The sequence below is a fragment of the Gambusia affinis genome, linkage group LG22 (assembly GCF_019740435.1).
Source record: "Gambusia affinis linkage group LG22, SWU_Gaff_1.0, whole genome shotgun sequence".
Lineage (NCBI taxonomy): Eukaryota > Metazoa > Chordata > Actinopteri > Cyprinodontiformes > Poeciliidae > Gambusia > Gambusia affinis.
The window spans coordinates 12,812,501-12,929,721 of record NC_057889.1 but is presented as its reverse complement, the minus strand read 5'-3'; the positions used below and the strand labels follow the sequence as shown (position 1 = coordinate 12,929,721).

The 117,221-nt window shown below is 37.8% G+C and overlaps 5 protein-coding genes and 1 long non-coding RNA gene across 7 annotated transcripts; 1 reads left to right on the top strand and 5 right to left on the bottom strand.

Annotated features, from left to right (window-relative positions):
• Window positions 1-37,945: 37,945 nt before the first annotated feature.
• LOC122825057 lies at window positions 37,946-40,086 on the bottom strand. Of its 2 annotated transcripts, none has more exons than XR_006369575.1 (7): window positions 39,583-40,086; window positions 39,224-39,358; window positions 39,005-39,142; window positions 38,751-38,887; window positions 38,576-38,669; window positions 38,131-38,470; window positions 37,946-38,046 (listed from the first exon to the last, which is right to left on the bottom strand). It is a non-coding gene; the product is annotated as an uncharacterized LOC122825057 (long non-coding RNA). The 2 variants fall into 2 exon arrangements; XR_006369576.1 differs by having other exon boundaries at window positions 38,576-38,652.
• An 18,394-nt stretch (window positions 40,087-58,480) lies between these two features.
• Window positions 58,481-59,105, bottom strand: LOC122825512 (mitoregulin-like). Its single transcript, XM_044106947.1, has 2 exons — window positions 58,823-59,105; window positions 58,481-58,707 (listed from the first exon to the last, which is right to left on the bottom strand). The coding sequence occupies exon 1, from the start codon at window positions 58,994-58,996 to the stop codon at window positions 58,826-58,828; it is 171 nt and encodes a 56-aa protein (XP_043962882.1). The 5' UTR covers window positions 58,997-59,105; the 3' UTR covers window positions 58,481-58,707; window positions 58,823-58,825.
• Window positions 59,106-59,805: 700 nt separating this feature from the next.
• scml4 (Scm polycomb group protein like 4) lies at window positions 59,806-67,956 on the bottom strand. The gene is made up of 6 exons (XM_044106946.1): window positions 67,799-67,956; window positions 66,821-67,023; window positions 64,928-65,057; window positions 62,721-62,930; window positions 61,842-61,987; window positions 59,806-60,909 (listed from the first exon to the last, which is right to left on the bottom strand). The coding sequence occupies exons 2-6, from the start codon at window positions 67,016-67,018 to the stop codon at window positions 60,784-60,786; spliced, it is 810 nt and encodes a 269-aa protein (XP_043962881.1). The 5' UTR covers window positions 67,019-67,023; window positions 67,799-67,956; the 3' UTR covers window positions 59,806-60,783.
• Window positions 67,957-75,549: 7,593 nt separating this feature from the next.
• Window positions 75,550-88,959, bottom strand: sec63 (SEC63 homolog, protein translocation regulator). Its single transcript, XM_044106844.1, has 20 exons — window positions 88,605-88,959; window positions 87,891-87,990; window positions 85,362-85,476; window positions 85,097-85,209; window positions 84,924-84,985; window positions 84,158-84,216; window positions 84,011-84,061; window positions 83,806-83,914; window positions 83,525-83,619; window positions 82,610-82,742; window positions 82,139-82,231; window positions 81,903-82,048; window positions 81,464-81,611; window positions 81,243-81,325; window positions 81,018-81,092; window positions 80,761-80,919; window positions 80,487-80,669; window positions 80,204-80,404; window positions 77,605-77,709; window positions 75,550-76,630 (listed from the first exon to the last, which is right to left on the bottom strand). The coding sequence occupies exons 1-20, from the start codon at window positions 88,726-88,728 to the stop codon at window positions 76,493-76,495; spliced, it is 2,292 nt and encodes a 763-aa protein (XP_043962779.1). The 5' UTR covers window positions 88,729-88,959; the 3' UTR covers window positions 75,550-76,492.
• A 116-nt stretch (window positions 88,960-89,075) lies between these two features.
• iyd (iodotyrosine deiodinase) lies at window positions 89,076-91,646 on the bottom strand. Its single transcript, XM_044107484.1, has 5 exons — window positions 91,291-91,646; window positions 90,539-90,736; window positions 90,264-90,423; window positions 90,011-90,167; window positions 89,076-89,854 (listed from the first exon to the last, which is right to left on the bottom strand). The coding sequence occupies exons 1-5, from the start codon at window positions 91,481-91,483 to the stop codon at window positions 89,672-89,674; spliced, it is 891 nt and encodes a 296-aa protein (XP_043963419.1). The 5' UTR covers window positions 91,484-91,646; the 3' UTR covers window positions 89,076-89,671.
• Window positions 91,647-93,210: 1,564 nt separating this feature from the next.
• On the top strand, window positions 93,211-108,726 carry ppp1r14c (protein phosphatase 1, regulatory (inhibitor) subunit 14C). The gene is made up of 4 exons (XM_044107482.1): window positions 93,211-93,558; window positions 105,877-105,960; window positions 107,111-107,143; window positions 108,396-108,726. Exons 1-4 carry the CDS (start codon window positions 93,325-93,327, stop codon window positions 108,468-108,470), a joined length of 426 nt encoding a protein of 141 aa, XP_043963417.1. The 5' UTR covers window positions 93,211-93,324; the 3' UTR covers window positions 108,471-108,726.
• The last annotated feature ends 8,495 nt before the right edge of the window (window positions 108,727-117,221 follow it).

Here is a 117,221-nt window from a genome sequence, read left to right as displayed (position 1 = left end):
GAGCCATTATGTTTTTTTTGTCTGATTCTGTTTGGGTGATTATTTCTTTGTATTGCCAAGAAACAGATCTTCTTAGCAATAAAGGTTACATCTGTGGAAATCCTGTCAATGTCTGCATTGACAGTGCCACATGTCAAAGGAAAGTGCATTTTTAGGATGAGCATCAGAACTAAATATATGCCTAAAATCCTTTAGTGAATGTAAGAGTCAACGGTGTTCATTCTCAGAAGGAGGAGGCTTGTCATCCTTGGTGGGAGGCTCAATGCAGAGTCAAACAGTATCAATCCCACCTCTCCTCTCTTAGGGGTGGAACTGCACCACCCCAGGATGTCAAAGCTCTGCACTTAACATTTGTGGGAGTTGCCTGAGTGATCACGTTCTGCAGCCACTGCTGGTTAAGTAATGGGATGTCATCCCAAAGTACTGCATATGGAAAAAGTCTGAGGTTTGTGTGGTCGTGTGTGTGTGTGTCTACCAAGCACTTCTGAGGACTATTTGTTAAATGAATAAACGGCTATTGTGCCAACACATTGCATGTGCTTACAATGTGTAAAGTTTGCGGTGGCAAATCTTGCCATGGGGTGGATCTGTTTCATCTTCTATTTGCTTTAGTATTTTTTGTTCTGGTACAACTTATTTTTTCCTTGTTGTAGATAGAAAATAGAGTCCATCACTTTTGTAAAGACATTTATGAATGTATTATTCAGAGGAGGTCTAGTGGTTGTCTGCTGAGGAGGAAATTAAAACTTTACATTATGGATTTAGGAGATCAATCTGTATGTAAGTTTATGTGATCAGGTTTTCCCCCCATTCCACTGTAGTGCCATGTGCGTAAGTATCTTTTACTTTTTGTACATTTGCATTATGTCTTCCAGTGTTTTTTTGTTTGTTTTTGTTTGTTTTATTTTTTATTTTTTCAATTAACTACTGCCTGGCTTAACTCTATAGTTTGTCTGAATGCCTTAGTAAATTAAATTTGTATTCTTTGCTTTTACTTTGGAGTTCAGCTTTGAACACAAGCCGAGTTGGACATTGAAAGCTGTTTGAATATTGCAACATCTCATTAAGCTTTCAATAAGTCTGGATTGTTAAAATTATTTTATGTAGCTTTGATCCAGAAACTACTGACTGCTTTCACTTCCTTATCTTCTGCATGTGTTTGCAGCCTCGTTACATCTTCTATCTACAATTCCGTGCTTTGCGGTTGCACGTTTCGTTTTTCTTTTTGAAGTTTGGAAACATCTTTGAATTTCTCTGCATGAACACTCGTGTTTTTCAGGGAATTTCAAATGTTTTATGTCCCTCCACATGTGCTGTCCCTCTGAGCCTCAGCTTTCATTCTTACTGTGATTTTTCTTTGGCGTGTGGCGCCTGTCTTGTCTTGTACTGTTTTGCTGTCGGTTCACACAGCCTGTGGCCTGTGCTACTGTATGCATATGCAATTTCATTACTGATGCCTCTAGCTGACAACAATTTCAGCCGTGTAGGATCATCTGCTCCTCTCTAATATCCCAGGAGATATTGTCTTTTGTGGTGTTTGTGGTGGGGAATGCATGAATATATGTGCGCTTATGCCTTGTTGTGTATGTGACAAAAGCCAGTGGAATAAAAGTTGTGCTTGTACCTTCTGTAATGAAACACATACAGCTTTTTTTTTTCATGGCTGTGTTTATGGATTTCTATGATTACGTGTCAGAAGAACTTATAAAATTTTTAGATGTGAGTTTCTTAGTCTTATTCAGATTTCTACTGCAATGTCAGAAAAATGAGTCCTGCACAGAATAGAAAGTTGTATTAATAAAAAAAAAGGGTTTTTTTTGTAAATTAAAACACTCTCATGTGAAATGGAGGGCATGGATATAAAACAAGTGTGGGTGAAAAAAATAACACATGTAAGCCCTTAATTGTAACGTGTAGTTGAGATATATAGGAGCTTTCTGTTGCATCTCAAATTGCGAATTCACCCCTACAGGTAAAAATGGCTGTGGTCATAACAGTGGTGAAGATGGTCAAATCAGCGGAGCACACTTGAAAACAACATCAGAACTTGCAGGAATGTTTAAGGGACAACAGAGTAAACTACAATGAAATGAAAGAGAGCATATGGAAATCTCCAAAAAGCAAAACAACTCAGAAAATATGGTCATCAGTTTGAAACCATGTCCAGTATAAACACACACATGTAAGCAAGGCATGCAAATAAAAAAAACAGCAACCATGCTATAAATAATTGTGTTAGTTCTAATAGACAGAGAGACAGATGGAGGCTGTAGTTACATCCTTGGGTTGATGGTTGGTCTATTACTTCCAGCATTTTCCAACTGCAGCAAATATCACCACAGCTCCTACTACTCCCTAGGTAAAGATAGGCTACTCGACACTGCTGCTATTTTACCATAAATTAGAGATGATTTTTTTTTTTTTAACAGTGTAGCAATCAACAGACAAAACCTTGCATGAAAGCTCCTTATGTAAGTGTGAATTGTGGTAGTGCTACAAGCAACAAGTAGGAAAACAAGATAAACAGCCTTTATAATTATATATCCTATTAATGAAACAAACAAACAAACAAAACAGAACAGAACAGGACAACCGGATGTATAGTCTGTATGTTCAGATTGTTTTACTTTGAACACAAACTTCCCTTCCATGGGTGATTGGCCTCAAATAAGGAAAAGTGTGCAAAAATGAAATTTGTGGGCAAGGTTTGACAGTGAGACACTGAATTAACGTCATTAATTGAGGGACGTCCTAATCTCCTTGGGCAGGTCTTTACTCGTCAGGCAATATAAAGTCCAGACAGAGAGCAAAATTAGACTCAAAAATTATACTTGTTGGCAGCAGCGTACATTTGCATTTAAATATGTTTGACCTCCCTAGCAGCAAAGGTTCTGCTTCGTCAGAAGAGTTGGCAGTAATTACGCCCAATTACATGAATCTTTTTCCCTTTACTTTTAATTTCTGGGTTGCTCATGCGTGATGAAGAGGACTTGTCACTTAACAGCAGCAAATTATAGAGTATCCTGGTGAACAGAACATCTTTCTTCAATTTTCACATCAGGTATGGTAGCATACTCAACGGAAACTTCGGTTTAGGCTGATGAATCACAAGAAAATGGGTTGGCGTGTGTGTTTCCTGCAAAGGAGTTTTAGAGAATCTACTTTTATTATAATTAAATAAAACCCTATTATTGTTCATTTGGTTTGTATGTTTGTGTCTTCTTTTAACTTTTGTTAAAATAATGTCAAGTTATTGTTGAATTACTCATATGAATTGTAAGGTTTTCTAATGTACCTAATATTTGAACATTTCAAGCTATTGTTGAGAAATGAAATAAAATAATTTCTCTTAAAATCGCAAGTGCAGATTTCCAAAAAAAAGAATGACATTTTGTGCCTAACATTTTAATGCTTGTTTTCTCCCATGCCTTGACTCACAAATCCCAAGTTTTTTTGTTGTTGTTGTTTGTTTTGTTTTGGTTTGTCTCTGTTCAGTGATCCACACTGTTTTGGTTCAAATGGTTTAATTAAAACACTGCATTTGTTACATTTTGAGTCAAATACCTGAATCAAAATTAAATTGTTTGATATTTTAAAAATAATAGACTAGAACCTGTTCCAACATACTGCCTGCATATTGCCTTTTGTGTGTGATTACAGCTTTGGTTGGTGCCTTTTTTGTGTTTATATGTAATTGTGTTTGAGAATGTTGGAGCCACACACAGTAAAGCAGGAGAGATAGCAGATCTTCCCATTTCCTCATGTAAACAGAATCTGGGTCGGATTTATGACGGCTTTCCGGAAACTTTGGCATCGAAAGCTGATATCACAAATAATCTCTCTACTTCACACACATAGAAGAAGATTTACACAGACACACACTTGTAATCAGCGAATTAGCTTTTGTATTTTTTATGTGCATCTGGCAGATAGTCAGAAGTAGCACTTTTGTTTTACTTGCAGGCATTTGTGCACATGTAAGTCACGTGTGCATTTTTTTTAATAGGCCACTAGCTCTTGCAGCGATTGGCAGTAATTATGAGTTTATTATTTACACATGAATGAGCAAAAACAGCTGAGCACAGAGGAAAGAAGATTCTAATGGGAGAGAAGAAGCTCAGATTGTTTACATTTGACAGAAGCTTTGTTATTTAAAAATGATCTTTATGTAGTCACAGGAGGAGGGAGTGCAAATAAAAAAAGAACAGACCAGCAAAAGGTTCAGAAAATGTCTTTGCTTAAAAGTACAAATGTCCTGATCATGATTAATGTTCCAGATGTGGAATACCGTCCAGTCTCAGTCTGGTGCTACAATACTGCAGATTGAGGAAAAAAGAAAAAAGAAACAATACCATTTATATGTTTTTAAACTTGTTGGCTGTATCATAATGCATTTCTTCAGTTTTTCAACTTGCATACCAATTATGATCCACATTCTTCAGTCTCTGCTTCCTCAAAGAAATAGATGTTTTGACAGACATACAGAGATGTAAAAAGATCCAAAGAGTTGCATCAACAATCACCTTTATAACACAAGCATAATAAATACAAAAAGATTTAAAATATTTCCTGTCCATCGTTGAATTTCTCAACCAGTGAGAATTGCTTCATATTAGAAAACTGGAAGAAAAAGAACCTGGACAAAACATTTCCTAGAAACATTATGATTAAGTAAGAAGACATGGTAAAAAAGTGTTCCTGAAATAATATTTATGCAATTCCAGTGTTGCTTTTAGTATTAAGTTGGATGTTTGTATTTTTTTAATTCACAGGTGATTAAGATAACGTGATTTGTCACTAAAAAGTAAAATAACTGCTAAGTTCAAACAGGGGAGACATGATGCATTTGTTGGTAGGTAGCCTGTCTAATACAGATTTTTATTTATTTATTTATTTATTTGTTTGTTTCTTTCTTTTATTATTTTTCCTTACTTTCCTTCTGCCTGTCTTTCTTTCTTTCTTTCTTTCTTTCTTTCTTTCTTTCTTTCTTTCTTTCTTTCTTTCTTTCTTTCTTTCTTTCTTTCTTTCTTTCTTTCTTTCTTTCTTTCTTTCTTTCTTTCTTTCTTTCTTTCTTTCTTTCTTTCTTTCCTTCTTTTGTTCAAATAACCACAGATTTGTTACAAAATTGTTTACTGAAAGCACTGCTGTGAATTTATTTTTTGGAAAAATAAATAAAAATAAAACCAGTGGGAATAACAGTTGCTTTTTTGGGGACATAGGTTGTACAAATTGTCTCCAGCAGCTCTGTATCTTGTAGGTCACGAAGGGCTCTTGTTTTGTTATGCAGGGTTGTTTTGTTGCTTTGTATGTCGAACGTTGCACTCAAAGATATCTTTGCATATAACACCACAGTCTGTACAGAGGCACAATAAAGTTAAACTCTTTTCTGATTCTTCAAATTATTAATGTGAAGCAGAGGTGAAAGTTTGTTTTGCAAGAGCAGTAACTTCCAAACTTGCCTTTCACGCTGTTGGTCACTGAACTTTTCTCTTACTTGGCCTCATTAAACCTCTGCTTCTCAGGACAGTCTGGTTATAGGCACACCACGTTTGACTGACAGCCCCCTTTTCCCCTTTTTGACACATTTGGTGGGGTGGAACAAATTAGATGCTTATCATTTCATTGGTACATGCTGCATGGATAATTCCCAGCGTAGCCCCATCTGGTTGGCCTGAGCAGAAGTGTAATCAGCCAGAGTCCTGGTTGGTTTTAAATTCAACCTTCCAAACTCTGGATGATTATTAGATTTCTGAATTTTTTTCAAGTCATTATCCTATTGAACAAATTGTTTGGTTTGGTACTGAACTACAGTGCAGAAGCTGCTTTTAAAGTCATGGCCGTCAGTCTTTCTCATGCAAATGTGGTGTTATTTAAATGGTGTGTTATACATATTCAGTAAATTTGAATAATATTAAAAAAATAAGAAATGATGCCATGGAAGATGTCAGTCAGACATCGAGTATTTATTCTTCTCAAGTCGGCATGTACTGAGAAGGGACAACAGCAACACGTCTCGTTAAAAAAGAACAAAGTATCAAAAATAATAAAAATCAATGGAGCACACTTGAAAAATAAATGACACATCTCACTGCTGTTTCAGGGCCAGACTACCACAAATCAACAGTGCTCCGCGCATCGAAACAAAAGAAAGCATATGGAAATCTGCAAACTGCAAAATAACTAACAAAAACACGACCATCCGTTTGAAACCATATCCAATGAAAACACACATGCAAACACGACATACAAACATTTTCTAACTACTGCAACCATCATTACAGTCCCTACCACCACTGCCAAATGTAATAGCCTGCTATTGCAATTAGTTGGTCAGATTTTGATATAAAATCTCCTTCTAAAAGTGCAAATTGTGATAAGGAGAAGTACAAGTAAGAGGAGTAATCTTGTAATCTTGGAAACAAGAAATAATAATAATAATTAAACAGAAAAATGTGTTATCAAAAAATGGGAATCAATTATATTTCCCTAAAAAAAACTTGGAGGATAGAAGAAAACAGGTTGACTGATGTTTTATCTTCTATCTTATGTTTAAGAACACTTTTTACAAATAGAGGTATCAGCTTTGATGCAGCCACCCTCTATTGATGTTTCACTACATCTGAAAAGAACAACTAATACCTATTCTATATTTCGTTTTATGTGGTGGCCACATACACTTCAAATATTCCTGTTTGTTTTTACTTCTATTAGAAGAACTAAAGTTTTCATGCTGTCTGGTTTACTGGACTTTAATTAAATTATTTACAAACAAATATAACAAAACAATTTCATTCAAAAAAAAAAAAGAAAAGAAAAATATGTGCATAAAACTGCTTCTACTTTCTGTATAACTGGGTGATCGACACTCTTTATAATAACTTCATCCATTTAATCATACAGTTTTGCTCCACAGGAGACACCAAAAGAGTTCTGACTTAAATGTAAAACTTTGCTCTGAATCCCTATAATCTTTTGTATTGAATATAAACTGTCTTCTGACCTTTTACTCTTTCCATATTTTGCTTGAGATGGTGGTCTCCTGTAAAATAATATTACAAGTGTCCCTGAACCTCTTCTTAACTTTAATTTAGATCAGATTTTCAGGTAGCTACAATATTTCCTCTTTCTGATAATGTTATGATGGGTTTTGGTCGTGTTACCTCTTCATCTACTACAGGGTATGTTATGTTCGCCTTGCATTAATTTGGTCAGCAATTCATTTCTTCTTTTAGCATTAAAAGTCATTTAAAAAGTAAAAGTAGATTGTCAGCTTGTGTACAGATACTGTAAGGGAATGATTAAAATAAAGCAAAATAAATGAAAAAAATGAACTATTAATTTTTCTTTACTTAACATACAACTGGATTAAATCATATGTGATAGTTGACATGGTTAAGTTAATTTCACTGTAATTCACATGGGCTCACTTTGATTAACAGTAAGCCCAACTGCTAATCCAACAAACTTCATTGGATAGACACCAAATGTCTAAAGACGACTGTCATGCTGCTTCAGCTCATTCAAAATGCAGGATATTGTTTCATCGTTTGGGATAAGGAAAGGAAGAACAAAATGTGATGCAGTCACTCTCCTCACTCTAAAAGTCCTTCAGAGAGCTCTCATGCAGGTAAGATGCTGACTGCTGATAACTTCTTGTCAGAACCCTGTAACAAAGAAAAGTAAATGATAAAGCAAACTGTGAAAGGCGATGATGAGCAAGTCCTAAAGTTATATAGCATCCATAGGTAGACATACCACAAACAAGTTTCTCTCCAAGATAAGTGCCACTCTGATTTCTTGGAAAGATGAAAATCTTCAGTGTTGTGTTGCACACAAACACCACCATCCATATTTTGTATGGCGGACTACGCGGAGGGGGGAAATATCTCTTTTTATGAATTGTTCCTACTCCCTTTGTATTTGATTTACACTCTCCTGAGAGGCCATCATACAGAACAAAGCACTGAGCTGTACACTATGTATACTATTAATAAATGGAGAGTCAGTGGGAAAAAGCCCGCCTGACGCTGCGTGCAATGTGTTGCAGATATCGATAAACTGAAGGCTGAGGTTGGAGGAAAAATAACTCTTGCCTGGAGAGATACAGTAGTGTGTTTATGTGCAGTAAATATTTTTATACTGAGTACATATACATCATAATCCTATCTGAAAACCCAGTCTTTCCCAGTTTGCTTCCAATGCAGGATTTCATGCTTTTATAAATGATACTTGAAACCAAGACACATGTGAAATGGTTGTTTGAAGATTCCTACAAAAGCCCACTCCTCCCCCCCCCCAGAAAACTGAAAAGCTTCACCTACTCACCCCAAATCGCACAGGCTCCATGAGAGAAATACAACAGCAAGTTGCTCATGAGGAGATAAAGGGATGCACGGAGGATGGCATGATGAAGATAATACAGATATGTTCGCTGAGATTGAAAAAGAAGAGCGGAGAAATAGTCAGATGTGGGAAAAAGGTTACAGAGGTGGCAGCTACATCCAGGGGGATGAAAATTAAAATGAGGATTAGAAAGGCAGGAAGGGCAAAAAGACCGACTGAGAGGAGGATTGGTGTCACCACAGTGCCCTCACCTTCATTCTTTCTGTGTCAAGTAATATTTCTTTCTTCCCCTTTCCCTTCTTCCTTTGCAGCAGAAAAAACCCGCAGCCTGTTTGTCGGTTGTGCCCTGAGCTCCTGATGCTCATCCTACTGAAGCGTTACATTAACAGAGGACTCTTCTCTGTGTTTGCCTGCGTGTGCGAGGGCATGTGTGTGTGTGCATGTGTATGCTCCAGAGTTTGATGGGATTTTAGTCGGAAGGGAGATTTTTCCCTCATGGACACAAATCTGGGAACTGCTTTCAGTTAAACCAAAGCCTTATTTTAACCATCCAAGTGGAAACAGAACCCCTGACTTATAGCCAGCAGTCTGTGGGAAGCAGGTGACACATTGTTCAACTTTCTTTTTCACTGGGCCCCATTTTAATGTTATGTTCCTTGTGGTCGGTCACTCTGACTGCTTCCCATGCATGAAAAGTTTTTCCTGCTTTACTGGTTTGTGTATAACTCTTTATTACCCACATTTGTCTCTGGAACATTTTTGTATTGATGTTTTTCTTTGCTTGGATAAGCAGTAATCCTCAAGACAAACCAAAGCCTAATCCTTACAAGGTAGGAATCCAGGCTTGTCAAAGAAACAAGATGTGAATTGAGGATTTTTGTAAGGCGGAGACAGGCATGAAATAGCGATGGTTATAAAAGAGCATCCCAAAAATACTTAGGAAGTGAAGTTTTGTGTTGTGCCCAAAATCTTGCAAAATAGGCCAACTCAAAACTCATGAATTTCACAATGAGTTAGAATAAAAAACACAAAACTAAAATCAGCAACAAGTGAGAGAAGAGGCACCATTTTTTAAAGGCAACACTAGTAACTGCAGTACAGTGGATTCCTGTCTATTCACAGTATATGTGGATTTGTTTTCTGTAGAGCATATCTAAAATACTCAAAAGCAAACACGTCTTGTGAAGCTTAAATACATATAGGTCCAATGATAATTTACATGCTATTGGATGGCATTTTCAATGCTGCCAATCGAGGAGCGTCATTAATTTTCCTTGGAACTGATTGGCTGTAGATGCTAGATTCTGTGATGGTCCTAAAACAGTTTTTACTGTGTTCATTAATTCATATCAAAGTATATTTTGTTTTTGAGCTATTGAGATATAGAGTTATATGTTTTTAGAAGTGGGCCCAACTTGGCGTGAATATCAGCAATTTCCAGGCTTTGAAATTCCACCCTTCTAAAGTTTCTCCCTTGGATTATTTTTTTGAAAATAATCCAAGAGAAATTTTATTTTCAAAAAAAAATTTCAAAAAGTGTTGAAATAAAAAAATTTTCACTCACATTTGTTTATATGTATTTTTAGGACCTTACCAACATGTGCATGCTTCAGGAGGCAATGAATATTTGTTTGCTGCATTATGTGTTTTTGAGTGGGAAAGAGGGGCTGCTCATGCCACCCCCCTCCGGGGTGCCACAGTGGGCGGTTGCCTACGTCTCCCATATCAGAAACTGACACTAGATGTCTTGAATTCATTTAAGCAGAATGGTGTTAGCATCTAGGTCACAAAAGTCTAAATCATATTTGAACATCAAGGACAGATGAAATCAATCCACAGGAAAGGCAATTAAATTATATTAACCTCCAAATTTTGCATCAAAGCAGGCCTTTGCAATCGCATTCTCACATAAATTGATATTGAAATTGCTATTGGACATATTATGCAGCGATAAGCACAACATTTATACTAACAACAATGCGGTGAACTGCTGCATGATCAAAGGCAGGGTTGTTCATCTCTTTCTGTTAGTGTTGTTATGTTCCAATGATTGGGGGAGTGCGGGGACAACAGCAATAAGAGAATGAATGAGAACTAGAGATACTGTATCATCGCCCTCTTGGTGGTTTTCCCAGCAGAGGATTATACAGTATAACTGTATTTTTTCCCAGGTACTAAAGATTAGCTGGTGTTTTGGTTTATTCCAGGATAAAAACAATATTCTTGTGAGTTCTTTATCAACAGTTCAGGATCACTGTTGAAAAACCCATATGCACCATCCTGCCACCGAGCCTTTCAGATCTGGTAGAATATGTGCTGAGTCTCATAAATCCCATAAGAATGATAGAAGCTGCCCCGATCCACTCCTTCACCACAGCATCTTAAAATATATGGGGGGTTTTTGTGATGTATTATAGAACAAAGCGATTTTGTGAGTTAAAGTTTCAGAGCATTTTTTAATATCTGTAATGTCGGTCAATATACATTCAACATGACATTATCATATACCAGTTTTCAGGGTAGATTATCATCTACCCTGTTCTAAAGCCTTTACATTAGGCTGTCAGTTTTAAATGATACCATATGTGTGTTTCATGTGTCCAGAGAGACGAAGGACAGATGATTGATAAATACATCCTGGGTTGCAGGAATATTTCTTGTTGCAATTAGAAAAATAAAACAGAGCAGCAGCGATTAAAATGACATAACAATGATGCAATGTTCAAAAAGTAATTGCTTGTAGTTTTGTGCTAATGAGTATCAGTATTAGTTTGTCTTACAACAGAATTTTAAACTCGGGAATTGGATGTTTTTCCTTAAAGTGATCCTTGGAATCCTGCAATGACAGTGGGGAGTAAAAAGTTTTAGATTGCCCATTGATTTTGTAAGTTTGATGATTTCAGTGTTCTTAACCAGTAATTACTATATCAAGATCAAATCTGCATGCCCTTCCCTCTCCAAACAACAGAACCACACATGAACAGAAGTTCTGCTGTGGTTCACAAAATGTCAGCAGGTCCTACAACATGAAAATGAGTCACTTGGTCAGAATGGACACTTACTGACTTTCTAACGGTCAGATGCAGATATTTTTTCATTTCAATTGTTGATTCTTGCTTTTGTTCTCCTTTTCTGCATATTTTTTATCTGATTTTATTCTGGAAAAATTTTTTATATTTTTGCTGCCTTAGTTTTCGCAATTTTGCCCTAATTGCTTGCCTGATTTTTGTCAACAGTAATATTAATTTTGAGGAATACATTTCAGTAACATTTGAAGAGGTAAAAGGGAAATAAAATTAGGTTGTTACACATTTCAGTAGTGCTTACCAGGTCGTTGTCGCATGGAGGGGTGGATTTCTGTGGGTGAACGGGCAAAGGTGTAGTGGGAGGTTTGTAGTAATTGACAAATAACTAATGAGTGGTACATGACTGTTGATTAATATCTTGAGTACTTGTCCATCCCTGAAATAAAAACTGCCTCTTGCATTGACATCTCTGGCTCCATCACTCTGATCATTGTGTTTTCTTAAAGTTGTATACTTGTTCCTTGCTAATCATGATGTAAAAACACAACTGTGAGTTTGCGCTTCAGGGGGGACCTGAAAACCCAGTAACACTGTTCATAATACCACAGTAAACAATATTAATAACATAAATTATGAATCAATGTGTAGGGTCAAAGTTACAAAACTTGAAGGCTGGTGCAGAGAGAACAACATAGACTTCCAAAGGTCACAATCCTTTAAAAAATTCTCACATCTTTGTCAGCAGTTTTTAACTCAACAAAATAAATTGAAGGCTCATGCTCAGACATCAGTACTGATAGATATGAGTGTCTGCTCCCAGGTTTACTCTGTTACCTCTCACATTTCTTGACTAACAGCTCAGATGTTCTCTTTACTTTTCAAGATAAATGATTTTGTGTCGGCTAATGTGCTCAAGAAGAGTGAAGGTTTTGCGGTGCTTTAAAACTGGAGGCAGTTACAAAGATAGTCAGTCAAACTTTAATTTATTGGTCTCAAGTTTAGAGGAGAAAGAAAAGTGTGACTGAGAGCTGCTTTATTGAGAATTTGTCCAAATTAAAATACTGATCTGTGATCAAAAGGAACAGGAGAATCAAGATTTATGTCTATTTTTTTTTTTTTTTGCTTTATTTAAGACGAAATGAACAAAATTGACAACTTGATAAATGAATAAGACATAATTCATGCTTAAATCTATCTTAATCACTGTTACTCAAACAGGTAAATGGTTTTTTCATGGTTTATGAATAAAGTATTTTCTTTTATTATCTTGAGAACCAGACAGTAAGGCAGGATTTCCTAACAAACAACATTTTAATGTCGCTGAAGCATGTCTCCGAGTAACAGATAGTTCAATAAGTGTAGAGGTGGCGAGAAATAGGTAAAAGCATAAAGAAAAGCTTTGTGTGAATGTATTCAATTAAAAAAGCAGAAAATGGGAGATTCTATTACAGATGCAAGAGCTTTTCCCATTTTCGTATCGTTGGGAATCACACCCTGAGGTGTACTGGGAGTGAATCATCAGCAAGTGATCAGTGTGTATGATGTGGTGTGCAGGTTTCCCAATCGAGGATGGTGTGGTTTTTGAAAAGTGTTAGATCCTTCTTTATTGGCTGCTCACCAACACAGGCTCTCCCTGTATCCCTGCGTTCCTCCTCCCTCAAATGGCGACAGATCCGAGCGGCACGGCTAATCCCGGCATACTTGTGCAGCTTGTTGGATCATGACTCTCTGTGGCACTAAGACCCTGAGATGAGAAAATGAGTGGAAAAGACCCCCTCCTCCCCACACACACACACACACACACTCTTACTCTTACCCTTCAGATGCAACAGAGAGCTAATATTGCTTCCTGGGCTTTGTTCTTTTGTGTCTGAATGAGAGCATTCATGGAATCTGTGGGAGCTCCTTTGATTCTGAGAAGCAGTTTATTGACTCTTATTCTCTCAAAGGTCTTTGTTTTTATGCTTTAAATGAGAAGAAGGAAAAGTCCAGTGTAAATGATTTCTACTCTTAATGTTTCAGCAACAAAAACAACCTTTAGTCTTACAGTTTATGTTTGAAGGTTTTGCCTTTTTTAAAATTCAGACAGGTCACACACAATTTTTTTTTTCTTTAGATTTACTCCATGACAATCTCTCTATTTGTCATGTGGGTCACCTGCAGGTTTCGTTTTTTCAAATGGGCAGAGAATAAAAGAAAGGAAGAGAGAGAGAGTGAGAGAGAGAGAGAGAGAGAGACCCCTCCTACGGTGCAATCCTAATTAATTTTTCATATTAGTTACTTTTTAAATATAACTCTCGCCAATAGGCCCTAGGCTGTCCTTTGAATGCGTGCATTAATGCTTCTCTTTTTTTTCTTTTTTTTTGGTCTACCTCACCACTGGCTACGATTTAATGGCATCTTCCTCTGCACATTGTCCAGAGTTTGTCTTTTTTGCCTTCTTCCCTTTCTTTTATTAGCAAGCCTTAATTAGCCGCATTATTGAGCCCCCGTCTCTCTATTCCTCCACGTCTGCTCACCCTTCCCGTCTCAGTTATTTTACACCCTAAAGACAGTGTCTGTTGCTCTTTTCCATTTCTGTTCCCTTCACAACTTATTTTTTTGTTCTCTCAGCCTCTAGTCACTCATAAGAAATGACACGTCCTCGCCCTGGGCCATTAGAGTTGGACAAGTGTGTCTTTGTGCGTGTTTATCCATGCCTATGGGCTAGGCTGGGTGTGTGTGCATGTTGTTTCACATTCACGTGTCCTGTCTTCTCTTTATAGCATACTGGATTGGGAAGCTAGAGAAATGAATAAAAAATAAAGGTTCATCTCAGCACACACGTGCAGACAAAAAACAACAAGTTGAGCAGATGCACTGGGAGATATTGACATCTGGCTCTTGTTCTCATTGTGCAGGTTTTCCTGAGACTGCACCTTTTTGCTCACCTCTAATTTAGACAAGGAAGGGTGTGGAGTGTGAGACGGCGTGTGGGCGTGGGTTTGTGTGTGTGTCTTTGGTTAAGCAGCTGGAGATTAGTGGAGGTAATGGCACCATATTGTGGTTGGAGAGAAAATAAAGCTATAAAGCATATGTAATATCTGCCTTGGAATGGAGCAATGGCGAAATGTGGATGTGAATGCGCGTGGGAGAAATGTGCTTTAGTGTGTGTTCCTGCCGTCCGTCTATACATATGAGTCAGTCATCACCTGCTAAGCAACCCTTTATCATCCCCTTCACAGTAATCACGGTGAGAATGGGAACAAACAGGGTCCCAGGTCACTCTGCTCTGACTTGATTAGGATCATTTTGGATGATAAACCAACCATACACACACAGATGTAGCCACATGCATGCAAGCTGATTGCATCTTCTGAAAAAAAAACAATCACACTCCACAGCTGAGTCGCTCTCTGCCCATGGTAGAATAGCAGGAAAATTACAACAGGCCAGTCTGTAATCTCATGCTTCACAAAAGGCTTTGGGTCTAATTTGAAATAATTCAAATTTAGAGTGAGCGTTGTGGACAGCGTGTATTTTCTAACCAAGCTATTGTGCCTGGAGAACACTCCAATCATCAAGATTTGAGTGAAGTGTGTTTGTCCCCGCGCAGAACTTTAGAGACAAGGCTCTTGCAGCCCACACAAATGGGCCCCTCGGCTAAGATGGCGGCTCCTTGAGGCAGTCTGAATTTCAGGAGAGGAGAGCATTTTATTACCTTTGGAGTTCACATGAGCAGGACAGGAATGTCTGAGGCCAAACGTCACAGTTACCTGAAATACTGTGGTCCTTTTGAAGGTGAGTTGAAAACAGGTGTTATAGGTTAGTACTATATATGTGATCTACCTTTTTATTTTATCATCAAAATATGTTGTTTTTATGTCTGATTCAGTCTGAGACAGTCTATTGCACATTTAATTCTACCATAAATTAATGGGTGCCTTTGAACAGAAGCATATTGTACTTTTTGCCTTTTAATTGTAGCATGGGAACTTTTTCCTTAAAGATTCACATGCAGCTGTTTAAGACAGCTGCACTGAACAATGTACAAATAAAAAAATATGTATAAGGCTAAACTGATACTAAGAGCATTTTTGTAAAGAATCCAAATTTATTAAGTGTCTTAGGTATTTTTAGGTATTTGTGTTAGAAGAGTTATGAGAATAAATATTTCACAAGGATGATTTCTGGACTTCTGAACACTTATCTGAAATTATTTTGATGCTATGAGTGGGTTTCATTTCCCATAATTATTGTGAGTAGTGGGTATCATTTAGTTGTCTTTTCTTATTAGCACTGCATTACAAAAGACTAAAATCATCTAGATTTGCAAACTTCCAAGAGCTTCTGTCTTAAAAGAGGTTCTTACACTTGCTGTTTAATTAAATTAATATGATACACACAGCACTTAGAGGGCAGTTATTTTTTCTTTGTGGAAATTACAATAAAAGACTATTTTGGTCTCAGCTAGATATTGAGATGAGTGGAACAAAAACCCTCACACTGGACTTTATCAGTGCAATATTTGTAATAATTTAATCTCTGGTTACTGTACACAGACACACATGCATGCTGTGAAAACTTCAGTGCAATAGATAGACATGCAAAGACAGAGAGTATGGCAGTATTATTATTCAAAGTGGTTTCTCTTGGCCCTTATCTTAAATAAACAGCCATGGGATAGTTTCAGAAGAGGTTTTGTGTGGATTTACTTTGAGGGTCCTCTTTCAGCATCATTATTTTCTCCAATGGGACAGAAAGCCCAGAATTGAATAAAAAAAGGCTTATATCAGCTTAAAACTTCAGTAGATTGAAAACCAAAAGGCTGAAAAAGTATTGGAAACACCCAGTGAGACCCTTGGTTAATGTTCTTTCCCCTCTATTGAAACAGTTGAGCTTTCTGACTCACTTTATTCCTTCTCTTGTTTATTACGTTCTCGCTGAGCACAAACATACTTGAAATTTAAACATGTTTTTTCATCCTTTTTTTCTCTCTTCCCTTTTCACACTCTCCTCCAAATTTAAAATCTGAAATTCAACACATCCCTTGATTCCCCTTTCCAACACAAGCATGCATTGACTCACACACTCATCCCTGGCCAAAAATGTTGGCCATTTTGACCCACTTCCATACAATACCCACCACAACTCGGGTTTTGCTCTTTCTCTCACACAGAACTGAGGCTGTCTATGCAGATAGAGTTCAGTTGTGAGAAGAAAACACTCTTGGGGTGAATCAGTGCTCCCTTAAGTGAGAATGTTTGAGAGTTAACCTACTTAGTGAGCACAGTGAAAAGAAAAAAAATGAAATATTAAGTCACTTCTAGGGATTATTGCTTTTACAGGGAAGGTATCACTTCATTTAAATTTGCTTGGGGGGTTGGGGGGGGTCACAGTTATATGAGGAAACATAAAGATCACTTTGCTTCTTTTGCCAAATATCAGGCTACATGGAAACTCCAGGTTTCTATGCAGAAGCAATCCAGGGCTGAATTCAAAACAGAAAAAGTTTTTTTTTTTTTCTCATGCAAATTAAAGCACAATAATAGGCAGGCCGACACATCAGCAGGTTTGAAATGTCCTATTTAAGACACGGCTTTATGTAGGTCCCAAGAAGGCAGAGAATCACCTTGGAATTACAGTAGTATGCATAATTTAAACCTGAATTGGATAATTCAATACTGAATGCAGATAATTTAACAAGTAAATTTTGGATTCTTAGTGTTCCCAAAAATATATATATGTATGTTTATTGTACACATCACCACATCTCTGTGTGGTTGGTCTAATGGTTACAAAGTATTTCCCAGGTTTGGCTTCATTATTTTAATAGAAAGATTTATCTTGCGATTAGCTAGCAGGAGTTTGATTAGATTATTAAGTCTTTGCACCGATAAACAGTATGTTGGATGATCCCATTTATTTGCTGCCCCATAGCTGAATATGTTAAATTATTCATAGTTTTGCATGGCTCAAACAAAAAAGCACAGTTAGTCATCCAATCTAACAAACATTTTCCGCCTGTGTTGAAGCAAATTGTGACCCTCAAACACTGAAAACTCAAAGCGCGTGCAGCTCAGCTTTTGGCAGGTTACTCTTTTAGTCTAAAGGTGTCTTTAAAATGTAAATGCTTGTTTGTACAGAGACCCACTTAAGTGGCTCATCGCACAGAGTAAAAATGGGCCCACTTCCCCCACCTTGCACTCTGTCAATGTACCTGGCAACATACCCGCTAGTGTAATTTACATTTCAAAGTAAGACACGTTTGCACAAACAGATATCACCACACAAATTTGCCATCTGGTTTTTCTGGTTTCTCCCACACCCACGCTTTGGTTTCCACTTTAGAGTAGGATAAGGCTATTCAAAAGCTTTAGCTAATGCATGTTGAAACACAGCAGTAGGAGTGAATTTTTCTAAATGTGTTACTTTAAATGTGTGAGTCACAACCCGTAGCTACATTTACGCACTTGTTAGAGCATCTGTGTAGACCGGCAGCCCCATAAACATCCAGCAGTATGTTGCAAGTTTTTTTTTTCAGTGTGTTCTGAATATGCATGTGGGTGTTGCTTAGGCCGCTGCGCGTGTGCTGGCTTCTGGTAGAGGCTGAAGCATTGAGCAGGCCTTATCTGTGGTGTTCAGAGAGGTACTGGAGCCCTGGCAGGAGATAGAGCTCCCCTCCAGAAGCATGGATGCCGTTAAATAGACTTCCGACACACACAACTGCAGCTCTGGCTCCGAATGCATCGTAATATACTGAGAGACATGGTATAAATATCAAGAAACAAATGTCAGTGTATCAGAGGGGGAGCAAATTAGTTTGTTCTTGCAACATGTCTTGTGAGATATATATTGCTCTTTCATTATAAGCATGAATGTCAAGACGTGTGTTATTCTGTCACTTCTTTTTATTTTTATTTTTTGTAAAAAATGGCAGCTTATCCAATGCCATAAAAACCAAAGAATGTTTGGCTGATATTGGCTAAAGTATTTTTGACAAAAAAATATAATAATAATTATTATTTAATTATTGAATATAGTTTTTACTTCATATTTCAATATAGATTTTATATAGTTTATATATATATATATATATATATATATATATATATATATATATATATATATATATATATATATAACTTCAGTTATGAAATCTAAAATCTGTTGAAATATAAAATAAAAACTATTTTACATTAGCCACTAGGTAATGTAACCTAATGGCTATATAAGTTTTCTGCTGGCATCCTTTGGCTATCAAGAGACATAGGTCATAGGTTAATATGATGAAGTGTAGCTTTCACTCGATTAAAATGTTGGAGCAGATGAGCCATGGTTTATAAAAGTTTTGGCTAATGACTACTAACCTCATCCATCAAAGGAGAAAGTGTGAGTTGAAGAGAGAAAGTTGAGTTTACTTAACATTGCTTTGGAAATTTGAGAAAGAGAGATTAAAAGTTGAAAAAAAGAGACACGTGGATGACGGTGGTGTTTAGTTGCTAATGGCTGACTCTCACTGACCTCTCACTCTGTTTGCACTCCATCTCCTTTTTGTTTTCATGTGCAGCCTCACACAATACACACAGTTCACATCGTGGCTACTTTTCTTCCATTTCTTCATGGGGAGATTAGAGTGAGGGAAACGAGCTGTGAATGCATTAGTGTCATCATCATCATCAGGGGACATGGGAATTCATTTGTCATCATTCTGCGACAGCTAGACCAATTCAGCACAGGCAAAGCTATTACTCTTTATTATACAGCGCACACACATGCACACGCACCCAGTGGGATGGGTAATGATGAGGTGCGTCAATGACCACACTCTAAAATTATAGATATTGTTTTTTTTTCATCCCTGTCTGGTAGTCGATTTCCCTCCCAAAATTCAAGTTGATTACCCAGAAGCCCTAAAATCTCTATTTTCTTCAAGGAATGAAATTATCTTCTCCTCACAATATCAAGTCTACACAGTTACTGTTATAAGGTGGATGTTGGAAAATCTACACACACCCATGAACACCCAAGGATGACGACAAGGGTGAAATAAGATAGAAAAGCAATGAGGAGAAGATGAGAGTGTGAGGATGGCAGAGTAAGAAGAGATATTTCAGCAACCATTGGGATCAATATTTCTCCATTCTTGGTTCTATTGGAGCAGCTCAGAAACAATCTTCTGTTAGGCCTCACTTAGGCTGAAAAAGAAATCATTTTACTCACACTTCATTTTCACTCTCACACAAAGGTCATGACTGATTAAATTGTTGCCACTGGTTAAAGTGATTGCTACAAATATCTGTAGGGAACGATATTTTCTCATGGAATGAGTGTTTATGTGTCTATATATACATCTATTATATTTGCAGTAGACACCAGGCGTGTGACATCACCACAGATACCTTTACACCTTTATTGCACCCACTAAGTGTGAAAACACACCAGCATTCACAGGTGAACTGACACGTCACTTTAAACTTTATGACAGACAATTTATGCTTAGGTGTTTCTACTTCAAGCAGTGACTGCAGAATGATTCAACTATTTTCTTCAAGGAATTGCCATTCCTTGAAGAAAAGGAATATGGAAGAAACGGGTGTAATTGAGTGATAACCCCTCATCACTCAATTATTCATGTAAAGACCGATAAATGTGTATGCCCTCTTAAACTGTAGATGGTCCAGCTGAGTCGTTGAAATGTCTTTAGGAGGAATTTTGTGTAAAGGCCAGCCTAAACAATAAAAGATCTGATTTCCTACAAACTCGGAGCTTTGCCTACCTCAGCATAGGAACAAAAGAACCCAAACTGTTTCACATTGAAAGTATTTACTGTGATGGTGCTGATCCAGAATTACTTTCACTGCTGTTACATTTAACCTACGTCTATATATGACATTACTCTGAAGGATTGTTAATCTTTTGTTTTGAAGTTGTCTCCTTTTTACTTTCAAAATAAAGTTTTATAACAAAAATCACACACAAAAAAAACTTCTAAAAATGTTTATTTTTTTGCTGCAAAATATTCAACATTAAATCACTGACAGTATAATCCTCTTTTTGGCACAGGTCTTATGGCATCCAAGCTTTGTGTGAGTTTGAGAATATGAGCACAAAGCAGCAGGTGATATCCAACACCTGGCATCTGCTGAAATCAGAGGGCAACCGCCCTGCTGGCTCGAGCTGTACACAGGCATCCAATGGACTCTTCAACCAATACACACAAACACACACCCACACACACACACATGCCTTATTCCAGCTGGGCAGGGCTGCTTGTATATGAACAATTACTGAAGCTGGCAGATGGAGTGAGGCAAGATTAGATCTGTACCAGCTGTCAGACTGACAGCTACCCCCAACAGAGTCCGAACCAACGCCTTGAACTGTTGCTTGAGCAGGTGATGGTGCATATGAATCCTTAAGCTTTATCAGACACACAACCACGTCTAACTTTTTAACTTTGCTGGCATTGTTTTCTTATTCCTCTGTGGACACCAACAAAGTGCTGATTTCAAATAACAGGATCAAATATATGTTGCTTACTACTGCACTTTTCTGTGGCTAACAGTTGCAGTTGAGCATACGTTGCATTTTAGTCAATAGAGGGGTGACCATTGTGCACGACCAGTGTTCTGTGGTTACACCGTGAAAGGAAATGCTTTGGGGGAATTAAATCAGGTCAGTATAACTCAGTGTTGTCTTGACATATGGAGAATAACTGCTGATAAGAATCACTGGTTTTGGTCAAGGGGCAAAGAAATGACACGTGGCAAAAAATGTTGTTCACATTTACAAACTCCTTTCATATTGTGTTCATATTTATGGATTATCATTTTGTTTAATAATCATTTTGCATAAAACTACAACTCAGCAGAGACAAACCACACCTTGTGGACCAAGGAACCCTACCTGTCTTGTAACTTTATTACTCTTCAACAAAACGTCCAGTGCAGTATAGAACACACATATATCGTCAATACTCAGATTAACATAGATGGAGCTGGAACAATATAAAGCACAACTGGAGCAGATTGGATATTAGGCTGAAGTCTGAGATAAATGCGGTAGCAATGTTGGTAAAACAGAAGAAAAAACAAAAAACATGTCGCTTATTTCAGAGTATGAAGTATCCAATAAAGAAGTTTGGGCAAATGGGTTCCAAAACAATGAAGAAGATTGGATTGCACTGCTTTGTGAATTTACCCTTCAGCTGTTCTCTGCTTGGTGAAACAGCACATCTGCTGTACTGAATTAGAGAGGGAAATTCTGACAACAGAATTTTAATTAACAAATGGGGACAAATTGTTATCGATACGGGTACAAAATGAGCCTTATTAAGAAGATAGTGGGGGGCTGTAAATTTTTATACATTTCCATATTTAAAGATGCCATCGGTTCACTGGTAGCTATTAAACACTGAGACATCCTTTACTCTCAAAACTGTGGGAGCCTTTAGACCAATAATACAGGGATTTATTTCATTTGTCAATTAACCAACTCCTAGCTGAATGGTGTAGAGTTGGTTTGGAGAACTCTACAAAAAGTACGAGAATCTCTGATGACTTGTGTGATTTTTGTTACTCCCAGAGTATCTTGTGCATATCAGGTCTAAAGTAATGAAATGTCAGGATGGAAACTTTTGTCTGCTTGCTGGCTGCACCTTATCTTGCTAATTGGGAATTGAATTTGAATATGACAAGATATCAGTTGAGACAATTAAGCTTACACCATCTTTAAGATGGGCATTTATATCATACATGTCTCAGTCAAGTTGGGTTTTTTTGTTTTGTTTGTTTTTTTGCCAATAATGGTTATTCTTCTGCATGGGTAATATGGCTCACCACCCAGGGTGCCATGGACTGGAGAATCCCAAAAGAAAACTGTTGAGGGAAAGGAATTAACTAAGAGCAATGAGCAGGGAATGTGCAACCCTGTGTTGTTGTAAGAAAATATGTTTGTACAGAATTTGATTTTGATTCTATTTAAATTTTATTTTATGATGCTATATGACATTTCTAAACAGAATCTAAGTTATTTAGCAGGTAAAAGGTACTGATTATGCTGAACACTACTGATACAAGAAAACCACTACTCAGACCCCTTGTAGTTTTTCACATTTCGTCATGTTGGGGCTTGTAACGTTAATGTATTTTATTTGGATGTGATTTTATTTAAACACAAAGTAATGCATAACTGTGAAGTGTTATTAAGATCTCATTGTTTTCTGTGCACCAGTGTGCAATTCAATTCATTCAAAGAAGCTCTACTTCAACCATTCAGAAGCTGGATTTCATGACTTGACTGACGAAGTCTTAAAAAGCTTTTATTTGACCTTTATTATCAAGAAAAATGAGCAGAGGCCTTGGAAAGGCAGAGGCTGTGTGAGGATTTGGATCTTTTGTGTGTTTATTTAGGTTTCTGTGTTCAGTTGAGTCTCCGTGTTGTCCCGTCTACCCCTTGATTGATCCCAGCTGTGTCCTGTTTCCTTCATTGTGTATTTAGTCCCACCGGTGTCTGTGTTTCCTCGTCGGGTCCTTGTCTATTCTGTTAGTAGTTGTGTCGTATGTCGTGTTGTACTTCCACTGTCTCTGTTCTCGCTCCCTAGTTCATTTCCAGTTGCTACCAGTGTTGGAGTTCCTTGCCTGAATGCTCACCTGCACTACCTGGATTTCTCTGTGCTCTTTGTTGCTCATCATTAAACTTCATTATTCACTCAACAACCTGGGTCCACCTCCTCTACCTCACCACCTACAACCGCATAGTATGACAGGCTGCGCATACTGTGTCATGATAACATTAACATTACAGTATACAGGAGAAATCTCACATTTACTGGGAAAGGTTTTCCAAATTAGTCAGAGAAGAGCTAAGAGCATGTTAAAATAACAGGAAGATGTGGATGTCAGTGTGCGTTTTTCTGCCTTAAGCCCTACGGCCAGCATGCTAATCCAACCAATGCTTCCCTCAGCTTTTCCCATGGTCTGCAGACAGAACAGGAATGGGTGATGAGCTCACAATGCTTCCTCTACTGATTGATAAAATTACACCTGAAAGTTATTCTGATCTGCACTTCTAAGATCTTACCATTTGTCTCACTCAATCACAGAACAGATGTGAATAAAATTGAATTTGAATTGAAGTTGGGGGTTTTTTCTGCGCCAATACATCTATTTGAAATATGTATATATATGTGTGTGTGTGTGTGTGTGTGTGTGTGTGTGTGTGTGTGTGCGTGTGTGTGCGTGAGTAAAAGAGGAGAAGCGACTGATGGTGAATGACAAAGGGTGGGGGGCTGATGGAGCTAGAGAGTGGCTGCACTGGTGCGTAGCAGGAGGGTTATTTCAATAATGAGGATAGATGTGTTTATCATGAGTTGTGTACCCCCCTCCCTTCGTCTTTTCCTCCTCCCTCCATTATGTTCTCCTCCTCTGCATCAGTTGAGCAGCTACGTCTGCATCCCGCAGCCAGCGGACCAGGACCTCATCCGAACCCTCCTGCCTCTCCATTACAGCTCGCCTCAAGACAGCGTGTATTTGGGTGCGCCTTGCATGTATCATCGTCTTTTGCCCGCCCCCGCCCACCTCACCACCCGAAGCCCACCATCTAACTCTGTGGCCATGGCCGGGGGTAATGGGGTGTGGAGTTTTTGCAGGGGGGCAACAGAACAACTCCACAATTCAATGCTTTCTGAGACAGATCTCCCAGGGATAACCTTCATCTCCTCCTCCTCTCTTACCCAGACTCACTCTCAGTTGTTTTTTTTTAATCTATTTTTACTCTTCTCTGATTTGTGTTTGCCTCTTTTGTCTAATAAGTAGATGCAAGAAAAAAAAATCAATTTTCAGGACACTTTCTTTCATGCATCCTTGTGCACATCCATCTGCCCATCCACTTCTCAGTCCCAGACTGCTCTATTAGCTCCACAGGTCATTGCACATGAAGGAGATTAGGACATGTGAATGACAATAAGAGACCCAGAAATGGCCTTGGTAAATGATGAGTGTTGCTATAGGCAGCCACATTCTCATTCAGAGCACTTTAAAAACATTCCCTTATGGGGATATATTAAGAAAGTGTGTGACATGACATGTAAAATCAGTAATATATGCTCATCTCTTGAAATACTGTGCTTGGAAAAAAATAATAATATCGAACTCTAAGATTTGCTTTCATTTTCAAGATCAAAAGAGTCAATCCACTAAGCATCTGACTCAGAAATGCTCCACTAACTTTGCCCTCAATGTGCCTCACAGAGTTAATGATGGCTTGGTTGTTGTGTTTTTTTAAGCGCTGTTGAACTAATGCTTATTGAGCATGGCAGGGTTGGCTGACATGCAGTGCAAAAGAAGCAGGGGAGTTTGAAAAGAAGAGAAACACTCTGAGCTACAAGATGAACTATCTCTTCAATGCTCCTAATTAAATAATGGACTGGCTAAATGAAGAGGCATAAAATCAAAGTGATCAAAGGCTCGACAGACCAGTTCAGTGCAAATCCTCCTTGAAAACAGCCCATCATTTACTCTGGCTTTCTTTCTCCACTTTTATTCCCATTTCTTTTCTCTTATTATTACTAATAAAGTTATATTTCAAAATGTACACCTCAATAGGCCTTTTCTTAGTTGAGCTTCAATAGTTAGTACATAAAACAGGTACATAATACTCCCATTAATGATAGAAGGCTTTTAAAGTTCAATGATAGCAACTGATTTTTATACATAATGTTTTGCTTTATTATAATACTAACATATAGTGCCTCGAACAGATATGTAGAGCCTTAGAGAGAAATCCTCTCCTCAGCATAATGCTCCCACCACCATCTTTCATTGAGGGGAAAATCTTATGTGTTCATTTTTGCCTGTTTGGCCAAAAAGTCAAATTTTGAACTCATCTAATCGGAGCCATATGAGAACATTTGCTAGTTTTCTTTGAAAGACACAGTGAAAAGTTGTGCATTCACCCACATGAGCTGTGAATGTCTGCAGCTGCTCCATAGTCGGGCCTCTTGACTGCTTTTCTGAATATCTCATTCCGTTTTCCACGATGGAGTGTTAAGGGATTAACTGTTTACAAATTATTTCACCTGAGGATCTGAGGAGGGGAAAGAAAGAAATGCTGACTCATTGCACTTTTGTTTTTATGATTCCATGAAATCAAAACAAATCTAGATGGCCTGTATGTTGAAATAATATATATTTAATATGTTTCTTCAACTCCATCACTGACTTTATTTGCTCTTCAAGATTCTGCTTGTTCACTAATTTTCTCTCAACAAACCTCTCTGGCCTTCACGTAACAGCCAGATTTTTACTGTGATGGGAAATTGACTCTATTCACCAATAGATAACTTCAAAGACAATTAGTGGCATCAGATTTAAATTAGGGCGCTAATTGCGGGAATGACTGCACAATGATGCATCTTTACATTTTTAAGTGTAAAAATGGTTGAGAACCAATTATTCTTTTTCTTCCACTCCACAGTTCTGTGCTACTTTAGGTTGGTCTGTCAATAGTTTTGCAAGGGCTCTTATCGATAAGACTAACTGCTGTAATTATTTGTATTGCTCATCTGTCTTTAAAAACTCCAGGTGAGTGTTTTGCAGAAGTCGCAAAAATGTTGTATTCAACCTGTTTTGGATAATTTGATAGATTTTCTGTAATTTGATCAATTCAAATTGTCTGAGTAGATTGCCTGAGTAGAATACTCTGCTTTCTGTGGCGTCCATTTATTTTTAAGGAATTTTTTTTCTCAAATACAGTCAGCTTACCTCATGTAATGAGTGTGAACCACCCAAAAAAAGACACGGCAGGGCTAATCAGCCTCTGCATGGTAGACTTTGAGTGATCGTTAAGGAAAATTGCTGAGCTATTTAGACATGTCAAGAGCCAAAATACCCTACAATGAGTTACGTGAGCAATTAGTGTGTGGGTGTGAGGGGGAGTAGGCGTGTGTGTGTGTGTGTGTGTGTATGCAGTTCCTGTGCCGTGTTTTAACAGAGGGTTTCGAAGCAGCTGTGCTTGAAACAAGTGGATAATCTCCCAGTGAAATGAACTGTTTTATTTCTGACTTAAATTTGATGATGCTTTGCAGTGAAGCTCTGTTTCAAGTTGGTACTACTTAAAAATCGTTGAAGAACGTATAAGGACCAATTAAAAGCATCAAAAAATATGCATACATATCAGCTCCGCATGAAAGTTCTTTCAACTGCTCAAAAGTGAGCAAACATATTTAAAATTGTATGCAAATGTAAAAGTTGAAACTCTTAAAACCCCTAAGACTTTTTAATACCCTTAATACTTAGCCTATAATATTTTTCAAAAGTCCAAAAAGGAGATAAAGGGAATCTGCTCTTTTTTTCATGAGGATTTATTCAATATTGAATGCTGTGAGCCTCGAAAGTATACAAACATCTAAGATTAGCTGTCAGCTTGTTGGTAGAATCATTTTTAATCAGTACCATGACAATCAGTTGAGAATCCTTTATAAACACTCTTTAAAGATTAAATCCTTATATTCACCAAACATAATAAAATAATACCAGTAGATATGAGTATATATTTTGAATTTAACTCATTCATAAAACATGTGAATAATGTGGTTTGCTCAGTTTTTATCCCCTGGAAAGGACGCCAATTTATTCATATTTTTATTCAAAACTCTTAATACATTGATGGTGTAATTCACACTTTTACTTTTTATTCCCTGTGATATAATAACGTGTGTTTTCCTCTGATGTTACGTCCTCAAATCCAAACGCAAAATGGACTGATGTCTTTGAGGCAACAATGGATGAAAGCTAACACTCTTATACCTGCTGATGATACTTATAGTATCTTACAAAAGCATTCAGATGAGATTACAGGTTCCAAGCAAGTACCTTAATGTGTTTGGTGGAACATGAATAGACCTAAATTGGTTTCCAGGTTTGAAGTTGAAAGGCTATATTCCCTGTTCCAGCTGAGAAAAAGCTATTCCACAGCATGATATTGCCACTATCATGTTTCATCGTAGGAACGGTGTTCCCAGGGTGATATCTGGTTTCCGTTACACATTCGTCTGCAGGCCAAGACGTTGTAACAAATTCTGAGAAACTTTTACCAAAAGATTAATTTTGTGCAGCTTCATTCCAGAACATAGACATTTTCAATGTTGTAGAAATTGTTGCAGTTAATCAAATTCACTTTAACAGACGGTAGGTATGAACTAAATCTGACTTTCTCATGAAGCTGTATCAAAAGAAGTTTCAACATATTATTCTAAAGATGTGCGTACTTACAAAATCAAGTTGCTACTTTTTTTTTATTTTCACATTTGCTTCATCTAATAAATGTGCTATTTTATAATCATCTTGTGTTTAATGAGCTGATAAGGTTTCAACATTTTTAAGTTTTATGTTGAGTCTTTATTCTTTAAACTGATCAGCTTGTGTCTGCGTAGACTCTACACTCTCTCTAAGAAGTTAAATGAGGACAATTTGGCACTTTATTTGTTTCCTTTCACTCAGTCAAGCTGAGACAGTGCTGGGAATTCAAACCCATCAACTACACAAGACCGTGACAACAACACCTCGGCCCTGAAGTGAGAACAGCAGCAACACAAGAAATAATTAGACTGCAGACCAAAACTACAAAAAACAAAACGCAACTAACCAGTTATTTTAACGACGACTGGTGAGGCAACACTTTCAATAGGTGCTTCCAAAGTAGCATTAATGAAGAGCCTGACACAGGCTAACAGGCTCCAACTCAATTACAGAAAAAATAAACAGTCATATAGTTAGAAAAATTTACAGATTCTTTGAAAAAAAACAAAAGAATCTACAAAAACGTTCATGAGGTTTATGAAGTTGTAATTATTGTCATTATCTAACTTTTTAATTGTATAGCTACATCTATGTGCCAGAGAAAAACAATCACAAAATGACACTTGCAAGAAAACAGGACGAGTGACAAAAATGTCCTGCTTTAATTCTTGTCTCTTGTATAACAAGGAAAGTTTCTTCACTCAAAACTGTAATTGACCAAAAGGATTTTAGGCCTCTTCTGTTATGGCCAAAAAAAGACTTCATTAGAGGAAGTTAAAAGCAGAACGATGTACTGCCATAAACTCCATACACACTTCTACCAATCAGTTTTGTCCAACAGAACAAAGTTAAAGTCCAATCCCTGTTTTTGAAGGATATGGTCAACCGTAATAAAAAATTCAGGACACTCCACTGTGTTTCTGTAACATATTTAGGTATGATATTTAGCAGACTTTAACCACACAAAAAATACAAGTTATTTAAGTAAACAAGAAGCTCAAGCAATGACCTTTACATGAGTTATGTAAAACCTAAAACAAAATATCTTATTTCTGCTAAGGAATAAATAAGAACATCCCTAACATTTATCCCCACTTATAGAGGGAAACATACTTTGAATATCTACCTTTTAAATTATTTGCCCTGTTTAAACATTTAGTCTGTTGTGCTCCTCACTGTTGGACACAGTGGTTAGATCTGCCTGAGGTCTTCTGAAAGAACAATGAGTCTGGTAACAGCTTTAAAGAGTTGGTGCCTTTTAAGGTGTAACAGGGCTTAGCCCTTTGCTGTCTTCACATCCGTCACTGTGCAAACTTTAAAAATAGATTTTAGGTTGGGAAAAGAGGTACTGTAAGTGAAATGTGCATCAAATAGTTACCATTTGACATTAAAGCATCATTTAAAAGTGAAATGGAAATACTCATAACACCATATGCTGAGGTCCCTCCCCTTGAACCAAATCTGGGTCAAGGATGGAGGGGATTTTAGGACTGTGGTGTGAGGATTAGAGAAACACACACTTTACACACTTTACACACACACTTTATTTTTTAAATAACCTGAGACATAGTTCACCCTCAAAAAAGGAACGGTCTGAAATGAGTGGGGATAAATGTTAAGGATGTGCATTTTATATATATATATATATATATATATATATATATATATATATATATACATACTTACCATTTTGCTTTTATTTTGAAAGGATAAAATCACATGAAGCACACTTAATATTTGCCATGTCTTTCATGTTTTTGTACCTAACAGATTATTATGTAAACTGAGAAGTAAAGTCAGACTCGATTGGGAAAAAGAACAAATAAATGAAAGAGGTTTTAGCCTGGAAACACAGCAAGAGTGGGCAGATGGCTGACAAACTCAGGCGTAAGCAAAGACAACTCTCCCAAAGGGGTTCAGCAGAAAACCGTTCCTTTACATAACACAGCCACAGAATTACATTTGTTTTGCTTTACACAACATCACACATATATGGCAGAATTCATTTGTTTATTATAAGAACTTTGATTTTGGAAATTAATAATCATAAAGGAACATAAAGCTACTAAACACATTACGTTTCCAAGCTATTTCGAAGGTTTGACAGTGAACCAAGGTCAGAGTGATTACCAACAAATGGGGAAAACAGGATTGCTGTTTTTTATTCAACAATACAAAATAATAGAAAACATTTCAATTCATTGGTGAGTTTCAAAGTGAAAGCCATTACTGATCAAAAATTTCACTGGGGTCCAGTTCAGATCTGACAAAATTTTGCTGAATTAAAATAATTCTTCAAAACAGAGTGAACAAAACAAAGCAGTGAAAAAGTCTCATATCCAGTTAACCAAAACACTTGATGACACTGGTACACAGTTTTTTTATAATAAAGGAGCAGTTTCTTTGCCGTGTAGGGGGAGTTTGGTTTTGATTACTATCATTACATCATATGAAAATTGCATTTTGTATTTACTCAAGTTATCATATGTTAAATATTGTTTAATGACCTGAAACATGTAGAAAATTGTGACTTTAAAGCAAAAATAGAAAAAAAGTCTGTAAGGAGTCAAAGGCTTTCTTTTCAGCATTGTAGCTCCACTGCAACACACTTTTCATGTTAATGAATAAAATGTGGATTTACAATAGTGCTAAAAAGTACATGGATGCCATAATTTGTTGATAGGCTCATTTGTTTATATATTGAGAAGCTTCACATGCTCATTCATAACCCCTACTGCCACATTAGTTTCATTTAAAGAGCAAAGTCTTCAATAGGTATTGATTTTGTTTTGTTTATTTTAGCAAATGACTGTTTCAGTGTGTGCTTTAAAGTTTTATAGTTGGTGAAGTTAGACTAATTGAACTGTTTTCGCTCCATCGCTGGTGCCGATTATTTGCTAATCTGTGCCAAGAAGCTCTGGATCTTGTTTTCCTTTTGTTACGAATGTCACCCGTCTGTAAATCACTGACAAATGACAGCTCTTAGTTAAGCTTTATACTCGCTGATAGAATTTGCTTTTCAAACTGCTGAGTGGGCTGTTTCAATCAGGAGGGTCAGCCATCCAATTAGCCTGTTGTCGAAACCAATAGGGGCTTCAGAAATGATTGAGTTTTGTGTGATCGGGCGGTAAGTCAAAGTGGACGGCTTCGTGTGTGAATACTGAATGGGGTTCTGTTTCTGAAGCACAGCAGCGTATAAACTGAGCTTGTTATTGGCACACTTGGGTTTATCTTAATGAAATATTGTGGAAGAAATGGCCTGACATGGCAAAGGAAAATTAATGAAAGCTCTCTTTTCGTCAGCGTTTTTAGATTAACTGGTGAGTGAAAAACAGGGTTTCCCATATAGTCTTGCTGATACGTACCAAAAAGGCTGGACATTTTATGAAAGAGATTGATAAAGTGAAACTCTATATAATTGTGAATGAGCTCTACTTAAGCATGTATTCTAGAATGCATCAAGTCTTCAAAAGAATTAGAAATATTCTGAAGAAATAGCTAAATATGTTTTTATCCCATTTTTGGAAGACAATTTAGATCTCTACTTTTAAACCCTTTTTATTTTTAATTAATTTCAAATCATTTCCTTGATAACTTCACAATTTCTATTAAAAAAAGGAATTATTTAACACAAACCACTAGTGAATCAAGAATTCATAAGACTTCGAGTAACACACAAATAAGGCATTGAAGTCTCTTATTGGTGATCAATTCCCAGAGGGACAAATGAGTTTCAGTGCTCAGTCTGCTGCTCAGAGAGCATGGGGCTTAATATATTCAAAAAATGATTTCACTGGATGTCAGTACACATGTGGCCTTCTATTGGTAGGACATTTAATTTGAGGCCACACATTATTCACCTACAGAGGATAACTGGATTTTGAAAATTGGATTTGTGTGAAATGGAACATATGAAAGAGGAACAGCAAAGAAATGCTGTAAGTCCAGACACTGATCTGACTTTCAGTAAGAGTAACACCTCTTAAACATTTTCACATTCGCTACATTATGACCACAAATTCCAATGTTTTTTGTTGCACATTAGTTTGATCTGGAAAAGTATGGAGGACTGACCCTGCCAAAATTGGCAATAACTATAGAAATAAATTAATCATTTGATTAAGTAAATGATATGACAAATATGGTGAACATCTGACCCAAGTTCAAGTCTTTTGCCTGCGCTAACAGCTTTTCTTTTACAATTTCCCTGTATTTAGCTACATCTCTCCTCCGTTTCAATACTGACTAGTTTCCATTTTCTGTCATCACAATGTTTTACCATAAAAATGTGTTGATTTAACTAGATAAATGCCAAGAAAGTCCCAGTATTTTGAAAATCATTTATTCATTTTGGCATTCTATGTTGTATTTTACAAGAGAAGATGCAGCTTTACTGAGCTAAACAGAAAGATTTTCACATCTCTAATAATTTCTGTCTACAGATAGCTTGAGTTTCCATCATAAAAAGCAAAACAGGTTGTAAAAAAATGTGATGCAAAAGTCTACCTGAGGCACTGAGTAAATGTGAATCAGTCACAGTTGATGCATTTTGCCTTAAAAACACAACAGAATCCATGAAAGGAATATTTATTAGTTAAAAAAAAGACAGGTATTTTTTGTATGATAGATTTTAAGCTCAAGTTTTAATGGTATGTGCCTAAGACTGAAGTGTCAAAAAGATTTTCTTCTTATTCATCTGCTTGAGTGGATAAATTGCTTTCTATATTATGAAATGAGATAGATGGCCGATTGTATTCCACCTCACTCTATAATGTTAATCATTTCAAAACAGCCACAATGCATTATGCTTCAATGATGAGTACCTCACATTTCTCTCAGCTGCATTGTTAAACTCAGTATTTCCGTCTACATTAACAACAAACAAAATGGAGTTAAAAGTTTTGCCTACGCTGGAGGTGGTGTCAAAGTGTTCCTGAGCTCATTGTTATGGCTTCAGTACCTGCAGGGTTTTGATTAAGTGCGACTACTTTTATTAGTGTTGGTTTCAGCAAAAGGTCAAGTGAAATTACATTGTCTGCCCACACACACACACACACACACACAAAAAAAAAAAAAAAAATATATATATATATATATATATATATATATGATGGAAAATTTAACTGCAGAGGAGCTGAATAAAAACTTGATTGAAACCATTTTCAAGCTAAAACAAATTGCATATTGAACTTGGAAATAAATTACATCTTCCATCCTTTGCCTGAACACAGTAAGCCCTTGTCTGAGCAGTCTCATAGTTGAACACCGTGTTGAGCTTCTCCAATAACAGAGCAGCTAACTGTTAAACACACAGTCAGGAAATAAGAAATGATTAAATAAGTACTTCTAAGGGTTTGTAATGAGTGTGATGGCTCAGTAGGTATCAGTAAAACACGAGTACTGTTCGACCCTTGCGAACTTTCCTCCTGAGCGTAGCCTCTGTGTGGTCTGCTGTTCTTTAAATGGGATTCACCGGCTCACGTTTGGATAACATGGGAAGCTGAGAGCAGTGGAACTGATTACATTTCAAGTACTGACCCTGAGTCACTTCTCAACTAGATGAGGAGAGAAGAACTGTGAGGTTGATGAGTCTGTTTTGACCCGACTTTGTTAAAACTATGGCTAACTGCTGTTATGTAGGGAGAAAAAAGGGAGCAGAAAAAAAAGAAAAGAAAAAAAAAATTATATATATATATATATATGAACAAATGTTTGATTTCACTTTGTCTTTAAACTATGCTTGCCCAATTAAAGATTTTTCTTATTAACTTTTTTTTTCATCATGATCATGAATGTTTCAGGTAATTGAAAAAGTATATACATATTAAAGCTAGCCTGAAAGAATACATAAAACAGTTTTCAAATTAATATATGCAGATCAGATGAAAAAACTGCCCAAAATTAATGAGTTAGAAAAAATCCTGAAGAGTGGGCCAAATTTCTTCCTACTTCCACATTAATGTTAAAAATATTGTTGCCCATTATTAAATGTCTATAGGCTGTTATTACCACCAAGCATTAGACTATTGCTAGGATTAGATGTTGATTCATTTTGCAAGTGGACCAGGTTGGTTCAGATATTTATTCCCCTTAATAAATGAAATCATTATTTAAAAAGAGTTTGTTTGTTTTTTTAGCATTTTTTTTTAGCTTATCTTTACGTCTGCTTGATGAACTGAAAAATAGTGTGACAAAAAAAAAAAAAAAAAAAAGCAGGAAGCAAAAACAGACCAAATCTGCAAGTGGGGCAGATACTTTTCATTTTGAGGTATAAATATACAGCTATGGTCATAACCATCTGGATCTCATCAGCTTCACTATGCGCGACAAAACAATTTCAGTGGTTGCAGTCACTTAAATTGGTTGAGACAGACACGGCCAACACGCGTCAAAATATCGAATCACAGCATCACTGTCCTCTCTCTTCGTTGCTCCTTTCCTCTATTCACCCAATCCAATGTTCTGCCGGTACACAAGCACAAACTCAATCAGCTACTAATGATTGCTTTATTGACGAGGCGGGGAGCTATTCACTGACGCAAGCCTGCAACAACCACAGTCCAAACGAGCTGAAAAAAAGCAAGGAGAAACATGGAACTAGCCAGAGATTGGGAGCTGCTGCAGATGACGGCAATTACATTTACTCTCCACTAATAAGGCTGCAGACTAAAATACCATCATAAATTTTAGACAATTAAAGCCCAGGTTCTTCTCATTTATTTAAAATTTTGGCCAAACTTTTGTCATATTAACTTGAACATTAAGCAAGAATGTTGGATGTAGGGTTTAGTTTAAATTTGATCATTGTGATTATGGTTATGATTCAGGGTTCTTGAAAGTCTGCTCAAACATAACGCCTTTCTGGTGTTCATTTTATCATCTTTATGTGTCCACAAGAATCTGCGTCGCCCCTTTGCCAATGCTCGTTTACATTGAGAAGTCAATGTAAACGAGCAGTATTAAACCCCAAATGATTTTTTCTTTTTTCAAGAAAGATTTTTGAGCATCCGTCATCATATTTAGCTTCTCTGTGGAGGAGGAAACAGCGTTAGATTTTACATATTACCATGCAGGGAGTAGCATAAGGGAAAAGTTTCATCTGTTGAGGTAGATGTAATGTGCTCAACATGCTATTCTTTCACAATATTTTAAATAATCCTCTGGCAGACATCAGGTATCACGTACACAAAGATTGATTTCCTCCTGTTGTTTTCTGATCACTGTGAGCTAATCGCCATTGGACTTCAATTCGTCTTCAGGTTGCAGAGCAAACCGTAAAACACAAGAAGGGTTGTAAATTTGAAGGTGCTCGCCCTTCTTTCTAGGAATCACATGCTAATTATAGTCTCCTGCCAGGACTCTGAGCAATACACTATAATTATCTCCATGGAGAGCATGAATTGTTCATTCCAGCTACTTGGTGAGGTTCTTCAGGATGAAACCAGAGTAGCAACAGGATCCAGGAAGCTTGTGATTAAGTTGTAGCCTTAGCATGAAATCTTTATGACCACTCGTGCTTTAAATTCTCTAATAACCAGGCCACACATGTTAACACTTTAAACCTCCACTTTATGGACATGTTGCCATGATAGCTAAGAAACTGTCAACGCCAGAAGACTTTACCTCCAAATCCTCATTAATTTTGTGGCGTGGTTCTGATTTGTGGGAATGGATCCTTATTCTGACAACTAGAAAGCATGTTCATAGATTTCTTGAAACTCAGGTGTCGTTAAGGTGTCAACAAAGAATTTATCACCTCAGTGTTGAGATCTTTTTTTGTTTTGTTTTCAATCTTTTCTTTGTTTTCTTAATCGGGTTCCATTTTTATGTTCTTGTTCTTGTTTTGCATTTCTTGAGCAATTAGGTCCCATACTCGTCGAAAAATACAGAATTAAATATTTGCTCAGAAAACTTTTGCTTTGACATCAGCGGTCTGATACATAAATATTACATACATCCGTGCTGCTTCAAATATTTATTATTTATTCATGCATGTCTCCAGGAACATATCTTTGACCCTTGAGTAGGGTGCTTTGTAAATCTACTTCACAGAAAGTGATCCAGCCATTCATTTCTAATGGGACTTGTAATCCTTTGTCAGAAAACTAAAGTGAAAAACTCACAAACAAACTCAAAGCTACGAAAGTACTACATAATCTAGGACACTTGGTCTGAGACATGAAGGATGAGAAACAAATTGCATTTTTGTTTTATCTCTGAATCTGGAAGATAAATGGGTACCCTCTGGCTGTCTTTAAAGAGTTACATTGAAAAATAACTTTGCTCATATGATTGTGCTACAGCTGGGTAATAATCAGTGAGGTGAATTAAAATTCCATTTTGCTGTCCTGCATGCTGAGTAAAGCAGTAAAGGTCAACATGCAAAATCATCAAAGTAGCTCAGCATGAAACGACTTGTAGGATTGTTGCAGAAGATGCTCCTAAATTGTGCCCACATTGTGCTTTCAAGCTCCATAAGCACATTTGAATAATGGCCAAGCATAAAAAAATAAATAAATAAATTAAAAATCAATTCCTTGCAGCTTTTTCCTGCGGAAACATTTAAACTGTCCTTGTCGTCTGATACATTTGAGGTAGGGAGAACTCTTCTGCAACAGACCCATGTGCATTGTGTCCTTGCATCTGAAGGAAATCCATCAAAACGCTTGCGTGTTTGCTGCACAAAAATAATATTCACGTGTGCGCGGGCATGTATGCATCACTGCTACAGCTACTGGAAAGAATGAAGCTGCTGACGGGTGCAGGAGCAGGCCTTGTAAATCTGCTTTCATGCCATCTTCCACCTCTTTTTACTCTTTGTCTCGTTTACACACGTAAGCCGCTCCACGAGAGGATCCCTGATTAGGGATGTGTCTATCAGTACTTCCCCATGTATGCGTTAATGTTTGCAAGAGACAACAGTCTGAGAGTCATTTCAGCTTTGGGTGCTTGTGTGGCATTCAGCGTGTGCAAATAAAACTCTTGTGTACACAGCAAAAAGTCCAGTGTTAATTTAACTCCCACAGATTTGATTTTAACACTTTTTCAGTGTTTATATAGTCCACTCTCTTTCTGAGTTAAATTAACACTTTCAAAATAGTTAAAATTTTAACACTTTATCAGAGTTACTTATTTAACTCACAAAACAGGGTTCATTTAACACTGTGGGATATAATGGATAACACTGATCCAAGAACAAAAATGTACCACTTTGTTAGTGTTGATTTAACACTTTCAAGTGTTATTATTCCAAAAAAAGTTACTTTATGATTAATTATAATAATTATTAAGAAAAAAAAATTGACACAAGTAAATCAATTTTGAACACTTTATTTTTGCAGCTGTGTTTCCAACATTTTAAATTGTGGTACAATGAACAAACATTCATTAGAAACGCCATAAGAGTTTTGAATATCAAAAGTCTTATGAAATTTAAGTTCAGGGATTTTTACTAAATGCCTTTCTTCACTTTGAACAATCCTGAAAGCATGATGATGATCATCAAATGTTTCTGTGAATAGCGGTTTAGATAACAAAGGAAAGGTATTGTCAACTAAAAGTACATCACTTATCTGACAAAATACTGGCATCTCATCTTGAATTGTGCTGCAAACAGCAAGTCCTTATCTGCATTCAGCATCCTCAACTCTAACCCAGTTGGTTGAAAAAACATCTCCTGATGAAATCATTTGAAGCATTTCTTTGTTGACCACATCTTCATCTTTAAGTGAAATGTTCTGATGCCCAACATCAAGGAGGAATGGCTGCAGACCCCGTTGACCCTGGAGATGCTCCTCTAAACTGCAGCATGACTAAAATTAAAAGATATACACCAAACATAAGAAACAAAACATACAGCTTTATAATACATGTTACATAAAAAAACAATTTAAGTATGCCCAGACATCTTCAAAGCTATCATTCAAACATCTGTATTTATGCATGTCTATAAAAGGAAATAGACAAATAATTTTGCATATTTTAAATTTCAATTACCTTATGAAAGACAACAAGTCTCTCAACTGCATCACTTGCACTGATTTTTGGAGACTTCTGTCCTCCTGGTTCGTTGAAGGAGATGTAAGAGAAGTAACAGCCGCCATTTCTTGGTCATAGCCTGAAGACAAATTTATAAATGTTTTCAGATATGATATCAGAACTTTATGAGTACTCTGAACAGTCAACTATTTTCAGATATATCTAGGTACTTACTAGATGTGTTAGAGAGGTCATCGCTTTGAAGACTTTCCACTGACTGCACCAAACTTCTCAACTCAGGTGTAGAAGTTAACGCGCTTAGCCTCCTTGATGACATTTGGTTTGAAGATCACATCCCACTTCTGCAGCAGTCTGGATGAGGTTTCTTCACTGAACAGAAGACTGAAGTCTTGATCAATCTTTAATAACATGTAGAAATCAAACCATTATAACAAGGTAAAAATCCACATTTAAAGACTTTAACAACTCACTTGAACACTTACCAATCCTTTTGTGTCCAGGAACCTCTGGAACGTTGTCAGAATATCATTTTTTTCCACTGGGTTCTTTAATAAGCTTGTGATGGTGCTCAAAAGTCTCTCTCATCTTCTAAAAGATCACAGACCTGTCTTTGGTGTGGTTAAGCAGAGATATGGCCTCCTGACAGGCATTCCCATCAAGTTGTTTTTCAGCAATCACAGTTCTCTGTATATTTGGGGCTCCAGATGAAGTGTAATTGGTGCTACTTAGTGGCACAAGAGATCCTCTTTGAATCTTCCTTAGGACCGTTTTAAGACGCCATGAAATGTATCCAGTGCTGCTTGCTGCATCATAAAAGTGCTCCTAAAAAAACAAAAGAACAAAAATTAACTGCAAAATCACAGTTTGGAGTCACAAAATAAAGAGCATGTTTGATTGTAGAAAAAAACAACAACAAAAAAACATTACATAGCCTTTTTTGGTGTATGGATCCTTGAGGGATGGGAAGAGCGTCACTATTCCAAAGGCATACTTCTCTCTGATTGCTTTAGTGGGGAGGTGCCTAACAGCAGATTTTAAATTGGTGATTAAACATTTTTTTCAATTATTATACATAAATTAAACATTGTAAAAACAAACATACCCATGTTTATCAATCATGTCAGCCACCAGTATGTTCACCATTTGTCTTCTTGTGGCATCAGTTAAGGTTTCTGTAGTTTCATACTCCTGCAGAATTTCTTCACCACCAGACTTGCTTTGTAGGACACCTTCAGCCAGCTATAAGATGAAGAAAAAAAACAACAGGAAATATGCAATATGCAGATTACCAAAATATGACAAAACATGTCTGGGCATACAAAACAGAATTTAGAGACAGTCAAAAAATATTGTTACATTCTTAGCAGACTGAGTTATTAGCATTCTCAGTTTTTTGCTTCTTGCGTGGTATCTCATCCATTAGTATTGTTGATGTTGATGCATTTGAGTTGAAGCTCGAGTCAGAGTCAGAAGCAGATGACCATTCTGAGTACTCTGAAGAGAGACAATAGACATCAGTGACATTCTTTGGTAAAATCTGTATAACAGTTGACTTAATTTGCTTTGATATCTCACCATCAGAGCAGAAAACTGTCAGTACCACATTGCCTTGTCTAAGGAGGTCACTGAATATTTCTTCGTCAACTTCAGTATCTGTTGCATCTTTGTATGTCACTTTGCCATCAGGTGGCAGGCAAAATCGTTCAATGACTGAAAAAACAAGGCAAGATTTAGAGCCTAATTCTGTAATTAGATGGATTTTTTAAACTAACAGTTACTTGATACTGATCATGTGATTAGTATGAAACATATTAATGAAAATACAATGGATTACTCTTTTTACTTACCACAAATGTGTACAATATGTGTTAAATAGACATATATTGAAAAGAATAATGCCCATGCCACACAGAGATGTTTAATAAATAACAAACCTTTCTCATGAAACTGATTAGAGTCAAACAGCCCTTCGACCTCCTCCAACTTCACGTACTTTTGCAAGTCACCATACTTTACATGGATCAGCATTTTATTTAAGCATGGGATAAACCTAGACAAAGCAAAATAAAGTATAGGTCAAACGTTCACCTCGCTGTAAAGTTCCTGGCTATTTGTGGCGCGTGACTTCGGCTCGTTGATGTTCCACGGAAGCTAATAGTCGTTACCTCTTACATTCACAAGGTCAAAATTATCATTTTAAACGGCAAAACAAAATAGAAGTATATTTTTCGCGAGCATATGGTCGGACAAAATATGTTTTGTAAGAATTACCATGATAATAATATCAGGTGTAAGTGCTACTAGCTACCAGGTGGGCTACTAGCTAACACGTTGTGTAAAATTGTTGCAAAATGGACATATTCAGCTGCCTTTCAATTATGTTGTAATTAGTTGAAAAAGTCAAATCACTCACTCTGTCAATGTAATAGTGCTGGACAAAAGATTTAGTCAGCTACTGGAAAGAATGAAGCTGCTGACGGGTGCAGGAGCAGGCCTTGTAAATCTGCTTTCATGCCATCTTCCACCTCTTTTTACTCTTTGTCTCGTTTACACACGTAAGCCGCTCCACGAGAGGATCCCTGATTAGGGATGTGTCTATCAGTACTTCCCCATGTATGCGTTAATGTTTGCAAGAGACAACAGTCTGAGAGTCATTTCAGCTTTGGGTGCTTGTGTGGCATTCAGCGTGTGCAAATAAAACTCTTGTGTATCCAGCAGTCTGTGCATGTTTGTGTGGGAATTTGTGGTGGTTCGTGAAAAGAAAAAAAGGATAAGAAATTCCTTTCAAAAGCTTCCCCCGTCTCTTCTGTTGCAATTCTGAGTGACAAAGCCGCCAACGTGCCTGTTCTATTGTGTGTGGCATTCTGCAGAGATCCACACATTGCATTTGACCATTATGCTTGAATTACCTTGTAGTCTTTGTATTTTTGCATTGGGTATTTAGATGAAATATGTGGCAATATAAAGTTTGCTGCGCTTTGTTTGCAACTGGCTGGATTTAGCTTAATGTGTATTCTTGAACGAGTGTTATGGCCTGTATCACAGCCTATACAGCACAGATGCACCACAAACAACTGCACTCTCTCGTATTTTCTGGATGTAGGTTATTGAATTGCCGTTACTGCGGCAGTGCTGAGAGCCTGACTTAGTTCAAGGGGACTGACAGCATGCATTTATCACAAGACTCTCCAAATTAGCATGCTAGCCTGTGCCCAGAAGCTAGCACTTGCTCCTGGGGGCACCTGAGTTGTTGTTGTGCATTGAGTGAAGGCATTATCACTGCCCTGACTTGGCGCTCTGACACAGGTTAGGGCTAATAATCCCCTGCGGGAGAATCAATAGCCGGTGCAATTCAGTTGGAAAGAGCAAGAGGGAAAGGAGAAGGCAAAGAGAGGAGAGGAGAGGTGGATAAACAAGGACTTAACACAAGGTGGAGTTTTTGGATACTGGCACATGTGCAAGCATAAGAGTTTCCACGTTTATCAAAAGCCCAGCTAGCAATTTTGCCATTACAACTTTCAATATTAACTTGTGAACTCTGAGCTATTTTTATTTTTTCCAAAATGTGTTTAAGTGTGTTTTACATGGATGCAGTTGCAAATAAAAAGAAATCCATTGACCTGTTTTAACAAGTTAAGATATGCTTGGCAGATTTCCACAAAAGAGAAGAACCGGCTACATTATGAGTCTCACCATTATTTGCAATGAAGTGATGGTAGAATTTTAGCTGTGTACTTTAGAAGGTGATAAAATGCATTGAGTTCTGCAGGAAGGAGCTCTATCAGGATTTAAGTTGATCAAACAGTTGGAGAAATAAATGCAGAAATCAGCAGGATATTTCACAATAATTTAAACTCATCATTTATATCTTTGTTGTTTGGCAATATGGATGCAATAATATATCATGCTGTTTAAACCAGAAGTTTCGATATGCTGAATAAAAGACACATGCACTTTTTTTCACCTTTTTTGTCTTAAGTTTAAAAGGCTGTATTATGTATTTTTCAAGGACTGTGTGACCTTTTAGCGCACAAAATTGTTCATATTTGCATTTCAAATTAATTTTGTTTAATTAAGAAATTAATTTTTGATTGGAAATGACACAGGCATGTGCTAAGATTTATGTGAGTTCTGCATTGGTATGTTTGAATATTGCCCTCCCCCCCTCTCCTAAGTCTTTGAAGCCGGTGGACTTAATTTCCCCTCATTCAACCTTATTGTTAGCTCCCACAGATATATTTTCAATTTGAAGAACTCTGGTTGGTCCACTTATATGCCTTAATTTTACTTCCAATCAGAAGAAATATGTCATTAAAAGTAGGAAAAGATCAAATTCACAATGGTTGAATTTAATTTGACAGTCTCCATTTTCGGGCTTGTGATTCAGATTCCCCGCTGCATTGTAAATGCTTTCTAGGACATTTGATGAGAATCAATTGCAAATGTTACACCTGTGCTACTCTTAATACATGCTGAGCAAAGATCTGCGAAAAAATTCCTCATATAAGACTGCTTCCTCACCTCCTGTCTTGCTGTTAAAAATGTGAACTTATCAAATTAAATGGAACAGCTTCGGATTATTAAATTGTGGAAGTAAAGTTAATCTATAATCAAAGAGCTACACTTTTTTCCCCCACTGGCACCTGATAAAACCATGTCAAGAGGCTTGAAAATCCCACAATCTTCTTCTAATGTAGACATTTGGAAAGTAATACTGTATGCGCAAAATGTTAGAACAAAGAAAGGAATATGTTTTAATATTATAATAATAAGCCTGGTGTATAGCAACATTTTCTAAAGTGCTACATTACTTCATGTGGTTCTTTTAGCAACCATTTAACAAAGGCAGCTTGCAGCTTCCTGCACAGATGTGCATAGCACCACTAGCTAATTAACAATCAGATTTCTCCCTGTGTGATGTCAGCTTTTACACAACCCCCCTGCAACTGCATACATCCTGTTCTGCGCTGGAACTTTATCTTGTTACTGAGTAATAGACATCTGCTAAAGAGTACAGAGGATGCAACTCTAATTGTAAGACTGTTAATTAATTGGATTTTGTCTCTTAGAAACATATATTTTTTCACTTGATTATTTCATGCTCATTTCAATGGATGTAGAATTTTTATTTTGGTGATTGATATTGATGTTACTGTTAGAGAATTTTCGGAATTATCATTTTGTTATTACTTTAGTTGAAATTCAGTCTAATTAAAGTGTTCTCTTTCTTATGTGTGTATTTTCTGACGTGGAGGTCAGGATGTCTGTTTATCTTCATGTGAGCAGTTGAGTAGTTTTCTAGTTGATTAGGTTACATGTTGATTAGGCTACACGCTTACACCCTTCTTGTACCTCTGTTCGACCTCTCTTTGACTGTTTTGACTGTTTTTCTTTGACAATAAAACAGGAGCTCGCGTAAAAGGAAATCAGAACTCTCTGAAAAACAGCTTGGAGAAGCTGCTTCGGAGACTTCTCCTTTTGCAAAAGCTTTGTCATAAAATTCATATACGTTGTCTGTGATTCTTTATTTAGGTATATAGGAAAAGTACCCATCAGTTACGTCTCTCGCTATGTTGCTCCTTGAGCAAAGCTTAGAAATCTCTCTCACTCCTGGTTGTATACAGAAAAAGTCTACACTTATACAACCAGGTTGTTGCATTTTCTTTATGATAATGTTTTATCCTTGTTACAAATGTGTGGTTTTTTTTTTTTACTCTACTGCTTGAGTTCTGAAAAATGCTACAATACCACCAGCTCAGAAATTTGATCGAATTTGATCTTTTAAAACTCGTGTAATTTCAAACGTTTTCAACACCATTTTTGTGCAGTGTTACATCACTTAAGAAAAAGATGAAAACTCAAATATTGAGTTTTAGGCCGTCAATAATGGAGGGGGGGAAATCTTTACATGGATTGGGCATTTTTAGTTTCTGAAAACCTGTTACAAGCTGAAAAGACCACTTGAAACACTGAATCAGTTAAATGGCTGTATATTATTTATGACCCTTTTAATATAAAGTTTAGTGAACCATTGACCCATACCTTCTCCTTCCAGACATGTTTGCTGCTTTAATCGAATCAGTAGCTTTGCATGTGACTCATATGGACTTTCTACTGAACACTTAACTACGCTTAGCTCAAGAAAATATCTCAAGAGGTTATTGAAAGACCCAAACAGGGTTGCCCTTGGAAACTTAAAATGGTTTATAAGCCAGTTATCATCTTAAAACAGATCATTCAGTGCCAAATGAAAAATCCTCTAGGCTAAATCCCTTTTTGCTAAAGAACACTTTGAGGATGTTTTAATATGAACTTATGTTATCATAGGTGTATGCATTAACAGTTAGTTTACATTTATCTAAGTGGTTACCTACAGGCCTGTAAATATAGAAAGCTTGAGAAATGGATTATCATAGTCTGCTACACAAAATTGTCCTCAGTTTTAAAAATACAGAAAGTCCAAAACACTGAAACCTGCTCATCATTATCCCTCTCCCACTTATTTCCTGTCTGCCAACCATCTAACTTAATTTGATCAGACTGCCCGAACCTAAGCAACTTAATTAAGCAAAGCAAAGTGCATGCTGGAAGAAAAAAATTCAATCTCAATTTGTGGATGACATTCATCATATTTGTTTCAGTCTGTCTCATTTGGGTGCCTCTCAGGTGCTTGATTTCACGAGCAACGGTGTTCAAACTTAAAGTAGAAAAAAAAGTGTTTGGTGTGCGAATACATTTATTTTTGTTCTGTTTCATTAAAGCAGTGCTTCTCAATTCCAATCCTCAGGCCCCCCTGCTCTGCATGTTTTAGATCAGGGGTGTCAAACTCCAGTCCTCAAGGGCCGGTGTCCTCCAACTTTTAGATGTGCCTCTGCTGCACCACACCTGAATAGAATAATTAGGTCATTTAAAATACACTGGAGAACTGATCTACACAAGGAGGAGGTGATTAAGCCATTTCATTCCAGTGTTTTGTACCTGTGGCACATCTAAAAACTGCAGGACAGCGGCCCTTGAGGACTGGAGTTTGACACCTGTGTTTTAGATGTACCCCTACTCCAGAGCAGCTGATTCAAATGATTGCATGACCATCAAGTGCTGCAGAAGCCTGTTAATCACCCACATATTCAATCCAGGTGTGTGGCAGAAGGGAAACACCTAAAACATGCAGGGCAGGGGGACGTGAGGACCAGAATTGAGAAACACTGCATTCTAAAGGTTCAGTGGACAAAAATGGAAACTTCTTTTTCTTTTTCTTTTATGATTTAAAAGAAAAACAAAGGTTATGGTACATTTAAAGTCCTGTGAAAAGTATTTGCACAGTCTTCAACTTCCAGAAGGACAATGCACTTAGGTTATCTCAAACTGATTTCTTGATGATGACGATGAGTGAAAACAGTTTCAATCCAGTAAAGCGTTGTGACTTCGAGGACATCTTGTTCAATCTTTGCCACAAATGACAGCCCGTTGGCATGCTAACAGAAAAGGAAAGAGAGGCAGTATTTCAAAGATTTTGGGTTTGGTCTTTGCTGGACCTTCTTAGAACATGACTTTCATGAGATGTTTATCTGATACAGAAAGTTATTAAGCTTTGCTATTTTTTTTTGTTTGTTCCCAATTTATCCAACCTCTATCGTTTATATGAATTGGAGCTAGCATTAGAAACTATTTTTTTCATTCAATTTAGTCAATAATTTTAGACTTTCACTAGATTTCAACCTTCAAGGTCTTTGAGCATATTTGAAGAAACAGTTTCCTTCTTGGATACAATAATTTGTCTTAATAGTCTGATGTGACAGTTGTCTTTCAGTAAAACTGAACAAAGACTCGAAAAAGATGACGATATGTTCCAAAATATCTTGTATATATAATCCCATCTTCATGTTGTTTATGAAAGACCAACAAAAATTTGCCTTTCAAAATAATGACAGAGACATAAGTCACCAATTTTGCCTAGAATTCATAAAACCAAATTACTCTGATAACTGTGACCAGGGAAGAACAGCAACTGACGCATTTAACATTCCCTAGAGAAAACAAAAATCCTGCTCAGCTTATCTCACACCGACACCTTCAAACTACTTAAGAGGCATAAACAAAATGTCTGTCGCTCGAGTGAGAGTATTGATAAGCCTGCATGAGCTCACCTTCTCCCTTACAAAAATCAAGAGAAGCCGTAATAGCTTGCCCTATTAGACATGGTGATACAGCCTAAACACTTCAGGGGATCTATTTGAGAGACAATCTTTGCAGGGGGTTCTTGTAAATTATCTGTCTTCATTTGATTATTCAGACAGCCAGAAAAAGAGTTGCTTTGTTCTGAGGCTGAGGACAGTCAGTGCGCCGTAGCGGTAGCACGTCTTGTTTGCTGAAGTGATTCTGGGCCGTATCAAAGCCAAAACATCACGAAGCTAATGCAATCCAAGTAACAAGCAGCCTTTGATGCCTCGTTTGATGGCGAGCAGATGTTCCACAGATGATAGCGCTCCTCTCAGCGTGCGTAGTGTTTTTCTGGATGCGCCGCGTACATGCGTATACAGTTTTTCACTAAAAGCCTAACACTTCCTGTCTCCTTTCTTTGTGTACAAGTGTAAGTGCCATAGCAGGACACAATTGTAGAGTCAGAAATGTAAGATCAAAGGTAAGGAAAGATGAAAGAGGACAATCAGGCTGAAATGAAGGGGTTTCAGCCTTGCCTTCTGCTACTGCGTGGAAAAGGAAATGTTGTCAATTTTTTTTTCTTGATGGTCCCCCTATCCAGACAAAAAGCGCTGCAATCATCCATTTACACAGTTGTGGTGGATGTAGTATTGGGCACTGTGAAAGCCTAATTGGACTTCTGATTGAACTGCAGCTCCGACACATTTGAGGATAAATGTGTAACTTTGATTATGGGCAACCTTTTATCACTTTATGCCCAGGATATAGGTAAGAAGACATTGGCTTTCCAAATGGCCATGATGAAAAAAGACTTTCTTGTTTGCTATTTCTTACAAGAGCTTGAATGTCGCAGCAGGTGACTAAGCAAGTTAGAAAAACAGATGATCCAAAATGGTCCAGTAGGCACTTTATTTGGCCTTTTTGATTATTTTTTTCTCAAAGAGAACCTAGAGAGTTGCTTAAGCAAAGCAGAGAGGTTTTTTTATTCATTACAAACTGAAGGTTCACTGAGAAAAATGTGAGCAAAAATAGGTTTTAAAAGACCAATTAAAAATTTAGAAGAAAAACCAATTAAACTACAAAAACTGCTGTGAAAAGAAAGCCAGAAAATATATTTATTTACCAAATGATTCCTTAATACTATGTTCCCTTTATTCATGCATGACTGACCTAAGTAAACAAAAGTGCAAAGACAAAGCAAGGTGGTTGCATTTGGAGAGTATGTATAAGCTGATGCTGAATGAGATGCGAGCAAATTTGAAGAAAAAATTTAAAGGGGTAATATACACTTTTCAGCCCATTTTATAGTACAGTCTGTTTCTTTCATATATGGTTCATATTATTTTTTTATTTGCTTAATTGGACTTTGATTGCGTTACATGAGTATGCTTTATTTAACAGCGCTTAATTTCCCTTTGGGATCAATAAAGTATTTTTGAATTTGAATTTAAATTAATACACTGCAGCTCTGGCCATATTTTCAGGGCTCACTGACCTGCTGAAAGGCCTTTCGGTTTAGGTGTAGATGTCAGTTGCACAATTTTGATTTTCAGATAATCACTGAACAGCGCAAGACTCAGATTTTTTTAGGTAGACCAAATAAAATTCCATGTACTGCAGAGGCCTAACTCTTTAGTTCATCTCTGTGCCACAGAACACAAAGATACAAAGCTTCCTATTATAAAAGAGACAAGCTGCTTATAATAACTTTATAGATTCATCATATAAATTTCTCTTCCAAGGAACCTATCACAGCAGGTAGTACTGCATTCTCAAGAGAAAGAAGTCCCCATAGAAACGAAAATAAATATTTTTTCAAAACATAGGTTATTCTTTATACGTTTAAAATTTGTCCTTGCGTAGCTGCCCCTGTTGCCCTTTGGTAGATCAAGCAGACTTCAAAATTCTGTTCTTATACCCAGAAGGAGCAGGTATCACTCCCTGAGCTGCTGAAACTATCATCTTTGAGCTTCATGCACCATCTCCCACTGCACACATGCACAGCAGTTTAGCTGTTTGACTACATTCATTATTTGCCTGGAGGCACATCAGTGATGGATCAGCGTTGTGCACGAGCGCTTTCAAAAGAGCACATTCATGATATGCATTAATATTTCCTGAAAACTTTAAATTTATGGTTTTTATTTTTTTTACCCAACGAACTTGAAACGAGTGTGGCTCGATGTAGCTCCTATAAACTGAAGGACAAACCTTTGTTGCTTTATGCTCAAAAGTGTCTCTCTGGGATTAAACTATCTAGGCCATGAAACCATCCTGACAATAAAGGACAGCTGTATTTATATTGAGTAACTAGCTTGTTTTTCTATGGTATGTATGGATGTAGAGCTGTAAGTAAATAGTTCTACAGCATCGCCTTTTACTTTAGTAAATATAGTTTGATCTTCATCTAAATCATGCTGCCAAGTTCACATAATCATGACAAAAAAATTCCATGATAATAATGTGACAACACTACTTTAGCAGTATTGATGTAAATGCAATACAAATTTTGCAGCTATGAAATGACGACAACATCCCAAGCAGAGTGTTAATAAAAGTTAACTCACCTCCATTTATTAGATCCTCAGACAAGCTGATTTACCTCCAACTGAAAATCCATCATCCTCACATAAAATATAGTTTTCCCTCTATAAAACTAATTATTAGTTTTTGTCATTTGTTTTGCTATTCTGGTGTATATTGTTATTTAACAGGAAGCATTTTGTGCACATAACTCAAAGAAGTCAAAGTAAGCTGAGTCATGCTTATGTGTTCAAGTAGGGTTAGTCTTCATGAATGTTTTAATACACATATGTTTTCAAAAGGGCTTGCTCATATTCTCCACAGCTGAAAAAACCCTGGGTTTTCTGAGCTATTCAGAAACAAACAACTCAAAAAACACAATCATGAAGAAATCCAGGCTAGACTGGAATAGATGGATTAAAATTTTCATGAATTATGTCTGACCGGAACCCGCAAATATCTACTGAACCTGGAGGTATCCGCCATTAGCTACAACTTAGGGGGTTAAGTTGTCAATATACTTAAAATGAAAAGATATTGATGAAATGATTTCATGTTTTAAATAAATAAAACAGAAAAATGAAGTGGCCCTCATTAAATACTTTAGACCAGGGGTCTCAAACTCCAGGCCTCGAGGGCCGCAGTCCTGCAACTTTTAGATGTGCCTCTGCTGCAGCACACCTGAATAGAATAATTAAGGCTCTATAGAACTGGTCTACACAAGGTGGAGGTAATTAAGCCATTTCATTCCAGTGTTTTGTACCTGTGGCACATCTAAAAATGGCAGGACTGCGGCCCTCGAGGACTGGAGTTTGAGACCCCTGCTTTAGACCGTTAAGTTGGAAGAGTGAACGAAGAGCAATGGTCAACATTCATTTTGAACCGTTGCCAGTAATTATCAATTCAATTCATGTCTAGGCTTTGACCGCATTACTCTCAGACATAAAGATGCTTGGATCTGAAGCTTCCTAATGTCACTTTGACTCTTCACTGTCGGTGGCCTGCTGGAACGTTCCATTCACTTTCAACTCTGACCAGCTGAAGGGACAGGGATTGTGTGTAAAAGAACAAAATACTGACTTTGCTGTGAGATTTCCATGTCTAACTATTATGTAAAGTAATAAGTGTTCTGTTATTTCTGTTGCACATAATAAGAGTAGATCTAATAACCTTTTTTTCAGTTTTACAGGCTATATTTCTAAGCACATGCATGAAAGTGTGCATGTTGTTACTGAAAACACAGTGCAATTGAACTTAAAATTTAGTTTAAACAAACAGAATTACTAGAAATTGAGACTTCTGGGTAACTTCAGCAGGTTAGTCATATAAACCATTTTATCTCTTAATTCATTTCACTTTCATGAAGAACTCAATATTGACAATATGCAAAACCCCCCAGAATCTAATTTCTCCTCTATCCGTCTGAATTACAATGCTGTCATTATTATTCCAATGCTGGATAATACACTCCGTCAGCTGGAATAAGCAGTTTCCACAGATGAGCTAACTTTGTGTATGTGTACGCATCCTATCCTAGCTTGAACTGTAGGTGCGTGTGCGTGTGTGCGTTTGCATTGTGATTGTGAAGCGTTTCCATCATAAAAAGCACAAACACAAGCTGTCACACTTGGAATCTTGCTTTCCCACATTAAAAGGTTAATTTTATGGCCCAGGGGAATTACAGCAAAGTCACAGTCTGTGTCAGAATTGAACTTTTTAATATAAGAGTAACAAATGTGCAATGTACCACACTGCAATGCAACACACTATTAAAATTTAAAACAGCATATGGGATTGATTCTCCGTTGGGAAATGTCAGGGCTTTGGGTTTTGCTACGTTCTTTGGAAAAAAACTATAGTTGGACAATATGCTTTTTTTTCTGTTTCCGTCCAGCTGTGCTTACATAAGGACACTGTCTGCTGCTGTCAACCTGTCCTTGCATCAGATCTGCATGTACAGTCACAAATAGGCCTGTGTCATTTAACTCTAAAATAATGAAACACGAGGTGAACTGAGGATACTTACACTGCGAGCAGCTCTGCAGAAACATTCACACATATAGCAAGGTACATACTGCTCCCTTCTGCTTATCTTCCCTTAGTTTGTTTTTTAAACTTTGCTTTGCTTTCTTTGGCCTCTGTCAAATCATTTTTGGAGCAATGTAGAAAGGAATCTCAGATATTTTCAACTGGGTCTTCAAAGTGGTTTGTGCATAATTACCTCATTCAGTTCAGCGCTACACATCCGCAGCCCAAGGTGTATCTGCCTGTCTGATTCTGGGCCTCAGACACTTTTCCATTATTAAACTGGTTTGGCTTTTGCTATGCTCACAGGAATATTCTAACACTGTCTTTATAGAGTGAGCTTTGCAGAGTGTGTCCTGAATTTCCAGGTCTGCTTTGCAGAACATATGATTTAGTGGTATTTGCATCTATAGTAAAATGGTTTCAGGCTATAATGTCCATGGTCAGCTTTCATGCTTTCATCTTGATTGTCTTATTAAAGTTGGCATTAAATACACATTTTATCTGTTTATTGTATAAAATAATTATACAATAAACAACAGAAAATCCAAATTTTACATAGTGTTTAAAAATATACACACAACTCCAAAATGTGTGGGGAATGTCTCTTTGAAAATAACAGAAAAATATAGTTATGGGTAAGGTCTGGCGAGATTCTGGCTGGATATTTGACCCTTGCTTTTCTCAGAACTCAGAGGGTCTTCAATTGGTTTCCAGGCACAGACTTGGCTTTTAAGCATCGACCATAAATGCAGTTGAGGCTAGGGCTGAGTAACTGCAGTGCGTTTTATCCATTCTAAAACCAGTTCCTATGTGTGTTTGTGACCCAATTATCCCCAGGCTTTACACTGTCACCCTCAGATGAAAGAGTTAGAACCTATTCTTTCATCCATCCATCCATTTTCTTACACCATTATCCCACTGGTGTCTGGATGGGTGCTGGCGCCTATCTCCACCTTTGAGTTAGAACCACGGCTCTCAAACTTTAGTGAGATTTTGGTATCAGTTATGTACGGTAAAAATACAGCAGCATACAAAATGATGAATGGTTCAAGTACATTCCCTTCAAACCTTTCAGAGAAGAAAAGATTATTAGAAATCATTGGAAAACAAAATGTTTCAAGACCACCACTACAAATAAAGCAATGATGTCTAACACACATAAAAATTTATTTTATAAAGACTAAAACAGGTAACTAGAATTATGCAAACCGCAACTATTTCAAAAATCTATACTGTGTTTAAAAGCAAATTCCATGCTGGGAAAACAACTCATTTAAATGGTCTTCCTGTTCAGTATTTTAAATATCTACCTAGAAGTTGATAACTACGAATTATAAAACATAATGGATTATTTAGCTGACTTGGTCTTGAGTAGACCCAATGGTAGAGAAAGTAAAGAACCAATGTCTGTGTTTTCTGGTGATCATTTTTGTTATATTACAATTTAGGAACACCATGTGTTGGAGCTTTTTTTTAGTGGATCTTCAAGAACCAGTTAAAGCATGACAGAGGGAAGGGTTTAACAATGAATGCTCCTTTGAAAGTGTCTAAAAATGAAAAATGTAAAGATAAGAGAGGATAACCTCAGTTTACAGCCTCCTTTACTTCAAACAGCTTTATGCCATGGTTGTCATTTATTTTGGTGCATTTACCCAGAGCATGAGCTTCGATTTAGACACTCTCTGAAGGTAAGCCGGGTGGATCATAATTGTTTCTCTATCATGACCACACTTCGCATTAAATTAGAGAATGCAGCAGGTTGAATGGAACGCAGAGACCAGAGTTAAAGTGGAATGAGATGGGTGTGAATTAATCAGTAGTTTCACATTGGGGATAATTTAGTATGACACTGTTTCTACATGTTAAAACACCATTTCTCCACCCTGTGATGGGACACATCATATTTATATCATTTAGTATGGATGGTAGGAGAGTTAGATCACAGTCAATCAAAAAACTAGGCCTCGTGTTCAGCCTGTTTCTTACTTACTGTTCTCAGCAAGGAAGGATATGTAAATTTTAGAAGTAGAACATTGACGCAACATCACCGGATTTGCATAAACACAAGCTTATTCAGAATGCAGAGTTCACTCAGACCTCCACCTGCAAGACAAAACCTCAGATGGACTCCCACCCACAGCCAGATTTAGGTTTATGAGTAATATCAATAGACCTGGTACTGCAAAAGATCCAGCAGTCAAAGCAGTTGTCTGAGGGTTGCAAAAACAGTGATTTCTATGGGGGTAATTATCATTGTTATTAGAGTCTTTGCCTATTTCTGCTTTTTTCTCTTTCTTTGGCTTTTGGGCATAATCAATATTAGGAACATGTTTTGTGTTGCCAGGTTAGATAATAAGACAAAAGAATAAGAGCGGGTGCCAATTTATTAGAGATATCTATAATGTTGGTGGTCATTGTCTAAAACACATATGTCAGAGTCAAGGCCAGCGGGCCACATCCGGCCCGTGAGAAGATTTTTTACGGCCCCTGGGATGATCTTGATTTATTATTAGAACCGGCCCGCAGACCGCAGCAAGCTGGCACCCCGTCTGGAAAAAAATATCTTCCTTATTTGAACTGTAAGTAGTTTTTTAAATGTTCTGTGAGATGATGTACTTCCCCATGTATTCATAACAACCGGAACTTTCAATATCCACCAAGTTATTGCCGAAATATACCGTCTATTAAACGAGTGCCCCGGATTAATTACACTCTGCAGCTGCAGCTGCGAAGTTACCGTATTAACCCGATACTTGCTGGAAAGTGCAACGTCTCCCCTTTCAGAAACCGTTGGAATTTTTCCACTTAGCGCTACGTGTGGCGGAATTACGGTACTGCAAATGTAGACGTGTCGCCGGCGACGCGTCCGGTCTAGAAGGGTTATTAGCACAGCAGTGTCACCATAACTGTAAAATTAACTTTCAGATACCCATCAAAAATGGCAAAAAGGAAGGTGGACACTGAGAACTGGGGATTTCCTCAGCTCAGAGCCTTACCCCGAACATTGATGAACTTGTGGAAAAGATGGGACACCACCAAGTATCACCCTCAACCTCAAACAAGTGAACATTACTGTGCAATCACATATTTAGAGTTTTTACTCAGTTCAAGTTTAAAAGTTAAAGTTTAATATTTGTTTTCACTGCATGTTACTTCTCCTTGATGAAAGTGTTGTTTTTGATTAATAGATTTTTGCACTTTATTTTATTGTATTTCAATCCAATAATATTTTAAAAATATTTCAGTTGTGTCTGTTGAAAATTAAAGATTACTGACAGAGCCATAAGAAAATATTGCTTTATTTATCTGATCATATTGGAATATATTTGTTAGGTTTTCAGTAGGTTCAATTAGGTTCACTAGACTATATGCGTCATTTAAAAAAATTTCAATGAACATTCGATCAGTCCGGCCCTCGGCTTGTAGCTAAATTTTTTATTTGGCCCTCCGTCCATTTGACTTTGACACCCCTGGTCTAAAATAACAATTTGTAGAAATTGCATTTTGTTAATAGAATATCTCATCTTTGACAGTCATACAGGTCAAAGGAGTTGTAACTTTGTGTTTACATAAAAGCTTTCTGGAAACGGTGCTTCCAAACAACCCTAGATCAAAATAATAGAGACAAAAATAATACCACAATTTAAGTGCAAATCTTGGTAGCATATTGCAATTGGCATTTTTATCAGAGATGTAGCCCTGTAGTTATTGGCACATGTGAAAACACTGATATTTACAGATGGAACAAGATATTTACACATAACATTTGTTTCAACACTAATATTTACTTTGAATAAATTATTCCTGTTAAGAACAGATAAGATTATCTGAACTATTTCTATTTCCAAAACATCCGAGTGATGAGAGAGAATATGATAAGCTGTCTTCAAAATAGTAAGTGTACATATCCTTAATATTTGACAGAACAGGGATCTCAAACTCCAGTCCTTGAGGGCCGCAGTCCTGCAACTTTTAGATGTGCCTCTGCTGCACCACACCTGAATAGAATAATTAAGGCTCTGGAGAACTGGTCTACACAATGTGGAGGTAATTAAGCCATTTCCTTCCAGCGTTTTGTACCTGTGGCACATCTAAAAACTGCAGGACTGTGGCCCTCGAGGACTGGAGTTTGAGAACCCTGATGGATATTCTTTCAGAAGCTTTTTTTCTGTAACCCTGGTCCACTCCTCCTGACAGAACCGATGTAACTGAGTCAGGTTTGCAGTCCATCTTGTTCACACACATTTTTATCAGCTCTAACCACAAATTTTATATGAGGGTAATTTCTCGGTATGATTGTGCTCTTTGCCCATTTGGAAGGCCCATTTGTGCCCAACTTCCTGGCAGATGTCTTGAGATGTCACTACAATATGTCCACATAATGGTCTTTCGTGATGATGACATATTTTTGTGAAGTACACCAACGTCTTCTGCAACAGTGCATTCTCACAAGATACTGCTATACACATACTTCATTGTTCTGATGCTGTTCTTAGGCGTGAAGCATCCTCTTTTTTCCTCCTAATGCAGAGTCATCCTAAGGCGAACTGAACCAAGCAGCTGTATGTGCAGGACTTGTTTCACTGTGGTTAATACCACTCTCTTATAATGTTCAGCAGGACTCTTCACAAGGGTTATGCTGTTGTTCTTAAGCTGATACACACAATTCACACAGAAACACGTTCATCTCTGAGACACAGAACCTGCCTCCTTTCTGAATGCAATCAGCGCAAAGCATTCCTCACAAAGAGGTTTACAAAGCCATAAAATTCTCATCTAGGCTTTCCAAATTGTTTACAGGCATGCGTGTGTGCATGAGTGTGTGTATTAACTGCTTAAAAATCTTCACTACTATCCATTATTTCAGAAGCAGTAGCACAACGAGACTGGTAAACGTCATCACATTACAATCTTTTTCTCTCCACCTCCTTCCAGCTCATATAACACCTATTTATTACTACCACAGCAGAAGCCTTTCATTATTTAGCTGCTTCCTTTGACATTTGGATTGTAAAAATCTTCTTTTCTACTCTCTTGTCTCCTCTGCTCCACTCTCCTCTGCTCCCTTCCACTCCCCCGATGGCCAGAGGGCACAATCACACAACCAGAAAGCCAATCAAGGAGCTTATTAAACATGACACTCCCTGAGCACACTCAATATAGACGAAGGACACACGCTCTAAGGTCTTTGTGCCAATTAGGAAAATCAGATCAATCACAGCAGTCAATGTGAACCCTTACTGCTGCGCATTATCTCCTCGAGTCACTAAGCCGCCTCGTCTTGCTTTGAAAATGCATCTGAGCCCCACGCACCAGCACTGCCTGTTGCACACAATAATGCACAGCTTGTCTCAAAATAAACAAGGAAGAGACAGTTGGCGTCGACACACATGCATGTGCTCGCACTGCACTCCAGAAAGCTATTCATCACAATTTAGTAGCAGCGTTAGACACTGAGGGACAATAAAACTCTGTCTAGAATCCAAGACAAAAAAAAAAAATAGTTTCACATTTCTCCACTCTAGGGGCACACATGGCCACACTTTCTCAGTCCTGCTGAGTTGCTGCCAATCATTTCAGTTTTACTTTTCAAAACTCTGGTAATTCACTTTTTGTGTAATGACAAAAATTATACATTTGTATACATCCATATCAACAGATGAAATGTATGTCATTGGATTATTTATTTATTTTTTTTACATAAATTATATTGATTTTATAATCCTGAGCTTGTGATTCCTCATGTTTACACGAGAGTAGCAGAAATTAGTTTGGGGGTATGTCTCCACGAGCTTAGCAAAATCTTGATATCAGGCCATCTGTTCATTATTCTTTCTAAAACAACTCAATCGTAGTCAAACTGGAAAAAGAGTGTCTGCAAACATCAGTTTTCAATTTTCAGTATATATTCCCAATTAGATTTAAATCTGGACCACGTGTCCATTGTGATATCCAGTGTTAGTTTTACCCCATATATAATAGTAAGTATGGATGCAAGGCAGCTTGCAGGCAAAAGTATTTTTTTTAGTTTTCTTTTTGCAATAGCCCTTTTTCAACAAGATTTATTTATTTATTTATTTATTTATTTATTTATTTATTTATTTATTTATTTATTTATTTATTTATTTTTGCAGCAGGCAACTCTCAGGACAATGCAAGTTTTCTATGCTGAAAATGCCCAAAAGAGTTCACAGGGGAACAGTCCTACCAGCTGTATTCAACGTTTTCATACAATTTTATGTGACATATTCACATTATGCAGAATATACCCCATACCGCATCTAAGTGTTAGGCTTTAATTAAACCAACTGAGTTAATTAAAAGTCATCCCTAGAAATTTGCAATTTTTTCTACCTTAATAGGATGTGCTGGATCATCTCCTAAAATCTCCTAAAAAAAAAAATATTTTTTATGCCACTTTTATTCCCTGAAAATACGGGGCATCATGGAAAATATATGCACTTCTTGGAGGAGTTAAGCTCCATCTCCTCTACTGATAACCCCTCTTCACTTGCAACTCAAGTTGCTAATGTAGTACAACAGGGGGAAAAAAAGGACATTTTAAGGTTGTGTCAAAAGCTTGTTGAGACATAGTAATAGGGCTGCTCATCTGGTGATGATGAAAAAGAGAGATCTGCTCAAAAGATCTAATTTCAGAGTCAAAGCTTGGAATGCTGCAGGCAAATCTTAAGCATAGATTGTTAAAGAGCACCAGCTCCCCCTACAGTCAGACTCGGAGTGATTAACATAACAGTAGAGAATTTGAATCAGGCTCACCAGTTCAACAACCACTGCCCTGTGGCTGCTCATTAAAAAATAAAATAAAAAATCCTACTTTCTTCAGAACAGAGAGAATTACTTATATGCTTTAAAACAAGAGTGGGTAAACAACTCCCCGGGCCTTTTAAATGTTTTTCTAAGGATAAGTGGTAAGGACATAAGGGTAAATGTGAACCAGAACATCAAATGACTTTTCTGTAATTTGAATCATGGCTTTTGAAAATACTGAAATTATTTTTACATTGTATTTAAGTTGTTCACTCATTTCCCTTGGTCTGTACTTTGACATTTGAAGTAAATAATATAACCTTTTATCTGTGTACATCACTTTAAATTTAACTGATGTTTAATTGAAGACAGTGTCAGGTATTGACCCAAATGGGGCTTGAGATGGTGTTAGTAGCAAAGCAGTTGCAAAGAGCAGCCTGCAGCTTTCTCCTGAGCTGCAACTGGACTGCTTTTATATTATTGGGCTTTTTCCTACCACGCAACCGACAGAGATGTATACCATCTGTGTCAATCAGAAGTAATGAAAAAGTAACAACCAACAAGAAATTGCAGAGAAATTTTGACAAAATATTAGTCATGTATATGCTGTTTCTAATGTGCTAAAAGTGTGTTGTCCTTAAAATACTGCAGAATTTTCACTGCATTGCACATACGAAATTGTTTTGATGTTTTATTCTCATAAATTATGTAGGAAGAAGAGCAAGGTCTCCCTGCAACGTGAAATATTTTATTTTCCCAGGAAGTTTAAGAGCAGATCTTTGCTGAGTTGCATAGTAGACATTCGGTCCCTTCAACATCTGCATTAATCTTTCTCTCTGGAGATATAGATTTCCCTAGGTTTTCCATAGATATTCCAGTTTTCTTCTCACAGCTTATGAACACCAACAATGAGTTAACTGGAAAACCCTTACTGCCTTGAATAGTTAATGTTTATAATTATTCTTCTATAAATATAGGTAGGTCATACCTATTGATTCAGCAAAAAGGTGGCCAGCCTCTTTACACTTTGCTCTTCAGCATCTGCTGACCTCAGATTTTACCAATGTATGGCTAAGTTTTTGTCATTGTTAGTCTCTTTCATTTTGCTCTGACACCAGATATATTGATGGATAGATGATAAATCGGTATTGGCTGTAATGTCTTTAACTAACCAGCAGATGGCATAATCACACCAGAAACAAGTATTATTCGGTTTTTCACGGTGACTAATTACTGTTAAAATCTTACAAACCACACCTTTCAGTAAGAGGTAAATCAGGAAATATTTAACCATTAGTCACACATCCCTGTGCGTAACATCGTGAAATACTATCTTTCAAAAAGTAACGGAAATCAAAGAAAAATATAATAATTTATTTGCATTATATGAAAAAGTCTCTCTGCTATAAAGACAAATGACAAACTTCTATATATTACATGTCCACATGATATGTTTCTTTTGATAGAAGTCTTCAAGAGAGCTTGGCAGGTAGCATGATCAAACTTGTTGTGCAGGGTGTGGAAAGACCAAAAATGAAGGACAACCGAGATGAACCAGCTTCACAGAGCACACAGGCGACCTGCAAAATAAGACAAAATATGTAATTAAATGGGGCAAATGCTTCACTAATGTATGCTTGTAATTGGTAATTCTCATAGATCTAAGACATAAACTGAACTCTGACGTCATATTACCATTTAAGCCAAGTCCAGCTTTTTCTGCGTCTCCGACAGTTTATCCTGCAGCCGCTTCTTCCTCCAGTCCAGGAACCTCCTCCTCATTCTGTTGGCCTGCCAGCCCGTCAAGAAGCCCACGGCAAAAGAAATTACCACGGCAACCTGCAAAGTCCTCTCTGACACGTCTCCCATGTTCACCTCTGGTAGCTAACTGCGCTCAGGATACCGGAAATAACGACACTTTACACAACACAGCGTAAGTTTCTTTTCAAAATAAAAGCTATTTTACAGCTCTTGTTTTTGGTTTTATTCAAAAGTTACTGACAAAATTGGGGGTAAAAAATATTTTATACTAGTAATTGGAATTGTAAGTTATTAGTTAAACTGCTATTTTATAAAAATTTTTAATTGAATCTGAGCACTTAACAATTTTGTCACAACTATAAACTTCAATGAATTTTATTGACATTTTATGTAATGATCAGAAATAGTCAGAGAAAGAGAAAGAAAGTCGTTTTCACTTTTTTTTCTTTTTCTTTTTACAAATAAAACTATATGTCATAGCCTTTTTTAATTCAGCCTCTATTTACTGTTATGCCCTTAAATACAATCTGGTGAACCCGATTCCTTTCATGACCTCACCTACTTAGTTAATGAAGTTCACCTGTGTGGACTTAGTTCTAGGTATGTTCCAATAAGAACAGAGTTCTGGTAGAGAACAATAGTGAACAAGCAGCATTATGAAGACCAAGCAACTCACCAGAAAGGTCAGAGATAAAGCTATGGAGAGTTTTTAGGCAGGATTAGGTTATAAAATAAAACTACAACCACTGGAAAGTTCAAATCACTCTTCAATCCACCACCCCAGAACCCAGGACCTCTGTTTTACAACAGGTAGTAAGCTTGATAGGGTTTGTTTGGAAAATGGACAATAAAAACATTGAGAAGTCATAATTACCCATTCTGTACCTTATCAAAATACAAATAACTAAAACCATATAGCAAGATAAAAAAAACAAGTTTAATCAAAAGTTAACTTTAAGTTTAACACATATTTCACAAGTTTGTCTTCCACAGCATAAGATTAAGTTTAACCAGAAGTTTGTCATACAGCATCACAGGAGAAAACTCTCAATGCTACTTAGCCTCTTTTTAAATTTTATGACCAATTACTCCTTCAGCGGAGGCATTTATGCTCAGAATGGCATGAAATGAGGTACCGTGTAACAAAAATGGCAAGCTATTAGGTTACAATTAGGCATTAACACAAGATATGATTTAGTATGTTGAATGTAGATGTAGTGGCAGCACCAAGTTACATGAGCTTTTTTTTTTTTTTTCAAATTTTAAAGGGAGTTCTTATTTGAGAAATACAGTACCACTGATCCATTGTGCTATACAGTAGTTTGTGGAGATAAAATGTTCACAGATCATTTTCTTTGTCTTTCATCACTTGTTAGTGAACTTGTCAGACAACAGGAAAACCTGGATAATACACCAGCAGCTGTTCCCTGCCAGAAAATTTCAGAATCAAAAATTTAAAAATATCTTTGTACAATTCCAACCTTGGGGAAAAAAAAAAAATATTTGAAAGAAAATGTATTAAAACAAGCAGCCAAAAAACTGAGCAATACTGTTGAGTTTAAAAATGGTAATGAGGTAAAACACGGTGATAAGTTTTTTCTTTGTAGACCTTTAGTGGAGCACTCTATGATTGTGATTATGGTTCGCTTAAATTAATGCTGCTTATAGTTAATGTTAGCTGACATTTGCATGTAGCAAAACTATTTGCTGTTTAAATCCACTCAAGTATTGCCGGTAAGTAAACAAAGTTGCAAATAGTCCCAGTAAGTACATATAAAATGTTCAGTCAACAAAAAGTGGTTCAGATGCAGTGAAAGCACCACGGTTTCAATTTCACCTCATATTCAGGATATTGAGGTGATGTTTTTTTCAGCCTTCAGTTCTCTTACAGGAAATTACTGGCGATTCTGTCTGAGCCTGTCGATGTGGTAACAGAGTTTGAGTGCAGGACCCAGTTTAAGTCCCAGGTACTTCATCATCATCTCACTTTTCAGCAATAAGAGTGCGTCTCCATCTATTTCCTGAAACACAAACCATACCAGTCAGATTTAAATCAGGGCTTCTTTAACACTTTAAAGAGATGGTTCATAAATTCTGAAGTAAGGTCTTGTTAAAAGGTAACCCACAGTTAACATCTCATCTTAAGAAGATAATTATGTTCCAGATTTACTGGATCTATAGGCTGAAGCTAACAGCTAGGCTGAAAGAGACCAAAACCAAAGAGGATTTCTACCATCTTAAAACCCTACGATCTATGGTTTATGGCAAAGCTATTTTGTGAACTTTTAAACAGTTGGTACATTTGAAATGGCCTTCGTTTTTTTTTTGCACAGGAAATGGATGTAGGACACTTTTTGCCAAAGATGGTTTTCCTGTTTGAAGCACTGAGAACAGAACATCTAAAGGGGTTAGCTGAAAATTGTGTTAAATTGCTTTTAACACAATTTTACTTTTATGTCGGATTGTAAACGTTTGACATGTTTTCACTGTCTGTACTTTTTACACTGAAAGATTCTTAGTGACACACCACCTCCTGCCTCCATTTCCTGTGTAAATAATTATTGAGTCCTGTGTAAAAAACCAGAAGCTGCCCTCAAAACAGTTTAATGGTTCATTAAGTAGTATAGCCAAAAACCATTATGATCTTTGGGAGTTTTATGTCATTTTGAAACAGTAAATCTTGTTTGGTCTTAACTAAACTAAGATGCTAGAAGCATTATTTTTTGACGCTATTATATTAACTGTCTATTACTTTATAACAAAAGGTCACATCAAAAATCCTGAACTATTCCTTTAATAAGAAATAATCAGGTAATGGATAAACTGAACTTTTGTGATTGCTGATTAAAAGTAATCATCTATCTGACAGTTTATGAAACATATATGGAGGTTTCTTCGTTAAAAACTCCCTATTACTATACTGGAAAACCTAAAACTAAAGGTCTGAACTCACATGTTTCCTGAAAGCCTCAGCATGGGGTGCCAGGGCTTGCGGGTCAGCTTCTTTGATGAACCACACTACATCCTCTACACCCCAGTTGGACGGGTCTTTCCCAGAAAGACGCTTGCCCTCTCCAGTGTCTGGCAAGGGAGTGAGGGCTGTTTAACATGGAGGACACAAAAAAAGCAAAGATGATGGGCCTAATGACAACACTAAAAACACCAATATTTTTTTGGAGGATAAACAAAGTACATTCTAGGCAAATGTGAGTCTTAAAATTGCTTGGATTTTCTTTTAAATACTCTTCAACATTAATAAGGAAGTCTAAAATGAAGCATATTTTGAACAAAGGAAGCAGCTTTGGCTGCAAGTGACAGGAAGGAAGTTGAACTGTGATTTAATACACTTGAAGAGCTAGACAGAAGTGAAAGAGACATGCAATGTGTCACACGTTTAAATAGAGGAATAAAGAAAGGTAAAAGCTATTTCACATGTACAAGTGAGAGTTGGTTCTGTTTTGGATTTCTGTTTTGGACTTACACACGCACACTTTTGAAATACAGAGAAACACTGCCAGAAAATTCAAAATAAGAAATACAAATACAGACTTTAAAAATTATGCACAAATGCTTAAATTGTTTAAAAATATTTCTAGGCAATTAATAAAACATGTATGATGACTTAATCAAGATAAGCTTCACAATTGCGAGTGAATAAAGGGGGGTAAAAATCACTATTCTCCCCTTTATCTTTTATCAAATGACATGTACAGCTGAAAGAATAAGTAAAACAATAATTATTTTTTATCTCTTCAGAACAACACTCAAAGAGTAAAAAAAAAAACCTCACAGTGAGTTTTTAAAAACCCAATAACAGCCTAAGTTGTCTCACCGGTTCTATTTCCATCCTGAAAAGTCGCCGGACTGGAAACCTGTCTGCATAAACCTATTGGAGTGGAGCAGCTGTTGCTACGGTAAATATAAGAAGGCTTGGTTTGGTACTGCAACGCCATTATGTTGAACGCAGAGTCACTCAGGTCTATGGTGTAGCGCTTGTCTGCAGGCGGGTCACATATGAAATCATCAGGCAGGGGTGTGTCTGCTGAGAGAAGGAAAACGGGAAAACAGGAAGTTGCATAGAATCAACATTTTACTTGTTTAGTAATGTTGTCATTTAGTTGGTTTAAAATGAACTAACCTGGAAGACGGAAGAAGAAAACTTAACAGGAGAAACTTAATTTAAATCTCATTGTGTGTAAATAAGTCAATTGGGGAAACAAAGAAATTATAAATTGAACCAAATCACCAATTTGGGTTACTGACCTTGATCTGTGCTCACATCTCAAAACAAATCTCATTCTCAAGTCTTGCAAAGGTTACTATTGAGTCAGTGTATATGTCCTAATTTTCTCCTAGAAATTGAAAAAGCTCGTTTTTTTGTTTGTTTTTGACATTTTTAACATATGGTCATGTTTGGTTTATATAATAATAAAAATGAATGAATAAAGAATAAAGACCCCTTCAACAGACTGATGAGCTGGACCGTTATTCTGAACAGCAACTGGTTGAATTCCCAAAGGGACATAAAAAATCAGAATAGAGAAGTCTTCCTTCGAGGTTTTTTTCTTTTTTCAATTAAATATCAAACTTGATTCAATTTTATGGGACAGTGATAATTCTGGGGAATCAAAAAAGATACTAAGATCGTGTTTTCGTAATTTCTTCTGTGTAAGAATATGCATGATCAAATTAATTTATTTTATGTCTTTTTTATACAGAAATCTGTCTATTTCTTTATCTCAAACATATTTCAATATTGTTTTGCCATTGTACTTCTATATGGAGTTTCGTCTCTGTCTAAAGTATGATTATCTTACTTTTCTTTCTACAACATCAGACAGCAGTTTCTCTTTAAAAATAAAGAGTTAATCTTCAGGGCAGCTATCACAGCCCATTCTTTGTGTGGATATAAAATGGAAGAGCCACAGACAGTAAATCCTCTGTGTTTGTTTCCTTTGTGTCAACCAATTTTCAGCTTGTCGATAATGCAGATGCCTTCTGGTTTTGCCCGAACGAGGCAGTTATGGATTTGCCAGACGGCGGATTTATAAGACGGGAAACACTCCACAGAGACGCCTTTAGATTACCTCAACAGCGTGCTCCAGCAAAGGTCAAACGTATTTTATTGTATTCAGAAAAATCAATTATGAGATAAGATCTGTGAGAATGAATATGGAAGATTATGTACTTCCACACGCACACTTCTCATTTTTGTACTGTACACACAAAGAACAGAACTGGCGTCTTTATTTACTGGCAATTGCTAAATACTTTAATGAAACGGAAAAATATCAAAATCCTTTTTATTACAGGGTGAACAATTTCCAATTGCCTGTTTTCTACAAATTCCAATTAAAAGTACATGACATGTTTTGAAAAGCTTCTCTATTTAACCACACACATGATTTACATATGTATCTGGGTGACACCACAGGGAGCTTACTGATTCATGCATGAGCCTTTTTGCACATGTGTGCTTTTTCTCGGGAAGTCTACACTCTGACATCAAACACGAAGAGCCAAAGGCCAGTCCTCAAAACATGTGATTTCCTCTCCAATGTCAAATATACCCAAGGCAATATTCAAATAGGGTTTTTTATATATATATATATATAAAAAGGGACACAAAAACACAGATGGATTTATGAAATTAGAATTTCCTGTTTGTCAGTTATAACTGAAAAGAAAAACTCAAACCTACTTTAAATGACTTAATAAAAAAGCAGAAATTATGCTTGTGTTTGAAGGTTGTGTTTAAATTAAATTATGCAAACAAAAACATGAGTGCATTTGAATTTATTTGTAATCAGACAGATAGGCACTCACGCTTTTACGGATCAAAGCAGACAAATGACTTTTGCGTGAAAGATGACTGCATTAATCCCAATTAGAGTTCCTATCCGTACAGGGGAATGATGAAGGAAAGAAAAAGTATTGAGTGCTCCAAGTGTGTAATAAATGTAAAAAAAATAAAAATAAAAAATAGGTCAGACCTGTTTATACTGAAAAGCTTATATTTGTATATGAGAGTGTGTGTACCTGTTAGGACCTGCGGTGTGGCAGAGTGGGGGACGATAGCAGCGTCTTGCGGGAGAGACCCCATCTCAGGTTCTGGCGTGCTGTTGGGAGGAGAGTTGGCGAGTGAGGACATCACCATCCTGGGCTTCAGCTGCACAGGTAGACACACGTACACGTTTGGAAATTAATTCTGCTTTTCTATAGATCCTATGGTTCTCTGAAGAACAAAGTAGAGCAGACTGGATGAATGAAAACTACTGTCTTTACTTCTACACAGAACACATAGTAATGTACAAACACTTGGGGTATAATGTAGCAACACCTCGAAACTAGCCTCTATTGATAAAGCAGCTGCTTTTTTAAAATGTAATCTAGTTTTTGCACTTTGTCTGCTGGCTTCACAATCCACTAAAACAATGTTGCTTTTGATGTTGCCATGCACGTTGCTTTATGGCAGGAGTTCTCGAAGAAGGTTTACCGAGCCTCTGACCATGTCTTATTCTTTCAGCGGCTCGGAAACAAACCCTGAACAGAGGATGACCGTTGACCGTTTCGGTTCTCATCACTTTTTTCTTCTGGGCCCTCTTGTCTATCTTGTCTCCAGCTGGATTTCTACACTGAAATGCAGCACAGCAAAACATTCTCACCCACAGCTCTGTAACTTACTATGAGATTGCTTGTTAGGAAAATGTTTGTTTTAGTTTCACTGTCCCAGTGATCAGGTCTTTAACCAGTCTAGGTCATAAGAAGTATGCCATCAAAGGAATTGAATGCTTTCCATTCTCACAAATACTTGCTCCTATTAAGGCATGTCTACTGCTTTTGTTGTTTAAAACTACTAATCCAATTTCCAGAAAAATGTCTTTGATTGTATTCTCATGCTAATCTTGGCTGTGCTACTTAACCTATTCAGAGTTTATCAGTAGATTTAGTCACAAAAATGCTCCCTAAGATTCTGTCTAAGGAAGCGTTATTTTTACAGACTAATTAGTGTCTGCATGTGTTTTCATGTCACTGCTGCAGGTCGATGACAGAAAGAACAGCCTGCAGGAACTCAAATATGTAAAAAATATTCTGCTTTTCATTTAAATGACATGATTTTGTGCCAGGTTTCTTTCTACTGTGTTCTAATTCCCAGAAAATAGAAAAGATGGAGCTCTATAATAAACTCTTAATAAAATAAGCTGACAGAAGAGATTTTACGATGACAAAGAAACTTTCAAAAACAAATCATATTGTGGCTTACAGGATAAAAAGAGATGGACCGACCTAAAGTTAAAAGACGGTGGGACTAGTATGTAACATTTATTCCTTAATTTAAGTTTTCTAGTCAAAAAGTAGCATAAAGATAATGCTACCAGTGGTTGAGAACAATGCTATGAAATTATATTATCATTTCATCATTTCTGTCTTTTTTGTAATTTCTGTCAAATTATCATTTCTGTCTTTTAGACAGAAATGGACAATGTTTTCATTTGTTTATGTCATATTCTTTTGCTCTGAGAGTCTGAATCTGGAACTTTCACTAGCTGCATTCAGAAATAATTTCAGTATATTTCAAGATATTTGTAGATCAATATTTCAGGGATTGTCAGTTGTAAAACAGCTTGCTTCAACATATTTTCTGAAAACTAATGTATAGTTTTCTCAGTGAATCTAATTTATTACAAAAAAAAAAAACACACGTTGCTTTACAGTTTCTTAATGTTCACTCATTTCTCGTGCAGCCTCTGAGAGGGACAGCCTTTGCACTGTGAAAAACACAGATTCTTTACATAGTTACATCCTGTGTAGATACACAGATAACCGCAGTGGTATTTCCCCACAGCTTGAGAAGTAATTGTTTAACTCTCAAGGAAAGAAAAATGATCATTCAAACAGCTGTAATTTTAAACAAAGATGTAATTAATTTACCTTAAAGCCGGGTTTCCTCCCTCTCTTTTTTGGGACCTTCAAGGGCGACAAAGAATCCACATAGTGGCTCTGGAAATCCAGCTTCCGGATAGGAGGCCGTCCTCTCTTCCGGCCAGTTACTTTAGCCTGGGGTGCCACTATGAACTGGGCTTCCAGGGTTGAAGTTTGCATCTCCAAGCCGGCAGACAGGGTGCTCATCCGACCTGGGAAAGAGCGAGATGTTCCTTAGCATAAACTGAAAGTAGCGAGTGAGAGCCTGTTAAAGGCACCTAGACATGCGACTTGAACCTCCACGCACACACGCACACACGCACACACACACAAACACGCTTTCATAGACATGCAAAGAGAAATGATAGGAAATAGTAGAAACAAAGCCACATAAAGCTTTGTACTCAACCGCACCCCTCCCCCCTCTCCAGCTGCAAAGATTGCAATAAATATCATTACTGCTCTGCAAGAGACAGACAAAGCCATGCACACACAAACACACACACGCAGAGAACAGTTTTACACAAACACAGGAAATAAAAGTGAAGCACGAACACCCACAGCACCCACACAATTTACCAATCAATGAAGTGTGCTGCCAGTAGATTTGAGTGTTTGTCTCAGTGCCATTCATTTCAGTGGCATTTCAGTGGTATTAGATTGCAACACCTCTGCTGTATTCATGAAACCTAATGAATAATCTGAAATATTCTCTCAATTTCAACTCTGGCTCCGCTGAGGCAAAAAAAATATATAAAAAATTGTCTGTGTTTGTATCTGCATAAATGCCGAAGCTATCTAATAGATTCCACCGCAAACAAAATGTGAAACACGTACATCGTTTGTCATTGCATAAACAGATAGGGAGTGACAGAAACAGATGGACCACATTAGGTGGTGCCAAATTGTTTTCCCTTTTCTTTTTCGCTGACTGAAACAGGCAAAAACAAATGCTTTAAGCTGACCCTGAATCATCCTGAGCCTTACCTACCACGCGCACAGGTGTCTCGTAATTCCGGACTCCAAGTGACGCTTCCCACCAGCTGCAGGTTTCCGGATACTCCCTTGACAGCTCGGCTTGTTCCCAGCTGCTCGCTCGCTCACTGCTGTCAAGACACCGGCAACTCCACAAGCGCTTCTCTCTTTCTTTTTCTGTCTCGGACTACAACCCCCCCCTCCCACAATCTCCGCCCTCTAAACCCCAAATGCCCCCACCCCTTCTTTTTCTTCACCTCTCCTCTAACCCCCTCTTCTTGTGTGTCCCCTTTCAGTAGTCATAGCAACACGCCTCTAACATCCCATGGCAGCCAGCAGACGTGCTAAGCTCAAAGTGATGGGTGTGTGTGTGTTTGCGTGCGTGTGCGTGCGCGTATGTGTGTGTGGCTATAATGTAATTACAGTTGCTGCAGGGGTGTTTCTTGCCTTTACAAGGGATTGAAACCGCACCGTGTTTTTTGCTGCCATGCGCTTGGGTTGCAAACTGAAATCTCAGCTGTATTCACAAAGAATGAAATCCTTTTTTATAGAGAGTTTTTAGGAGTCTTAGCTAACATTTTAAAGTTATTTTTGGAGAGGTCAGGTTAAAGACCAGTTTTCCCTGTAAACATCAAATGATTACAACAGAAACCTCTCAAGACTGCTCTCCTTTGGATTAAAAAGAAAAAAAAAAGAAATCCTGCTGCCATCACAGCTCACATTCTTCCTTTTGTTTGCAGGCTTCTTCTGCTTTTGTTTTAACTACTGCATGCTGATATTGTTGTATTTCTAATAATAAAAAACCACAAGCAAAGAATCACAAAGGGCAAAAATAACACCTCAGGCAAGGCTCTGTTGTTCCCCTGCAAAGAAAACAGGCTCCACAATTGCTATTTTGTCTTACAGGTTACAAATGTCCTGCTCTTCTTTCTAACTGATGATGTTGTTTACATTTAAATGTAAATTATCAATAAAACTGAGGTTAAATTCTGAATTATTCTGGCAAACTATGTCTACTCTACAGCATAGAGTGGACGTAACAGTCTATCTATGTCTTCTCTATGAGACAGAGCTTCTTTAAAATCTGCGTGCAACTTAAGGAAACTTCATTTTAACAATCAGTTTCTGAGAATGTCTACATATGTATTAAAGTAGATCAATATTTAATGTTCTAACATTAGCCAGCTATAAATCTGCATATATATCAGATCAGCAATTCTTTAAGTTCCTTATGCTTGCAATAAGATAAAAGGTTAAAAGTTACTGCTGCTGTCAAAGAAGCAACTTTGTTGCCGTCAGGTATGTGTGTGTATGTGCATATTTAGTGATGTGTAGTGGAGCGGGGGTGAGTGTAGCTGTGTGGGGCCCTAAAGAAGGACATTACTCACTGCATCATTCAATACTAGAAACACTCCAGCTCTCAAGCTGCTCTACCACCAAAATTGATGACAATAAAATACATGGTTTAGAGATTTAAACTCCTGACTGTCTTTACAGGAAAATGGCCTGCATGCCAATTCTCCACTGACTGATACCGTAGGAGGCCTGTGAGTGTGTGTGTGCACAGCGAGGGCATCCATTAATCAGGATAGTAATTACACACTGAGATCCTACCATCAATCCTCAATCATTCCTGCCCCATTCCAGCACATCACATTACACATGGAGGCAGAACGGGCGAGAACAGATAATCATCTCCTAGTTAAAAATGGGCTAATATGAGAGGAGAGACCTCATTAACGGTGAGCAACAACAGCGGTGTTTTTGCAAGAGCAAATAAAATGTGCATCTCTCAGCTGCGACCTTGCACAATGCATCACAGGACCAAAGACTAATTTGTTTGTGGTTAATTAGGCAATTAAAGAAATCGGTGAACCTTTACACTAATCTTTTATTTTCACAATTAAAAGACATTGGTTTGTTTTAGCAAAGCGGAGAGCTAGAAGAGATGTCAGGAAGCCGTTGGTGTCACAGTCACAGCAATGCATCAACAGTTATTAGCATAAGTTAATCACTGGCTTCAGGGAAAAGAGATTAGCATCTTTCTGCACCTATGTGCAGGAAAAGGAAACAGCACATGTAAATGGTTCCCTGAATCTCACACACTCTCACACATATGTAACTAAAGTTTAATTATGCCCCGACTTGTAAACACTTCAAAATAAAAGCATATAATTTATGTAGCTGAATTTCAACTCTCAAATTCCCACTGTTGGATAAATACAATACTGATTTTTATTTTTTTTTTAGGATTTTTTTGTGCTTTCTAATCAGCGTAACATTGGAGCAGGCTCCCACTGCCCCCCTCTGAATTTTATTTACAGCAAAGGCAGGGTGTTGCTATGACAGCAGCCGATTAAATCAGACCCAGCTCCAAAAGTCACTCAAGAAGGTGTGAATAAATACAAGCATAAACAGGAACAAGCATTAAATTAAGTCAAAGTGAAGTCATAAGAAATAAAGATGTTTTTTATGTATATTAGTTGGTGCTGTATTGATGCAATCTCCTTACTTTGTATGCAGGCCTCAGGGTCTGGGCTTCTCAGTCTCTTCCTGAGCAGCTCTGACTCTGCCTCCAGGTCGACTAGGTGCCAGCAGCCCCGCCCCCGGCGGTCAAGGCGATCTAGACGCAGTCGCAAACGAACACCCTTGCCGAGGACGCTGGGAGGCAGCCAGGTCATGGGAGGTGAAGGAGGCGGAGCAGCCAGTTCCTGGTTGGAGTCGGTGGTAGTGAAATCACGGCCACCACGCAGTCTCATACCCTCACAGTGCACCAGGGAAGGACGACGCTCATCATACTGAATAAATGACGGAGGAAATAATAAAAATTCATTAAGGCTTCTACAAATTCATTTGAAAACCTTTCACTCCTTTATGTATTAATTAGTTTGACATCAAATAAAAAGATGAAGGACAGAAAATGAACAAATAAAAACAATGAGAATGAAAGATGGGAAAGAAGTTATTATAACAGCATGTGTTCAGAGGTCACAAACAAACGGGAGGCTAATGGTAGACAGAGTGTCGGAAACAATGTGTCTTTAGGACAAAAATAGTGAATGGAATTTGGGAATTTGGCGTCCAGGGAGCTGGTTAAAATTAACAAGCAAAGCTTTATTCTCCTTTTTATATGACAGAACAAAAGCAAGCAGGGATGGGAATGAGGAAATCAGAGAAAATATGAAGCCAAAATCCCATGCTGTAAGCAAATCTTATTTTCTGCTAATTATTATTTATTTTACCGAGGCCTGGGCGTTATCATCCTTAGAGCACTTTAAGGATAATCCTTTGCAATTTTAGCTTTTTCTGTCTTTCTTCAGGGTTAAATTGGATTTCTGTCATTGTTGTTGTGTAAATGTTCAAAGAGCTCTAACTTGTTTAATCACAGGACATAATTACATAAAACTTCTATATACGCATTTACACAAAAGCGTCAGACATTATCACCAAATAAAGCTTGATAAGAGAAAACGGAAAGCTATATTATCATGAAAAAATTATTTTGTGGAATTAGCAGATTTAAATTGCAGTCAGAGATAATAGTGCAATTATATTTTATGAATAAACACATCTCCATTCAACCACAGTTTTCTAACAATGTAATACTGAGTTCTAATTTAATTGTGCTCCACTCTGCTCTGCGCTGCTAGATTTTGCTACCTAACTTGGAATGCTAAGGTTAGCACACCCCACAACATTAGCTTAACAATTTGACACTGAAAGCACTCTTTTTTTTTTTACTTTACTGCTTCAGTTTTTATGGTTGTAATTTGTATTAACACAGAAAATACTGAGTTCTTCTGTTTCATTTGAGTTTAAGTGATTGTCTAATGTCACAACATGCTTGTGAATATCAGTGAATGCTGGTAGTCAATGACCCAATGCACTCTGCTGGGGTTCCTTGGATAGAAACATTTTTAAACTAATTTGAATAGTGAACTGAACTTAATGCACTGTTTGAACACTAAGACCAAATGGAGTGTATGTGTGGTTGAATTGAAATGACTTTTTTTTCCCGTAAAGTGCCTCAAGATGACATTTGTTGAGAGCTGGTGCTTCATAATAAACTGAATGGAACTGAATCGTTTTGACTGAATTAAGAAAGCAGACCGGTGACTTTTGAGTGGAGCGCTTTTTAAAGTGCTACTTGAAGTCACTCTACTTCTGCCATTTGCAGAGAAAACAAGCACAGTGATCGTCACTGCTTTGCATTGAAGGGCTTCACAGGCACAATCTCCTACTTCTTGTTAAGGAAGGCAGCCATTGGCTGTTCAATCACCTACCTAGTGCATCACTGTCTGCTAATGAAAACACAACATGTAAGACTAGATTATTCAATAAGACTGAATACAGAAATGTGGACTTGTTGGAAATTTTTTATGCAGCTTATAGGTTGTTAATCTGACAAACGAGCCTAACAACCACATATCAGTTGAAAATAAGTGAGTATATATAATCTAATCATAAGGTTTTAGACTATCTTTTGTCAGTCAGAAGCTGAAAGGTTCAATCAACTCACACCAAGAAATCTAATTATTTATTGGTCATTAGACATCATTAGATTTCTAATTTAATGATTAGAAATACATATATTTTACCAATATTTATTTTACTGGTAAAATAAATAAATTAAATATTTTTATAAAATATTATTTAGAAAACCACTTTACCAAGGCCTGGTAAAATAATGTTTTAATTTAAAATATTTATTAAAATGATCTTCTCCCTCAGTTCTTTGCTGTGATTGTGGAGGGTGCTGTGTACTGAAATTATGCAAACGTCAACTCGTAAAAAGCCCATACATTTCTACTGAATGGACTTAAAGCAGAGAAAACCAGTTGTGTCCATGTGCAAGTACTTGAATAGCACTGCATATGGCTTAATAAAATGATAATTGTTCACCTACTTAGATATGTAAAATCAATTGCCTGGATTAAAAAAAGCATAGTATTGCGTTGAATATAATGTCTTAAAATTAGTTTGCACGCAGCGGTGCATACATTAATCAGAAGCTCGGAGAATTGAAAACGATGACTTCAGTCTAACAAATACACACGGGAATAAAAAAGATTGCAAAGTAAGTTATTCCCCCCTTACATGTTTCTTAATGTAATTAATTTACATTACATGTAACGTGTCCTTCGACGTAAACAAAAATGCATCATGGCTTTGGTTCGACTATGCTGGTTTTATTCACCTTTCTCCATGTGGTTGATTATGGTCGAGGCTTCCGAGGCAGCGCACCGCAGGCCGGTGGGGTGAGGGGCTGTTAGTCGGAGCATGGAGCAGCAGGAGCCGCAAAAAGAGCGCAGGGCTCCCGGTCTGCCTGGCTGGATGAGCCCGGGTTCTCGTCCTCTGCAGATGCGCCAGGAAAGCTGCTGAAAGCCGGACCGGACTCTGTGTGGGCGGGAAACAAACCGTAGTGTCACCTTTCTACAAATAAAGATAACACGCAATGCGAAAGCGTTGACCAGAGTTGGTCTCACCTGGACGCAGGCTGATAAGTGTAAAACGATCGCTTATGGGAAGATTTTGGCGTGGCTGATTATCTTATCTTGCTCAAAAGCTGCATCGTCGTTTTCATCTTCCCAGAAAACAACTACAGAATCGAAGTGCTTCAGAGTTTTAAGTGGCTGAATTATACGGTTAATATGGTTCAGCAGGAGTATAATTTCCATTTTATCGTTACTCTTAGTTACAGAATGCCCTTCTTGGACAGACACCGAGTTGTTATCTAAAAAGGATATGTCAACCAAATTGTTTTATCTTGAAAAACTCACGTATAAATTTGCAAAACGTACCGAGAGGGAAATCCCACACCTGCGAAGCCGTTGAGCCCCCATTTATTTCCCTGTATGTGAGACATAATGAATTAAATACCAACCATAAATTAATTTCAGTAATTCAATTCAAAGAGTGAATCTAAATTATTAGACACAGAGAGATTGAGCCTTTATATTTGGGTTGATTGTGGATAATGGAATACAGTTAATAATTAAATGTCTGTCTTTGTAGAGTTATGAGTATTAGGTAATCAAAATACTCCCATTCAGAAATACAATGACACTCTCCTCTTTCCTAAAGTAGCTGACAGACTGTTGTTGGAATGTTTAGTGGAAGGAAAAAATTATGATTTAAACAGGTACTAATCTGTTTTTTGTTTTTCCTCCAGGGGGTCTTTTGTGGGTTCTAGTGTCCCTTATATGACAGTAGGCTGACAGGAAGGGGGGAAGGAAAGATGAGGGAAGACATGTGGCAAATGTCAGTCAGGTCAGGGAATCAAACCCACAACGGCCACGTCAAGGACTCAAGGCCTCCAAATGTGGGTTGCGCTATCCCCTACACCACCACAGCACATCCAGGTACTAATCTGTTGGTAACCCTGCCATTATATTTTAAACCCAATCTCCAACTGTACACAAGTCCAGTAGTTCAAAGAATATTTTCTAACACAAGGAAGTAAAGACCAGATCACAAGCAAACTCATTTAAAAGTTTTTATTTGAAATGATTTTAAATACAAATAATATATATATGTATATATATATATATATATATATATTCTTTTTCCCTCCCCATTTACAATGACAGCTTCTTTGTAAACAAAAGTGGCAGATCAATAGTCATTTGGGTAGTCGCTTGTCCAAACTGAGGCGGCCTGCGGGCCAATCACCTGGATGCGGTTGGTTTGTGGGAGGGATGGTGGAGCCTCATTGCAGCGTTTTGTTTAAATTTCCTCCCACGCAGCGCAATTCACTGATGCTACATTCTGTTGCAGAGGGAAGAGTATTTTTTTGGTTTACACCTGCTCTGACCTGTAACAAAATGGGGAATTGTCTAAGCACCTGTGCTCTAGTGACAGAGCATGGCCTTGAATATTTCAGAAATTCAGATCTCTCACGCTTAACATGGGAAAACCAAAATGCACTCTGGAAAAAAAATAAAATAAACAAATGCACAGATTTTCTTAGTGAAAGACTGTAAAAACTAAACCTGCAGAGTTACAGAGTTTACAAAACTGCATTAAGAAGCTTAGATTTTTCTTAAAACACCTACAAATAAGGATGAAAACACAACAAAACAAGTCTGAATACATGCTGTAGCTCAACTTCGACAAAAGAATAAAAAAGAAAACTTTAAATAAAAGACAGCTCCATTTGCTTTGCAATCCTCGAGTCTAAAAGCAAGAGTCAAAAGTAAGCTGGTTCTGCTTTATGGTAAGAAAAACGCTATTTAGTATGAAAGTAAATCAAATTCCAACAACCATTTGTTCAGTTGTGTGTGTGGTAGAAACATCACATTCAAACCTCTAAATATTTCACAAAAAAAAAAGGAAAATAACCAACTCCTCATGACAAGATGAGTGATATGTAGCCCCAACAATGTGGAGCTATATTTTACTCTAAATAAACAATTCAGATGTTTTTTACAGGGAAAATAAATCTGATCTGCTCATGGGAACCACCAGATGATGCATACGCTGTGATTCAGCAGATGTATTCATAAGGCCCGTATAGGACAATGACTTACACTGGAATGTGCTACAACTGTGGAAAGAAAACAAGAGGAAATCAAAGTAATGCATTACTCCAAAAAAAAGCCAGGAGTAAAGATCACTATCTTCGTCAATTCAAATGGCTGAAACCATTCTTTTTTTCTATGCACCGATCACGGTTTTTAGGATTCATACGAATAAGAAAAAAAAGGTACTTTGATAGAGGTAGTAGTTTTGAAGCATACAGACAAAAGAATTCAAAGATTATCCCCATTTTTACAAACCATTTCATTCTAAACGTTCAGATTTTTATTACAGTCAAACAAAAAGTGCAGCATGACTTTGAAATCTTTGTTTTGATGCACTTAATAATAGAGGGGAGAGAGTCCGATTTTAAGCATATGACCTGCTGAACCCTGACTGCTTGAGTGAAGTATTTCTACTTCCTCCCGTGACAAATGGAGAAAATTATAGGTCTTTAACACTGCAAGTTATTTCATTTGACTCGTTTGGAACCAACACACAAGTTCATTAAAAAAAAAAAGTACAAATGAAATACAGTTGTGATGCTGGAAAGAAAGGAAAATGGCAAAAATAAAAACTTGTGCAACCCCTGCACTCAAAAGAGGAAATGCTTCTTTAATATACGCCTCTGCAGATGAAGTGTACAACAGAAAGTTTCATAGGTGTGGAAAATATCGGCGCAGGATTTTAAAACCGAGAGAGAGAGAGTGGGGACAATGTCCTTACAGAATTCATTTGTTTCTGTTAGTTTTGCAAATGGATGCAGCTGTTATTTATCCGCCTCGAGGAAAAGAACCCATTTAATAATAATAGGTCCTTTAGTCCAAAGTATTTTTTTTTTGTTTTTTTTTTGTCTCTCATACCTGTACAAACACATACACTTTACACAGCACACACACTCACTTACTCACGCACTCAGGCCTGTTAGTATTCACAGAAATGTCCGTCTGCAGCGGACGATGAAACACAAAGTTTCTATAGAAAGGAGGGAGGTGGGAGCAGGCCCCGAGGGGTCACAGTTTACGACATTGTAAAAGTAAAATGGTGGCGGGTTCTGAGTGTAGAAATTCTCCTCAGTGATTTATTCATTCGTGTGTTTTTTGTTTATGGCAGGCACGGCTTCTCCTCGTCACTAGTGGATGAGCGGTCGCTCCGGGGGACGGCCCTGACGCGTTCACGTCCGCCCCGTCAGTCGTTGTCCTCGTCTTCGTCGTCGCTCTCCTCGATGCCGTCGCTGTCCTCCTGCTCCTCGTCCTCCTCCTCCGTGTCGGGGATGTCCCACTGTGGGTGGTTGTCCAGCATGGCCTTGGCCTCGTGGACCTCCAGCTAAAGAAAACACACAGAAAAAAAAGACAGCTTTTAAAATAAAATAAGAATACAGGAAACCAGTTTTCTTATCTAACCAGGCCCGTAGAAATAGTTTAACAATACATTTACGATAAAGAGAAACATGTCCCCACAGAAGTGTGTAGACTAATTCAAGTTTGTCTGCTCGTCCAGCCAGAATCCAAATACTCCGAACAGCCAGTAATATTCAAATACGGACAAAGGCAGCGCTTGTGTTAAAGTACAACTTTGACAGAACGGGATCAGCATTTATGGGAGCACAATGATTCTTGCTAATTACTCTTACTGTTGAAAACTTTTTACTTTTTAATGGGAAAAATATTGTACTTTTGATAGATTTCTTGATATACCAAATAATATGGGGGGAAAAAAATATTAAATATACTATTCACTTTTTTAATGCCCGTTATCTCCCCTTTATTTTTCATACACTTGTTAGCTTTTCCTGCAACATGCAAGTCACGGTTTTCAATAAACATGTCAGTAAAATATTAATAATACATAATAAAGTAATATTACATATAACAGATGTGGGAAAAAATTTGGATAACTTTTTTAAAGTCCCTACCTGTAATGTGCATGATACTAACAAGTAAATCAATAACCAACCCATATTTTATGATCAAGTTACAATGCTCTTTGGTGTTTAAATTTACATACATGACCCAATTATTATATATATAATACTTCATTTAAACAGATATCCAGTAGCAAATACCACCATCATTTTTTTTAGAATTGTAAAGAATTATATTAGTTTTTAATATATTTTTAATTGTTTGACAATATTCAATACCAGAGAAATGCTGTAGCATTTTGTTGTAATTCTTGCCTGTTTTAAATTGACAAAGAAAAAAACAGAAACTGAATAGATAATGTAGATTTGCTGTAAAATACAGCAGGAAAATTAAAAAAAACACACACTACAAACATATGAATAAACATCTCATCACCTTAAGTGGTTTGAACTGATCCAGACCCAGGTAGGAATCAGAACGAAGGATGACTGAGTACTGGTAGTTGCCTGCTTTGGATGGGGCTGGAAACTTTAGTTCCACCTGAAAAGCAAAATCAAAAGAAGAAACAAAGGTTGAAACACATTTAATTGAACTGGATACTGGTCAATTTTCAAATAACTACTGCTCTCCCAAAACAGAGACTAAAGAGACTTTAGAGAAGAACCGTGTCTAAGCAGGAAGCATCAAATGCCAAAGAAGGATGCGGTCATTTAAAGCAGACGTGATCGTTGACTAAATGGATTCTAAAATCAGATCTTAACTCTTCAAAATAAAATCAACCTCATTTCAAATGTCCAAAATGTTATTTACCAAAACCTCATTCAACTTAAATTTGTCACATAATTTAGAAAAAACAAAAAACCTGTAAGTTATAGGTTAAGAGGGACACTTCAAGATAAGCACAGAACCTCAGATTAAGTGCAAAAATATTCCAATATTTAAAACTGTAAATGATCTCCAACACACTGGAGACATGGATGACTCGATGCCTTGTTGTTGGAATTTCAAATCTACACTGGTGAGACTACTTGAATCGAGGCTAACCAACATGTTATGTTCCTTTAACTACTGGTCACAATCCGAAGCGGATGCACGTCCAACTTGTTGGCAGGTGATGGAACCAAATTTGGTCCAGGACACTCCCCTCACCTCTTTACTGGGTTCTTCCTCTACATTATCTCTTGATAAACCTGTAGTTAATCCAGGGATCTGTCACCGGTGTCGGATTAACTAGGCTAGGCTAATCTGGACTACTTAGGTGTAAGATCAGGTCAGTAACAACGTCAGTGTTTGCCGTTTTTCTGTTTAAAGCTCCACATTATCCAGCCACTTCTTCTAATCCTTTCCATTAAGAAAACATACAGAGGATTTGTAACCCACAGGTTGTTGTCCTCTGTACTTAGTCAGTCCGTTTCCAGCCGAGTTCCTATTTTGATGGTCGTCTTTTTCAAAAACAATCCGCCTAAAGTGTTTGTTTACAACTGGACGTGTTACTCGTCAACTCAGAAAAAAAAAAATATTGCTTTAAGATTATAATTTAACATTAAATGTGATTTTGCACAAGGCTGCAGCAAACTGAAGCTGAACAGTTTTTAAATGAAGTTTCCATAAAACCATCTTGTCATTTAGAGAGAGAAAGATGGCTCCACTGTAAAAGCTCACCTTACAAATGGTCTTCTAAAAAGGAGGGGGCAGCGATGTGTGTAATCAGAAATTAACCAACTCATGGTGATGACAGGCCTTGACTAGAAATATTACCAATTCTACATCAGGCTGTGATTAGCAACTTGTGCAAATACATACAGTAAACATCTAATTATCAGCACAATGAAGCTTTTCATTATTCATCGTGAGCGAGCCAGTCTGAGCTGCTGGAAACACATCTGCCACATACACAGAGCCTTAAATCCCACAATGCAGGCATAGGACAAACTATCGAGGTGACAGACTAATTGATTGGTACCCAGTGACCCGTCATGCATGAAAGGGGGCAGCTCCAGTAGCGACAGCTGGCCGCGCAGTGTTACACGGAGCCCTCATTAAGCTTTTACCTTCCTGTCAATCTGGGCTGTTGGTGGTGAAAACTGTTCTGTATAAACATACACAAACTCCTCAGAGGGAGCAATGCTGAGTGCAAAGGCCGGCCTAGCAACAGGATGTGAGGATATGTTGAGAACAGAAACAGAAACTACCGATGCACCGATCAGAAAGTTTGAGCAAAATAAGAAAAGAAAAAAAAAAAAAAAGAATCGCGATGAAGCGATTGTTGAAATAATTGTCAGCAATTTAGTAATCAAAAAAAGACCATTTGCAAAGAGAGGTGTGCAGAAAGAACATACATTTTGCACTTAAAATAAAAAATAAATAAAACTTTGTTTGTAAATATGTTCTACCCCAAACTCCTTATATTTTTGCTTCACTTGGTTCAAAATTTGTTTAAAAGAAATAAAAAGTCTTATTAGGCACCTTTTACTACCCAATTATTAATCGATTAATTAAAAAACAACAAACAGGTTAGCCCACACTGTATTGATGTTAACTCAAGCAGAAAAAGTTCATTTTCACATGTTAATGTTAGAAGTATTGTTTAGCTGTAGATGCATCCTTTGTGACAAATGATCAAGGAATACTATGTTAAAGTTATGTGAATGCATTTTAAACAAAATTTTTATTTTCTTATTTAACAAAAGAAATGAATTGTTTATCTGAATCTTTTAATGTATTTTCTAATATTGTACAACAAAGGCTTAAATGAAAAATCTTCAGAATGTGCCAATTTTGTGATCCGATTAATCATCAGAATTGTTAATAGATTAATCAATAACTAAGATAATCATTAATTGTAGCATAGATAATAATTTTCAAACCAAATGTGTGAGCTTAATATTAAGAACAATGCTATGTGATTAGCAAATTTGTTCTCTCCGCAGAATAAGTCACTCACATTTTGCACTTCCTACAACGTTATTTTGAAAACACCGCACTAATACTGAAAACAGTAGTGAGAAGAAAATGTGCAGAAGCACAGTCTCACCTCCTCTGAGTCTCTTAGTGTGCAGACGTGGTAGGGCATGGAGACGAGCGTCTGATCTCTGCGGTCGGCGATGTACAGCCACCACCACTCCTGCTTCTCCTCTGGGAAGTAAAGGCTGTAGACGGGGTGCGTCACCTTCGACTTCGTTTCCAGCAGCGCCCGCTCTCGCCGCTGGATGCTCTGCTGCAGCGCCTTCCACTCCTGAAAGGTAGGATGAAACAAAATTTAGTTGAAGGCAAGATCACGTTCCCTTATTTAGTGTCGATGAAAGCGTCACACTGACCTCCTCGTCGTCTCCGCCGCCCTCGTCGACTTCGGTGTCGCTTTGTTTGTCGCTCTCTTCGTCTCTTTCGCTGGGAGAATCCTTGTTAGTTTCGCCATCTTCCGACTCGCTGCCTTTATCTGAAGCTTCGTCGTCTTCTTCCTTCGTCACGGATGCTGCAGCTGATGTTGTAACTGCCATTTCCTGAGACATTGTAAACATTTCAGTAAACTGAAACAAGACAATATTCATTGTGACAAAGAATCGTATTCAGCCAAGATTTTAGGATACTTACGTTTCCTGCCACATTGCCATTAGCCTGCTTGCCTTTAACGGGAGCAGGCAACGCTTTCTTCTTGGTTAATTTCTTCTTCTTGGACTTGGCTGTCTTCTTGGCCCCTTTGTTCTTGCTCTGCCAAACTTTAGTTTTGGCTTTATTCGTGTCTCCCTGATTCTGAATTTAAGACGAGATTAAAAGTTGTCATTTATTTATGGTGGGATTTTAACAAACACTGACGTTTTGCATCTGCAGATGAAAAGATGGCAGGTTACCCTTATTGCTTCCTCTGTATTGGCTGTCTCCTCTCCCTGACATATTGATGCTTCCTGCTCCTTCTCAAACATATCCTGCAAACAATAAACAGTAGGACGACATAACACTTTTAAAGCCTTAAACATAGCAAACTGCACCCTCTACTGGTGACCAGAAGTGGTATACAAACCACAAAAAACATTTCTTTCTAATAAGTCTTCGCATTCCGCCAATGAAATACTTACTGCCATACGCTTCCTGGTTAGGGTGACTGTTACTGTGACGATTGAGCCCGCGGTGATGTTACTGCTATCCTCATCATCAAGGACTAGCAAACATAAAGAAAAAGGAGAATAGCAGCTAAACTTAACCGATCTACACTTAAAATGTCACATTTTCCACCCAGAAGCACGTTGAAGACCAGTTCCCATGAAGTAAATGTAGATGAAAAATTGTCCGGACTAACCCTGTAGCTTGATGCCCATGGTGATATGAGGGAAGCTGCCCAGAACAGCCATGACTTCGTCGTACTTCTCCTCCCCAAGGAAACGCAACATGCTGCGTCTGTCAGAGTCCTTCAGACTCACCAGGTCCTGCAGCGTCCGCACCTTATACTGCACAGGGACGCATCAGAGGACAGGAAGAGAACAAGTCCTTAGGGTTTCTGACTAAATAAATAACTCAAATCAACACAAATAGTAAACTACAAAATAATCAATAAACAGATGTTACTTCGATGCTAACTTTTTTGTTGTTGTTGAAGTAATCAAATATAATCCTTTTGGTTTTGTACTTCAAGCCTACTTTTGTCTACTGTCATCATAAATAATCTAATGCAAAAATAATAATAAAGCAGCCCATGACTTAGATTTGAGCAACTTTTCCTTTCCTGTGTTAGAGCCTACCTTCTTAGAAATGCAGTAGCGAAGGTGCTCCTCTTCAAAATGAGGCAGCTGCAGCAACGGTGACTTGGTCTCCTGCAGGCCCTGCACGATCATTTGGGTCAGCTTCATACAATTCTCAATGGTCACCAGTCTGGGCGCGGGGAAACCTAGAGACGAATAAGCAAGTGTGCACAGATTATTTCTAGCAGAAAGGAAACGGAGGCACCGTGATGCTGAGTAGGGGTTGCTGTGTGTACCTCCTCTGCTGTTAGCCATCATGGTGAGCTGACAGCCAACGTTAATCATCTCCTGAAGAAGAGCTGGACTCTTCCTCACCACAAATCTTTGATCTGGTGAAGAAATACAGAGAACATGTATAATCTTTAAGTGTATACCATTTTTACAATAAATCACATGTCAACAGCTTATTTCTCCATGTCTTGGATTTTTAAGAACTTTTCCTTCCTGTTTGAATTTCCTCCAGTTTATCAAACGCTCAGCAGCTCCTGGGGCTGTTTTAGTTCCTGGAACCCTCAAGACGTCATTCTCAAACACCTCTGCTACGCCAGAGACCTTTATAAACATATGCTTGCAATACCTAAAATTATATTTTCAAAACTACACCACCACAAAAAGGGCTGCAAACAAGAAGCTTCACGAGTATTTGAATTTAAAAGAACAGTGGACGAACTGAAGATTTAAAATGTAATTCAACTGATCAGTCCTACCTTCCTCTAAATTCTCCGACACCTCCATGCGGGCCAGATGTGAGAGCACCAACACCCTGGCCTTGAAGCTGTACGGATAACAGAATGGAGGCTCTTTCTTCTTCACGTTGATATTCCCTAATTCACGGATCAACTGCAACAAATGCACAGGCAAAACATACTGAATCCTAGGTAAATTCCTTGAGGTAAATATTAAATTGTAGAGATTTGCTTGGCTAAAATGTGGTATAAAGATTCTGAGGGGGTCTCACTTCCCACTGTACATGAATATTTAGGTATATTCTCAATTCTTAACCTCTTAATTGATCATTTTAGTGATTACAGTCTGTCTCTTTCTCAAACAAGTAAACATGATGTTTATGTTGGTGTTATTTCCTGGACTGAGGAAGAACAAAAATTCAGAGCAACAGAGATTCATATTATTCTTTATGGATTACTGTAGAACTATCGGATGAATACACATTTTCAATATTCCTTTTTAATAAATCACATTCCAAACTTTAATCCTCATCATAAACAAAAATCCACAGATCTTTCCAGTTTCTAACCCTTAAAATGCCAGTTTGAAGTTTTTTTTGGCTGTATTCTTTTCAGATTATCCAACACTGAAATTGTCTTGTATTTATAATAATATGATTTTCTTTCTTCTTTCCATATGCAAATTGGTAATTTGGCAGATCATTGCAAGAACATAGGGAAGAAGAGGCATTTTTAAATGGGAACCAGAAGCACACAAAAAGGTGACGGGACACAGAGAGCTCCGTGTATTTTAACAGGCATGAGGAAGTGCCAAAGCAAGTAAAAGTTTATTTCTTCTGCACAAAGCTAAAACGAAAATAACACTAAAGTTCTGCTCAGAGACCAAAAAAAACTTTCCTGACTGTCTTTGAATCTCCAGAAAAGATGCGTTTCTACCTGCGGCACTTCCATGTTGTCTGTGGGTCTTATGGTTGCCTCCTTATTGCTGCGAGGGTCAAATTCACAGGCTGCAGTCAGGACCATGGTTAATCCTGGATGACACAAAAATGCTATTATGTGACACACCTGAAGTGAAATGTTAAAAGATCTACCAACAAAATACAAGAGCCTCAAAATTAAAAATAAAAATAATAATAATAAGATATATATATATATATATATATGTGTGTGTGTGTGTGTGTGTGTGTGAAAATACTTTCAGTCGAGATTAAACTCACGTTTCATGTTCATGTTTGGTGTTTTGTATATAAAATGCATAAAAAGTTGTGTGGTGCTGATGAGGATCTGGTCTCCACTGTATCGGATTGAGCGGTACCACCACGTGCCCTAAAGCAAGCAGGCAAAAATGAAGCCAATCAAATTAGGAGAACATCATAGTTGGTACAAAACCTGATTTAAAAAGAAATTGTGCTTAAAGCTTACCACAACTACAGGAAGAATGACCATGAAGGCAAGGCCATAGACTAACAACACCTGGAGAAAAAGAAATCTCTCTATTAGTGTAGGTCCTTGTGTGGCATCTAGATGAATGGAATAAAAAAGTGTTATGTCTAGCTATAAAATTTATACCAGCATAGAGTTCTTCTGGTCCACAATCCAGGCAGGCAAGGCGATACCAAAGCTGGTGACTGGAAGAGGAGAGAGAAAATGGACCAAAGCAGAAAAAAGGTTTTTTTGTGTGTTTTTTACACCTCCTCCCAGGTTTATTTTCAAAACCACTATGAAGTTAAAGCTGAAGTTTGTCTAGTACATTTTTTATGGAATCATTGTTAATGGAAAAGCATAACCCAACATTTAACTGGTTAAATATTGGGCTTGTTTTTGTTAGTGTGCAAATTTTGGGCAGTCAGCCATTCCCACTTAACTTTATTCTATCTTAATTTAATCAAATTGTGAAAATGATGTTACTATCGAAGTGAATCAATAGTGCATTTAAACCATAATGCATGTAATTAATAAATAAGAACTTGTTAAATTGCGTTGGAATGCTCCAGTCTATTATTTGAGGATTTCACTAATGACCAAATTATTTACAGTTCAACCTCATATGTAATATTATGCAAGTATTATTAAAAATCTCTTTAATACAAGACCTAATGCCAAGCGCTTCCCCTTATTTTCATGCTGGAGGAGGCAGTTAATCCATATGTTTTCAGTTTTAAAAAGCTTGCTATTTTCACTGTACATTTAGTGGTATGGCATAAAATAAAAAGGGTTCGTTATAAACAAATAAAACAACTTCTGGAGGAAATGCACCAACCAGGAGTTTTCTAAAGTAGTGGGTATCGGTAGAGCAACGCAAAGGTTGGGGTCGACACAGGTAGCTTTAACTTACCTCCTGGACCATCTGGGTTGCCGTACATTTCCCAGTTCTGACGCGACTGTTCATTGGTTAAACTGCAGAAACAAACAAACGACAGAACATGTTCAACAAATACAAAAACACTGACAATGTTGATCTGACTACATCACCAAGTAATTAAATAAATTTGAAAGAAACCCACTTACGCAGCATAGGCTTTGGCAATTCTCATAAACATGACGTCATCGCCACCTTTGTCAGGGTGGTACTTGAGTGACAGTAGATGATACTGCTTCTTTATTGCTTGCACCTTCGCACCCTGGAGTCAAGAACACAATCACACCAACGAGTTCACATCAAGATGTTCACTTCTCAAGACAAACCTAGGTATGATTTTCTGGATGCTGCACAACTCTCTAACCATTAAAGTGATTGTGAAAAAGACAAACTAATTGTTTGGATGGGATTTACCGGTTCCAAGTTGAGGACTTCATAAGGGTTGTACTCCTGGTAATCCCTGTCCAGCTTGGATACCTTGTAGGCTAGCAGAAGGAATACAGCCCACCCAAAAAGCAAGGCCACTTTTCTAAAAAAAAAAAAAAGGATCAAACACAAATCACTCATCAATGCCTTGTTTATTCCAAGAAAGAATAAGCATGGTTCTCTTTTTTTCATGCTGTTGCAATAGAAAGATGGAAACTAGAGTGGTGAAATGCTTAAAAAGGGTAGTAACAATTGTGAGAATTTAGGTAAGAATTTTTTTTATTTTACAGTTTTAGTCAAGCTGTACGATACTTTATTTGTCACTCAATTGTTCACCCTGTCAATATTTGAATAAATAACTGAATCTCCATTGGTGGCTGAAAGAATCCTAAAGATCACTACAAATCCCCAACTGGTCTTTTATCTTTCTGGATAATACAAACGTAATCTGGCCACTAGAGATGTGCTCTCGTCTTCTGAGAAAATAGGAAAATAAATATCTTTCCTTTTCACTCACGGGTCCAGATATTAATGGAGAAAACTGATCCATTTTGGATCAAAGCTAACAAACAGTCTTGAGACCAAACTGAGCAGCTGCTCTAAGCTTATAAAGACGCAATTTAGCAGATAATACATTGGAGAGTGACAAAGAAAACAAAATGAGCACATGTATGTGTAAGAGCACCGCTTCTGAATTCAACAGACCTGCTACAAAAATTTGTTTTTCAACTCAAAGTCACTCCTTAACATCCCTAGCAGCAAATTTCCCATCAGAGACTAAACCTGTGATCAGGAAATAGAAATAGAAAACTAATTACAATCGATTCATCCCTACTGAGCAGAAGATAACAAAAGTTCTGGCATCCTTACTGCTTTGTCATTTACAGATTAATGTTGAACTTAATGCCATGACAATGGCAAAAGAAAGAAAATATATGCCCAGAATCTGTTGCCATAACAACGGATCACTAGTTTACACCAGCTCAGATGGCACAAATACGCAAAATGTTTTCCTATAGAGATTGTGAAACAGTGATGAGAAGTGATGCCACTTTTCAATTTGAAGAAACAGACAAGCATGCCGTAAATCTTCATCAGCACTCATGAAAGCTGCACAACAGCAATATTGCTGCTAAACATAGTAATGATGACATTAGTCATGTTGTTCTCGTGTCTTTTGACGTCTCCAACTCTCTCTGTGGCCACATTGGAAGCTGTCATTTGTGAGAATATGACTTCATCCACCAGGCCACAGAGCTTATTGGCATGCAAAATTTAACTGATTACAACAGTCGGCTATGATAGCTCAATCAATTTTGTATCTAGTGATACTGTAATGAGAAGCTATTTGGAAACATGCAGGCCGAATCAGTGTCCCACAAAAATCCTAAAAACCAAATATTAGATTTTAGAGGGTAAACAGAATGGGACTGTAACGACAGAGGAAAAGTTTAATGTGGGCGGCAGAAGACAAATTGTTGAGAAGCTGCTATAAAAGCTCACAGAGATTAAACATAAACAGCTCTGAGAAAACATGGGGAGAAGAGGAGTAGTGGACATGTCAGGAAACAAAACATGTTTAGAGAGACAGCAAACATCACCAAGAGATTTAAACAAAATAAAAGGTCATTCATAAAATTCCCCCTCGGCGAGCTGCCTACATCATGTAACTCCTGACCTTTTAACACACATCAAAAAATACCGACACACTGAGAAAACGGCACAGAACAACATTCACACACACTAGTTATTAGGGAGAATATTTGTATAATTGTGGAGTGTAAAAGTCGTAGAATGGGTACTTAGTAAAATGTCACCAGCTGTGGAGAAAATGCATTTAGCACAAAAAAAAAAATCTCCAGCGGGTGGTCGGCCGTGATAAGAGAGAATGATTTCTTAAAGGAACAAAAAGGCATTTTCAGAACCTGGCTTTTCATTTTTCGGTAGCTGTATTGCACAGTAATAGAAAAACACACACTTCATCCGATCATATGCAGGTCTTTAGAAAAAAAAGACAACACCATGGTCCAACAAAGGATATTTTACAGATATTTTACTTTATATCAACAAATCATCACTTAGAACTAAATAGAAAAAAATAAAAACTGACTGACTGAAAAACATCTGATGTTATACAGACAAGAGAAAAAGGACAACATTTTTTCTTAAGGGCGGTGATGAGGTTTCCAAGGTGGAGATTCAGAAAAGTAAGGTCTTAAAGTATTAGACCTCTACCAGAACTGAATATGTTTGATCCAAATGTAAGACAGAGGTTCCCCTCCTGTAAGTGTTGCTTGGATTTTCATGCATGAGAACTTTCCTCCCCACATAGTTACTGTCACATGTGACTGAAGTTCACAGCAAAAGCAAGTAAATTGATCTGATGAGCCAAATGCTCCAAAATGTGGCCATAGTGCTACAAAATGCTTCCATAAACCAATCAGAAATGGTGTCCTGCAGTGAGTCAGGCTTTTAGCTCATCTTAAAAACGGTCAAAGCCAGCTGGTCTGCACTCACTTTAGTGTCGGGATGATGCTCTGCTGAGACTTCATCAGCCTGAGCCGATACCACAGGCACCGGCCATGTACCCTCCTCAAGCTCTTCAGACGCAGTTGTTCTGAAAGGAAGATGGAGAAGGAGCAGTTACGGACACATCAGCACTATCTGAATGACAACACTGCATGACCTACATCAGTTAGATAACAAAAAGAGGGGAAATGTTAAACACAGAGGCATAGGTAAGATTTAATTTAACAGAATGGATCATTTTAGGCATCAATATACAAGGACTGCAACACAGCAACAAGCTGGTGAGCTTTGTCAGATTTGGTTACATCAGAACATCTCTGGTGTATACAAACAGATAGCAGGAGTAAGACTTTTAAAAAGACAAACTTGAGATGCTGAAAAATCAACACTACTACTAAATTGCAGCTTTATATTAAATAAGGAATTGGCTTCATGATTACATCCAAACCCGGGCTATAAAGTCAGGTGTTTGGATGCCAAAACAGACAGAAAAAAAAGACATGTGCATCATATTTCTGACGTTTGTTAACTTCTGTTTGCACAATGGTATATTTCCTGGCTGTGAAAATAAGAAAATCTCAATTAATTATTTTATTTTTTTTACAAGTTGATATGTTTCCATAGCTTTTAGTAATCGTCCAGGCAGGGTTACTAGGTTAATGAGCGATATAACGTAACAGAGAGCCAACCACCGGGCCTTACCAGCATTCTGATCCCGGGGCCACAGGTAATATGTGGCCGGGATCACAATAAGTCCGACGAAGGACGTGAGAAAATAGAAAAACGTATTGCCGCTGTCATCGTACTGGAACTGTTGTCCGGCCATTTTGAAGCGGCGCTGGGGTCGCCCTTGTTCCCCACCGTTGCGTGTTTGTCCCCCTCAGAGCTCCAAAATGTAACAGACTTTAGGTTGTCTAGCCTGCTAGCATCCAGCCGAGAGAGCTCGATGCCTCGGTGTACGTGGTGTACGCCTGCGCAATGAGGCTTCTCTTCTTCTCTTCAGGAAGGGCAGGACACACACAACGACAGCGCATTGGTGCCCCCCACAGGTCCCTGTTTAAAGGTTGGGCGCTGTCCTATATTTTGGTTAAATGTGTCTGGTTTAAGTACAAACAGTAAAATAAAATTTTATGCACAGCTTGAAATAGCTTTTAAATGTTAAGGTACAGAAGATGGATGGAAAATAATTATTTATTTCAACCCAAATTTTACATATTTAGTGAGCCAACACCAATTTATCTTTTCAACCCACTCTTTGGTAGCATTTGGCAGCAGTGTTAAACATTTATTTCATTTTACCACAGTATTGCCTTGACGTAGTTTCAAATGAGCAAGCAATAATGGTTTAGAACTTTAGAAAACAGAATTGCTAGCCGATGTTTTAAGAATCACAGGGTTAAGTGTTACACCTACTGAACATACAACTGCATTGTTATTTTAAGGACAGATTTAATTAGCAAAAATTGGGAATATAACAAAAATATCAGCATTCACACTTTTTACTTACTGCTTTATTAAAAAACAAAATAGAAGAGCAATACCATACAGTTTCCTACATAAGATGACTGAGAGTATTCTTGAGTGGAGAATATACATCAACATTAATACACTTTTATTTGTACCATTTAAACTACTGTGGATACAAAAAATACCAACTAAAACCAATTTTATTTTTTCTTTGCAGCCATAAGTAATTTTAGAATTTTAAAAGCATTTGTTCTTCAAAAGCCATTTGAACACTTTTCCACATTTTATATTCTCTGATTTGTTCAGATGGCCACCATGATCTCCTCTAGATTCTTCCGTTTCAAATCTGGCACAGTGGCGTCAGCTGCAGGATAACCAACAGGAAGCAGCATCAGCAGCTTCTCGTTGACCGGCCGCTTGAGGAGGAGCCTGAGCTGAGGGCCACAGTTTAGGGGCGTCGTTGTGACGGTTACTAGGCCCACATTCTGACAGACAGAAAATCAGATACATTGTTTGAGATTATACTGTGTTTTTGGAAAAATGTTTAGAGAATGTAATTGTGCATTTGGAAAATAATTAAATAAACGTTTTCATTTCATTTAGCGTCATTTGTATTTCATGGAATATTTTGTATTTCTAACCTGCAAAGCAGCCAGGAGGATTCCACAAGATATAGAGACACTGATTTCATTGTAATAGTGGGTCTTTTTCTTGCCATTTAGTAGAATCCCATGAGTCTGTTTAAAAATGAGAATCAGGTATGGAGCAACATCCAAATATTCCTTAATCCAGTTTGTCCTGTATTGCAAAAACAAGCATGATTTATGTGGCATATCTTGTCCTTTTAATCATAATCATAATGGTAAAAAATGTGGAGTAAGTAAATATGTTCACCTTAGCCTGGCCAAATCATGGACCCACTTATCTCCCATCCTCTGTCGGTAGTTCACCTCCTCTTCTTCTTCCACAATAAGTCTGATCTTGTGCTTTGTGTCCAGATCTGACACTACAACAAACGTCCAGGGCTCTGTGTGAGCACCACTTGGAGCTGTCCCTAAACAGAGTCAGAACACATTAAAAAACAAACTGATGGGATTTTAAAATCCCAGTTATGATGGCCTTTGTTGATCCTCAAATGCAGTAAAAAGCCAAACTGATATGTTCCGTGCCTGCAGTGAGGATGACCCTATCGATGACTTCTCGTGGGACTGGCTCGGGGCTGATGAATCTGACAGATCTCCTCTGGTTCATCAAGGAGTAAAAATCCTTGGACCTCTGCAGCATGGTCTCCTCCGGGTAGAGCTGTGGTGAATACGGAACATGTGCAAGGTCTTCCTCTTCGTTGTTCTCCACCCATTCATCGTCATCTAAAACGATGTCAAAGAAATGAAACGTGATGCATATGACATTCATTTGTTAATCAAGAAATCTAAATAAACAAGGAGACAGAGCCAACATATAGTCTGCCGCAACAAGGCACAGAGCTCTGAAGTCCTGGAGCTGTATAAACTTTAATTAACTAGCTATAGTCGGTTGGAACTAGTATCAAGAGTTCCAATTGATACCAGCTATCATATACTCAATGTGTTATTCAAAGTAGTTTAAAAAGTTTATGCCTAAGGAAATCCAGTAGATTCCATTGATGCATGGGTACTTTTCAACCTGGGAGATGTAATGTGGATTGGATTTATGCATAACGTATGAAGGTTTTAAACACAAGAAACGTCCCCGTGCTTGTTTAGCTCATTATTTATGTTTTGGTTTGTTAATGTGACTGTTTGTGTTGTATGTCCATTTTTAATTATTGCTTGTTTTTTTATTATTATTTTAATTTATGTAAAGCCTTTTGCATCCGACGCAAGCATGCAAAACATAAAAATCCTATTTTTCTTTGACTAGTAAAAAGGAAACTGGAATTTACCTCCTCGTGTTATTTCTGTGTCATCCTGCAAGTCCTGATCCACCCAGGGCCTGAACTCCTTTTTCGTGGTCCCCTTGGTTTGCCCTGCTACTCTCGGACTGGTTTCTGGTGCCCGAGATTTCAGAAACAAAAAGCCGGCCACCATGCACAGGACCAGAGCGAGGATGGGTGTGAGTTCAGACAGGAGAGCCATGACTGACTGAGCAGCTGCCAGTAGGAGTGGAACTACTGCACCTTTGCTAAGTGCAAATCTTGTGTTATAAAACACTGCTCTGTTATCTGAAGTGGGCCTTTATGCTGAGTCAGAACATGGGAAAAGGCACAAGAGCTTGGCACCCTGTTGAAGTAGAAAAACATTTCCAAGGTTCACCAGGTCATGAAAAAAAAAAAAAAGTCTGCTAGTTTAAGTTTCAAAGTCCTGTACCGAGGTTAATATTCCACTTTGTTCTCCCTGTGCTACAAGCTGAATAGTGCATGCAAATTCAAACACTTAACAAAAACCTTCAATAAAATATTCAGTTTCATGGAGCAAATTAAAAAAAGGTGATTGGGATAATTTTTCTGTTATATTTTTTCTGTTATATTTTTTGATCGGTTCTGAAACAAACAGATTTGGAGCTAAAAAGAGGTGTGTTCAAATTCAAATACAACTGCCTTTGGATCTGTCAGTGTGATTGAATTGAATTGAATCTAATTGATTTGGGGGTTTTTTGTAAAAGGGTCTTGAGATATTTATTGTGAATTGGTAGTGTATAAATAAACTAAACTGTATTGGAAAAAAAATTCTAGCTTTTTGAACAATACACTTTGAATAAGTGTTGTTTATGGAACACACTGAAGTCTGGTTTTGAGAAAAGATTTGTGGTATTTAGAACAAAATGAAAACAAAAGATTTAGAAATGTGGTTGATAATACAAAAATACCTACATTATGTATTTTAAGATTTTTTTTAATTTATCTCCATCTTTCTTGAAAGTCCATCTGTGAAAATCCCAATAAGGGTCAATCACTATTTCTTGTAGACCAAATTTATACCATTCCTGAATGTCAACTACATTTTTTAACGTTCAGTTCTAAAAAAATTAGGAGTCTGTCTATTTTGAGCCAACACCATGAGATTTGATTTAATTAAGGAAAACTTATTGAAAGATATCTCAGTGACGAACAATTCAAACAGTAACAAAACCTGATCATCATAGCGTTATGGATTAATTCGGACAATAGATGGCGCAAAAATTCTTTCGCCAAGTTTCTTTATTTTCTTTCTCTAAATGAGAAGAATGTAAATAAGGATACTGAGATTTTGTTTGTTTGTAGCACTTGAACAATTCTTTTTGGCACTAATAATCCCTGGGGCTGCAAAATCTAAAATAGAATGTCCCGGATTTCATTATGCTTTCGAGTTGTCATGAGCTGGAAGTTAAAAACTTGTAATATTGATCACTCTGTGTAACAGATCTGAGTTACAGATTTTGAACTACATTGTTGGACTAAACCTTTCGGTGTTCATTGATATATGCACCTGTAAATAAAAGGTTTGTCTGAAATGGGAAGCAAATTGTTCTCCTTACCTCCTCTTGATGGCGCAACTGCCTTTGACGGTTTTGAGCTAATAAAAACCATTGAGGGAAATCGAAAGATTCACTGCAAAAAATATATATTTATGTCTGTTAACCGGACTTATTTTTGAACATGTTCATTTTTAAACACCTGCCGATACGACGTTCCTGTAGTAAATTAAACTCCTTTGCGTTTCTGTTCCATTGTCATCTCCATATTCCACCATTTCTTTTTTTATTATTATTTGGAGTCAATATTTTTTATTTCACCTCAAACCCAATGTCTGCCATCCAGCATTTCTTGCAGCGCTCGCTCCGCCCTCTCGGCTTTCTACGGCGCTGCGCTTTAAATAGCAACTGTTTAAAAGCTGCTGCACATTCTCCTGTCTGCCGTGCAGCTCCGCAGTCTTTCTCTCCCCCCTCCTGTCCACTTCATTAACACATTTATCCAAGCAACAAACCCTCTCATCCCGCTATGTCGGCCGCCAGCACCGAAACCAGTGCCCCTCTGCCCACCGCAGGCAGCCGCGTCTTCTTCCAAGGTGCGCCCGGTGTGGGCTGCGTGAGCTCCGGCCCCATCAACGGCGAGGACCCGGTCCAGAAGAAGCAGGGAAAAGTGACGGTCAAGTACGACAGGAAGGAGCTGCGAAAGAGACTCGTGCTGGAAGAATGGATCATCGAGGAGCTCAGCAAGTTGTATGACTGTGAGGTGAGTAAAGGACGGGTCACCCTCTGTCAGTGGGGGCCCCTTCAAATGCACAAGGAGACAGACAGCCGGGATAAATAATGCAGGTTACTTTATGCATGTTTTTTTTTTTTTTGTGTGTGTGTGTGTCATTTTCTGATTGTAGTGTCAGTCAATCAGAGCTTCAAGTCATCTGTTTTTCACATGGAAACTCAAAATCACTACAATTTAACACATCAACTTTTCACATCAAGGAGCTTGACTTTCTAATTTTGCCTTGCGTCATAGATACTGAGGCTTTCAGATATCCATGTGTGCCTTTTGCAGCTCCGAGAGTTTTATTTGCTATGTCTGTCTCTGTCATTGAGCAAGGGATGCATGGGCCGGGGAGGAAAAGCAGCAGCAGCAGCAGCAGAGAAACCGCATGGTTGTCCTTTTACGCACCGGTCGCCCCCCCTCCAAGGAAGCTTACAGCTGCGAAAAGGGAATAGTGTGTGCATCCATTTACATAGACCGTATAATTTCTCGTAAATGACACTAACAACAGCCCTTTCATCAATATCCTTTAAAGCAAACCCCCAGCTGCTCGGTTTATTGTAGGTTTATGAGATGGCGCGTGCGTCTCAGTTCAGTCGTTTGACGTTTATGTGGCGACGCTTTTAGCCCTTTTAAGCTATATGCACTTTTCTGCGGTGCATCTGTCCCTACGCCTAATATTGGCCACCCCAATTACTGTGCGTTTGCACGTCTGCACGTCGCATTCTTTAACACTTTAAAAAGGGGGAGGGGAGGCCTTGTGTGCGCATGTGGAGAAAGAGAGAGAGTGCGTGTGTGTGTGTCAGGGGTCTGGATAGCTGCAAATCCCCCTCCCAATAAACTCTCCTGTTTCCTATGCTGCCATGCAGAGCCATGTGGGGATGTTGAGAAGATGGAAAGAAGGGCAGTGGGTTAAAGGATGTGCTGATGCTGTGACTCTCCTCCCCAGCCAATCACCTCTTCTGGCTTGCAGCCCCCTCCCTAATGCCAAGAGTCTGCACAAACGCACATGTTCACACACAATACGTCTGTCACTGAGTCAGGCATATATTTATATATGCGCGGATCACTCCATCTATCAATGGTATAATCCACACAGATATTACACCACTGAGAGGTTATAAAAAGAACAGGATGGAGCATGGTACATACACCTTGAATTATTGGGATTTTATGTGACAGAGGAACATAAATTAGAGCTTAATTGTGAATCGAAAAGAAATGTTGTATCTGATGCTGTGGAATGTGAACCAGTGCAACCCATTGCCTTCAGAAATCACCTGTTTACTCCATGAAGGTTTACTTCAAAAGTTACAGGTTTTAAAAAAACATGAACCAGTAAAAGGCATCACAAAAGCAGAGGAGCACAAAAGCCATTTAAGGGATTAATAGTTAGCCATAATAATGTAGAGAAGAACACTGAAGTCTGCAAACAACATCCCTACATTGAAGAATGGTTTGGGGATGCTTTCCTTCTGCAGGCACGTGAAAGCTGGTAATTTGTAATTGGAAGAATGATGTTGCTGAAAACATGGCAATCCTGAAAGAAAAGCCATTAAAGGCTGCAAAACAGATGAGACTCCAGTTCACCTTCCAGCAGAACAATGACTCAACATAATCCAATACTGGAATGAGTCAAATCAAAGCATATTCTTGTCAGAATGGTTTACAGGTAGAGACATGCCACAGAGGACTGAACAGTAACTCACGCAACACTTTTTACATTTCTATTAGAAAAAACCCCCCAAAGAAAATCAAATATATTTTTTCTTTCACTTGGCCATTGTTTTATTTTGGTCTATCAGATACACTCCCAATACAAAAGATTGGGGTTTTATCAAAACAAAGCGTGCCAAAATATCAAGTGATTTGTTCATTGGGTACCGAAAATAGGTTCAGGCAAAAATCACAGTGCGACACTAACTGCCAGAACAGGTTTTGATACCTTCCCTTCTGCAATAAGAGAGAGCATTGCAATGCAAATATTTTTCACACATGAGGTTAATAAACTCTGCATGTGTGTGAAGCGCTGAACTTCTACCTCCCTCATGCTGAAAATGCCATTAGTGTTGCATTTACAGCAGCCCTCTAGCACAGACTGGTGCCTTTTCATGTCTGTCATCTTGTTTGTGAGCTTCTCCCTCTCTTTATAGCCCTGCTTATTTCTCTGGTGTGGTTCTTATTCGAGCTAAAATAAGCTGAAGCCTTGTTTCCAACTGCAATGGCTGAACAGTTAAAAGCAGACTGAGTTCTTGGCTGCATGTCAGACTTCAATCATCAAGATGTAGTTAATGCAAATTGTATTTTAAATTAATTATGAGCCAAAATATTTCCATATTTTTTGTCTTGCATGATATCCAGTCCATTTGACCTCTTCCCATATATTGTGTACGTCCATACACCAGCAGGACAATTCTTCATATCTATTCACTTAGCCAATAAGATAACATCCCATGATTATCCCCCTCCGGCTCTCCAACCGGTCTCCGATAACCAGAGCGTTATTAGCCTGAGCTGAACTGGGATTTGGAAGGATTTCAATAAAAGCCGGTAGTGAAACCAGTCCCTGATGATGTTGACAAGTTGTACTTTCAGTGCATTGTTAAAGCTGTCTATCACCTCCTCTAGTGTTTGAGCAGGTGGTTGTTACTACATACTAGTGATCTTTATGTACATGACTGTAAGCAGGATGTCACATTCCAACCCCTGTTGTAAATACCTCTATGCTGACACCCAAATTGGTTTTGGTAGTGTTCTTTAAGCATGTGTGTGTGCTTGATACATGTAGAGGTGACTATGCTGTTCTTTCTGAAAGGTCATCCACTGTATCAGTTTCATAAGAAAACCTGATAGTACTTTGGGGACTATGATATAGATCAGGGGTGGGCAACTCCAGGCCTCGAGGGCCGGTCTCCTGCAACTTTTAGATGCATCTCCACTTCAACACACCTGAGTCAAATAATGAGGTCATTAGCAGGACTCTGGAGAACTTGACTGCACTTAGGAGGTGATTCAACTATTGGATTCAAGTGTGTTGGATCAGGGAGACATCTAAGAGTTGCAGGACACCGGCCGTCGAGGACCAGGACTGCCCACCCCTGATAGAGGGGCTTGAGTTTGTTAGTGAAGTCAGGTTGTTTGTTGAGGCAGAAATGTGATAAAATAAGCTAAATGGATTCCATTAGTAATGCAATTTGCAGTTCAGAATGTGTCACACTTTTAAGACCTTTGCAAATATTAACATCATCTTGCTTGTATAATCAATATTCAAGTAGTACAGGATCACAAAGCGGGGGTGCTCAAATCCAGTCCTCAAGATTTTTTATCTGCAGCTTTTAGATGTTCTCCTGCTTCTACGCGCCTCAATCAAATGATTCCAGCCCTTTAAGCTGGGTTCTCCAGTGCTAAAAGCTGTTGATGAGTCATTTGATTGAGGTGTGCAGGAGAAGGAAGGCATCTTACAGTTGCAGGATATTAGTAGATTTCAGGGACTTGACTTGGGCACCCCTAGTCTACAGCTCATTGTGACTTGCTCCTGTGTCCAGAATGGGATTTATTCCATACATGACCACATGTGTGAAAGGTGAGGGTTTGATTGCTTTTGGGTCCAGCTCTTTCTTTTCAACACCAAAGCCCCGGTCTGTTTGCCTGTCACTCAGCTGCGGACCAGTCCAGTGCATACTGAAGGCCACTGCTCAAAGCTGTTCACAGAAGAGCATAAAAGCAAGACCAAACCATGTGGTCCCTATGTCACCTAGAAGATGGACAATAACTCTGCTTTATCTTTGCATTGCAGTTTTTCTCTGAACAAATAGTCATTTTCTCACATTTATATTTTCTGTTAGCCCCTATGTGTAAACTTTGTATACTAATTGAAAAAGGAAGACAAGTGTTCTTGTCAGTTTTGACTACTGACCCACCACCACACTCCTTCTTTTCTTTAATAGACAAGGTGGATTCTAATTGAGTGCCTGCTAATGCTGAGGTCTGGTTTAGGTGATTAAAAGGCAGAATGTGTCAGTGGACTGATGGATCTGTCTGTCTAAGAGCAATCAATTAAGATAATGCGAGACATAAACTCTTACTGGACAGCAGTAAATCCATTATACACTTGCATTCTGCATGTTGTGTCATGTGTATGCCTGCGAGATGCAAATGAGTGGAAGAAATGCCCTACTTTTCAGTGGCTCTGCCAGCTCAGGGTCTGTTGGTATACAAGGCTTCTCCCCTCAGGCTTTTACTGTCTGTGGGTTTGTATGAGGCCATGTGGCCTTTTTTAGGCTAAAGATACTGGGCTACTCTTTAACAGATGCACAGTGGTGACTTTTCATAAACTGATGAGCATAACAGTGATCTCACAGGTCAGTGTACATGTTCACTCGAAAGGAGCAATGGCCAAGTGAAAGACCAAATGGAGCAAAAACAATCTCCTGAGTTGAAGCATCTCCTTGTGATTGATACCATTGCTTCTGACTGCCAAACTGCGGGTAAATTTTGAAACTCCATTTTGTGTAAAAAAAAAATGTCTTCAGGTGATTTTTGTGTTTATGAATATGTGTACAGAACAAAGAAATGTGCATTTTGTTGCTGATGTCTAACCTTCAAGTATCACTTCAAGGTTTGTCACTTTCGAGATGAAATGTCTTTCATCTTTCTATCTCTCACTGCTTCCCATCTGATGAAGATTTTTCCTCCCCTGTGCCTGTCATGTGTTTTTTGCCGAGGAACAAGAGCAACCACGTGAGCCTCACATAGAACCAGAGGAGTAGAATTCAAGCCCAAGTCATTAGACCAGTTCAATAGCATGCCTGGGAAAACACACATCGGCTCTCATTGACAGGAGTATTACTTTACATACAGAGTTACTTAATGCATCATGCTATGAGCACACACAACAAACGAGCACTCAGAGCCTTGCAAAGCATTCATACTAATCACTTTGTTACGTTGCAACCTCGAAGAAGAAAAGATGTAATTATAAAAACAACATCTCAAGCTGTGAACATTCCGCATGACGTTCAGTTAATTCATCCAAAATCGACAGTGGCTGCGATGTTCTTTTCAATCAGAAAAGCAGCCCACATGCCCCTGATTACTCTGGACGGCCTACAGAGAACCATAATTCAGGCGAATTATCTGTTGACGCTCAACAAATCTGGCCTTTGTTGGAGAGTGGCAAGAAGGAAGCCATTGCTGAAAGAAAGCCTGAAGAGGTCCTGTGAACCTCTTCAAGCCAGTTTAAGGAGCAACGTAGGGGAGATAATAAACATGTTGAAGGATATGCTCTGACTAAGAGAGACCAAAACTGAGTTACTTGGTGTACATGTCGTATGTGGTGGGAAGCTAAAGCAATTACATTAATTGAGAGTTTTGGGAAAACGTGAAAATTGCTGTTTGCTTACATTTTGCATCTGCCTTAGCTTGCTTAGCTTGGCAAAGAAAAACATAAGAAGTCTGCACTGCAGATGTGTCTTGATGGAAGAAAATGCAAGCTGGAGTCATTTTCCTTCCACTTCACAATTATGTGCTACTTTGTGTTAGTTTATCACTTAAATAAAAATCCTTTGAAGTATCTGGACAAAATGAGGAAAAGGTTCCATGGATAAGGACTTCTGCAAGTCACTGTAAAATCCATGTATATCTCTGGTTATCATAATTGGAGCTATTAATTAAATGATTACTGTTGCACTGACTGATCCACGGACTGAGAAATGAAGAAAGGTCAGTCTTCTGTTTACAATATCCATGCTTGGAAATTTAGATATGATGGATAAAAATAGACAGTTGCCGAGCGTCTGTGTCAGAGCACACGTCCACATATTTCACTTACGCACACGCACACATGCATCTGCTGCTGCTAAACAAATCAGAGGTGTTGACAAGAAGGCCTCTCAGCCAGCAGAAATCCACCAGCTGCTGAGACACACTGGCAGCACAGAGTGTCAATTTCAAAAATCAACACGGAGCACAAAGGTTATAGCGTGTTTATTGGCTGCTTGGTTTTGGTTGTGCTAAATTTTTCTGTCCTCTTTTCACTGTCTGCACTCATCCACCTTCTGCACTTCTACTTTGTGATCCTCCTTCCAGCACGCTCACTCTCTCCATGTGGGTTTCAATCAATCAAATAGTGACCTGTAGCACAATGAAATGTAATTCTGAATGCTGCTGAGGAATAGACATTGTGTTTCAGCCAAGATATGCCTGAATAAATTAATATCAATGAATGAAATCCTGACAATTGCCTGTTCTTATTGTTGATTTTTGTGTTTTTATGATGTAAAGCACTTTGAAGTGCTTTGTTGGTGAAATGTACTATAAACTAGATTGATTGATTAATCGATAATTCGCTTTTAAAATCAGTTCATTTCTCTGTAATTTCATCCTCATCCCTACTAGATCTGGTTAACTGCTGGTTTCTCTGTCAGGAGGGCTATAAACAGGCTGTATAAAAACATTGACTCACACTCTGTGCACTCCGAGCTTGGAGATGCAAAACAGCATCTGCATTTGCAGCAAACAGAAAGAGGCTGATGGTTATTTTGACTCTCAAAGCCAGACAATGAGCTCCTATTCAAGAGTGCATTTGTTGTTTGTCCACCTTTGCATGTGCAAAATGTCTCATGCAAAAACTAAATTGTATGGGTTCAGTAAGGAAGTGCTTTCACTTTTCAAACAAATCTGGATCTTATTTCCAGCTAGTTTGGTTTATTCTCGCCTACATTACAGTTTTCAAAAATGGAGAAACCTTTCCTTTAAATACATTCTTTAGCACTCTGTTCTGTTTGCTGGATGGCTGGCTACTTTTGACCTCAATGTTATCTATGTTTTCATGCCGAGTATTGGCTTTGTGTTGAGGGCAAAGGTCTGCATTGGCTTCAGCTGTCGATTGATTTGTTTCAGGGAAGAACTGTCTGGATTTCGAGTACAGTAACATTATATCTATCTGCCTTACATGTCCAGGTCTGATATATTCCTGATTGAGAATGAAATAGGAATATTTAACTCTTAAGTATATCCAAGGGTTTTAACCAGAGGTGATTCTGTCTAGCAACAGCATGTCACTGTGTGTAGATGTGAGCTGTTGGTGAGGCTGCTGATGGAAGATGTTTATGAAGAGCTCTAAGAGGGGGATTAGTTACAACATATTAGACACTAAAAATAATTAACTGTAGATTGTGAAACATCCATCAAACGGCCTCTGAGCTCATACAGAAAAACATTTAATAAAAGCTTAGTAGAGTGCATGCTGTGTTTACTCAAGTTATGAATGTAATGTGATCAGCTTGATGTAGTATCTGGTTAGAATATGTGCAATTTCAACATGTTTAGCCTGATTTTACATCTGCTGCACATTGAGTAATGGAAGAACAGACCATTTGCTTTATGTATAAGGCCTGTAACTTTACCCAACTAATACAGTTAAGAAAATAATGATAGAATACAATGGTGTATTAGAGATTCACTAGTGGGAATAGACACAGGGGAACAATCAACAGCTAACGAAACAAAAAAGTGAAACCAGATATTTACATGCACTATGTTTTTTATAGTGCATGTAAATATCTGGTTTCCCTTTTTTGAAACCTTTATTTTCTATGAAGAAAGGAAATAAAGGTTCTCTAAAAACTTAATTCTGGAACTTTTCCAATCAAAATATTTTTGATGGTTCTTGCCGTCTTAAAACAGGAAATATTTAGTTCAATTTTAAGTTAGTTTATGTATATAGCGCCAGTTCGCAACATGCCATCTCGAGGCACATTCCAAAAAAAATGTCCTTTCAATTCAAAAACGTGTTCATTCCAACTGATCTTAGTTAAAGAAGTTCATCAACTTCAGTTTATTATTGAAATTAGTTTAACAAGCCATACTGTCATTCAGCACGGAATGACAGTAAACAATCGCTTGCATTGAGTCACTGATTTTACATAAATTCCTCATACTGAGCAAGCACATAGCGACAGTGGATAGTAAAACCCCCTCATAAACAGGAAGAACCTGCCTCAGTACGAGAGGCCATCTCAACTGACTGGTAGTTTGAAACAAAAGAACTGACATAGGCGTACTTTCTATTCTAATAAAAAGTAAAGCGTAGGAGAGAGAAATGGTTTAATTGTTGGCAGCTTTATCTCAACTGGTGACTGACTGACTAAGCAGTCAAACTCGATGTCTGACAGTAGGAACTTTCTGAAATAGTGTATATAAATGTCAGTGGCAGCAGCGCACAAAACAGAAATGCTTTATGTAAAAGATAATATTAGAGGTCCACTTTAAAACAGTGGTATTAGTACACTAATAGTTCACAGTCATGGGTAAATGCTTTGAATTTTATGCATACAGAAGTTTAGAGGATCACTGTCATGCTAATTAATAATATTTTCAATGTTAATTTTAAGATTTTTCTTCCCCAATCCTCTGTTTCTAGCAGTTCTCCTATTTGATGTAGTGTCCTCTGGAGTAGCTGAATCAGCGTGAGAAAGAGCTGTGACTGCAGCTGCTAGGATCACCCAGTAAAGTCACATCCTTCGTGCTCTATGGTTTCAGCAAACTGCTGCACCAAACAACAGGGAGGTGCTTGAAAGTGGGGGAGGGCCAAGAGCCACTTAATCCACGAGGGCCTTAACAGTAACCTTGGCAAAGTCTCTCTCGTCTTCCGAACTGCTTGTAGTGTTTGTCTGTTTCCCTCATTTTGAATCTTCAGAGTAATTTTCCCATCACATACTGTCAATTCTCTGTGCTTTTACTTCCTCCACCTTTAATAACTTAATTTCAGGGGATGATTTCAGCCCACCTTGAGCTCCCTGGCACTTTGATGTGACACAGTGTGGCAGAATATAGAGGAAGAAAGCTGAGCTGGGAGATTTTACAGCGTTACACAATCCTCCTCTTCCTTCGCCTCATCATCATCATCACAATGACCCACTTATTGGTGCTTGCTTCATCTCACTGTATCTGAGTTGTATGTCTTTCTTATCCTGGTTAATCTTGTAGCTTTTATCGACTGTTGTTTTGCTTCTCTGTGTGTTCTGTATCAATCACAATTTTAGGATTTAATATTAGATTTTATATGTTTGCTCCTTTTGAACCACATTCTCTTCCCTTTTTCCTTCCCTTTTACCTTCTGTGAGGTGTATAAGTATTCATGCCTCTTGAACTTTGTTCATATTTGTAAAGTCAGAGCCACAAACTTCTGTTTTTTTCTTCTTTTTTTCTTCTGGGAGTGTATGTGACAGAGCAACCACTTTCAGAAGAAGAAAGGTAGAGAGGTGGGGTTAAAGGTGAAAATGTAAAGAAGCAGAAAGAGAAGACAAGAGGACACTCTAGAAGTCTGTTTTTACACCTGCAGAAAGATATAAAAAAAAACAAACAGAGTCTTTAATCCACAGTGACAAACAACATTTGCTCATATAATAACAAGTACATCACTGAAGATAGGCGTATCCTGAATCCAAACATAATTTTTAATAAGCTGATGAAATAAAGACTGTCCATTTGACCTGGGGATATTTATGGACTGAAATCATGAACCTGACTGTATTGGCTTGTGGATAATCATGCACTTTAGAACTGCAATTATATGAAACCAGCTGGTCTGGTTCACGTAAGAGGGTTATGAAAAGGGATGTCAGTGAATCAGTCATTCAAGTAAAGCAATTGCTCACACCTTTGTTCATAGACACTGTTTGAATAAAGTCTAAATGGAGTTTGTGTTGACTCACAGGGTTGGGCTGCTCGCATTAGCATAGATTCACCTCACCACAGCTGAACCAGACTGAAAACGCTGCCGGCTGCTGAGCTGACGGTGAAAACAAGCCTGACACAGATGCGCTCTCAGCTGTCTGCACACATTGCCAGGCTCACAGGCTGACAGTCCAGCTTTGTGTTTTTCTATCGGGCTTCCAGTTCTTTGCTGGTTCTCATGCATAGTCTACACAAAGTTGCCTTGATTACTAAAAACACTGCTCCTTGTGCACATATCCTCTGAACACACCATGTCTTTCATCATTATTTCTCTCATTTGCAAATGCAAATGGAAATACAAAAAACCCCAAAACTGCTGCTTCTACGTGTAGCAAATAAGGATTGAAGTGTACTTTTATCAATTACTTCTTCATTTTAAAATGTTTGCCTAGCTGATTTACTTGTGTTGTCTGCAGTTTCTATTAACTTTACCTGCTGTAGGCACTGAAAATGATCTACTTGGGAGTAGTTGTATGGGTTCAGGCTATTGTAATTACTCACACTCCACTGTGAAGGACTAAATATGTTCAATGTCTTCCTGTAACAGCTTCTTTGAATATCAAGATTTTTTTATGTAACCTGGCAATTGCTCATGGTCAAGCTTCACACTCCAGTCATGTGTGATGTCATCACCAATCACAGGGATGTAGGATGATGGACTGCCTGCTGACAAGTGAAACAATCAGACTCTCACAGAAGTCAGTGAGTGAGTGATGACCCCACAGACTGATAGAGAGAAAGACTGAGGGGATTGACCTTTGCTTCCTGTCCTCAAACTCCAAGGGAGAAACTTTGTGGAGTCATCAACTCACTTTAGATCATCTGTCAGATTTAGATAATAGACTGACTTGACAGAAAGATAGCAGGAGGGCAATCCTGGAAGGAAACCTGTTAGAGCTGCAGAACACTTCTGACCGGGGTAAAGGTTCACCTTCTGGCAAGAAATTGAAACAATAGAAATTCAAAACTTAATTCAATTAAAAACCTATGAGAGGATTTAGTTTAAGCAAGATCCTCCCTGGTTGTTTCTCAAAGGCCTGAATTATGAATGGAAATAGTTTTGTTTAATAACTTAAATGTCTAGACCAGAGTCGGTTACAAGGGCAGAGTTTTTTATTTCTACATTAAATCTCTTTGCTTCGATTGTATTGACTGAGACCATTTAACACTAATAGCTGCTGTTTGGCACAAATAGTACACATGTGCAACTTTGAAAATATTATGTGGAAATACGGAAAAACATCAGACGAACGTGATATTTAAGCTATTAATCATTAAACCCAAGTTTTATGGAGATTTTCTCCACAGGCTTACTTCTTTTCTCGTCAATAGTTCTGTCATATTAATTTGCATTTGCGAGGTTTTAGCATTAGACTTTAAGAATGCATGTTTTTTGCATTGTTACTTGAATGGTTATGGTTTGCACTGATTTCAGTGTCTTCTTATTACCCTGCCCACACAGAATGAAGCTGACTGACTTTAATTCTGGGAGCTAATATCATCCCTGCTTTAATGCTCTTTGTCTTAATACCATGCTGTGCTCTTGGCTATATGATAAGACACACACACATACACATAAGCCCTGGATAACATCCCCGTTGCTGTGTTAGCAGTAGAGATGAGAAATTATCTCGCAGGCATTGTTATGAAACGATGGTTAGCAAGTAGCTGTGAGCAACATTCCCATCCAGCTATATGTTAGATTGAACCTCCTGGGGGTTCATTTTAATCTTTGTGAAACAAAGATGGAAATATGGCCTATTAGCTTAAAAAAAAAAAAAATCATTTTGGCAAATGGATTTAAATGTCAAACGGCAGAATAGAAAAAAATATATAATGAATATGTTCCCATCAAATTTAAAGAAAATAAATGAGCATTTGAAAAATTTACAAACACAATTGTTCAAGATGTTTAGTAAATCTTCGGTGAGGCATTAAAATGACAGAGAAATAATGCTTTCAGTAAGTTGAGTGTATTCTGAGCACAGAGGTTTTGTTTCAAAGAAATGAAGAGAACAATGTGCAAAAAATAACCCCAGAGAGTTTTGCCTGCGTTTCTCACAAAACCCTGACCACCCACTTGGAAGATAACAGAAGGTGATCAAATATCTCTGTTGACTTGTTTGACAGCAGCAGATGCTTAAGTGTTTGTTGCAAATGTCAAGCAAACAAAGGTGGAAAAATGACTGGATTCTCAGGCTCAGGCTTAGCTCTTTGCTTCCCAAAAACTACAGCATTTGTAGAACACGTCATGCGGTGTCTGGGAGGGAAAGGTTTATCCTCCCTGCTTGCTTCCTCTGCAAAAACCTTGTGGCGAAATAAAATTAACCATTGGGCCTTTGATGTGGTGTTGAGCTGAAGGCAGCCTCCAACCGCTGAGCCGCTAAACGGCCCAACCCCTGCACAATGACATTTCCAAATGATGTGTCCCTAGAAGGCAGGCACACAGAGTAGTTTGGGTATTTATAAGCCTCTTGCCAACACAAATATTCCAGTGGCATTATTTTTAAAGTTAAATATTCTACTCTTTCCATCTGTTTTCTAACAAAGAGTTCTCTTGTGTTTCAGGAGGACGAGATGCCAGAGGTAGAGATTGACATTGATGACTTGTTGGAGGTCAACAGTGATGATGAGAGAGCCAGCAAACTACAGGTAAATGTGTGTGTGTATATGTGTGTATGTGGTTGTCTGTTTCTACAAGTCTTTAGCAGAGATGATTGGTCACAGAGCGAATGAGAAATCCTTTATAGAGATGTGGTGGTTGATTGGTTCTTAAGCAGTCTGGATATTCAGTAAGATATAACTGTTAATATCATGTGCATATAAAGGCTATTGGTAAAAATAAACATGTTGTAATAAATTAAATACCCATAGATAAAACATGGATATTATTAGTTTTTCAAGAGTTGCTTTGTAAGGCATTGTGTAAACTTTGCTTTCTTGTCTAAGCAAAGTCTGAAATTTCCCTTAGACAAGAATAGTATAATAAACTATTTATATAGACAAAAAAATTTAAAATAGGTACTTGAAACATGTTGTATCAGTTTTAAAGTAAAAGTGCCTACTGTGCAGAATGTTAGATTTTTTTGAGGTGATATTGTCTGGTTTATAGAAGATCACTGATAAATCTCTGTGTTAAAATAGAATCCCTACAGGATGTAAATTTTTTTCAAACCCCTGGAGTATTTAGATGTTGCCAGAGAGTTTGTTTCTGGTAGCTAATGAGACATGAATCCCTCAAAAGATAAGCAATAACAGCAATCAAACCCTTTATTAATTACTGACCAGTTTTTTCTATTAGGATTTGCATGATTTCTCTTTAGTGATGAGTTGCTTGTTTTGTCCTCTTTGCAGTTGAGTCTCTCCAAAACAATAATATTACTTCTAATCAGAAGAACCATGGTGGTTAATTAAAATAGTAGTTTAAACTTCTGCCAAGGCTATAAATCATTTTGGGCCTCGTTATGCTATATGTACCATATTATTGGCAGATTAGATGCCATGCATTTGATGAGAGCATGCTTCCTTCAATCCCTAAAGACTTGAGACTTAACTTGAGAGACATGACTTGGGAACATTCCTCAAGTCTGCTAACCTGCAATTTATTCTTAAAATCTCAGAATCTTTTAAACATTTATTTAAACACATATATGCTCATATGAATAAAGGCTAGACTCCAACAACCAATGGAGAATATGCGTTTCAGTTAAGAAAAGTTAAAAGTGCAGAATCTGCTGAGGTTTTAAAAACAGCTGTAAATTATTTCCTCCTAACAACTGTTTCCCCCCTCTTCTTTTCACAGGAATCCTTAACAGACTGCTTCAAACCCACAGAGGTGAGCGTCTTTGGAGCACAAAAACCATTAGAGCGAAAGCCTTCACCCACCATGTTCTAATATGCTAATGAATACCTAATTAACTATGAGTGCACAAGCACAAATAAGCTACCTGATATGGGACTTCATAATATTCATCACTTGCAATACTCACACTGACGTGTTCACAGAGATAAGAGTCTGGGTTTAGATGAGGTTGCATTAGGCTATTTGCATGATTAAAGCTTTTAAAAACCAATCACATTAATTCCACACACGGTAAATTTTCCCCCCATCTGTCATCATCACTGTGTGTGGTTTTAGTACAAGGTCATTGCTGTTTAGCTACAGTAACAGTTGTTGAGATATGCAACCTATACTCCTTCAACTACATACCTCTATAAGAGTACTCATTTTTAAATACTAATTAATTACATTTAGCTTTACTGTAATCTACAACGAACCCTAAAACCAATGTTTGATGCTCAAAACAATTCTGTACCCATTTGGACTTCATTTAAATGTGTTTTCCGTAACATTTCGGCTGTACCTACCCACTCTCAGGATTAGAAATGGTGAACACAGCTGCCCTTACACCCTTCCTCTCAGTCAAGTGGAAATAAGAAGTGAAAGACAGGGAGTAATTGATATATAAGATGAATGTGAACGAAAGGTGAAAGGACTGAGAGATTGCTTCTTGAAGGGGAAGATAACAGGAGATTAAAGGCATGAGGTGAGAGGGGGAGTGATGAGGCAGAGAGGGTTGTTCAGATAGAATGAAAAAACACCTGCTGGGTAAAAGATGAATGCAGGTAGGAAGGGGGAGACATCTGGAATTGGATCATGAGCACTGTCTTGTATAATAAGGTCGTTAATACTGAAACCAGACCTTGATATAACCTCTTGCTTGATTCTGAGAGTGTATGTCGCAGTAATCTTTACTTAGGATCTAGTTTTACTTTGTTCCTTACAAAATTATGCACTTCACAAAAAGCTAATTTCATCAAACACTTGCAGGGTTTCAAATCTAGACTTACATGCTCCTATGTTCTGAAACACCAGCTACAAAATAACCATGAACCATGGCAGTTTTCTACTAATCGAAATGAGGAACTGTCTGATTTGCTTTGCGAAGTCCAACCAGCACTGGACAAAGGTTGAAGACTCCAAAGAATTAATTTTCATTGAAGCATTTAAATGACTACTTAGTCACCTCACTGAATTTAATGTGTATCTCTGAACACTCTAACTTTGCTTTACTTTTTTTCTTCAGAACTTTGTCAGTGAGTTGCTGTGCAGGATAAGGGGGATGAGGAAACTCAGCGCTCCGACCAAGAAGGGCCTATAATGGCTTACTTGTCCAGTATCTACCAACCATAAACTATGTCACTACAGCTTCACCTACTTTACTCACCCAACGTGGCATAATACAGAATTGTTTATCAAAACTCTAGGAAACACCCCGCAATCTGCCGACATTCACCACAATATCCATAATCTGGCACCCGTCATTCATTTTAAAGCACAGAGGATTACAAGTCATGATAACATAAGACTGTTGACAAGTTACTTACGCAAAAAAAAAAAGAAAATAAAGAAAACAACTGTGTGTATTTTGAGTGATGGATAAAATGTCAAGACCAGGAATGTGCCCGGACTGCGAGTATGTTTATAAGAAGAATATCACCACCTAAATCTACATGTTTAGTTCACACTTTTTTAAGACCAACCTTCCAAAGAACAAAACAAAAAAAAACCTTCAAAACAAAACAAGAACAAAATTAATCAAAGGAGGTGGTTAAAAAAAAATAAGTTACTATAGGTGCACAATTAACTGAAGCTCTATACAAACACAATTCTTCATTATTAAGTTTTTTTCTTCTTTTACTGGAGTGTCTCCTGTTACGTCAAAAAAAAAAAAAGAAATGGTCATTTCCTGTTCTTGAGTCAAAAGTGGTTTTCAGCTATTTTTTCTCGTCAACCTTTTTTATCCACATTACTTCTGTGCTATCAGATGTGAAGGAGAGTTGTTTTTAAAAAAAATATTTTTAAGAGCATTCTAATTATACATAATGAATCTGTTCAGTCCATTGTTTTATGTAAAACCTCTGAATGGAGTAGCGACATATTTAACAAAACACTACCAATATTTTTGCTAGTTATTTAATGTTGTACTTTTCATCTCAGCAAGGCATGATGGGTGTTGCAGTTCTCTGTTCGAGACTGCAAAAACCTGTATGATTGGCAGCCTTTCATTGATCGTGTTCTTCGTGCTCCGTCTGAGGGCTGATGTGACCATTTATGCTCCAACATTGTAGGTTATTCTCATTGGCTTCATTTACCTCTGCTAACATGTTTTTTCTAGTAACGGACAATGTTGCCTTTAAGGACATTTGGGATGAGTTCCGATTTTTGTCAGCAGCAAGTCTCAGCCCTGACAGCTGAAGGGTAATTGTCGTGAGGTCAAACCCTGAAGCCAACATGCAGTACCTTGGTTGTAAAGAGTTCACACACCCCTATCAAAACACCAGTTATGTGATGTAAAAAAATTAGACTAAGATAAGAAATAAATGATTTCAGAGTGTTTTCCACCTTCAATGTGTCCAAAATTTTAAAATATTGAAATCTTATGGGCTTTAAAAAAAACAAAAACAACCCAACAACAATAATGTGGTTGCACATCTGCAAGGTAATGCTTTGTCGCAGCTCCTTTGGATTTTATTATCACACCACCCTCATGCATCAAGACCTGGCAAAGTTTGCTGACTGCCCTTTAAAATTGCGAAGTTGTCTTTTGTGTTCTTGTAATTGACACTTTTTGACATCAAGATCCCTCTGATGATTTAAAAGCTCTACGTAAACCATGGCTTTCTCTGTGACATGGAAAAACCTACTACAATTGTTGAATTTTATTTAGTGTTAATCACAGGCACTTCGACTAAAATATTTCTAAAATGCAAAAGCTTTTTTTTTTTTTTTATTGAGACACCTAACGGTTATATTAAAGGTGGAAACGTTTAAGCATCACAAAAATCTCCCATTCAAACTGGGGCATGGTAACTTTTTAGATCCATTTGAAAGGCAACACTAATCAGTCATGTTCTGTAATTAAGGGTGTGCCAAATGTATCACATCCAAAATGTCATATGTCATGAGTCATAATTTTCATACATAATTTTAAAACAGACTGTTTTTAGGTTATAACTAAGTGAATATAAACTTTAAGGTGTTTAAACCTTTGCATTTTGCAGAGAATGCTGCATCTGCATATAACCAGGTTTAAAAGAATGGGTGAAGGTATCAGTTAATGATGGTGGCCTTCTATTACATCAACAACACCAACAAACCTGTAGACTCTGATACAATCATGCATTATGGCTTTGGGCTCAGTAATTTTCAAACTAGATGTGCCAGTTAGATCAGGACAGGCTTACACCTGCCACTGGATCTATCAACGTCTAAAGAAAAAAGCAGAACAATATTGGATTAAAACATATGAGAGACACCCATTTGCATGCTAACAACAGAGATTCGTAGAGAGTATAATATAACCTTATATTTAAGCAAAAAAAAAAAAAAACATCTTTTTTTTGACTTGCCTAAGATGCATACTTGTAGATCAATTACTGTGGAGTCAACGTGAGTGTCACGTTGGAAAGAATCCAGGAAAAATTTAAGTGGTGCTGTTTTTGATGTTCTTCCCGGAATTTAGTTGTGTATAAAAAAGCGTTTTCACTGTTGAATGATGCCAGAGAAATGTGTTTGAAAGAAACATGTCTGTTTAAAACTGGATTTCATCTTTTTTTCTCAGTGGGTACTGGCCCAGTTAAGGGTATAACGTGTAACAAAGATCGTATGTTTGCCAGATGAATCCATTAATGGAAACTGGGATACATTTTGAGTTTTTGTTGAGGTCATCTAAACTATTTTCTCTCAAGGATCAGTTCAGGGAAAAGAGGCTGATATTTTCTAAGTTATTGGATTTCATGTGGAGAGTGTTTTGAAAGTGACTGTTTTAGAAAGCTTTACATTTGCATGAATTTTTAAAGTAGCATGTTGAGGGGAAATATTTTTTTGCCCAAAGTTGTGTTGTTTTTTTTTATTATTAGAATTATTTCATAAATTTAAACACTTTCCTTTTTATACATTTACAATGATTAATGCTATTGCTTTATCACTGATGCTAGGAATAACCTATTGAGGTTTTAAGCTGAACTTTTATTTCGTACATCCACAATGAGTATTCCTGTTTATAAAATGTAATGTGGTGTGTGGTTTGTTTTTTGTTGATAATGAAAATAAATTAAAAAAAATGCAGAATACTTGTGTATTGTTTGAAAAATTTTTTCTTGTGCGTTACAATTTTCTTACAGAGGAATGCGATTCTGGCCTGTTGGTATTTATTTATACTAATAGGTAGAAATGTCAGACTACTGTACTCATGAATACCCATAATGCATCCATTCGCAGCTTTAGGAATGGGATATTCTTCCACATGAGTGTGTTGTAGCACAAGGAGCATATTACATCTTTATAGTTGGCAGTAGATTAGTAGGACACCCCCATACGCTGTCTGGTTCTGTAAAGAGCTCATCCGGGTATGACATTATTGCTCAGTGTGTGTATGAGTAGCTTTCCTCAGTGAGACGTCTACCCCCCATATGGGCTAGCTTACTGGCCTACTGTACCCTGTTGCTGGGTAGAAATGTTCATTGGAGTCTTATGTTCAAAGAGAGACCAAAACAGAAGTATAGTTTATAGTGGATATGGATCAGTTTATTGAACGTTAAAATGTGTCTGCTCATTTTCCCACCAAGAGAAAGTGATGGTTTTTCATCTTTACCGATTTATTCTTTAAGAAGAAAACCTTCTGCGAAACAGACAGGGCCTCACACCTGCACACAAACACACAGCTGAATGTTACCGGGGTGGTGAGACCGATGTCATCACAGACCAGTGCCAGACTGGTGCCGTCACAATCAAGCGCTGATACGGGGCTGCTTGTGCCTTTAAATTTCATGACCCACTTTTCACAGCTGGGCCTGGCAGGCAGCACTCATGCAAGCGGAACTGCAAGGTGAATGTGAGGAGAATAGCTAAAGACAGGAGCCTCCCTCGCCACTCGGAGGGCTCGCTTCAGTAAGCTGTCTGCACACCAGCGAGCTTTGGACCAGCACGCTCGGTCATGGTGCTCGAGTGGGGTAAAGCCGATGTGAAAAGATGATAGCTGTTTGGCAGAAGATTGGAGCCTGTCTGGGTCCATGACATAATGTGAAAGGACAAATGTGCCCTTATTGATAGCTACTGGCAGACTGTACTGTCAGCGCATTTCTCGGGAACGAAACAGAAACGGATACATCCCCAAGCAAAATATCCCAAATGAACTCAGTATAATTTTTTTGCATATATTCTTTTCCCCTCTTCCAGTTTACAGTCTATCCTTCAATACTACATTTTCTACCGACACAGATTACTTTGCTGTTTTTCCCCATCCTCTCCCTCGTAGATAAGGTGATCCATCATGACAGTACTGTACAGAGACAGAAACAGAGAAGTGGAGGGATGAAGATTAGAAAGATGCTTTTTGACAGGGGCAGTGCAGAGAGAGTTGACAAACAGCGAGAGATGGAGAGTGGCACTGACAACATCTCCAAACGGTCCCCAGTTGAAGGACAAACCATCCATGTCCACCACTCTGGAACTCGCACAACATCACATAAATGAGGCGATGCTTCATGCTGCTGTGGGCCTGCTTCATCATTCACATGACAGGTAATTCACTGTTTATTACCTCTGAGACACTCTATGCATTTAAGCTACCCACTGTGATACAGTGCCTTGAAAATTGACTAACTCTCAACCTTTATGTATTTTGTCACATTACAACCACAAACTTTGATGTGTTTTAAGTCCATTTTAAAAGGATAGCAGGAAATAGGAAGTTGTGGTTTACAAAGTGGATTACAGTTATATTTCCAGCAGCATTACGAGATCTGGATACTGACTTACTACTAGTCTATTTCTACTCGACCGTGACATTTACTCCAGCAAACCACTTAAAACAACGTGCTCTTTCTTCTACATTATAAATACTACATACATGTGTTCTACTTCTGCAGACCCTGTGTAGGTGTGTGTGTGTGTGTGTGTGTGTGTGTGTTGGTGGGGGACTGAAGGGGTTGGTTGAAATCTCAAGAGAAGTCCTTTTAATTTCACTACAATGAACCCATTCTATTTTTTACTCTACACATAAATGTTCCAACTCCAAGCATGAAAAGATGTAGGCACGTTCAACATCACACAGTCTGCTAAATTATTTTCTGCTCTACCTTTAGAACTGCTGCGTTTAGAACCACTAACCTACTTTAGTAAAAGCAGGTTAAGATAGTTTCATGATTTTATGGTGGAATGGATGGGATACTTTATGAACCGCTCAGAAACAGGGAAGTACTGTATGTCGCCCTGAAAATCACTGAAGTTTCACTTCACAGTAAAGTTGTAACCATAAAAATGCGCTTAGAGCACAGGACAGCACGTTTTCATGCCAAATTAATAAAACAATGAATCCAAACCCGCCTCATATATGTTCACGTCAAATTTGATTAAATTCTAAACTTTTTGTCTGACCAAAGGTTTTTCTTTAATGAGATAGACAAGCGATAATAGGCCTGTAAAATATTTTAATAGACTCCAGGCCCTGAAATCAAGATGTGTTTAGATTTGCATGCAGACTTTTTTGCATGTTTCCACCAAGGTTTAAATCTCAGTGGAAAGCCTTTGCGAAGCAAAGCCTGAAATGTCCAGGTCCTTGCAAGTCTTCCCTTCAGAATATTTACTCTATATTTAAGAGATTGTCTTCTTTTGTCTGTCTTCTTGAGTATTTCAGCACATTTCATTCAGTGGCAAACAGCAAGAGAAGCATGACCCATTCGGATCCCTAACTTTGAGAATTTTGTGCTTGATAGCGAATGGTTTCGTTTACTTCCAAGAACTGCAAACTGTACCTGTTTAGGTTTGAAGTGACAGTGAAACAATTTCTACTTTACCCTGGTTATCTCTTCCAAAAGACAAGAATAGTTGCAGAATATGACATATTGACTGACAATGGGGAAACTCCTTACTCACCATTTGTAGGTATTTGTACAGTTAGAAAAAAAAAGAAAGGATCAAGATTTTTAAAGAACTAAAAGTCAAGCAACGTGTGCAAGTCTTTGGCTACAGGAAACTTAAAATTATGCTTCAGTTCCTACCTGCCTACTGACTCACAAGAGCTTCTTACAAAACCACTTAAGTGTATTATAAGGAATTGCAAGACAAAAACAATATCAACCAGCAGGAATTTGCTAATAGGTACTTTGTTTGGAATAGGGATCATAATCTTTCACATTTCACAAGAGTCGATCAAACCCAACACGGACATGAACCCTTTGTCAATGGAAATAAAGTGTATAGAAAATATTACATGAGATTTTTGTATCACTAGCACAGTAAATATTGGAATGCATAACCAAAGGAAACAGCTATGAAATGGTTTGTAAACACACACAATGTAAAAAAGGCTGGGATGAAATGAATGGGTAGGAACTGGGGGTATGAACTGATGAACAGGAAAAATCAGCCACAGCTGCGGAAACACTTGAACAGGATGTTTCAGCAACACATGACACAGAATGAAAGTTGTCCGAAAATGGCAACAGTTTTGAATAACTGGGAACCCAAACATTTGGTGATGTACTTTTGCAACTGGCCATGGTGACTCAATCGGTACATATATTATTTAGATGTTTATGTAATGGTTTATAGTTGAAATAGCCTCTTTGCTTATTATCAAAACAATACATCGGTAATCTCACACTATAAACATTGACTAGAAAACCTCTGCAGCCGGAAAAAGGATCAAATTTGGGATTTACAACTAATGACACCATTACAAACACATAGCCATATGCTTGCTGACCTGTTTTGAGCATGAGCTACCGGTACTTGTTTTTGAGACGTTTACTTCATTGTGATTGGTGTTTTGTTGGCAAACCCAAAGGAAGGAGATTGGTTTTACCCCTGTACACTTTGTAGAGACTGCTTAATGTGTGTGTGTGTGTGTGTGTGTGTGTGGGTGTGTGTGTGCGTGCGTGTGCGTGTGTGGGTGTGTGTTTGTGAATGTGACTTTGTGCACAGGAAGGGTAAGTCTGTTTAGACAACATGGGAAGAATCCTGCTGGGGGATCTTTGTCTGCTCAGATCATTCTCTTCAATGCCATCTGTTTCTAGCAAATTATTGAGATAATTAAAGAGGATATTTTTACCACATATATCAAAACAGAGGACATATTTGGTGCACATGTAGAAGAATATTTTTTACCAATTGCAGAGATAATTTACAGAATACCGTTACCTACATAAGTCTTGATAAAAAAAGACTTATTTTATTAGTGTTGTAATCTATAAAAAAAAATATAACTTCTTTTCTCTGGATTCTTGGTGGACTGCCTGCAACCAATTCACTTGTTTTTGAAACATATTTGATCTCTCTCCTGATGTTTAAAGGCCTAAAAGCTTGTTGATTTCCTAGTGAACAAAATAGAAACTAATCCAAGTGACCCTATGAAGAGACTCGCTCTAGAAATCAATCAGTTCTTCAATCGGCTTATTCCCTGACAGACCACCCCCCCACCCTCAGCAGAGTGCAGCCTTCAATGAAGAACCCTAGCATTAATCAGGGGATCTGCATCCTCGGGTGGGAAATGTCTGGCAAGCAGTCCAACTCTAATTCAAGTCAAAGAAATATATATATATTTGTTTTTTAAGGGTCTTCTCTTTTAGTACATGGAATAAAAGTAAAATAAGCATTCTGTGGGTGATAAATATCAAGATTTATTTGTTTGGGGTCTTTTACTATATTTTTTTCCTCCAGTTAATGACAGGTGAATCAGCCTTTCATCAAAACATTTGAACACAGCCAGATTCATGAAACCTTGATCTCACCTTTTGCTTAACCAGTTTACAGAGTTAATCCTGTTCTGGGATTCTGAGAGATGAAATTTAAACAAATATAAAATAGGGGAAAAAAATAGACCGTACACAAAACCTGAGGAGCTGAAAGAAATGGGACGTCTGCATCTGGAGGGGATCTGTGTGAAACAACAGCTGGGGGGTTGACAGTCTCCGATCAAAACACTTGAAATAAAAACACAGGGGAGCTGAATGAGTACAGTCCTTTTTTATTCCTAGTCGTTTCCTCTCTGCATCTCCCACCCTGTCAGACAACATGTTTATCTGTCTGCCAGTATCCGCGTATATATCTACAGGCCAATCTCCTCCTTCCACTCCCCCATCTGAGAAATGGCCAAACAGCTGGTTGCCATGGCTCCAGATTTCTGTGCACCAATCAAATCCTGTTTTGCTGAGGGTAAAGAGAAGGGGCTACACCAGCACAGTCTGGTTAAAAAGCAGGGATATTAAGAGAGATTGGCGTGCATTCATCCAGGAACAGTAAAACATTTTGCCAATATTGCAGACTAAATTAACAGACACGTCCTTGTGATATTTGGGCCTCATTGTGTCTAATTGCAATGTGCCTTTGTTATGTCTTTGACATGTTTTGGACTGTAATGACCTCAAGCCTTTTTTCATATCTAAACAAAATCTGTACCATCTCCCTCCTGTGCTGTACGGATCGAATTTATGAAAGAACCTAAATAACAAAGATACCAAAGCAACAAAAGACACTGAATGTTGTTTTGATGAATGAAATGTTTCTAAATTGAGAACAGGGCTCCCTCTGCTGGTACTATCCCCAACTTAAATTGGAAACACTTGCATTATGGATTATTGAGGTTTACCGTCACAGGAAACTTTTCCTAATTTTGTAAAGTTACGACCACAAACAGTATGCTATGTATTTTGTTAGGAGCTCATACGACATGGGTTCAAACTCTTCCAACAGCCCATATCAAGAAGCACGCAGGTAAGGTGTGTTGACAACATGGCTGTTTTCGGCCTCTGAATCCGTGAATGTGGTTTGTTGGGTATCATCTGTGTGTATCACAACTGAAACAAACTGAAATTTAACATGATTTTCCCATGTTAAATTCGAATTGTTT

Excerpts from the sequence above, each read along its gene's own strand:
- LOC122825512 (XM_044106947.1), bottom strand. The coding sequence starts at position 58,996 with ATGGGAGACGTGTCAGAGAGGACTTTGCAGGTTGCCGTGGTAATTTCT.
- sec63 (XM_044106844.1), bottom strand. The coding sequence starts at position 88,728 with ATGGCCGGACAACAGTTCCAGTACGATGACAGCGGCAATACGTTTTTC. Across the intron at positions 82,743-83,524 it reads ACAACATGGAAGTGCCGCAG|TTGATCCGTGAATTAGGGAA; the intron begins GTAGAAACGCAT and ends CATTTGTTGCAG. Across the intron at positions 81,612-81,902 it reads GCTACTGCATTTCTAAGAAG|TATAAGGTGCGGACGCTGCA; the intron begins GTAGGCTCTAAC and ends GTCCCTGTGCAG.
- iyd (XM_044107484.1), bottom strand. The coding sequence starts at position 91,483 with ATGGCTCTCCTGTCTGAACTCACACCCATCCTCGCTCTGGTCCTGTGC. Across the intron at positions 90,168-90,263 it reads CATGATTTGGCCAGGCTAAG|GACAAACTGGATTAAGGAAT; the intron begins GTGAACATATTT and ends TTTGCAATACAG. Across the intron at positions 89,855-90,010 it reads TCCTCCTGGCTGCTTTGCAG|AATGTGGGCCTAGTAACCGT; the intron begins GTTAGAAATACA and ends TCTGTCTGTCAG.
- scml4 (XM_044106946.1), bottom strand. The coding sequence starts at position 67,018 with ATGAGCACCCTGTCTGCCGGCTTGGAGATGCAAACTTCAACCCTGGAA. Across the intron at positions 62,931-64,927 it reads CACACCGCAGGTCCTAACAG|CAGACACACCCCTGCCTGAT; the intron begins GTACACACACTC and ends TCCTTCTCTCAG. Across the intron at positions 61,988-62,720 it reads TCAGGATGGAAATAGAACCG|CCCTCACTCCCTTGCCAGAC; the intron begins GTGAGACAACTT and ends CATGTTAAACAG.
- ppp1r14c (XM_044107482.1), top strand. The coding sequence starts at position 93,325 with ATGTCGGCCGCCAGCACCGAAACCAGTGCCCCTCTGCCCACCGCAGGC. Across the intron at positions 93,559-105,876 it reads GCAAGTTGTATGACTGTGAG|GAGGACGAGATGCCAGAGGT; the intron begins GTGAGTAAAGGA and ends CTTGTGTTTCAG. Across the intron at positions 105,961-107,110 it reads AGAGAGCCAGCAAACTACAG|GAATCCTTAACAGACTGCTT; the intron begins GTAAATGTGTGT and ends TTCTTTTCACAG.